This window comes from Aspergillus alliaceus (genome assembly GCF_009176365.1).
Source record: "Aspergillus alliaceus strain CBS 536.65 unplaced genomic scaffold BDW43scaffold_61, whole genome shotgun sequence".
NCBI classification, from domain to species: Eukaryota; Fungi; Ascomycota; class Eurotiomycetes; order Eurotiales; family Aspergillaceae; genus Aspergillus; species Aspergillus alliaceus.
Window position 1 is genome coordinate 1 of NW_022474744.1, and position 127886 is coordinate 127886.

Sequence of the window (127886 nt, forward strand, 5' to 3'; positions counted from 1 at the left end):
CTAACTTAGTTAGATTTAATTTACAAGATAGCTGATGCAGGATACATCAAATCTAAGGAATACTACATTGATAAAATATCGTTTATCTTATAAAAGCCTAAGAATGTTAAAAGATATTTAATCTTACCAGATATAGTTAGCAACTTACTTTATATGGTTAGTCATTATTCTTGGCGGGTTTTCATGGTTTTTTTGGGCTAAAATTTTTTATTTTGAATGACCCTTGGGTGGTTTTCAGATTTCTGACCCGGACCGTAACCCACCCGGGTCGGGTTGTACTATACTCGAAACCCGGCCCAACCCGCGGGCCTAACAAGTCTACTCGTTCCTTTCTGCCTGCCTTGCTGTACCGCGCCTTTCACCGCTTTGTATGTAGAACTTAGCAGCATCCTGCTCCTGCAGCTTAAGGAAATCAATCGTTCTACACCATAATCAGAAGCACCCAACAACAGAACTATCTATAGTGATTAGATATATTCCCAGACCTATCTCTATAAGAGTCACCACAGGAGTAGCTAATAAAGAATATATAAGAATACTTATTTATATACTTAGTTTAGTTCTTTATAATTAATTAATATTGTTACTTAGGATATACCTTTAGTATTAAGTTAGTAATCAACTTATTTATACTTCCTTAACTACTGAGTATATATGCTTAGTAGGCCTGGCCTTTTGGACTTGAAGCTATTCACAGAATAGTATCGCATATTATCAGACCTTGGATTAGGTCATACCATCAGATCCTGGATAGCATCATACTCAGAACTACCGTCGTTCACAGCCACGGAATCCCCTCAGATTCATCGTTCAGGGTTACTCTCCACGCTACGCAAGGCAGCTAACACTCACAGAGCTCTCGCCCGAATACCTAGGCGTAACATGGGATTCCTATTCTCTCCCCACAATTGGGATGGGATGGGAAACGGGATGCTAAGATCGGGGTAGGACGGGTCACGGGACATCCCATTTCCGTCCCATCCCGTCCGGACGGTCAGCCTAGGCTGTTGTAGCGTTGTCAAAGATGTAGAGATTTTGGATACTGGCAGCTTCTTGCAGACCGCGTACAGTATTAAGAGAACAATGATACAGACACTTGAAATTATATAATGGCTGATCAATATAATGATATTGATGCTATCTTATCTAGAATCTCAAGCGTGAGAGGAAAGGAGGAAGTGTTGTGGGGGACACGAGACCTGTGACGTGAAATAGCAAGCTATGTACAAACAGCACAAACACCAGTGAATTTGTCACAATGTAGAGAAAGCTATATATTTTATTATTATTTAAATAAAGCATATCCATAATTAACATTACTAATTTATTAAGTCTAATATTAATTGTCTCAGTATGCCTGCAGGCACCTACCTGCCTGAATCTTGAACATGCTTATATATGTGAGTGCAGTACAAAGCCTTAAGTGTTGTATCCTAGCCTTTTGCTGATAACGCAGCGGTTAGGCTTCTGAATGCACCCAGAGGTCACACCATGACAACTACTGGAAGGTTGTAAAGAACTTGTTAAGGATTTTAACTGGAAAAATTAATTATCTTACTATTTTACTTCTTTTCTATCATATCCTGTCCTTATTTAATGATTACTTACTGTACAACCCCTGTATCAACAAGGACATTGACCTTTTTTATACCCCTTATATTATTGCAATTCTCCCTCCCAAGTTTCTGTTTACCCTGTTGTACCGCTTTCTTCACCGCTTTGTAAGTAACATCCCGCTCCTGGGACTTGGAAAAATCCATCTTTCTACTACATAACCAAATCATCATGACACCCTTACACAACGCGAACCACGGAATTTTCAAGTGTAGAGGCCAGTCATTATAATCTAGAATTACTAGAAGTAGAAAATTTGGATACCAGGCGGGGAACAGATATGTTTTGTAGTCAGTCATGCAACTCTTGTTTCTCTACCACACAGCCATTGATCCTATAGTTCCTACTGTTAGCCCAAGTCATGTAAGGGTATTGTTGGCTGTGGCTGCTATTTGTCTATCTCGACATGTCATTTAGGCCTTCCTCCATTCTCCATTAGGTAGGCCGCTAGAGACACGTGTGCTGGAGTGACATCAAGCTGCCTCAGGCCCCCCAGGCCACATAGTAGCTCACGTGCTGTGAGTCATGCGTCCAGGGTCTGACTCAAACTTATGAGCCATGGTCTTTCATCACCCATGGATACCGAAGTCAGCATCACTACCTAAGCAATCAAGTTTTGCTGCTAGGTGATTGCTCGTTGTCACAAGACAAATCATGCTTAAGGCAAGGCATTCCATATCACATCATAGTGGCATGTCATCGCTCAGGATCAGGATCAGATAATATAAACGTGACATGGCCTACATATAGCATAAGCTGACTGGAAATTCCAACATTGGCAGACTCTGCCCCAAAATATCAAATGGGAACTTGCCAGCGTATCAATATGGCTGTACGTATTACCAAGATATAGTACATATATATACTATACAGACCCCATAAAAATCTATGCTGAATAAGTATGGTGCACGTGCCCATTAGATACCATTTTACGGAGTGGTACATACAGTAGGACGTTCGATTATCCATAACAGAGTGGGTAAGGTAAGCGGTCGCTGCTTAGTTTTAGGTACTGTACACTTTATTACAAACCTGTACATACTGGTCAGGTCTGCGTACTCCACCTGGTTACTTACAGTACCATGAGAGATTGCCATTGTTATGTCAGGTCTGACCGTCAGGCAACCTCAAGTTGTGGGGCTGAAGATCGCCCATGATTCATCCACTACTAGGCTGTATGATGTTACAAGTGATCTGACTCTTATCCACTCTTTCAGCCTAACCTACTGAGAGGAAAATACCAATTCAGAGCTGCTATTGGTGGGTATTGCCAAAAATGCCCCTCGATGGATGTCACACCGAGGGTGTGTACCCACACCCACTTTGCCCCCCTCCCATTATACTAATAGCACAATAGATCTATCCCCGCTCTATTGTGGCAGTTGTCGTCATATAGCGGTGGACAACCGAAACACTGAATTCCCGCAGTTATCAGAAAACAGTACTACCGCACCGTTTTCACTCCAGTCAAGTGCAGTATTTGAACTCCCGCTAGGTTTTGGTAATATATATCCCTCCATGGCCATCGCACCTTCCAATGCTTTCTGGTGGCTCTGCAATTGGTAGAGGGAATTGTGATCTTGTGATTAGGTAGATGTTTCTACTGCCACGCGCCAACCCCGCATGTCTTATGAACATCATGGGTACTGCGCCTGAAGCATCAGCCCCAGTAATTGGCGCATTGACTCATAATAGTTCGATCCCTTTTCAGTTTTGCGTCCGCCTCTCCCAGGGGCCTTAGTGTATTTATTATTGCCTCTCAACTCTGAACTGTTTCCAAATAGGAATAGACTTGCCCTGTTATCTGTCCTTGAGTTGCTTAAATAGAACACGACCTCCCCCCACCCTTCTTTCCAATAGAGGCCTGATATCAGTAGGAGAGATCGCCTATATATTTCTATCAATCAACCACACGCCCCGGCCATAGTGAGCCTTATCGCCGAAGGGGGCCTACATATGTCATCCGCCTATTGCCACCCATAGGACAAAGAGGCGGCCCTGACAAATCACTTTCACGTGTGCTTTGCCAGCATAGCCCAATCCCTTTTCCACTGACTTCCATAAACACATCCCACCGGGTGTTCCGTCATATATTACCCTTCTCAGGCACTATATTTCTAGCAGAACACAAGTGATATTCCCCCAGAGTCCATCCCCTCCCACTCCTTTCTACCACCCTTTGTCCTGTTGTCTGTGTTCGCGTCCGGCGTTCAATCCATTGGGATGACCTCATTTACTGTCGCCTCTCCCCTGGGCCGAAGCGACAAGACCAACATGAATCGTTTACCATCCGTTTCCAGCCTCATGTCGCCCCCAGAGTCCAAACCCTTCGATAGTTTTAACGCTCCATTTTCACCCCATCAAATGTCACAGGATTCCTCATTCAGCCATGATATGAGACTTCCGCCTATCTCAGTCGATCGGAAGCGAACACAATCAGAGATGGACTTGCCGTCGCCACCTGTCACCCCTTACTCAGGCAACAAAAAAAGGAAGTCCAATACATCAGAACAGATCGAGAGAGATACAGTGGTTGGCTCTTCAAGAGACCCCGTCCTCTTTCCTCGCCACGACTCTCTTACTGAGGTCGCCACTGATGAGCCATTATTCGGGCCTATACTCCCGCCCGCGACGGAAGCCTTGGTTGAGCAACACATTAATTCCCACATGGCAAGGTTTGAAAATAAATTAAATAAACCGACACGCGATGAGTACCTTCTAGCCCTTTCGTGTGTGCCAATCGTCTCAGCTCAATATAATCGCAACCCAGGAGCATGGGCTAAAGAGGAGCGTGAAACGCTCGAGCGCCAACTGGTTATGATGAATCGTTGTCGTCCTCATACGTTGGAAGTGAAGTTAAAGAAAATCGCACCAGCGCCGACCAAGAGGACAGTTCCTGCTCAAACCCGTGCGCAGCGGACTCCCAGGGTCAAGCGTACACCAAGATCCACACCAAAGCAGAAAGTTTTGGATTCCTTTGACTTAACTCCCCAATCGAGTAACAAGCAACCCCGAGCTATAGGCACAAATCGGGATGACACAGATTATAAATCCATCAAGGATTATTCCCCACCATTAGAGACCCTCGGCAGCAATGCAAAAGCATTAAAAGCAGATTGGAAAGGACAAATGCTAGATCTTGGCAATGATCCGGATCGACACTTACTGAATGCCGCTGAGCTCAACCTTGCAGCCACATTAAGACTATCATGTGCAACGTACTTATGCAGCAAGCGTCGCATCTTCGAGGCTCGTGTTAAAGCTCTGAATGTCGGCAAGGAGTTCCGGAAGACAGACGCTCAACAAGCTTGCAAGATCGATGTTAACAAAGCAAGCAAGCTTTGGACAGCGTATGATCGGGTTGGCTGGTTCAGGCCAGAGCATTTCGAACAGTTCTTTACATGATATCGAAAGATATATCAAATCAAGACTGCCATGAAAAAACTGCTGCACCCATCATTTGAACTTTCGTCAGTTAATTAGCGAATTCGATCCCAGATTCATGCATTTTATTTGAAGCTTCTTGCCTTATGTCACTGGACATGGCTGGCCTGCGTCCAACAGTGACTTCTGCACTTCTAATTCATCTTCTTGTCGCAATTCATCATGTCTTCTAGTGTTGTAGTTGGAGTATGCTCGCATTTCTTCTTATGCATAGCTGTGGTTGATGTTCTCTTATTACTTCTTGCTTCGCAGACACAAGGAATGGTTACGAATCATATACTGCCCGTGTCACCACAATCCTCTCTTCTTTATCCCCTTCTTACTATCTTAACCGGGACCTGTCGTGTTCAAGGATCGGGTACGATTAGTATTATCTCGAATGGTAGTATCGGTTTGCTTGCTGTTAGTACTAGATGATCAACCAAATTCAAACTGAGCATAGAGCCTTAGTATTTTCTGTATTATTGGGTAGATGACTGACCTTTCCGTAACAATTCCTTATTGGGCGTTTTCCATCTATTGTAAGGTAAATTATACATTTGCAGAAAAGGGGGAAACCGAAAAGGAGGACGCGAAGGACGACAGGTTTTAGTGTACGCTTTGTGATTCGGGACTTAAAAGTGAGCTTTGCCTTGCCTTGCTAACAGAGTAATTCGGCTTAGCAAGTCAATGTTTAACTCATCATGTATATATGACCCTTCTTGGGCCTTTGGCCGTGAGATAAAGTAATCCGAGCCAATATTTATGAATGTACTTGGCAGCTTAAAGATAATACGCGCTATACACGTGACGCTTTTAGATGTAGAGGAGGGCTCTGAAAGTAATGGTTGCGAAAAGGAGCGGTAGGTGGGATGCGAAGCCGGCCAACTACGCAATAAATCCCCATTACTTGCGACCCGCGCCACAGTTAACTCCGACTTTCATGTCTCGTGCATATATTCCTTCCTCTTTTATATTTCGCCCTGGCAATTGATTCCACATAGTGAGGCTTCAGTCTTTTTTTATATGATACTGGAAACCGCGAGGAAATCTTTGGATGATTATGTCTCAAACCGAGGCCGCTCGTACAGACTCCTTGGGTGAACAAGAACCCAGGGGCGATGTAGAAAGCGATAAGAAACAAAAGAACAAGAGGCCAGCAAGTATGGAATTTGCAAACCTCCAACATCATATGTCTAGACCAATACTAATGCTAAACCTAGATACCGCTTTTCGACAGCAGCGCTTGAAAGCCTGGCAGTAAGCTTTTGGCCTGATTAGTTGCATAGCACTCCTGTCGCGTTTTGCTGACACTGCACAGGCCTATCTTAACACCGAGGAGTGTGCTGCCTCTATTTTTCGTTGTCGGTGTCATCTTTGCACCCATCGGTGGCCTTCTCTTATGGGCAAGCTCGGAAGTAAGCTTCGACATCCCCTCATAACGCGCTTACTGCTAATGGAGAAATGGCACATCGTTAAAGGTACAAGAAATCGTGATAGATTATTCGGAGTGTGCCGAAAAAGCACCCTCGACACCTGTTCCGATTTCAGACAAAGTCCACTCATCCTTCAAGTCATCGAGCCAACAGTCTCCCCCTACTTGGATGAAATACCAAGACAAGCAGAACGAGACTATTTGTCGCTTAAGTTTCGAGATTCCCGACAGCATCGGCCCTCCTGTGTTTATGTATTATCGTCTGACCAATTTTTACCAAAACCATCGCCGATACGTCAAGTCGCTAGATATGGACCAACTAAAAGGGAAGGCAGTCGACAATAAAACAATTGATGGCGGCTCATGTGACCCCCTTAAGCTTGATGCCAGTGGCAAGGCATACTATCCATGTGGACTTATCGCCAACTCTATGTTCAACGATACAATCAAAAGTCCCGAGCTACTAAACGACGGAAATCAAGATGACCCTGTCGTGTACTTCATGACTAATAAGGGCATCGCATGGGATAGTGATAAGGAACTTATTAAAACCACACAGTACAAGCCAGGGCAGGTCGTTCCCCCACCAAATTGGCAATCCCGCTATCCGCATAATTACACCGAGGAGATACCTGATCTTCATGAAGACGAGGAATTCATGGTTTGGATGAGGACGGCTGCATTACCCAACTTTAGCAAGCTGTCCCGGAGGAATGATACCACAGCAATGGCACCAGGCACCTATCAACTGGAGATTGCGCAACGTAAGGTTGATAATTATACACCTTTAGTCCTGTGCTGACTATTGCAAAGACTTCCCCGTTACGGAGTATGGGGGAACAAAGTCAATCCTGATATCTTCCCGGACCGTTATCGGCGGGCAGAACCCTTTCATGGGTATCGCATACGTCGTCGTGGGTGGTCTCTGCGTCCTGCTAGGGGCACTTTTCACTATTGCTCATCTAGTGCGACCCCGGTACGTTGCTTCTCCTGGTGTGGTCCCGATTTACCCCCGACATGTTAACAATTCCCATAGAAAGCTGGGTGATCACACATATTTGACTTGGAATAACGAGCAGGAAAGCAGCGCCATGGCAACTGGGAGGGACAATAGGTTTGGGCCGAATGCCAATTAAACGATACGTCTCTCTCTCTCTCTCTCTCTCTCTCTCTCTCTCTCTCTCTCTCTCTCTCTCTCTCTCTCTCTGTCCCTCGTCCCTTCTTCCCCTCCCCCTCTTCCTACCTTACGTCACTGTATATCGTTGGAAGTTTTTCACATTTTGCCAATTTGCATGGCCCCACAGAAGCACCTATGGTTCCTGTTTCAGCCATGCTTTCTACTCCGGGGCGTCTGTGGATGGAGTTTCTGTATTGTCTGTGTTAGTTCTAAGCGACCCTCTTATTACTCTGTCGTGTTCTTATTTTCATTGGGCTTAGAGCAAGGGGTCAGCTACCCGTTTCCAGGCCAAGTCGCTATTGTGGATTTCCCAGATAGGGGTGTTTATACCCCTTGTTGACATTCACGTTGCGTCGTAACATTCCTGGGCCTACCAACTCTTGTTCTTGCTGCTGCTACTGACTCGCAACATTCCCACAAACTGGTTGACATTACCAGGTTATATTTAACTAGTGAGCAATATCGAGCTTTTTTCTTTCTTGCCTTTTTTTCTTGGAATTGGAAACAACATGTCGCGTTTCCCTATCCAACGTATTCTTTTCGTGCTTTCCATAGTCACTTCACAAATACAAAGCTTCGCTCTCGTTTCGCACACTCGCGGCTTTTGTGCGACGTCCCCCCCGACCGAGTACCTGAAGGCAGAGTACAGAAGATTAAGCGCACTGGATTCGCAAAGTTGCAATTCTACTGCTTCCGAAAGTCGGGCGGCGATTACCCCGATTGAGATAGATACATGGTTTCATATAATTAGCGATGAAGCACATACCGAATCAGTGTCAGATGCTATGATTATCTCTCAGGTTGGTGGCACATTATACATGTCTTGACCCCATTTTCGTTTGTGGACGCCAAAATGGCCCAGGGTTCAACAAGAGATAATAACAACAATGACTGTCTGACTTCCTGTGAAGCTTTCCTATTTACAGGACGCATACTGGAATGCTACGATATCATATCGCCTACGGGGCGTGACCCGTTCAATAAATAATACATGGGCTCGCAATGAAGACGAAATGGCAATGAAAGCTGCCCTCCGCAGAGGGAACTATCGTACGCTCAACATTTACTTTCACACCGATCTGCGAGCGTCCTCGGGTGCGGGTGCAAGGGCTACTGCTAACATCACCAACCGAGAAGCGGGCGCCTTGGGTCAACCGTCTTCCAGCATGCTTGGCTTTTGCACATTGCCTGACCCAAGCATAAATGCTAGCAGCTCACCAACTAGTTACATCAAGGATGGTTGTAATGTACTTGCTAAAACCATGCCGGGTGGTTCTCTCGCACACTACAACAGGGGCGGTACCGCGATCCATGAGATTGGCCACTGGAATGGTTTGTTACATACTTTCGAAGGAGAATCATGCTCACCCAATAACGAGGGTGATTTTATCGCAGACACACCACAGCAATCTACGCCCACAGAAGGGTGCCCTGTTCTGAAGGACTCGTGCCCGGACCTCCCGGGGGTTGATGCAATTCATAATTTTATGGACTATTCGTCTGATGAGTGTTATGAGTCTTTTACCCCTGGTCAAATCAAGAGAATGCGAAGTATGTGGTTTGCCATGAGAGAAGGGAAGTAAGGCTTTAAGGATATGTTTGACGCAATGTACGGTGGGTTTTCAACTCGCGCCTTTTTTCTCATACTGGCCCTATCTCTGTCACGAATCGTGCATTGCCAATACGTTCAAGATCTAATAAGAATATATACATACATCAATACAATGCGCTATCTCTAGAAGACGATTTCGCCCATGGCAAGCTAGCTACGTGACCGCATAGCTGCTAGGCCTTTGATCTGCTGGAAACTATAGAGCTTTGTGCTCCTTATGAGCTTGCCTGTACTCTGTATAGATGATCTCATCTTTCTCCTGATTGATTTTCAACTAATAACCAGTCCCCCCCACCTGCTTACCTGAACTGGTCTAACCCCCCAAGATCTTATAACAAAGTGCCCCTGTCTTACGTCTGTTGGGTGAGAATACACGGCTAAACAACTACTGAACAGTATCCAGAAGAATGTGCTAATTTAAGAGAAGCCTCAACCCCCCAAGGTTCGACCCTTGCAAGTAGGGGCCTATATGTCGACTGCATACATAACGTAGCCGTAGTGCAGGTCATGGTAGGGTACTGTAGAGCTAACTCTATTATATTTCTCTCTTTCGTTCCATAACATGTGTCTGCAAATGGTGAATGAATTTCTTAGAAGTTAAGAGCAGTGGGAAATGACATTGGTTGACAATTAATTCACTTGAATTCCGTCTAACAGTCGGGAGCGCCAGTAACATGCCATGTTACTGACCACCATATCGATTTACGAAGTACGGTGTATCTATGCCTTCTGGATGCCAATTTTCGTTCTCCATAAACATACTACAAGCTCTGTCGACGCGAAGAAAGTAAAGAAGACCTGTTTCCAACGGAAACGTACATTAAAGTCTGAGACCTGATAACCCTCCCCGTTGTAGTAGCAAACCCTTCGAGAATGATGAACACATGGACAGTATTCAACAAACGCAACGAGATAGGTACAGTAACTAACGTTTTCGCTTCTTACCACGTTCTTCATCATCGACACTACCTTCCCTATCTTTCTTTTTGGCCTTCCTCTCTAATTCGTCCCAATCTTCGCCACTCTCCTCATCTGCGCTGAAATCCTCACTTGCCTCAGCACTGGCATCATCATCAAATTCGCTGTCATCTTCAGAGCTTTCATCCGCTGCGGCAAGTTCGGACTCCGACAGCTCGAATGCAGATTCTTCCTCCTCGGATCCACCGTCCTCGGAATCAGACTCTGCCGCAAGGAACGACCATCCACCATCAGCAAAGAAGCCGTATGGATCACTCACGACAGTCTTCATGATCGTGGTCCAGTTAAGATTCAGCGGTCCTTCTGTGAATGCAATGTCAACAGAATCGAGCCAGTCCTTCACCCCTTCGAGGGATTCGACAGGGATTGTGTTAACATGGACAGGAGGCCTGTGGAAATCTTTGAAGACAAATACTAGGTCAAAATTCTTAAGCCCGAACTATAGGTATGTTAGTAACAGCGAAGCTGGACTATGCTAAAGCCTGCACATACCTGCACCCTCTCTAAATGAGCGATTTCGATCTCGTTCAGAGTTATCACAAGAAAAGGGGGCTCTGTCAACTGAACCAGGGCATCCGTAGTTGGCTGAATCAAGACGTTGGAGCGGTTCGGCACACCAGTAAAACCAATCTCCCTGAACGGGATGTCAACGTCTACTCCTTCATCCTTACCCGCATCTGCTATTTTCTCAGCAAAGGCTTTGAATTCCCGGTCCAAGGCTGCCCTCCGTCGCCTCTCTTCTTGTTCTGCCTCGAACTCTTCTTCGTCACCATAACGATGTTTGCGCCTACGATTGCCAGTCTCATCGAATTGCATCTCAGTAGCCTCGCGGTAAAACTGCACATCCCTGGTCTTCCGCTTGCCAATCATGATGGGTGTTTTCAGATGGACGTGTATCAGCACGATCAATTCATGGGCACAGGGCTGGAAAAATAGGTGTTTCACATTGCTGAAAAGAACATCGACATGCTCGTTTCGGAAAGGTGACATATAACGAAGACCATTTTGGTGGATTTCGACTTCACCTGGGACTCGTTTACCGTCTAATGGAGGTCGAAGATAAACGTCAGGCAATTTCACAGGGCGACGATCTGGTAGTTTGTTAGCCCATATAAGCAACCGGTCAAAGCTATTGGCACGGACTTCTAATTTCAATAAGCTTATCTTGCTCCACTACATCTTCCATCTCCTTCTTCTCCTGTTCTCGCCTCAGGGCATTCTTCCTAAGCTCAGTAATATCTTGAGCGACCTGCGCAAGACGTTCGTTGTCTTTAGACCTGAGCGTTAAATTGCGCAAAAAGTGAGCTGACAAGTCTTCAAATGGTTGATCATCCTTCCTGCCAACACCCTGGCCTGGAGAAAGGAAGTTGATTCGAAGATAAGCGTATTCTCCTTCATCACTTTTGCTGGCATTCTTGATTGTATTGATATGAAAAGGCACTGGTCGGCCCATTATTGGGACAATAATAGTTGATGCTTTGTGGTCCACATAAATAGTGAGATCCTTCACCTTAGCAGGCAGCTGGTTATCCCTTTTGTAGGATTCAAATCGTTTAAACTTTTTCTGTGTGATTCCATTGTCGTCCCCGGTAGTTCCGGCGAATCGATCGAGGCCCTCCTTTGTCTTCTTCGTGGCCAGCTCCTTCTGATGTTCGCGACGTCGTGCCTCTGCACCTTCGTTAACTTGAGTTGGTCGCTCAGCGCGAAGTTTGGTGCGGGTAACATTCCTGCTAGCCATCGCGCCGGTTTTAACCTCCTTTTTTTCCTTGGCAGGTTTCTGAGGTTCCTCTTCGTCACCGAAGTAGAACGAGACAGAGTCCATATCAATACCTGCATCCTTGGTGAATATGTGTGGGCCATTTTCACCAACACGTACAGTGTCTGTAATAACCATAGAGTATACAGCCCTGTTTTTGTCTTTTGACTCAGGCTCTTCGACATCCGTCAGTCCCACTGTGATAGAAAGAGTCATGCCACTCTTCAGAATTTTATTCGTCTTGCCATTGAGAACCATGTTAGAGTCTCGGAGCTCGATTCCAATGCCAGCGCCAATGCTTTTCACAAAGTGGGCCTCTAACTCAGGCTTCCTGGCTCGAACCAGACCGATTGCTTTGTTATACAGATCTTTGGCTATCGTCCCATCACGAACATCTTTCATAACTGTTTCGTGGAGGTTCAATAGGAAAGCATAATTGGTCTCCTGAGACTTGCTGGGGTCTACTAAGTAGGTGCGTGCTATAATCGAACTGTACGTCTTGTAACGGATCCCAAACCCAGCAATGATAATCCCTGCCTGAAGGTTACTGTTATCAGACGTAGCTGTAAGTCGAAGATCGTATTTCCCTCCACTTTGAATAACAGGACCATATGCCCAATCAATTTGTTGGGGATCAAATTCGGCTGGCAGCTTGGCAAGTTTGCTGAAAAACTTGGAGTCGTCAATTTTCGCATCAATCCTCATTGAGAGCGCCTTGTGAGTCATTTGCTTCTCTTCGTCAAGTAGACGAGACATCTCATCAACGAAGTAATCTGACATTAAGCCACTGCATGCTCTTGATGCGTTCCGTATAGACACCTTAAAGACTTAGACATCCGTCTGATAAGCACAGAGTTGGGAGGCTCTTACCAGCTCATCTGTATCCTTCACTGAAAAGGCTGCGGAAGAAAGAGCGGGCGAAATATCAACCTCTTCTATCTCCTGCGTTATATTTGCAAACGCACGCTTCCAATCTTCTGCGAAGGGGCCAGCAGCTGTGTCTTTTGGAAGCACACCGACTTTATTCTGTTGTATCATTTTATTAGCATGCACTTTGTATATTCAAGCCCTTTGTGGCGGTAACGGCACTCACACCGGCATTTTTTATGACTTCCAAGCATTTCTCGAACGACTTGCTTTTCTCTTCTGGATCCTTGGACGTGACCAGTATTTCCACCGGAATCTTACCAACTTTCAGCGGTTCAAGGTGCTTAGCTATGTTTTGGAAGTTGAAGTCAGTACTGAGATACATAGAATCTTCATAGAAAAATTCCTCACCTTTTTTCGCAGTAGTTACAACATACATCATATCTGTTGTAAAAACCATAAGTGTAGCTGGAAATTCGTAGCCAAGAAGCCAAAACTGAAATTGATGATCAGCAAGTTAGTACCTTTGCACATCATAGATGGATGAAACGATAAGACATACATGAATCGCGTTATTTTTCTGGAAGCTATTTGCTTCATCTGTTTTCCCCATTAGGATCACGATTGATCCTACGCCGCCAAAAACAGCGTTCCCAGATCGTTTGTCTGCTTTCCATGCTGTATAGAAGCTCGAAAGTCGGTTAAAAAAGGCGGTTTTATCGATCACAATTTCGTCAGCCATGGTTAGTACGGCCTCTGTCGAGAACTTGATACCACCCGGTTTTCAGTTAAGACGGAGTAGCGGAATACAAGTATAAGTAATGGAGAAAGGAGGAAATATGATTCCGAGCATGTATCATGCAACAACCCAAGTAGCCTGTAACGGCACGGCTACTTTAGGTTGATAAGAGGTTGAGGAAGCATACAACGTAAGTATTAAGGCTCGGGAACCTGAAGCGAACGCGGGTCAGCAAAGCGCGTTTTGGGCAAAGCCGTTAAATGTTTGCACTGTTTGATTTTCAATCATTGACCCTTGTACTCCATCCATATCTTACTGATTGATTGTTGGTGAAATCTGAAAATCTCATGGGGGCTGAGGTACGAGCACAGTTATAGTCTTCCTTTACACAACGTCAAATTATTCTTTAGCAGTTTTTAATTTATCTCCCATCGACGGTATTATCTATTTCTTTGACTGATTGTTTCTAGACTTATTATCGTTTTTGTTTCATTGCTTTTAGCGTACCGGTTCCTTCGTCACTTTCCTGATGGAGCATATCAAGTCTAACATTGCAAAATGGAATCAAAAAAATGCCTTACCCCTGATGATACATTAGACTACATCATTAGTGCGGACTCCGAAAGTTCCTCTCAGAGGAAACCACGAAACAATGCAGCCACCGGGGCTTCTGCTGCTGGCGTTCGAGCTCTTAGCGCGCAGTTGGTTGCATTCTACTTCAGAGCGCCCATAAAAGCTTTCTTCCGCACCAGAGTTGAGTATGGAACTGCGGCTTTCTTTCCCTCTTTTCTTTCTTATTGACGATATCTAATATTAACTTGAATTCTCTCCTTCAGTTATATGGTACTTGCATCCATCATGCTGTTCTCGTAACATTTCTCACCGACTAATATACTTTTCCCATGACAGGCATTTGCCAGAGCTGTCAATCCTCATTCAGCTGAAAGCCGATGGTCTTTGCGTACCACAACACCGGGGTTACTTGTTCATGCTGTTCGCACATATGGATGGCGTTTTATTCCAAACCAGATCATGCCTCCCCTTTTGGCAAATGCTGGGTGGGTTTACTCGACACCTTGGGGGTGTCTAAATGAAGCACGTTGAAGGGAAATTCTTGTATCGTATATTGACTTATGTGAATAGGGTTGGTGCTGTGTTGTATACATCATACCTCCAAGTCCTTGGAGGCTTGTATGAACCAGTGTCTCGTGGGGTGAAGCGTATTTACCCGCCTGCTAGTCCATTGTATACATTTACGGCTGGTTTTACAGCTGGAACCATCCAGTCAGTCGTGGCTGCGCCTTTGGATGCACTTCAGGTTCGTCTTCGTGCGAATGACATACTCGACGGCCAGTATCGGAGTATGTGGCATTACGGTCAATATAAACTCAAACAAATAGGCATTCGTGGTATCTTCGCTGGGTGGAGTCTGTCCTTTCTACGTGACGCTTTTGGGTATGGCGTCTTTTTCTCGTTCTTCGAGTATATCAAATCGCAGGCATACTATTCTTTTATTACGGGATACTACGGATCATTGGGCGTTCTGCACATGGACGAGTTACCGTCTACTCAGTCCAGTGATCGCGGTGTTCCGCTCATCAAGCCCCACTATACTCTGGAGCCATGCTTCTTGATGGTCGCAGGTGTTGCGGCATCCGTAGCGCAACAAGCAATACAGCACCCGCTGAGCCTCATACAAAACCTCCACGTTGCGCGGCTAGAATATCTTGATCGCCAGGCAAGTCTCCACCCTCCTAGGCGACAAATGCTACGCCTCTATTATCTCGCTTATCAGGAGACATATAAGCGATGCAAAAAGAAGGCCACGCGAGCTGGTGGCTGGCGCCGGTGGTTGTTTCGCGGATTTGTAAGAAACGCTATTCGCCAAGTGCCTAGCACTAGCACTGGTCTGGTGATCTTCGAATTGGTGCGTCGTAAATATGCCAATTTGGCAGATGCGGTGTATATTCGGAAGGATGGGTATGATATTATTCTATCATGAAGCTACCTCATCGCACATGATACTTTAGGATAGGGCATCACCCGAGGGGTTAGTAAGCGAATGGGGCAAATTAGCATTCTGGTTGGAAGATGACGCAGTTTAGATTGTGTTGTGATGTCAACTGAGTCCCGTCTAATGCTGCACGTGATGAAAGCATACTTGTACTAACATCTAATGTTTTTTCTTGATAATTAGAAGTGTACGTATAGGGCATATTACTCTTATGAGGTGCGACAGTCTATATTTTCGGCTACTCCTCTCACGAAATGGTTAAGTAAATAAGTATAACAAAAACTATTAGTGGATTCCTTGGCTGTGTTTACCCATGCCTTTTGCAGGTAGATGATCCCAAAGACTAATCATTTCGTTCTACCTTTAGTAGTAGTAACCTAATTAAAACAACTGTTAATGATCTACTCGTCATGATTATTAACAATCCCTAGAGCTTCAAAACTGCGTTGGCATCATGGACAGGTTCCATTGGCACACGAGGGTGTTTGTCCAGACTTAGTAAGCCAGTACTACTGAGCCCGGCCATGCAACCTGTATACAATATAAGATAGCGTTTAAATATCTCAAATACTAGAGCTAGTAGAGATCTAATATTTAGGATATAGACTAATATATATCTACAGATATATATATATGATAAAGAGAACTATATAATCAGTAAACTACTAGGTAATATAAATTACCTTGTATTTTTGTAATTTATTTATAATGGCATTTAGAACATCAAAAAATATATATTAAAAATCTTATATATAGATGTGATATTTACATACTTTATATCTATATATGTTTTAAAATTATATTCGTACTACCTCTGATTGTTGAGATATTTGGATTATTAAAAGCACTGTTTTATATGGAAATGGAATACTGAGGTGGCCCGCTGGGTTGCATGGCCCGGTCGTTTACCGATTACGTTAGTGGTAGCTATGTAGTAAGTTGATTTAGTCTCCCGATACCGAGTGTTTGTACTGACATTTCCTATTGACTTGAATTTGATGTTAAATCTACTTGGAGAGAAGGTTGGTCCTGCTAGGTAGGCTAGTAGCTTAAAAACCAATTCAATCGAATGTGATGCATTAGGCACTATACCCAGTGGGTACTAGGCGGCCCATTTTTAATTGATCCACCCTCCCGCTGGTTGCGGAGGTTCTCCCCCCCCAAAAGTACTCTATACCCTTGGTACTACTAGTAGTGCATCTCCCTTCCCCGGTCACAGTAGCAAAGAGTACTCAAAAAAAAGTCATCAATACTACTGTGCTCCTGGCTACAGTTGCTCGCTTTGCTATCTCGAGGTATAGCAGATCACTGTTTCCCTCTCACTCTCTCACTTTTACGGCTTTTATGTTGTGTGGAGCATCCTTCTACTATCCTAAGAGCCCATTACGTTCATTTGGTCAGCCGTACGTATAGTTACTTGATTTTAGTTTCATCACCTGCTAACGTAGATTTGCCCTATGTGTGCCTAGCCTATTGACAGCCTTATTTGGTATTCTTCCTTACTTCCACCTGACCGTCGCTCCGTCTCCTTTTTTTTCTCTTTTTTTTCTCCCTCACTTACTTCCCCCCTTTTCTCCGGCTAAATCGCCTCAATCTTCGTCATCCTGCATCGTCGGTCAAACTGCTTGTCTCGTGAGCGGAATCCGAAGTGCCATCACCGCTTTCTATTCTCGTTGATCAACTAGTTTCCCAGCACCCTGTTTTACCGTGCTTCTCTTCTGATCTACCCCTTTCAGACGGGGAACATCGGGACAGGCCTGTTAGTTCTTATGCTCCTTGATGAGATTTTCTTAATCCGTCTCTGCGGATGAACACGGGGGTTCTCTGTCCGTATCACTTATTGATCCCCCCATCAAGCGTTCTACCGACTCACCTTTCACCGTAAGAAGGGCTGGTGTCTCAGCCCATCACAACCGTCAACATTACTTCGACATCTTCACCACGAACTTCCTCAAGTATACCCTTACGGTCTCTACAGTACTGGTCTCAGCCAGCCTCTGTACAGTCTGTCAGGACATTCGAATCTGCTAGTGAGAAGGGTAGCCGGCGTTCTTTATCTGCACAATCTGCCGAGTCTGAAGATTCACTTTGGATAGACACTGGTGACTTAGCTGAACAGCTGGCTGATGAAGAAGATCCTCTCCGGATCCGCCTCAGAGAATCTCTGGACCGTGAGATATCTAGCCCTAGTCGACTGGGGTCGAGGGCCCGAGCAAAACACCCGAAACGAGTGCATTACCCAGACGAAAGCAACCTTATCACTGGGCAAGCCGAAGCCGAGAAAGTATCGATAGAGATACCCCGCCCTCCGCCTCGACGTATCTCACGGATCGAACGTCTTCTAGCTGTTATAATGTCTCCAAGCAACCGACAGACGGCACAGGTGCATGGCTTAGTTGGGAAGCCACTGCTGTGTGTAAATCCTGAATCCCTACTTCTCTATTAATCCCTGCATTGTTCCTGCTGACCCCGCAAAGGTACTTCACTAGTGTTTTTGTATCTTTAGGCGTCTTTCTCTTTGGTTATGATCAAGGTGTTATGTCTGGTATCATCACGTTCGTGTTCTCCCAGATACAGTATCCGACGGTTCCCAAATTAATAGCAATGCAGTGGTTGGTATTTCAAGGATTACTTTAACCAGCCATCGCGCGCTGCGATTGGCACGGTTGTGGCAATTCTCGAGGTTGGGGCCTTTATATCCTCATTACTTGTTGGACGTATTGGAGACTTGATAGGTCGCCGGCGGACTATTCTATATGGGTCAATAGTCTTCTTCATAGGTGGGGCATTGCAGTCATTCGCAAATGGATTGGCCATGATGATGGTCGGCCGTATCGTCGCTGGTTTAGGGGTTGGTGCATTGTCAACAATCGTACCTGTTTACCAGTCTGAAATATCGGTAACTATAAGCCCCAACCTTGACAGGATTTCTATTACTACTTGTCAGTTTTTGACCCCTGCTGACGTTTATTAACAGCCCCCTCACAATCGAGGAAAGCTGGCTTGTATTGAGTTCACCGGAAATATTTCCGGATACGCCGCCAGCGTCTGGGTTGATTACTTCTGTAGCTTCATTGACAGTAACTACTCATGGCGCTTACCGTTACTGTTCCAGTGTGTAATGGGAGCTCTCCTTGGACTAGGAAGTCTCATCATATGTGAATCACCGAGGTATGAGGGTACGCTTATAATGAAGATTTGTGCTAATATTCCACTCCACCAGATGGCTGTTAGACAATGATTATGACGAGGAGGGCATGGTAGTCATTGCTAATCTCTACGGACAAGGCGATTTACATAATGACAAGGCAAGGCAGGAGTACAGGGAAATCAAAATGGATGTCCTTCTTCAGCGGCAAGAAGGTGAGAGATCTTACACTGACATGTTCAAGCGATACCGCAAACGGGTCTTGATAGCCATGTCCGCTCAGGCGCTAGCCCAGCTAAATGGTATCAATGTAATCTCGTACTACGCTCCGCTTGTTTTTGAATCAGCAGGGTGGGCGGGCCGCGATGCTATTTTGATGACCGGTATCAATGCAATTTCGTACCTCGCATCCACAGTGCCTCCGTGGTACCTTGTTGACCGATGGGGAAGGCGACCAATCCTCCTTTCGGGAGCAGTGGCTATGATTATCTCTCTTTCGTTGATCTCGTACTTCATTTTCATCGATGTTGCAGCAACTCCCACGCTCACTGTAATTCTCGTTATGATCTATAATGCTGCATTTGGCGCATCTTGGGGACCTATCCCATGGCTATATCCGCCCGAGATCCTACCATTAAGCATTCGCGCAAAAGGTGCCAGTCTTAGCACCGCTACAAACTGGGCTTTCAATTGGCTCGTCGGAGAGGTCACACCTGTCCTTCAGGCCGTTATCAAATGGCGTCTCTACCTCGTACACGCCTTCTTTTGTGCGTGCAGCTTCGTCCTTGGTCAGTATTACCATCTCTGACATATTTTTCTATTCTGACATGTGATCGATTTAGTTTACTTCTTGTATCCGGAAACTAGTGGTGTCCGCCTTGAAGACATGGATACTCTGTTTGGGGACGCAACGACCGCCATGCCAACACCCGCTTCGCAAGGGGAGCGTGGCTCTCTCATGAGCGTTGGTTCTCCTGTGTCTGCGCTTGACATTCGGCGGCAATATGGCCAATTTGGACCAGATAATGCCATACCTGGCTTAGAAATTGATCCTCCAAGCATCAATCCTGGTGAGAACGCTAAAGTGATACGGCGTGGTTCTCAAGAAGGCAGTGGCGACCGCCGTGAGGGATTCGGTGGTTGGATCTCGAATATGGTCTCTCGTCATAAGGGATCATCAGGGCAAGGACTACAAGCTAATCAATATAGACGTCTTGGACAAGTCGACGCGGAAGAGTAGTGAGACAGCTGTTCGTCTTCAGATCACAACGTTCCTATATAAGACCTGTCCTTCATCATCCTACCTTCTTCCCCCTCGTCTACACACTCGCCTTTTCTCTGCCCCTTTCTTTCTTTTGAATTTGGTCTCTCAATATGCCACACTTTCACTTGTCTACTGGCCCTCTACTTCGTGTCTATATTCTTCTGTTCCATTTGATCGTCATATCACACCCTTTTTCCTACCACCGACACATCTACTTTTCTCGTTTACCATGTTGCGTAGAAATAACGGGGATTTGCCTTGATATATGCCTTTCATGAGATAGAGTGGAGTTGTCAAAATATCACTGATTCACCCATCCTGAGATACCAACCGGGACTGGATTTCGCAATCTACTCGGGTCGTCACTTTTGCGGTAATAAACGATGGAGATCAAAACCTTGCCTTCGATCACCCCCCTCCAAATCAGCTTTTAGGTTACGGATGTCTCTACGGAATTTATAACTCTCCATCTTTGTGCTGCGTTCCTTAATAGTTCCGACGGGGGCGGTATCTGTGTAATTAATCATATTCAGGCGTTCGCTGATCTTTTCCAAGGCGTGTGGCAATTCCTAGGTAGGCGCTGATGGTCTCCCGATTACTATAGTAGAGGTTTCAGATTGTGTGGTTAGGTCAGGGCCAGAGCTATTTCGCGATCTAGTTAAAATGATAAACCGGTCGATACGACATGACCGAAGTAAAGTATCAGAACACGATTTTATGTACGGAGTCGTGGCAGCGAGCAATACACACAAGAAAACAGTTATAAACCACTTAATCTGTTTTACTTCTGGGTAAGTAAAGGTTTAGAGAGCTCTCCAGACTCTCAGACAGTGCTTACGCGAGCCTGTGTAAGTCCAGTGCATAGCATCAGGGGAGAAGGATGGTTACATGATTTTGCTTTTCAATCACCGTTAATTTGTCTCATTGGTGTCATCACTACTAGTATAAGTACCATAGGGCAAAGCTACAGTAGTAGTAGTGGTCTCCGTGCCTGTTTATTAGAAAAAAACCAGTCTACCTAAACATCAGGAGTTGATCAAGTCAACTTAGGTACCTGAGTGAGCATTTGAAAATTGTAAAATTTTAGGCCAACATAAGTATTCCTTGAAAGAAATCTTCTCAAGTACTGGTACATACTTCGTACCAAGTAATCAATATAGTACTATGAAGTCCCCGCCTAGTAGTGTTCTAGACCATCATCGTTTTTTGTTACTTGAGCGTGTACTCAAAACTGTTGGTAGCTCTCTAGGGTTCATAACTAAATTCGTATGATCGTTGCTCCTTCCATTTCATCTTCGCAGTTCCTTTGGCATACGTAGTATTTAGACTTTTTGATTATAGATTGCAGTCGACTTAATAGATTCTTCTTGTAAGCATCTACTTCAGAAGACGTGGTGGACTCTCAACATGAGATGATTTCAAGAGAGCAAATACTTTCTACTTGGAGAGAGAAAGAGAGAGAGGAAGAGCTCGTATACGATACCTAGACTCACCGGTGTTTGTTCGCCGAGTAGTATGGAGAGTTTTTGGTCATCAGAGGTGACTGTTTCATTTGTGTACGCATGTACATTGTTCGGGATTGAATGTGGCCTAGTAAGCGGGGCCGCAGCTTGAGACGACCGCGCCGGTTTTTCCGTGTTATGTCCAGGCCAACTCTCCATTTGCTTCCCACTACGTACACTGCTGCCCTGCATCTGAAAAGTACTGTCGTCTTTCATTTCCAATGCCTTCGTTGTCTTCCTACATCCTTTGACTATTCCCCTGTTCCCTTCTATTGTCTTCTACATTCGGTCCTTTTCATTCTTCTGCTCCCCCAATTATTCAATTCGCCTCAATTGATCCACCTGTCTACTACCGAGAACCGTAGACCAGGCCCTCGCCCATTGCCTAGTGTTCGCGAAGCTCCATGTTATGCTATCGGATATGACCGTATCTTATTATTGAACTCGGTTCCTTTTCCTTGTGAAGCATTTTCTTCCTTTCTTTTTATTGCCTTTTTCTTCTATTCCTACGGCTGTGTCGATTACTCAAGTCGGCTCTTCGTACTTCCGCTATTTACTTCTTTAATAATAAACCCGGTGACTTCTAGGGAGAGACGTCCATCATGGCTGAACCAGGAATTGCATTAAGCACTGGGGTCAACTTAACCTCTGATGTGCGGCGCCGAAATGTCCTGCACATGGAGGGGCCTGGAAGGGGGGCTGGTGGCATGGAGGAAATCCATAGCAAGCCCAAGCCCAAGGTATTTTTCCTCACAATTCTAAGCCTATACGATACTCAGTGACTAACGTCTGTCGGATTGAAAAGCAGGTTCACTCCCGTATTTCGATTGTTGATCAATGGGAACCTGTGGTCATGCCTCTCTTGTTGACAGCCGTAGCTATCTTCACGCGCATGTATCGTATTGGTCGCTCGAATATTGTGACTTGGGATGAAGCGCAGTAAGGAAAACATATTCCCTAATGAGTTATACGGTGTCGACCCAGTTTCTTACCCCTAGGCTTAGCTTTGGCAAGTTCGGATCACACTACCTGAAACGCGAGTTCTACTTCGACGTACACCCACCACTTGGAAAAATGCTTGTCGGCTTGTCAGGATATCTTGCCGGCTACAACGGGTCTTTTGAATTCAAATCTGGCGAGAAGTATCCAGAAGAAGTCAACTATACTTTCATGCGTGTGTTTAATGCCGCGTTTGGTGTCGTGTGTGTGCCACTTGCTTATTATACAGCTCGAGAACTTGGTTTCCGCAGGGCTACTGTCTGGCTCGTTAGTTTGATGGTGCTATTTGATAACTCATATGCAACCATCTCTAGATTCATCTTACTGGATTCCATGCTGCTGTGCTTCACGTTCACTACTACCCTCTGCTGGGCCAAGTTTCACCGACTGCAGCACGCGAGTTTCTCAACTGAGTGGTTTATCTGGCTATTCTTGACTGGGATAAGTATTGGTTGTGTGTGCAGTGTGAAATGGGTAGGCTTCTTTTGCACTGCTCTTGTAGGCCTCTATACGATCGAAGATCTATGGAATAAGTTCGGCGATCTAAAAATGTCAGAGGTCAGTCACGGAAGAACCTAGCGCTCCTAACCTGTTGCTAAACTCGCTGGCAGGTTGTCCTTGCGAAACATCTCTTGGCTCGTGTTGTTGGACTGATTGTCATACCGGTTTTGGTTTATGTATTTTCATTCTACTTACACTTCTTGGTTCTGGAAAACAGTGGACCCGGTGACGCTCAGATGAGTTCACTTTTCCAGGCCAATTTGAGAGGAACAGAGGTCGGGAAAGATAGTCCTTTGGAAATTGCTCTTGGCTCAAGAGTCACACTGAAGAACATGGGTTACGGCGGCGGACTTCTCCATTCGCATATCCAGACATATCCCGAAGGATCCTCTCAGCAACAAGTTACTTGCTATCACCACAAAGACGCCAACAATGACTGGTTCATCTACCCCAGTCGTCACGAGCCAGACTATGATCCAAGTGCGCCCCTGCAGTTTGTAAGTGATGGTGCTGTCATTCGTCTTATTCATGGGCAAACAGGTCGGAATTTACACTCTCATGCAATCCCTGCACCAATCTCCAAGTCCCAGTACGAAGTGTCGTGCTACGGCAATATTACGATCGGTGACGATAAAGACCATTGGGTGGTTGAGGTGGTTGATGATGTTGCATCGAGGGATAGAAGTAAAATCCGCACCCTTACTACTGCATTTCGCCTGCGACATCCTGTCTTAGGTTGTTATTTACGAGCCGGCAACGTCAATCTCCCGCAATGGGGTTTCAAGCAGATTGAAACTACATGCGTGAAAGAGAACAAACCGAGCGATGTATACACACACTGGAATGTCGAGTCTCACTTTAACGAACGGCGTAAGCTTCAAAAATTTTTGTTCCCTTGTTTATCTAAAAAAAAACGTATTGACAGTTGATTTGATAGTTCCGCCGGGTGATCCAGGATCTTACAAGTCGCCTTTCCTGAAAGATTTTATCCACCTGAATGTTGCCATGATGACGTCCAACAATGCACTGGTTCCCGACCCAGATAAGCAGGATGATCTCGCCTCAAAATTCTGGCAATGGCCCATACTTAATGTCGGGCTTCGGATGTGCTCTTGGGACGACAATACCATTAAATACTATCTCCTTGGCAACCCCTTCGTTTACTGGGGGAGTACGGTTAGTCTTGGAGTCTTTGGGCTTGTGGTTATTTGGTATCTCGTGCGTTGGCAGCGAGGTTACAATGAGCTTTCCCAAGCGGATATTAACCATATCCACTATTCTGGCGTGTACCCGGTCGTTGGATGGATACTGCATTATCTGCCTTTCATTGTTATGGGAAGGGTGACATATGTTCATCATTACTACCCAGCACTGTACTACGCCATACTTACCTTTGGGTTCTGCGTCGACTGGCTCACGCAAACAATGAATGGTAAACTCCGCTGGGCTATCTATTCTTTGCTTTACGCTCTCATAATCGGTATGTTCCTGTATTTCCGGGCGATTGTGTTTGGCATTGAAGGCTCGAGTCAGCAGTGGGCTCATTTGGACTGGTTGAGCGGCTGGCGCATAGCCAATTGAAATACCTCGCGTCTTCTGACATTCCTCTTTCCACTTCTCTCCTTTTCTATTTCCTATATTTGTCTTTCTTTCCCTTCTATTATCACACCGTCCTGTTTCCAGTATTCTATACTTCTATTGTTGTACTATGAAAACACTTCTGCTGTAGCCTGTGTACTATCGCGTTTCGATCATGCTGGCGAAATCAAACAAGGCTCGGTCGGTAGCTTAACCCGTCAGACCCAAGAACAAGACATATTGAGTTTCGATAGTATTTCCGAAAATATGCAGGGCATACTCTCCCAAAGCTTAGCTCTAGCTCTTGACACTTGCTTCTTAAAGAGGATAACTTCTCAAAATTTTCTCAGTTTTCAGGCAGTTTCGCATAACATCGCCATCGTTGGCGTTATGTACTTAACAACAGTTTGCAGCCCAACCGTTTCCACCCCTGCGCATTGCATCATTCAGACCCAGTGTAACAGTTTTGGGTACGCTAGTGTTTGCCCCCCCGGAAGCGCCGAAACCCTTCACTCCACTTCTGCGGTCATTTAGATCGTATCTGCCCGCTTCGATGTTTCGATAGATTCTTTCGGCGACCTCAACGAAAGCACGCTCGACGCCATCGCCAGACTTTGCGCTGGTCTCGACGTAGCGTACGACATTGTTCATGCGACACCACTCCTCCGCCTCTCGCCTCGTAACATGCCTCTGACTCCGTTGCGAATCATCACTAGCTAGATCGCTTTTGTTACCGACAAGTAAAACTACGATATCCTCTTCCGCAATTTGCCGCAAATCTTGCAGCCACTGGGTGCATGAAGCGAATGTAGATGGCCTCGTTATATCGAACACAAGCAGAGCTCCAGAGGCACCGCGGAAATAAGACCGTGTGATGGATTTGTACGTTTCTTGACCTGCCGTATCCCACAACGATAATTTCATCTTCTTTTGTGACTCGGGTACCTTGCGCGGAGGGTTAGGTAAGCCCGACATGACAAGCTCATTGGAGGTATCTAGAGCTATTGCCAGTGAAGAGGTCCGGCTGTGAGGGCTATCGTTTGGTTCTATTTCCAAGGCCTTTGAAGCAGGTGGCCCAACTGGAACTATGCGCGATCCAAATTCCACACCAATAGTCACATCGTGGGAAGATGAAAAGCGTCCTTCGCAAAGTCGGATAGTTAACTATAGCAGGGATTAGTGCAGTTGAACTATGACGATCTGGGACCTATGAGGACACTCACGCTAGACTTTCCAGTTCCGGAGTCACCGATACAGACAAGCTTAGCGATGTAGTCCCATGGCTGGGACATGGATACAGCAGAGTTTATTATGTCTTGAATGCAGAGTATTTGATTCTCGATTAATTGATATCCGCCAGCTCAAGTGTTTGAGAAAATCATGCTCCGAAAGCCGTCGCTAATAAACCGCACGGGAAAATCCCGAGCTAAATGATGGTGCCAGAGGTTCTGAAGACCAAGTGTACGGAGTATTATATGAGGATTGCCCGAGGCGGTAGTCCTTAGACCATTTGGAGGCGGGTTCCCAGGTGCACCGGTGCCCACGTGATCAACATTAGCAAAACCTCTCCCTCTTTTACCGGCCCAAGAAAGCGTTCATATAGTTGATGATTACCTATCGCGGCGCGAAACAAACAATGTCACCTAGTAGGAGTAATATTCCTCCAGACAAGACGAGGCGACTTTGATATGACATCATTCAAAGCCAATGAGCTACTATAGTAGCCTTGTCACAAAAGTTGGGCTGTTCGATTGCATAGGGATCCAACAATCTATTCGGGAGCTAGGTCAAATTTCTAACCGGGTACTCACTTCATGAAGTAACGTTACATACCTACCGACATCCATTGTTATTTTTCGGGATATTCGGATCCGGTGCTGAAACCCAATCATTCCTAGACCTGCGTTTAATACTACATATTCTATCAAAGAGTTGCTATGGTGGTGATCTGCTAAGCTCTGTGGAGCACCTGTGTGGGTCTTCATCTAGTCCTAAGTACGTACATAGGCATGAGGAGCTTTTCTGGAGGGGGGGGGGAAGGCTTCGGGAAACATATCAGAGAAGTCAGTCAATTTCTCAGCCTGTACGCCGTACTCTGTTCTATAGTGAAAATGGGCCTTCAAGTGCAAGATGCACCCGGAAGCTGAGTCATCTATCACCATGACCTTACCTTATGACGCTTGCACCTTACTTCTCCCATACTGATTCACCTTAACAGGTGCCTTACGACATAGGCCCCCGTTTTCTCTTCTTTCTAAAACCTGCCATATACTTATCTGAGAACTTTAACTCAAGTATATATCTTACTGGATGCTCCCCTTGACAGCCTCCATGTACCATCTATCTTAAAATTATCACGAACACCATCGGAGCTCACCGCTTATTCCTCCAAACGAGCAACATTCAGGACGGCTGATGAGCAGCAACCGCCTTGACCCCCTGATAGGCCCTGCGACGGAACCTAGTCAGATATGTTTTCAGAATGTATGTGCTGTATACATCTATAGAGCTGGCGTAATTTCAGCCTGCTCGCTGGGCTGACATTGCTCACCATCACAGATGCCTCCCGCTTCCTTGCCCAGTCACAGTCACGACTAGTCCCTCATTCTGAAGAAACGCGCAGAAAAGGCCATGGGCGCTTCATGCAACAACCGAGAAATTCTCGCATTCTACCCTCGCGGTCCTTTTTGCAAAGAGCGACTCTTGACCCGTATCACCCGGCGACATCTCAGATATCCAACCTTCCCTTTTCTCGGAACTTGGCCCGGCCGGCGCCCCTTTTTTACAGTGCTACTGACGAGTTCCGTGAAGAGGATGATGAAGCAGAGCATGAACGTGAAATCGCCGACTTCTACGCCCTTCAGAAATCAAGACGGAATTTTGGTAGTAGTCATCTCCGAGACTCATCGGAAATTGACGAAGAAGATGACCATTCTAGTAGTGCTGAGGAGAATGGAGTAGCCAGATATGGCATGTATAGCAAAGGGCAGGGTATCAGGAGCTCCTGGCGCCCCGTGACGTCCTATCATAACGAGCGAGACGTGAATGTTGGCCCCGTGGCTGAGGGTGTTGATGTTGAAGACGGACCACGCCTGGACGGAGACAATATCAAAGCTAGAGAGAAACTAGTTGACGTTCATCTCGAAGATAGCCTGCGATCTACCGTGGATAATGATAGAGTCGATTCTTCAGAGACAGGCGATGATAATCCTCCCTCTATCCAACGATTTCGGGAACAGCCTCAACAACAGAAGGGTAATTTTGGCATAGACTCATTTTTCATGCCCGTGAAAACGGATCGACAAACATTAACAGATGACCCCCAGCCATCAAGTCCCACAAATTCTCTTCGAATGTCGTTTGTACCGGTAAGAACGGAGTCGCCCGTACATGATGCCTTTTGGGGTCAACTCTTCTTGATATCCCTCGCTTGTCTTTTCGCTACATCATTCCTTGTCTATCTTCATACCTCGGCTCCCTCCGGGGACAAATCGAAGTGGGGCGACACTGTGTACTTGACTATCCACGCCTCCTTCTATCTCCTAGGTGTGTATACCGTTGTCTCGATTTTTGTCTCACTGCTGTGGCTTGCGCTACTGCGATCCTACGTGCGTCAACTGGTTCACGTGATCTTATTCGCTGTTCCTATCATTCTGTATTCTTTCTCTCTTTATCCATTTGTTTCAAGCTTCAGAGGCGCCTGGCATGGAACAAGCATACAGGATAAAGTGATGAGATGGGGTTCCATCATCCCGTTCATCATGGCTAGCGTGTGGATATACAATGTAATCCGGGGCCGCCATGCTATAGGCAAAGCAATTGGTATTCTGGAGTTTGCATGTCGGATCCTCGCCGCAAACCCGGAGCTACTAATATTTGGTCTTGGCATTCTCGCCTTCACCGTCTCATGGACGTGGTTGTGGATGCTTATGTTCACGCGGGTGTTTCTAGGAGGAAATATAACGGGGTCGAAGCGCTTCGTTGTCAGTTTCAGTAGTTGGTGGCTGGGGGTCTGCTTCATTCTTGTCTACCTATGGTCACTGGGAGTCGTGGCGGGTATTCAACGTGCAGTTACAGCTGCTACAGTAAGCCAGTGGTACTTTCATCGACTCGCAACCCCTGCTCCAACATCAAGGCGAATTGTTCGGGCCGCAATTGTGCATTCATTCACGGCTTTATTTGGCACAATTTGCTTGTCAAGGTTAAGCGCACTGCTAATTCGACTTCCTCTTCTCTTCCTCCCGAGTCGTGTCACCTTTGTCTTAAGCTTGTTCACTTACTCCGTTGCACCCGCTCCGGTCACAACGCTCACAGACCCCCTTGCACTCACTTATGCTGCGATACATTCACAGCCACTGATGGTGTCTGCTCGAAGCCTTACACGTATGACGGCTCTCTCGCCTGCTATAGTTAGTCCCTCGCTGCACCCGCGGTCCTTTTCACGACCACGCGAAACCATGACACCTCTTCTTCCATATCGGCTCTCAAAGCTTATTCTCCATGCTGCCCGACTTATGATGTCTCTGGCTCTTGGGTTTGGAGGTTGGGTGACTACTGCTCGTGACCTAGGTGTATCAAGTAGTAGTGGTGTCGCTCGAGGCAGTTTGTACGCCTATGTGGTCGGGCTGATTGCAGGGACGATTGGTTGGAGTGTGCTGGGAGCAATAGAATGTGTAATTGCTGATATTGTAGATGCTTCCGTTATCTGCTGGAGCAGTGAAGTCGGCGCATATGGCAGAGAAGCTAGGTATTGTCGGGAGGCTGGCTGGGTCTTTGGAGGGGAATTGAATCCCAGCTCCCCCTATACGAGCCATCGATAGGCACCTTAACTGCCCAAGCGGTTGCATCGCATAACATAGCGCTAGGATCATTGTTTAGCTTTTTGCGCTTCTTCTGCTCCATTCCCGCGCCTTCTATTTTACTTCCCTCTCGCTTTCTTCCCACCATTCTTCTAATGCGGCCGTCGGTGTCTTCATACGAGAAAGCCGATATCCCCTTATTATCTCAGCTTTGAGCACTTCAGAGTTGCCGCCATGATTATTAAACGTGAGCATCGATTTGAATTTTCAGCGGTGTGTTCTAGGTGTTGCATGTCGGTGCTTCATGGCGTTAGATCTCGAAGGACTTACCTTCAATGACATGCATGGCCCAGATCTAATTGAGGCAAATCGATATATTGCTGCAGATTGACGAGCTTGCACGGAAATGAAAATATTTTGTGACTGTTTCGCGTAGGTCGTTTACAGGGTAGAGGCTATGAATATCGCTTGAGTGACTCCCTGTAGAATGCATTGAGTTGGGATTGACTACATTGAAAATTAGTCCAAGTATTACCGATCTAACCGCAAAGATTTACGTCCTGAATAATATCTACACTAGTCTGCAGAATACAGAAAAGTACTCTCATAGAAATAAATATACCTGAGCCAGGTGCAACTATACATGACCTCTATCACAAAATGGATATAACCCGTGGTATCATAGTATAATAACAGGTAACAAATGAATGATATCTGTACGCCACTTGCTTCTCGCCTAACTTCCAATGACGCCAACGCAGACCGCTGGAAATCTTAAAAAGAAAAAGAAAGAAAAAAGAAGAGGGGTGTGGGGGTTGAAAGATTGAGATAAGGAGATGCTATAGACAGAGCCGACCACTCCATTCCACACCTTCCCTTTTGCACCACTCTCGCAGTATTGAATAACCAAACCGGACAGTCTCTACTGGTGTGGTCATTCTTCCCAAGGGTAGGAAAAACTCACCAGAGTAGTCACCAGGTTTAAGTTGTTGCCTCCCTTGTTCAGAGTAATTTTTAGACCGCCTAGACCAAGTGTTCGGAAATTCACAAACAAGAATGTCTTCTGAAAGACCCTGTGAGCCTTCAAACCACAGCCTCCGGGATTCTTTATAACTGTCAGGCAGCCGATTCTTCAACTCCAGGATTTCCTTGCGATTCTTTTTGTTTTCATCGAATAGAACAGTATTTGCATCACTACCTAGTGTTAGTGCAGGGGTTTGCTCCCCCGGTAAAGGGGTGACCGCAAGCCTCTCTAAATCAAGCGCATGAATAGCATCATAAGATGTAGCGCCAAGAATCAAACAAAGGCTGTGAAGTCGAGGGAAGGGGGCGCTATTCTTTTTGACCACGCGCCAATAAGCGAGTATAGATAGCCAAGATGACGAGTCGCTGATCTGACGAGACAGCATCTTAGATTGATCATCAGCAACAAAGGCTAGAATGAAGCAGAGGATAGCTTCAATTGCAGTAGCAGCCGCAAGCTTCTCGTCGACATCAGTCACGCAATCCCTGGCAGTGTGCCGCTCCGCGGCATGCTTTAACTCCCGGCCTAGATTCCCGTATTTCTGATATTCGTCTTTCCAAGCTCGGCGCTCACCATTGCGTGACGCGCCTGGCTGATGGCTTACTTGTGCCAGAGATGGTTTTACAGCTATGGCCGAATCCCCTGACGGACATTTGATAGTTTGCTGAGAGGATGCTCTGCCTTCATTGCTCACAGATTCTGAGCGATGACTAGAGTCTTTAACATCTTTAACAGTTGTGGCTAAGGCATGTTTGGTCTTCTCCTGGCCATATGCCATAGCACCAGGAATGGAAGACACGGGGGTTCGAGGCTTTTCTGAGCCTGCAACCCTAGGCACTTGGCTGCTCAGAACGTGTTTTAATTTCCCTTCAGACCGGTAAAGCCTAAAAGGGGAGTTATCAGACGTCGTAGCCTTTGGCACATTTTCAGTGAGTTTCTTGCTCGTATTTGATTCGAGATCGGCTGGATTCTTCACAGGTGAACTTGGAGGCACCGCTTTTCTTTTCCCAGAAAATTTAAGGAGACCCTCGACACGCTTCCTATTCGCCCTGCCATACTTGAGCTTTATCAGTAGTTGCGGTTTCGCTAATCTCTCATAGCTATTTAGCTTGTCATCTGGTTGGTATCGTGAACCGGACGTGGAAATTCCGCCTAAACAAGGATTCATAGGGTCTTGAGTAGCAGATGGACGCTTATCAGACATGGGGCTTAGGTGTTTGCTTCGCGAACCCTGACGGCTAATGGCGGGACTTGAATCTTTGTATGACGTGCCGTAATCGGAGCATTTTGCTTTGTGAGATTTGGCCCTCAGCATATCACTAGTAGGGGCATTTTTCGCCCGTGAAGAGTCTAAAACAAATGCATCCTCACCGAGTTTGGCGAGCTCTTTCTCTATATCTGGCGGGAGGGTTGGCGATAAGAGCCTAGGTAGTTTAGGGCTGCTTGAAGTTGGTGGAAGTGTGGGCGATAAGAGAGTTGGAAGACCATTGGATTTCGTGCGCCCAGACTTATTGAGCTCTGCTGCCGCTTCGGGAGAGAGTTTCGGCCTCTTCGAGACGCCTATTTCGGAACTCTTCTTTTCCTGCAATTCGGCCCGCTCTGACTCAGTCTCGGGAGCGCGCTTCCGTTCTAGGGTTTCAGAATCAGGTCGGGTAGATATGTGTGAATTCGTGACTTTATCCGAGAACCTCTGTGGATTATCTCCAGCAGGGCTGGCTTTGGGGCCTCGTCGGCTGTCGTCAAGTGCAGAGTCTTGTTGGCTGGAAGCTTCCTGGCCGAAATGTGGAGGTGAGGCTCCTGTCTTTCTTTTATTCTTATAATCGTTCAGGCTGATCTTCTTTTTGAGAGACCCATTCCATGCAGTGCCTGCTGCACCTTGAAGCCCGGAGCGCTGGTCGGACATGACGTTTCCAGTCCCGTCTGACCAATCACCAACAGCCACTAGTAAAGAATCTCCTTCGTGATGAGTTAAGAAGGTCATATACTGAAGTTGGTGCTCTTCTGGAGCGAACGGCCCGTCATTACCCACAGCCCAATTATTGACAAAGCGGCCACCAAGGCGAAAAGGCACATCGGTGGGCACAGTTAGGAGAAAAGGATAAAGAGGAAGGATGTCTTCCTTAAGACCTTTTAGTCGTCGATCGATCGGATGCTGCTCCGACGTAGATGCCCGGTTACTGGGAATCTTAGTGGTTCTTATATCATCGTCCGTGGAGCGAGAGGGCCAGTTCACCGACATTGCACCCCGTTGACCGAACGAGTATAAGATGATTGACAACCGTAGCGAAAAGTATGTTGCGGTAGTCGAATGCTAGAAAACACTATCCTGTTACTTCCGTCTTCTTTTTGCTGAGGTTTCCAGGTTAGCGGAGCTCATATGGTTTCGTTGCACGATAATATGACGTTAAGATAGTAATAAGAGCATCACAGCGATCGCCTTGCAAATTAGCCCAGTCTGCGCTCCCTCTACAAGGCTCGTCGTCGACAAACTTGTATGAGTACAGACATACGATGGAAGCGGCTAGATCTCGCTTGCCTTTCAGCCTTGTGTCACACCGCTTGGGCTTTGAAGATAATGTTGGTCACTAAATAAACGCTTGCCGAAGTTGGTCGGCCACACGAAACACGCAAGGGCGATTGTCGAGGTTTACAATCCCAGGAGCCGAACCAATGTTAATCATTCCAAATAAAGTATATTTATACAATGAGCGAGACCCTTCAAATGGACAAAGCCAGTGATTAAGCCCGCGGTCTTCACGAAAATGGAAACTGGCGACAGGCAGGCGGTGGATGCCAGAACGAGGCCATATGGACGGAGGGCCCTTTCTGTCGTTGAATGTATGTTCGTGGGCGCCCAATGGAGAGGAGCTGGAATGATGTAGGGCAATTTCAAGGGGGTAGTGAGGAGGTCGAGGTCGAAGATAGAGGAAGAAGAGGAGAAGAAAGAAAGATGGATAGATAGCAAAAAGAAAGGGGCCGAAGACCAGGACGGGAGAATGTATAGGTAGAGGCAAGAACTTCCTCATAAAGATGGAGAGGTAAACCATTCGGGACTCGGACTGGAGCCGAAGCGGAGACGCTTGGCAATACGCAATTACTACTGACTTTATAGAATATGTATACATGCTGTACTACTATCCGCATGTACATATGTACACATGTATATTCACTAGATCTTCCTGATCCCACTCGGGTGCCTATCAGGGAATGCTTTGACAGGAATCAACAAGAGCAATTTTTTGACTTTCTTTCCCACAATCCGATCAACTGGCAGAGAGTATTTCTTTCCAGAAAGCCCTGGAATGCTTCTGTTCACATTCACCAACTCCAGGGATAATCTCTACCTCTTTACATGTCAGCTGGAAGGACAAAGGCTCGTAGGTAGCTGGTGAGATGGGACTCTTCGCTACTTCATCATTTTAGCTGCTTTCGGAATGGCTTCAAGGTGGTTCCCTCTGGATATTGGATACTCCTAGCGACCTACCAGGTGTTGGCCTTAGTCTGAAATTGGCAAAGCAAGACGAATGAGATAGAATGAGCTCATGACTATATATAGACTGCTAAAGATCGCATACAAGTCAGTGTAGTTAGTTACAGTATACATTGGATTTAAGTTAAAATGAATGGCGCTGTGCATATATATATATAGTTTCTTTGCCTTTTCGCCGCCTTTCTTCCATGAAATTTATATTTATCGATAGGTTCGGAGCGGAAATGATGTCACCCCCTCCTCTCCTCCGCTTGATTTTATTTGATCCTTCCAAAACACACAGTCGTACATCTAGTTTTTCCCACAATCATAGAACGAGTCCTTTGCTATCATTACGAGTCTGTTTCGACTGATTCCCAGGCAATTTGCCTCTAATCATCTGCCTTCTCAGCCGTTGCCTTGTGAGAGACCCTCATGGTTCTTGTTGCGCTACGTCCCTTTGTAAACCGCCCTCATCTTTGCCTGTCTTTTCGCAATACCCTGCATCAGATACAAGCTGTAAGAATTCGGTCGGTTCACATGGATACTCAATCATCAGACTGTACGAAGGGGGTTTCACTGGCGAGGCTCCCAAAATCCAATACATTTACAGCCAAGCTGCCACCAGACCCTGCCTTCGAGACACCCGAGATCTCCCATGGAGCCCCGAGGCAAGCTCTTGGCCCTCGCTTGGTGAGTGGCGCTCTGTACACCTTTGTTCGTCCCGAACCAGCCAAGAAAATGGAGCTTCTGGGTGTCAGTCCCAAAGCAATGGAAGATCTGGGACTCGAGCCAGGTGAAGAGGTCACCCCTCAATTCAAAGCATTAGTCTCTGGAAATCTTTTTTTTTGGGACGAAGAAAACGGAGGCATCTACCCATGGGCGCAATGCTACGGAGGTAATGTAAACCCATTCATTGAGGTCTTTCGCTGTCCATAGTTAACAATGTGAAGGATGGCAATTGTATGTGCCCTTTGTGAACCTATACTAGGGTGGAGAAATTGACATATCACAGCGGCTCATGGGCTGGGCAGCTTGGAGATGGGGTAAGCTTTGTTCCTAGAGATTGCCGTAGACCTGAACTGACTTTGAGCAGCGTGCTATAAGCCTATTCGAGTGCACCAACCCGAAAACGAACATTCGATATGAACTACAGCTCAAAGGGGCTGGAAGGACCCCCTACTCACGCTTCGCAGATGGAAAAGCAGTCCTGCGATCTAGCATTCGCGAATTTGTCGTGTCGGAAGGTACAGGGCCATTAGCCATGTAATGCCATAGGCTTAGCTAATAACAAGCACACCGTATAGCCCTTTATGCACTTAGCGTGCCAACTACTCGAGCCTTGTCGATTACCCTACTACCTGAATCCAAGGTTTTACGCGAGCGCATTGAACCTGGGGCAATAGTGGCCCGGTTTGCCGAATCGTGGTTGAGAATAGGAACGTTCGACCTTCTGCGCGCTCGCGGTGACAGGGATTTAATCAGACAACTGGCTACCTTTGTAGCTGAAGATGTGTTCCACGGTTGGGATGCTTTGCCTGCCGCAGTATCGTTGGGTGAAAATCAGCTCATCGATGCTATTGAGAATCCAGGAAGAGGAGTCCCGTGGAACGAAATTCAAAAGCATCAGGGGGTGGGAGAGAACCGGTTTGCGAGGCTGTACAGAGAGATCGCACGACGAAATGCAAGGACTGTGGCTGCCTGGCAATCTTACGGCTTCATGAATGGCGTGTTGAACACCGACAACACATCAATATATGGTTTGTCGATTGATTTTGGCCCGTTCGCTTTCATGGATAATTTCGATCCTCACTACACACCAAACCATGATGACCATTTGCTGAGGTACTCGTACAAAAACCAGCCAACAATTATATGGTGGAACCTAGTCAGGCTAGGAGAGTCTTTAGGAGAGCTAATGGGGGTCGGAGACAAAGTTGATGAAGAAAGCTTTGTGAAAGAAGGGTTAACCGACGATGCTGCTCCTCTCGTCGTCAAACATGCTGAGGATATTATCGAACGCACGGGCGAAGAGTATAGGGTGGTATTTTTGAGTGAATACAAGCGGTTGATGGCCAGAAGACTTGGACTAAAGACCCAGAAGGAGTCGGACTTTCAGGGTCTTTTTTCAGAAATGCTTGACACGCTAGAGGCCTTAGAGCTTGATTTCAATCATTTTTTCAGGCGGCTTTCTCACATACCGCTCACTGACCTCGACACCGACGTAAAACGGAAAGAAGTCGCGCCAATTTTTTTTCATAACGAAGGGTATGGTGGGGTCGGATATACAGAAGATTCCGCAAAGGAGCGCATCGGAAATTGGCTTGAGCGCTGGAGACTGCGAGTTCTTGAGGATTGGGGGCATGGAAATGATGTAGATCGGCAGAAAGCTATGAAAGAGGTGAACCCGAAGGTGAGTTTTGTAATTTCTTCGACGACACCAGATTTGGATTTCTAACAGCATCGATAAAATAGTTCGTACCTCGCGGATGGGTACTAGACGAAGTTATTGAGCGAGTAGAGCGGCTGGGAGATCGAGAAATCCTTAGCCGCGTGATGCAAATGGCCCTGAATCCCTTCCAGGATGAATGGGGCTGGAACAAAGAAGAGGAAGAACGCTTCTGTGGAGACGTTCCACGATACAAGCGAGCCATGATGTGCAGCTGCAGTTCCTAAGACGATTTAAACAACCTCGACAATTACTCAATTACAATTCTTCTCCCCCTCATTCGCGAATAGTATATCTGTATATAACCCCAGTAGCGGTGTACAAAGAATAGGTAAGAAAGTAGGGGGAGAGACTGAACGTGCTGTAGCCTTATGTCACTAATGGTAGTTGATCAGTATTCTAGTTTTTGCAGCACTGTATACAAATCTGATGAAGGCGAGGGGCAATTCGAGGAAACCGTCACTAAAGGGTTAGATGGTGTCAAGATTACTTTCAGTAGCCGCGTGATGTTATGAATGAATTTATTTTTCTTGCAGTCATCCGCATTACACAAAAGAATGGAATCATATTTGCCCCCCTGACCACCTGCCATTGTACTGTAAAAGTAACCACTGTCCACATTCAAAAACAGAGGACAATAACAGCGGGTGCGATGTCATGGAACGCAAGTATCCATGAAGATCAGCTCGTGGGACGGGCAAAAGCCATCAAGGCCAGAGTTGTGAGCCAAGCCTTGATTTGGCTACACAACAGAGCGGCAAGACGGATGTTCGAATAGTTTCGAAGAGCATGGCTTCGATCCACGAGAACGCCTACAAACCCTGATCTCGTGTATATACTGGTACGACAGAATAGACGAATGACCCAAATTGGATACCGACCTAGTTAGGGCAGGCAGCTTGAACGTGGCCAGGTTGCTTGCAGTTGTAGCAAACCCGTTCACCCTTAGCTTCAGTGGGACAGTCCCGAGAAACATGTCCGACCTCTCCACCTACATTTATGCTATCAGTACAAACACAAGCAGTAGAGATAGTAAAGAACCACGTACAGTTGTAGCACTTCTGACCATGGGTGCAGTCACGAGCCATGTGACCGAAGCCACCGCAGGAGTAGCAGGTCTGTTGACGGCCACCAAATCCACCTCCGTAGCTGCCGCCCTGAGGACAGTTCCGTGCAATGTGGCCGACCCGGCCGCACTTATAACATTCCTGGCCACTAGTAGCACCGCTGTAGCTATCGCCGGAGGCTGCCTGAGGGCATTCACGGGAAATATGACCAACACCGCTGCAACGGTAGCAGGACTTCTCCTTAGGAGCTACTGTGCATTCACGGCCTAGGAAAGAAGTAGTTGTTAGGTGAGCTGCACTTATTATTATCAAGGGGTCGAGTCCACTTACTAACATGTCCCTGACCTGCAATCCAGTTTTAATCTGTTAGACAAGAGGATACTAATACAAGATAATATGATGGGTTTTGTGATGACTCCCGATCAAATAAAGAGAAAATTGCTAAGGTATAACGTACCACCACAGTTGTAGCTGTACTTCGATAGTCAGTAATGGTGAACTATAGCAGAAGCATCAAGGTGTATACTATACCAAGTTGGGGTGCCCTTCTTTGGACAATCACGGGCCTAAAAGTCCGGCTTTGTGAGTATTTGATTTCAATAAAAGCACATAAAAAGGCACACAATTGATGTTCTTTTTAATAGTAAGCTAGAGAGATATTACCTGATGAGAACCCTCGCCACCTGTGGTATAGAAAATGTTAGCTCAATTTCTCGGTCGTCCGAAAAGGAAGACATCGATTTTCTGCAGTTCCACACACAAATGTCTAGGATGGAACATTTTCTGTGGATATACTTTTTTCAATGGACAACCATTCAAATCAGAACAAAGCACCGAATTTATAAAAAAAGCATCATGATGTGCAGAGCGGGGGTCGAGGGAAACCTTTTGGCCTGGATCGCAAGGTGAGGACACAAAAGCTGGATGTCAAAATCGTAGCGACTGTTAAAGAATCGAGGCCGCTATAGTAAAAAAGAGAAAAAGAAAAAGAAAATCCACTCACAGTTGAAGCATCCACGAGCTCCAGCTTGGAAACTCATGTTGATTGAATCCGGTAGATAATTGAGGTAGATATGAAATGGACAGATTGAATAGTAGCAAATAGTTATGGAGAGATCTGAAAATTTTCGAGAGACAACCACAATGATAGAGATTGGTTGATTGATGAAAAATTAATGCAGATAATATGTTCAAGGCGGTACGCGGGGAATAAAGTGAATTAATCAAGTAAATTAAATTTACTCGCTTCCCGTGTGGTTCCTACAGAGCTCTTATTCTTTTTAGTTAGTCTGGTCTTTGCGGTACCAGACGGCACATCCATTCAACGTCTCCTTCATTCAAAACCCGCCCACCTACTCTTCTTAGCTCCTACACTTGGGTTATGAAAATAGTAGAGCAATGAATATAGAGAGAGAGGGAGTGGGTGAAATATGCGGTTGATGTGTTCATTAGGAGCCACAAAGGTCGCCAGACCTGCTGGCTAGGAGACAGGGTTAGAGAACACCTCAGACAAATTTTGTAGCAAATCATTTGTACTAACCCCTTATCAGTTCTTTTGTTGTCCTCTGTCCAGCCATCTCAAAGTAAAGCGAATGGCTGAATAGAAGCTGATTTGCACTATGATAGAACACCAATCTGATATAGCGAAGATGTATAAGTAGGAAACTGAAGATGATCAAGACCACACGAGGAGCACTGAAGAATTATGAAATTCTTTTCAGATGACCACGAGGGCAAGCAAATATCCCAATTAACCTTGGGTAATGCACGCAGTGAAATACAGAGGAACCCCTCCCATCCGCCAAGGTCCTTAAGGTCTGACACTGAGAATGTTTAACGGGTTATGCTGTCAACAGAAATCACGAAGACCCCGCTTAGGCTAGAGTACCGCTTCCTTGAATTTTTTTTTTTTTTTTTTTTTTTTTTTGGATTTGGGATGATGCACCTGTCACTCTTCTCCTGCCTCTCTACTCGGTGTATATAAAATAAAATTCATGTGAAGTCGTAAAATTCAAGTAGCTGGTTTCCGATTTTCCTCTCGCGAAGCAGAAGCACACGCTTGTCATCAAATTCAACGCTGCCGTGGCTTTGATCCAACCCGCAAGACTTTTCTAGAGAGTGGAACTGACTCCCACCAACTTCGTAACGAGGAACTCTAGATAACACACCAAATGCTTCATACTTCCGATATTGCTTGTTTTCGGGGCTAACTTGGATGCTATTTTCCTCCAACGTCTTCTGCGTTCCAAAATGGGAGATCAAAGGTTCAAGTTCCCATATTCTAATTTCATCGCCACGTGAACTAACAGACACCGCTTTACCACGATCGCCGACTTGTACGGCCGAAACTGATGAAGTGTGGCCCCAGAGTCTCTGGCCTCCTTTGACATAGAGTCTCGCCGCTGTTGAAACAACAAGATACACAGTCAAAGTGTTGTCTGCATGAGAAGTCAAGAGGTATGGATGTGAATAGGAGATCGAGGTTGGCGGTTCTCGATGTAATATCGATGGTTCGGTATGCCATCCGTACAGGTCTCCATTCGATGAGGGTCGGTTCTGCCTAGTTGCTCGGCTAGAAAAGTGAGAAGGTGCTATACCGTACTGACAGTCCACCGTAGTCGTGAGTCGTGAATTGATCTGCTGACCACCTTCATCGAAGTGCAGTTCTTGGATCCCTACTGACCAACCACATCCGGTGTGGTAAAAACTGTACACTATGGACGATATGATTTCTGAGCCTGCAATTCGCACAGATAATGACATTGGTCCCAGTATGCTCTCAGCTTTGAGAGTTGTAAGGAGATAGGCCTCCTCTGTCAACTCACTAGGGGCCTGATCCGAGTTCTCGTTCATGGATGAAACCATAAATAATGATAACGCATTGCGTCGAGAAACCATTAGAACATAAGGGAACGAAGAAGCCATCCCGATTATTGCCCCGTCGGCGGAGCTAGAATGAGTAAACCGTAACTCCAATCGCAAAGCTCCAGTATCCATATTATATACGCTGAAACAACCGCTCTCAAATCCGACGGCTATCCTCACCACACCTTGCTGTGGACAGTATGATGCTGTCAATGAGGTCGGCACCATAGGCGCTTGTGACTCGGAGCCCGTGAACGGTACATTTGCTGAACATGATTCTGGATTGTCCGCGTGCCAAGCCCTAAGTCCATGGCCGGAGTCTGCTGTAAAAATAAGCCCAGCGCAAAACTTGACCAACACAGGCGGTTTTGGGGGTTGGGATAGCTCGACTGCAGTGACACGGCAGATACCCTTAGACCAGTTGTGCCTAAGACGATACTGTCTTTTCCAGTTTGTAACTTTGCCTTCTTTCGCTAGATGACCGTGGTCGAGCCATGTAGACACTTTGGGCGAGTACCCAATATGTGGAAAATGAGGAGTGGCATGTCTCACACCTAAACGACGCACTCGAGGCCGTACCCAACGAAAGTAGTATTGTCGCTTCCATAGCTCCGAGTCTCCGGCTAGATCATGGAAGCGACGGGACACACTGAATGGAGACCAGCAAATTAGCGATTTGTGAGCCAAACCCCTTTCTGAATAAACCTACCTCTGACATAAAAGCAAGGATGGTACGGATAGAAAAGATAGTACGTGTAATAACACTTCGTCGCTTAAGGATGAAAGATAATCGGTGTCATAGGCTTGAGATAGACAACAGCGTTTGGGCATTGGATATATTGCATCATCATCAATATCCTTAATATCACATCTTTTTGACATGCTGCTAATAATAGGGGGATAATTATAAGATAAAGCGCATGCGCATACGGAATGTTAGTCTGTTGAGGGACTGAGTACCTAGTAGTAGTAGAAGTAGAGGCCGCGAGTACTGATAAGGACGCCAAGCCCAGGTCTGGATAAAGCTGTACCAATCATATAGCACTAGATTTCTCGGATTATTAGATAATTCTTGTTCCGGAATACTATACAATACACCGCCTTCGGATAACTCTAAGCTACTACTCCATACAGAGTACTAGATAGTACTACAGTAGTACCACCTACGGCAGCCTATTGCGGCCACTCCGCAAAAATCGAAATCATCAAATCACCGAATTTACTATTAGTTTGACACCCTATCTACCATGTAGTTATAGATTCTTAATACTATATTTCCACCTTATTTACTTTTCTATATCTTTGTATACTACTGTTATTTTACTATATTCCGGCGCCCTCGAGCGTAGGGGGTTAGAGTCCCCCCAATATCCGCGAAGAGGATTAAGGAACGAATTAAATAAATAAGAGTACCTCCCCTCCCAACGCGCAAGATTATAGATAGAATTAGAGAATATAGGCCTTTACAGCTAACTAATTCCTATACTGTTAATATTCCGGGGTCACGAAAACTATGATTCTGAGTAAAGTAATTAAGTATAGGTGATCGTTTTAGTCTTCTAAAATAGTACCTTATAGAACTATTTAAGACTAGCTATAGACATAATATAATAGATATAGTAGAGATAGTCTTATTTTCTATAAATTAATAGACCATTATTCTACTATTGTTGCTAATAAAGCTTTAATTTCTATGGTAAAATTGATGATTTGATGATTTTGATTCTTGCGGAGTGGCCATAATAGGCTGTAATCGCCAGGCGGTGAATTGTTGGTCAATAATTTAGCATCCCTAGGCAGGACAGGCTTGGCGGAAATCCACCTACTACCTATCAACCAGATAAGTGGACAGGTATGATGTGAGATGTCTGAATGAATACTTCACGGCGCATTTGTCGCGTTCCCCAATCTTTGAAGGAAGTATCTGCGAGGGCCACCTCTTTTATTCATGGATATTTTAAATAAATTTCATGCCTCTGTGACTCAAAGCCTTGAGAGTTCGTTCAACAATGCATACAGCGATTTTAATGATTTACTCGTCCTGCACGACGCGAAAGTCGCGGCGGCCGAAGGAAGACTCAAAGTTGCGGAAGATGCTCGGAGCCAAGCCTTGACTGAAATTGAGCAACTGAAAGTTAAGGTGATTCATCTACGAAAAGAAATAAGCCGGGGTGACATCAGCTTGGAAGACGCTGAAGCTCCCGTGAGCGAGCCTCAGTTGGAGGAAACATATGCACCACAGCGGATTTTGAATCTGCCTAGTGACAATAATCCCTTTTCCTCGAGATACGGTACGAAGGAGGCGAAGGTCATCAACGAGAAATATGTTGCACTATACGGAGACGCTCAAACACTGGTAAAAGCTTATAAAGGGCTCAGAAGGCAGATCATGCGTCACAAGAGAAAATTGGAACATTGGAGGACATGCCTTGAGCGTGATGAGTTCACGCTGGTGTTAAACGGTGTCGCTGTCAAATTCCAACGGGTAAAGAGTATGACAAGTGAAAACCAGAACCACTCGCCAACAGTAGAGTCGATGTCTACTACTGTCACGTCTGAGCTGGATGAAGTCTGTCCGCCTGGCATTAGCGAGCAAATTAAAGGACCAAAGAAGAGCCCCAAAAATCAATTCCAAACTGAGTCTTTAGCAGCATCTTCGACTCAGTTTGATCCCTCTTGCAGCCCTGAAGAAACCGATACGTCCACCCAGCAACACCGGGCATTAAAGAGAAAGCGCGGGCTATTATCCGAACCCGGAGACTCAGCCAGCCATAGTAGCTTGGAAAAAGGGGGATCAAACCAGGACATTGCTGTAAAAAGCCAAAGCATGTCCTCTGGTCCCATACGAAGCTTTCCCCAACATAGTACAGCAATTGAAACACCGACAAGGGAAATGGATATCAATAGAAATCCAAACAACCAAATACGTCCTTCGACTACTAATCATTCTTCATCAACTCGAGCTCAAGATCATGACTTTCAGCGCCTTGCGTCGGGCCAGAGGTTTTTGAATAATTCCGTGGTACTCCAGCCAGCGGATAATAACACCAGATTTATGCATGATACTGCTCGATGGCCTGAAAAAGGATCATCAATAGTCCTCAGGAGGGCGGCTAATCATGCTATATCATCTATAGCGGAAGATGGTGAACAAGTATATTCAGCGGCGCATACAAGAAAAACACCATGGAACACCGAAGTTGCTTCTCTGCCAGCAGCCCTAAATACCCAAGATGTCTCAACTCGGTTGGAACACCTGCTGGAGGAACCGCTGTCCCCTAAGCAGCCGCTACGGCCACAGAAGGATACGGAAACCGTGAGGGACTCCAAAAGTTACAAAAAGCACAGATTTGACGTCAATCAACCAGCGTTGACAGAAAACAACCCCTGTTTAATTGGTGATCTAGCTGCAATACCGGATTCCACGCGGGCAAGCAAACAACCGAGTAAGCAACAGGGATCGACAGGTGCGCCCGCTTCCGAGGTAGTCGACCGTGATCCGATGGAAATGCACCCGGAGGAAGAACCCTACAGAGCCCGGCCACTACACCGACTCGAGCTTAGCCATTTCAGGATTAACCCAGACTGTAACGAAGGACTTGAGTATGCATTTGATGCGGTTGTCCGCAACAGAGATAAACGCAAGTGCATTAGGGGGTGTACGCGTCCTGAATGCTGTGGAGAAAAGTTCTTGGCCATGGCACGCCTTGGTGGCCTACGGACTGACCCTACAGTCTCTTCACATGAAGAGCAAAGAATTCTAGAGGAGTATTTGGGGGAAGAAATATACCTGCTTGAAGAATTGACGGGGAAGGGACGCCAGGACCTCCTCACCGAGGCGAAAGCAAGATTAATCGCCGACCGCTTTGGGAAACATAGAAATCATCATCAACGCCCGGCTACACCTCCAGGTTTCTGGCGCACGGATATGCCTAACACACAAGAGCTAGAACTTGACCGCGAGGAAGCGAGATCGCTTGAAAGAGAGAAGGTGAAGGAGAGGTATAGAGAAGCAATGCGTCCGGGTGGCCTCTGGAAATATGCGGATGAGTGAGCCCATGTTGAGGCCAGGCCCTTATGAAATCCGGCTCATTATATACATCTAAGTTGTGATCGTGATAACTACAGTATGGTTCTGGAAGATTATGAGGCATTGTGCAAACATTGGAGACTTGTTTGGAGCTTGAAGGGAACGCTAATTGCTGAAGTGCCACGTATTATATAGTAACTTGTTTAGGTACCTCCTGCTCGGTCCTAATAATAAATAGAATAAACCGTGCTTCAAACTTTTTAAAGTTCTATATTCTGTTGAGTACTCTATAGGTCAAAAGGATATGTAGCTGTATACTCTACACTGCTACAGATATAATACAATATTTATTCATCAGAAAAAGAACATCAGAATTCAAGATTTTGATAGTCTGAAATAGTAAATATTGTAGAATTTCTGACTTAGTATATCAGTCTTTACTTAGATTGTTGAGTTACAATCATGCGGGATCTACGGAGTACGGGAGTATCCCTTTCTTCTAAACAGGTAATAGAGCTGTGTTGTAGTAGGACCAGACTGTCGCTGGAGTAATCCTCTACATTACATATAATATCAGTCTAACTAATAGGAAACAAATAGATCCATGGCATCTAGACAAGGACATTACAATACACACCAGCTAAGCAAACTGTTGTTTGAACAAATAGCAAGAATAATTATCTGGATGTAGTAATTGCCTTGTACTTACGGGACCTCGGCAAATATTACTTGGTATGCGCGGGCCACGTGCTGATACTGCCCCATCTCGTCCGTTCCTTTGCTTGATTTCATCCCTCATTTTCCCATCTACTGGGCTGCGTCCTTTGCAGCATACAATATTCCTTTTCTTATGGATCCCGTGTGCAATCAGAAGGGACCAGCTCCCTGGATGCTTTTGCGACCGTCTAAATGGCTATCATTGTACGAGGAATTTGTGACTAAGAACGCCAGTTCCGTTGGCCAAGTAGAGTCCGCGCTGAGGTCTCTAACATATATAATCCCGGGTATGATCCAGAGCTACCTATCTATACGTGTGTATAAGTAATTGAAGTTAATAAACATGCCAATGCAGGACGATATAGAGACTCGGAGATTTCGTCAGAATGTGGTGTGTTCAAAGCCAGCTCCAAAACCAAGTAAAAGTTCTGACAGTCGTCTTCCAGTGCATACTTGCGTACAACTCCTTTCATTGTATCACGATTCTCTTGTTTCTCGTGTCATCTCTAGACTTCCATTGACCATCCCTCGTCTGACGCCCACTCCACATTCCCGGTATACAAAGTACTGGACATCCCACTCTTCGCTTTACCATAAGGTCGCCCTCACTCTTCAAATGGTTCAATATACAGAACTACTATGGGAAATGGTCGCGCGTCGTCGGGGCGAGAAAGTTCGCTGGCGAATTGTTGTACTCATCGAGGCCATCAAGGCAATATGCCGCTTGTTTCTGCTACGCCTGACGAACTCTAGGCCGCTAGTCAGTCCTCCATTGCCAGAGCGCGATGTTGATCCCAGATCGGCCGAAGAAGAGGAAAGTGATTGGAATGGGATGCATACACCGGTGAGCGAGCGGTCTTCCGACCTGAGCTGGACTATGCCTCGTACGGGACTGTCACTTCCCTCCCTTCCGGATGTGAACGATGTCTCGAGTTTCCTAATATCAAAGGTTCTTACAGCGGATGATATCAAGCCCCCCAAGGCACTCTTGCATAGAGTTACTGGTCAAGGCCAGCTAGCAGAACTATTATATATTCTGCGGCCAGTGGCCTATGCACTTGCAATGCAAAGATGGCATAGTAATAAACGAAGCTGGAGGCCTTGGCTCATTGGATTTGGCATGGAGTATGGTTGTCGACAACTTGCTAAAGCCGATTTCCGGGAAAGACTTGCTGGCGGCCTTCGAGGACTCACAGGCCTTGAGCGTGAGGAATTGAGAAAGAGGGGATGGGCTATGGGCTGGTGGTTTATGAGGGGTGCTTTTTATGAACACATGACCAGGTATGGGAACCTGTTACCATAACTATTCAAGGTCATGTTATACTGACACTAAACAGGTCATGGTTGAAAGGATTAACCGGAAAGATGAAAGGCAAACCACTACTTGACTTGGTGGGGAGTGTCATCGAAGATTACGAATATCTATGGGACAATTACTACTTTGCAACAGCGACTTTGTGAGATGGAGCATTTAATTCCTTCTTTCCTCAACCTAGCACCTACTTGTACACCAACTCCTCCGCTAACTCGTCCTGGAGCTAGTATGTTTCAAAGTGTGAACTGATTTAGATACCCAATGGAATCCTGGCCTTTTTTCTTTATTTTTCGGTTTGGTTTGTTTTATGTTAATAATCCCCTTTCTCCTCATATCCTAGTTTTCTATCCGAATGCCTTTCAGTTTACACTATCCAGTTGCAGAGGTAGGATTTGATAATTGTACATGCTGGGGGGTATCACGAGTCGCTATCACGTTTTCAATATAGAGTTTAATATCTCTGCTTAAAGAACCTCTGCCGTTTTTTGACCAAACCAATCTCGCAACTCTTGATTGGCCCCAATGGTAGTCTCAGATGTCAAAAAGAATTCTCGAAGTTGCGCGTTTTCTTGATCTAGTGGCCAGTCCACCTTCACCCCCGACTTCATCTCAAGCACTTCTTTTGCCGTACCCCAACTGAACCGGCATTCATTACCCCATCCGAATATGGGATCCATGTTCCTTCGGAGCCAGCTAACACACTTCGAATCTGAGGGATAACCGCTGCCCCACCTGTTGGTATTAGTCGCTTGCGAATGGGTGTCGGATCGTTGGGCCTCTAATACATCCTCCTGACAGAGTTCCAAGGCTATATCTCGGGTCACTTTGGCAGCAACACTCGCAGCGCTGACACAAGGATACAGCGAGTCGGCCTTTTTAGCCACTGTAATCTTCAGTGACGGAAAAATCCGCTCAAGCTTTTGCTGGTAGGTGGCCGGGTTCCCTATTGTATCAATAAACACCTCTCTAATGTCGACTTTGCGTTCCTCGACAATCCCTCGAATGAGCTCCACAGTAGCGTCCATCGCTTGCGCGTTTAAGTTATAGACTCCTACACTAGGACGCATCATGCCTGATGAGATATCTCTTGCAGATAAAAGTTTAGTCGCCCACCCACACGATTCGAACAGTGGAGTCCCAGGAGTGCAAAGCAATCGCATCAGATTGGCGCGGACACCAGGTGTTAGAACCTTGCTGTCGTTGAAGCTGTAATCGCGCGCAAGAAGGGAGTGGTGAAGGTCATGAGGCAAGTAGAAAGCGCTGTATACCATGGGACCTAAGACTGGGCCACGGCCTGCCTCGTCAACGCCTAGAACTAGATAGCTCTCCGGATGGGTTTCTTTCGATCTGGAAATATTTATGGTTGTTGGATCGACTTCGACAGTATTTGCATTTTGTTGGAGGGCTGTAATTGCAAGAGGACATTGCGAGTAGTAGGAGTAGGAATCTCCCGCATACAACTTGGTGCGATTTATATTGGGCGGGACAAAAGTGCCCGCGGAAGTGAGCGAGTCTTGGAAGGTAGACGAGGGACGCTGAGTTGTATCATCCATACCGTTTTGCGTCAATCTAAACGCCCCTGTTGGCTAGAAGTAAATAATAGTAGAGAGATATCCTAGTGAGGTGAAGGAAACAGCTTGCTGCAAGCTGTCAAGGTGGTGCTCTAAACGCGTCCCAGACCATTCCGGACTAGTGGCGCTTCTGCGCGTGTCGCCGCCTATCTTGAATTCCAATTCCCCTCCACAATGTTCACTAACTTCCCGCCTCCTCCCAGTTGAAACGCCCCTTGTTGCTTGTAGTTTTTTACGGTGCATGCCCAAAGACGCCTCAAGCTAAGTACTTTAACATACTGGGTGTGTGCGCGCTTATGTTCTTCTCGCAACCTTGCCTCCCCCATATAAGCTCCATTCCCGCATTCACTTCCGGAACTCCACAAGAATGGCGCCTCGGGGGGCCGCTAAAACTCGCGATTACGATTATTCCAATGTCGGTAAACTTGGACGGTGAGGATTTTCTGCCAAACTTCCCTGACTCAATTTTCTCTTTATGCTGCAACGAGGACTAACAGAGCGGACGATCACAGGCGCACAGGAATCACAGTGAAGGAGGGCAAGCGCGATGAACATGGAATGGAAGACGTTGATGGGATGTGGTCATCGCCAGAAAAGTCTCCCCTAATAGAAAACGGTTTCAACGATGAGAATGAACCTTCGGTGGGCTCGGACGGTATGTCTATGGATGAAGGTACGTACGACCGCTCTCTGATAAACATCTCGTGATATTTAACCCTCAACGCGGGTGAACAGGCAACGCTCCAGATCCTGAATATTTTCTAAATGGTATGAATGGCGGACGGAATTCTTATTTTCCCCCACCTGTTGCACGCTCGCCTATTAAGACTGGTTTGACTGGGTCCCCTCGGAGAACTCCCGGTTTACGGTCATCCCAAAGCCCACGACGAGATCTCCTTTCTTCTAGTCCTTCAGATGGCAAGGGCTTAGGTAGCACGAAAGGAGAATTGCGACAAGAGGTTTCTCCTCTTACCAACCGTTCTATCAATGCGCCTCCCTTGACTCACCTGAACAGTGCGCGAAATAAGGTGAACAAAAAGACATCAGAAGTAACGGCTTCATTTTCGGACAGCGATGCAAATAGCCAATTAAACGAGGATGACAATGCGGATACTTTTGAATTACAACACGACTTTGCCGACAGTTTTGATGTTGGTAATGACACAAATGCAGAGAACCAAACATCGGGCCCGGATGATGACGGCGCATCGGCGCAGTCTCCGTCAACAATAGCTGCCACCTTGCACAAGAAAGGCCTGGTCAAGGCTGGCCCTCAAACAAAGAAGAGAGTCCAAAGAGAATTAAGCCAAACCGAAGAGCCGAATGAGTCTAAGAAGCAAGAAACATCGCAGAAGCGCAAACGCCCCGGAAGGCCTCCAAAGAACCAGCGCAGCACTGGTAATGATACAGAGGGACAGAGACTGTTCAAAAAACCCAAGACCTCCGATAAGAAGTCGCGAGAATCAAATACATCAGGTCACCCCGAGTTGGATAGAGTTGTGGAGAATTACGTCAGTCGCACAGGGCCTTTAAAGGGACGGAGTTTGTATATCCTCAAGCGGGAGACACCCATGGATAGCGGCGCCACCCATACACGGTCAGGGCGTGTGTCTGTCAGACCTCTTGCGTATTGGAAGAACGAACGCTGTGTCTATGGTGATGGTGAGGCTGTCGAAGGGGAACGCTATCCTCTCTCAACCATCAAAGAGATCATTCGTACAGAAGAACTTGAACCGGGGAAACGAAAATCCAAGAAGGGCAGACCTTCAAAGAAGTCGAAATCAGGAAAAACCAAAGACGACAATGAATCGGAAGATGATGAAGACTTCGTTGATCCCTGGGAGAAGGAAGGGGGGGTTTTGCATGGTTATATCAGAAAATGGGATCCTGAAGCTCAAGCTGGGATGGACGAGGAAGAGGTCCTCGGTGAGCCGGCTCCCCCACAGTCAACTTGATTCATTCCTAGCTTCTCTATATCAATTACCTATACTGACTTTGGCACATAGATATTGCATACGCGCCTTCCGGTATCGAGACGAGAGATGTCAAAGGCTCAAGTTTTCGGTTTGCGAAACTTCTCAGCTCTCCTTTTCTGGGTTCTGGAATCGTTGAACTGCCAGGAGGAGGAGTGAAGAAGCCGAAGAACTCCAAGAAAATGCACATGGTCTTTTATGTATGCCACGGCCGAGTCCAGGTAGACATCTCCGGTGTACAATTTAGCGCTGGGAAAGGCTGCGTGTTCCAGGTGCCTAGAGGTATGTCGGAATTTTGCTCATTTACACGTTAGAGACGCCTAATCATTCTCTTTACTTTGTTTCCAGGCAATTACTACAGCTTCGCAAACACGCATGGGAAGGACGCCCGGCTGTTCTTCACGCAAGGCTGTGTTCCTACGGAGGATAACAGTTCTGTCCCTGGGTCTGCTTCAAAAAATGATACCATGGAAGAAGAACCAACTCCTCAGCTCGGGCGCACGTTTGGTGTTGGTAAAGGCAGACCCAAGGGTAAGCAGAAGGCAAGTGCCCCTAAAGCATCCTAGTGACTATTTTCAAATACTACGCAAGGTCTTGACGGTGATTATTCTTACGATACCAACGCCCCTTGCCTATACTCTTCCATCGTTATTGTCTATTATTTATATGACTGTAACATTGTATTCCCCCACCTTTTTGTGTTCTTATAGGCATCGAACTTGTTAATTTTAGCGATTCCGTTGAATGAATACTGGGCTGTCGGTGTTCTTTTCTCACTTTGTTCTTTACCTCTCTCTTTCTGTTAGCAACATGTGTGAACAGAGGCTCTGTCTGTGGGGCTTCACTGGCGCATCTACAATGATATTAATTGTATACGAATCAACGCAAACATCCTCATCGCCTTGATTACCACGGTGGACCGAAGATCATATCTCCTCCATTGTCTCATCCTCCAAATCGTCTAGTCCCAAAGGCGGAAAATCTCCTATCTCAACCTTTTCGGGTTTCACGAAGATACCGGCCTTGTTTGGGCAAGTAAAATAGCGCTTTCCGCCCACACTGCCATCATTCTTACCAGTAGGCTCATCAAGCTCGATTCCAACCCAAATAGGCATAACACTGGAATTAGCGCTTTGGTTTTCCACCCCGGGATAGGGAATGGATGGCACCGGCCCAACAAAGCGAACAATTCCTCGCCGGACATGTGGGGGAGACGATGGGAGGATAATAGCACGTTTGGAGACAGCAATACCTACAAATGGTTTTCTGGGTGTTAGAAATTTGACGATCTATCTATAATATGATTGCTTTGTTTCTCACCTCGAATCTCAACATCCTCCGCATCTTTCTTTGCCTGCTTGCGTAACATTTCATCCGGTCCCAACGCATTTGGATCAAACCGACCGAGTTTCTGGTGCTTTTTCCAGGCTAGTACTGAATTGGGCAGGGACTCGTAGGTAGATGTAGGAAGGATATATTTCTCAACCGAGGATAGATCATTGAAGTTTGGCCGTGCGGAAGGAGGGCGGGAATCATGGACCTAGTTAGGTTCAGCTTAAGCAAGACTTCACCGAAGGTTCAAGCGACCCTCATTATAGCCATACCTCAATCTCACTGCCCTTCATAACCCCCCAATCACCAATAATGCTCTCATCAACCTCAACCCATTGATCGAGATGTCCTGGTGATTTTAATTTCAGTTTCTGATTACTGGGTGGTATTCCTGTCATTGTTTCCAACTTTGACTTCAATTGCATCACAGTCCATGTTGGGGTGATACGACGCTCGGTGACGAACTGGGGCTCAGAATTGGCATTTGTAGTAGTTGTGGTAATGAGGACGGAAACATCTGTCGGAGTGGGTTGGAATGCCATCATTAATTACCGTGTGTATTCATTCGTTGAATAGCAGTAGGCTTGGATGTGCAAGAGGGTTCGGCTTTTGCTAGCATCAAAACCATTTCCAAATGGAAGAATATCTGATAAGATAGATATGTACAAGCGGCACGTAGTTTTATTAGTCAGTCATAGAGTTATAGTTATTGCTAAGTTTCATTACCAGGTACGGCTGGGTCATCCATGATCCAATACTTCCATAGCCTACTAACTCCGTACCTAGGTACAGTACGTATAGTATACATATACATACGCAAGTCTCAATACCTTAGGTGGGCGTTCCCCATTCAGGACTGGATTTGGATTCCTTACTGGGTATTTAATTGTTCAGCCTTTTTTGGGTAACGATAAATACGCAGAGAAGCGTTAATTCTATACGGAGTAAATTACATAGTAACATTAGAGCGGGGAACTCAAGACACAAAACTAATACCTAATTTTGAAAAATGTATGATCTGCTGATTCATATATTCTCCGAGCCACATAAACGGGAAATAATAATCGCAAACCTTATCATTTCGTCAACTTCGCTGCGCGACCTTGGGACTATCTAATTACGTCGGGTATGGTATTGTACCATATGTCTTGTCTGAGACTTCACTTTTGTCTTTTCCTTCACATTTTAAACCTCTTCACGGTTACGCAGCACTGAAACATCGGGGAAGGTTCTCATACATACATATTGTTGTACAGGAAACAGGATTCCGAACGGGTTTTGTATAGCTCAAACATTGAGACAAGGCACAAGATAACAAAGCAGTACAGAAGGAATGGCATCATCTAACCAGTCACCTTCTGCCCTTGAAAAGCAACAAGAGGCGTACGAAGAAAAGCATGTCCACGAGGTATACCAGCAAATTGCAAGTCATTTTTCCTCCACTCGCTACAAGGTATGCCGTATCGCTCAGAATTTTAACATCTCAGGGTTTTGCGTTGACATCTCTGTACTAGCCATGGCCAATCGTGAAACAGTTCCTTACAGATTTGACCCCCGGATCTATCGGGCTAGATGTGGGATGCGGCAATGGAAAGTATCTACCCGTGAATCAAGATGTCTTCATTGTTGCTTCTGACAGGTAGGCATGATATTTTTGCAATGTTGATTTATATATGTGGCTTTTTTTTCTGTATATTTCTTTATTTACATATAACCCCTCACGTTTTTCTCTGCGCTTCTCTCCCTAACGAATCCATTTCAAATATCCCTCATCTCGATTCATAGATCCTTGAACAACCAGTTTGGCATATTCCATGCTTGATTGACTAAATAATGCCAGATCCGAGAATCTTGCCCGAATCGCCGCAAGACATCAACCACACACGGCCATTATGGCTGATATTTTGAATCTGCCACACCCTGATTCCTTCTTCGACTTTGCGATATCAATCGCGGTGGTGCATCACCTATCAACCCGGGGTCGTAGGATTCAAGCTATCCGCGAGATTCTGCGGACATTGAAGCCTGCCACAATGCAGGCCCCGGGAGGGAAAGCCCTACTGTATGCATGGGCACTCGAGCAGAAAACCAGCCGCAGGGGCTGGGATAAAGGTGACCAGCAGGACGTCATGGTTCCTTGGGTTATGAAGGACAACAATCCCAAGGACAGTTCAAGTGACCAGTCAAAGGTTTTCCATCGATACTACCATCTTTATGAGGCCACAGAACTAGAGCGTGACATAAACGATGCAGGTGGTCGTGTCCTAGAATCCGGGTATGAGAAAGACAATTGGTGGGCAATCGCAACACGATGAAACGAACAGAAAGAAGAAAAGAAAACCCCCTCCCGTAACACATGCTCCGAGATCCAGCTCCGGAGATCTTTCATGGCATCTATATATAACAAAGGAGAAACAAATTAATCAGAAAATGTCGTCAAACTTAGAGTTCCCATGATGAAATTTGTGAACAAAATAAGAAGGCACATATCAACCATACTTCCCACGAACGAAGGTAGATATTCAACCAACGCTATGCAAGTCGTTACAACGCACGAGAGATGAGACATCTCCGCCCTAGAAAAGGCAAAGGAGAAAAAGGAGAAGAGAAAAGGAGAAGAGAAAAAGAGAAGAGAGAGAAAGGGGTATAGACACCGTGACACCGTCTCCTTCACTCTAAGGCAAAGTCCGGGGGGGAATGCCAAGATTGGGACCCAAGTGACCACTATGGCTGCCGGTCAGATCTAGAGGTCGTCCTATTCGATAGGCATCTCTCGGAGGTGGAAAGGGTGGGGGCGGAGCAAATGCTGGAACTCCTGCAGTGAGTTCTTCAACGGAGGGTAGCTGTGGTGGAGCAATAGAGCGTGATGCCGACCCTTTTCTTGGTCGTGACAATGATGTGCTAGTTCTGCGTGTTCTAGGAGCCGGCGGGTCAATGGCTGAACTCGATAGTGAAAAAGGTACTACGCCTGCTCGACGCGCCATTTCTTGTTCTCCTAGTTGCCAATGCATCGCTTCTGCGGCTCTCCATGGAATTGCCATTTCTTCAGCTACTTTAGACCACATTTCCGCTTTGAATCTACAGTCGAAGTTAGCAACCAACTCCATATCACAAGGTTTAAGGTATTGAGACTTTACAGCGTACCTTTCGTATAATCTGGCGAGCTTATTCTTCTTGTCTTCATCCCACTCACTTCGACGCTCTAAATAGTTCTGATAGTGGAGACGGCAACTAATAGCACTTCGTCCAGGAAGTCGTTTGCTAATGTCCTCCCATTTCATGCCACTGCCACGTAACTCGATGATCAAGGCATCTTCCTCTGGAGACCACTTTGACTGCTTTTTCGCCGGCGATTCCGCTGTATGAGCTGGTTGAAGACGTTTGGCGGGAAGCGATGAGGGGGTTTTGGTGAGAGGCATAGAAGGCGCCGATGCTGGGGCCATAACAGAAACTGCTGGAGGCATTGGAGCTGAAGGAATTGGGATTGACGGAAAAGTGGACTTGGTGGTCACCGGTATGGCGGCCTCTTCCTCATCTTGGGGCTTCAAGAGCAGTGAGATATCCACTTTGGCGGGAGGCAGAACAGCTTGGTTTTGTAACGCAATCATATGCGCGATTCGCAACGAGGGGTTTTTTTTCCGTTCCTTTTCAGTGTTTAAGTCTAGGAGGGCAAGAGCATCTGGTATCCAGGTGCACTGTGGTTTTATGTGCTGGGTTCGAACGATCACTTGCGGCTAGACGGAGCTTCCCAAACGAATGAAACAATAGTTGGGGGCAGGGAACACAAGGCGGATTTCCAAAGTAAGACTAACGGTGAGGCAGTAGGACCTTGTCTGATTACTCCCTTCGGGGTCCAGGATTTATACCGAGAGAGCGTATCCCAACACAGTAGCTGAGGAAGTAGATGGCACGCACTACCGGAGCGCAGGATGTGTTTTATAGGTTCAACTGCCGATTGCTTGGGAATCCCCCTCCAACAAAAAATGAAAATGTGTAACGGAGGGATGGGTATAGCGAATAGAGGCTCTCAACTATACTAGGAGAAACATCCAATGGTATATCGAGGAGAAGCATTCATAGGAAATAGCAAATTCAATAGATGAGGGTCGAATATTAGGTATGAAGAAGGTTTGATATTGGGACCAGACAGATGTCAGCGACAGGGATGAGTAAGGGACTAGAGCTAAGAATGGTCAACAGAGATGGAGATGTTGAGAGAAGGAAGAAAAAGAAAGCAAGGAAGAGAAAAAAAATGGGAAAAAGAAAGCCGACGAGAGATGTTTCAGCTTGAGATGCAGAAGGAGATCGTCCGCACTGACAGGTGATCTAACAGCGTGCCGAATGGCAAATAAGAAGCTCAGCAGTAATAATCCTACACAGTACTAAAGCAAGGTCAAGGTAAGTAAAGTACCTAATAGGTAAAGTAGGTAGGTTATGGGGGGAGCTAACAGGAGGCGACTCTGACGGGCCAGTGGGTTCGAGAAGCCGTTAATATTAATAGTATTTAATTTTACTATTATTACGGAGTACCATGATTTGATTCTAGTTGATTTTAATTATGAATTTTCCGGCCCGGGTTCCAGCTTAACGGCCAGTCCATTATGCTACCTTGACCCTCTCCTTAATAATAATGCTACTGGGGGTATTCTGTATGACGAAGATTAGGAAAGGAAGAGAAGGAGAGTACAAATTACCAACGCTTGCTTCCTATGCGTGGTATTAATGAGGATAATAAAAAACGCAAATGAAATAATACTAACGACGATGATTATCATACAGAGTACTTACTCGAGGGTTCCACTCCCCGGGTACTATACTTAAATGGAAGACTTCACTGGCGGTCAAACTCTCCCCGAACGTTCGAGCCCAGTTTGGGTCCTGACGATGACTCGGTAGACGGATGAGTTGGCGAAACAGGAACCAGGTCGTCAAGGGCTGATGCCTTGCAATAGTATGAGAATTTTGTGAGAAGGTCAAGCTTCGAACCATCTACAGTATATCATGCACGTATATACGTTGGTATTTTTTAATCCATATGGAGGTATACAAACTTATATGTAAATTAAGAAGATATAGTATTATTCTTCTGACTTTGCTTCTTCTATCTTTAAGTCATGGGTGGTGAGTGGCGGGACAGGTACCTCCAATATTAGACAACAGATCATAGTCTGTCATTGACCTTCTGAGACGACCGAGGGTAAACCGAGTGGAAGATTAATTACGGAGAAGGGCAGCATGAAGTTTAAACGGCGAGTAGCAAAGTGAACTACGCAATAATAGAGGAGGGGGAGAAAGGAAAAGGGTATAGGAGAAATTAAGGCCTGAGCCACTGGCTGGGTCTTGCACAACCGGGAACCCCGGTATACGACCCGAAAGTTAGGATATTTAGTAAAAAGTCAAAGGTGGAAAGGAGGGCCAAAAAAAAATAAAAGGTTGAAATAAGAAGAGGGGAAAAAAAGAAAAAGTGTAATAAGATAAAAACGAAAACCACAATAATAAGTAGAGACTCAGAGGGACTATCTATCTAGACTAGTAGCTGGGGTGTGATAAAAAATTTTTAAAATAATAAAACCTTCCGACAGTATGAGTACTAGTACTTAGTTACTACAAAGAACATGGTTCCTCCCTGTGGAGACCAGTATCATCCTGAACCAGGTATGAATGATTTGGGGAGCTCCAACCAGAATGGAAAGACGAGCATCTATGGGTTTGCGTAACAACGACGGCGTCAAATTCTAAAAATGTTTGTAACAAGGTCTTTAATTCATTCATTTTCCCATACTGGGAAAGACTGGGTCATTGAGTGCAAGATAGGAAATACCTCCAGGATAGAAGTGTGAGATACAGATTTATCGTTCGCAATCGCGTACTTATACTACCTACGTATTCCTAGTGAATTGAATCCCTCTAGTATTGTCAAACCAAATCCAACCTTCTTCTTGAGATCGTTGACCTCCCTTGATATCACACACATCGTAGTTTTCAAGTTAGGGCTCACCCTCCTTTTTGATTATTCCCTCTTTCACTTTCTCTTCTTTTCCATTTTTTCCAATATATGTTCTCTCTTTTATATATATATACAAAAGGAAAAGGAAAAAAATGAAAGAAATATGAAATAATATAAAGTATAATATTCTTGTACTGTGTATCCTTTGGGTTTTCTATCATCGAATTAATCAAGCCTCCGCTTCAGGTTCTTCTCCCGTTTTTGCTGTCTTGGTTGGTTCACTTGTAATCAATTTAGATTTCCGAGTCCCAACGGCCTTGGGCTGTCTGTCCAATTAGTGCCGGACCATGGCGATGGATCTGTCAACGGCGAACGAACTCCAAGCCTAGAAAGGAAAGTATCAGCCATAGGCAATGACACTAGTCAGACACTACTAGGATCCGGGGTCTTCCTAAAAGCCGTTCGCCTCGTCCAACTTTCTGCACCTCATTACTGCCTTGACCGACCTTATCAGGGCAGTCATTGTTTCATTGAACGGGTGTGTATGTCCACTGTTAGCTGTATCTTTCTATCTAATTGATCAAATAGCATCCATTATCTCCAATTTCCTTACACGTGGGTAGGCTTCGTTTTTAATTCCACACGTTGGTCAAAGTCATATTAAATCTTGGCTAATTGGCCATCTACTATGTGAGCGGCCTTATGAAACTTTTTACGATGTTAAGCTTCAAGAGAAGTAATGCATCTAGATGCCTTGAAATTATCCTCGTGTTGTCAAGTCCGGTCTCAACACGGCGTTAAACCGTCTCTCTCCCGTGGTTGCGATGGTGGATCATCCCGGGTGCTGTGGGTTTCCTTAAATGAATCCCTCCTACCCTTCCCCCCGCTTCAATTTCCTTCGTATGCTGCTGACCTTCACCATTTCTGAATCTTGTTGAGGTGAGCTGACATACACCTGGATCTATCCAGTGTTGACATGGTACTTGTCGTAGGTGAATTGCTGTCAACCACTCATGCTGGGTAAGGCTGTGGATGCGGATGCATGTTGCATATTGTTACCGCTTAATGTACATGGAGCAGGATCACATACGAAATCTTGACAGCATGTGGCCATAGGGAACTCCGTAGGGTCTCAATAGATATCTCCGATATACCTACCTAATCGAAGTTAATGTTAGCAAAAATGATACATGCGTCACTATTAAATACACTGTATTGTACGCCGCATGGCTTGAGGTCCGCCTCCTTGTCATACATTACTCAAGTTTCAGCGTGCCTTTGGACCAATTAAGTAGGATAAGACTGTCTCAAAATCGGTCTGTTCGTTTGAAGTGCAGTAACTTTTTGTTACCTTTCTTTCTCTTTTTTTTTTCCCCATCCCTCACCTCTCCCTCAACCCATATGGTATGAGCCTTGAGCATTTAGATGCAGCGTTATCTATGGTTCTAACTTTCTATTTCATTCGACTTACTACCTGGACGGGTTCACGCTTCTTTCCCGTGAGAAGCACAAGGAGGGCGAAGAATAAAGAAAAAGGGTCCTATTACTATCAGCTTTTCATTATCTCAAAGCCTGAATATCTCGCGATATCTAAGTCTCGATAGTTTCCTGTTAAATTGGGCCTGTTGATCTCTCGGCCTGGAACCGGAAAGTGGTAGTAGGCTATGGATCCAGACTCACTATGCGTCGTAGAGTCAAGCCTATCACGGCCAAAGACGAGTTCATCTCGTGCACTACACCTGTAGTCTACTCAATGGGATCCGCATGTAAACTACTTAGGCACTTCATACATGATACATGCGGATAGTATTGCTTGGGCCCATGGCTTTTGTACAATTATTGCTTGGCATTATCCCTCCTTAACATATAAGCGATGATCTCCATCCTTTGATTGACCTTCATACATTCCATGGAATTGATAGGAGCTGATCCCCTGTCAAAACTTTCGATACGATGCTAAATCCTTAAGTAATACAGAATGTAAGACGACTATAACCTTCAATAATAATAAGATCGTGAGTATAGTGTGCGGAGTACCTGGACCATAGGCTGACTTCGAACGACGGGGCCGCGGGAACAAGGGGTTTCCCGTCAGCAGCTGCAAGTCCTGCAAGATTGATTACCTAGGGACTAGTGGGGCCGAAACGGTGGCTTTTGAAGTACAAGTTTCGTTCCGACGAGGCGGTGGAGGGCCTTCAACTGAGAGAAAACGAAGGGGAAAAAAAATTCTCACTTTCTAAAGCCCAATCATATATCCCTGTGCCCTGGAATTGTGGAGTGAACAACGCCAGCTTATGTCCTTTGTTCCATTACTCAATGACATGGCAAACGTGCTGGCTTGTTGACGAGTGGAAATCGAATCTGCCAAGTTCTCCATCAATGTCCACTATTCATCCTTTTTATTATTATTATTGGAGGGGTTGGATCCTCTCCCCATTCTGCTCTTCTTCATTTACCTTCGATTCAAGATTCGCTTAATAAACTTTGGCTTGCAGTCCAGGTCAAATTTCCTCTCGGAATCAAACTGCATAGCTACAGGTAGTGACTAATGTAGCTAACCATGGAACCTAATCTTCCCTACCAATCTTACCTGGCACCCTGCAAAAGTTCGTCCGGTATCGAACATAGTTTGCGAGGACAAGTTCAGCCGCTAAACGTCTCCGGGTGACGCAAATCCATGCGGCACAGTATGTATGGCTACGGTGGGAAGAAAAAGTACGGAGTAGGCGGCGGTGACTTACCGCCAGATAGATCAAAACATCATACGATTGTTATTTTAGTTACTACTCCGTACTTGTGGAATCAGTACAAGTTACCAAGGCTAGAACGCCTCCCTCCACCTTTCCTCACCAAATTCCGTCGTTATACCTAATCGCTACCCTTGTGGGTTGCCCCAACCCTGTGAGAAACTGAGTTTTGAAATAATTACCTGTTCATTCTTGCCTTACGACACGACACGGACTTGTACCGGTCAGAGGGTGTGGGTATTCAACCGCAATGACCTGCCGCGAGTCTAGAACATGTGTTCTTGCCGTCCACTTTCCTCCCGCGCGCGGACTTGATCGGGTTTCAAGTGTTGAGCTGCTGGCTTAGCCTAAAGCCCAATTCGCAACAATACCATTATCAATAGGCAGTCATAGTCATATTACATTACTTTGTTTACATACAATATCATCAACCAAACAGGGGGCTGGACTTGAGAGCGCATGTCTGGTATGCAGTCGATGTGCCCCTCTGAAGTACTTGTAATAAGAGAGGATCGAGAAGTCACATGCACGGAATAAGCGACCTATGGGCTAGGCAAGTCCGTCCTACAATTTACTACGCTCTAATACCCCCGGGCCCTTCTTTTTAGCGCTGCGGTATCCATCTTTAGTGGGTTATGATCCCTCACCTATCCCCTCGTGTTCAAATCTTGATATATATATATATATATATATTATATACAGAGCAGGGTAGGATAAGGACTCTGTAAATGTATGATATTCATTCCGCCTCTCCCCCAAAGGAATTCCGCCTCTGGCACCAGCTGTCGTGATTCGGGAGGAAGTGTGAGGCAAGGCAAATGCAACCTCGCGACTGACAGGAAATTCCAACTACAAAAACAGAAAACTCTGTGCAAAGCCATTGGCGCATATCAAAACAAGACCTACCTAAATACAATCATACCATCACAACCTGCGCAACCGTAAGTGAGAAGCATAGCTACCTCTCATTTTTCGAAGAATAGATAAATGGATGCATCATCCTTTTTTTTTCTTTTCTTTTAAAAAAATTAGGCGTAGTAAATCCCTTCTCTGCATTGTGTTTAGCGACGGGTACTAGGTTATCGATTCGGAGTTTCAGTTTTGGGGGAGGATAGACAAACAAAAATATAATTGGCCTCATGATAGTGGATCAGGCAGGGATATTGCTGTTCTAGCTATTCCGGATACGCAATGATCGTCGAAGAAAAAATGTCCGACAACTTCAAGTTCAAGCCACCCCACAACCTAGTTCCCGTTTATTGTTGTTACTTTTTTTTTCTTTCTTTTTATTTACCCTTTTCTTTTCTTGGAAGGAGAAAGGCCGGAAAGCCATTTTCTTTTTTTGCCAATATCATGGCAACTTTTTCCATTTATTGCCACCTTTCCCTTTGATTATTATTATTTATTATGTGTTTAATTTTCTCTTATATAAAAATTTTCTCTTTGGGCCCCGAGCTTCACTTCCTAGGTACTGAGGACTACTACTCCCTGGGTATGTACCTACGTAGTGTAGTAGTACCTTTGTGCTCTGTCCCGTTTTCAATTACCGAACCATATCAATCATTCTCAAGAAGATAAACAATGACTCATCCTTTATATGAGGTTGTTGTCTTCTTTATGGTGATCGTCATTGTTGCTATAAACAGCACAGCGCTCTTTAGGTACCTCCGAAGCCCACCTCCACTTTCCCTCGTTGTTTCTCAACTTATCCAATCATCTCAATGAACTCCATCAAAAGCTAAGTGTAGAGAGTTCTCTTGATTCGTGGTCTGCGAAGTAGACGGGCCGGTGGAGTTGTAGTACGTATTAAACAGAGTCCAAGGCCGGAAGGGGATAATCAACAATGAGACAAGGGGATGCTTTCCTTGAAAATATGAAACGCTTTGGATCGTCGTTTCGTGGCAGAGCTGAGGCCTGAAAGATGTGCTTCTGTATGGAGTAGGAAACGGTTGGCATTCGCCGCTGCCCAACAAAGGGTGGATCTGCGTGTTAGCTAAGGTCTAGATTTGCTAAGAAGTGCGAGGCTTAGGGAAATTATGGGGAAGAGCAACGCCAGCTTTTCCCATATTTTGTATATTCTAAACGATATGGTTGGCCCAGAAGAGGTAGTAGGATGGAGCCCCGTGTGGATTTGGATGGGGTTCTAAGAAGAGGAACTCAGCTGTCACCTTCCAGATTTTGGGCTGAAGGTTCTGGTATGTATTATGGTCTTAATGGTCGTTTCCCCTCCTTCTTATTGTCCTTTTTTACCTATTTATTTTCAGCGACAGTCTGTTCTCATAGATAGTGCTTGTTGCTCGTCACTATTCCTCTAGTTCCTCCGCTGCTGCTTCGGCGATTACGTACTGTATATTTTCTGTACACTTGTGGATCGAGGCGATCGCCCTAACTATATCGACGCGATCTATTAAAGAACAAGCAATCTAGTGGTAACATACTTAACACTTTCAACGTAAGACATAAGGCACGGTGAGCTGGTTTAATCCTGGCAGAAAGGGCTATGTTTTGATCTCTTTTTCTTCATATCCTTTGTTGAAGGCGAAACAATGGGCCACGAGGAAGTAAAAGTAAATACTAGATAATAAATATTAAATTCTTACAAGGTCAGATGGCCTGCCGTTATTGGACTTGAAACAGGATACGGAGTAGTTTTAGTGTGTGTATGACCTGACCAGATTGAAAAGGAAGGAGAGCAAGCTCTTCTACAAGTGGATAGTGTAGGCAGAGAATTATGAACATGCCAAAAAAAAGGTCTCATTAGGAGGGACCTTATAACTGAAAAGATGAGAAGCATTCTAATCTCCTATTCAAATCCCCTTTTTCCTTTTCCTTTTCCTTTTCCTTCTTTTCTGTCTCACTATCACTCCGTCCAAAAGGGACGGGGTGCTTTCCGTCTCGTCAAGTTCTCGACTGGGCGAAATCAGACCATCGAACCCGGCGGGGAAGGGAAAATGAGATATGATTGAATTACAGTGATTAGTGTTTAATGAGGAGTCAAAGGCCCAAGAGTAGACTAGGGGATATGAGATCCACACCTGATGAGATCAAACACATGTTGTGGGGAAACACTTGATTGAATATTCCTATTGTAAATTATTATCCTTTTCCATTGTTATAGACTTACCGTCCGTATAGGTAGTTACGATTATCATCATCATCCTAGAATGGAACTGCCGTTTCTTGTCCAAGTCAGTATAAACCGCAGTAGTTCAACAAAAAAGGGTCTTGGCTAAGGAGCCAGATCCAGACAATCAAATATAAGAGGTTTCAGATAGATACCAGTAGACGTTATCCAGCTCGTTCCACTGCCTACCTTCTTTGACGTAAATTGGACTACTAAATTGGCATCAACTACTCCGTACACAACGCTGTGATCACCTGCAGATGTCAGCATGATTTGAATATGACCACTACAAGGCCGATACCCACTAGATACAGCAGCCAGTCATTGAAATCCGTAATTAGGGCTCCAACTGGTGGGGGTAAAGAACAGCCACGTACCCTTTGCCTCGCTGACACTATCAGCATTAAGCTAGTTAATAGTAGATCGCAACCTACCCTGTTGGACGTTGGACCTAGACCGCTCAGGAGTCGGCCGGTTATGATTTTGGGAACCCCACTAGATCGCTTGCAATGTCCAAAGCGGGAGATGATCGATAACACCGTGTTATCAATTTCTCAATAATGTTGTTTGGATTCTCCCCTCACTTTCGTTGTACTACTAGACTTGTTGCTTTTTGAACTATAGATAGAGTATACTATGGAAGTCCTAAAATCTTAGCCATTGAATGGGAAATATGAACTATGGTCCTATTAAAATTGAAAACAAAGGAACTTGTGATTACTATCACTACCTTACATTCAAGTGCTTGTCATCAAAGGGGCCTTGGGATATCATTCTAGGATTAAATATATTTCGTTCTGTCATACTCCACTTTCTGCACCTAGCTAAGAGTTGTGCAGCCCTCGGGAGAATGTACGTTCCTATTCGAATATGTTGGTACTGGATTTCTCGTGGATATGATAAGTAGCCTTTGGGAAGCATCCTTGCGAAAGTATCAGAAAGAAGAAAACGTTAGCAACCAACGCTATCAACCCTAATAGCAAATAGAACAGACATAATATATACAGGAATGACCGTGTTGACACCTGATTTGCTTTATCTCAGCAGTATAGTGACAGATTCTTGCCCTCTACTCTCCAAGATTGGTGCCACAAAGCCCTATAAATTGCTCTCAATTTGAACTTGGCAGGGAAAATATATTGATGGATGAGGGAACATCCATATAGGATCAAAGATAGACTCTTAAAGCTGACACAAGTTGTGATGCTGGAGAATAAGTAGGCATGTTTAACTAGACGACCAGCAAGAGATTTTCACAAGTTCATCCCACACGATTTAATCCACCATCTCACAATAAGTGTTAAGCTTAACACACATACCGCCACGTCAACGGCTTCTTGCTGGAAAGACCAACGGTCGCGTCCCATATTTGCGTATCCTTGTCAAACCTGAATGTCAAAAAGCCTTTCGTATTTGGTCGATTACACAATTTTCACGACTAATCAGCGCCCATAGACTGGCAGAAGAACTTATTCGGCATCCTGTTTGCAACTCCAGCAGGGACAAATTTGAAGAGGAAATGGACAATCCATTTCCAGGAGTTAAGGGACCATCCAATGCCACTTTAGCTTTCCTCGGACAATAAATTAGCGTCGCTAAAAGAATGTCGGCGAAAGGGAGGAAAGAGGCTCGCACTATGACGGTTTATGAAGAGAACTAACTAGGGGCTGACATTCAACATAAGATTGCATTTAGTTGTTGCTCTTGTTACTTTTGTTAGATTTCTCAGTGGTATGGTGGTAGTAGTAGGGTATTGGTGCTCCTCCGGGTAAATTCGATCAACCTTCAATTTAACACCTGTCGTATGACCACCGAGATTATCAGATCTCAACCAGGCCACATGGAATCCCAAATCCCGCCAGATAATACTCTATCTTCCACCGTACAGTTTGCTGAGCATTTGATCTCGCAGCTTTCGGAGTGTGCCACCAAACCTGAGAACAGCTGCAGCGCCGAAAGCCAGCTTCCATTATCTGTCACCTCAGCCCATGTATCGAAATTGAAGCCATTAATGATTACACTCCACTGTCTTTTCCCCAATGAGCTTTTACTTGCCTTGGATATTTTGGACCGAGGCTTAGTGAGATGCTTCAGGAAGGAAAATCCCAACGCTACTGAGCCATCGCCCACCCCAAATTGCAGGCCACCCTTACCCGAGGATATGTTCTTCGTCATTTCATTATCTACAGCCCCATTTATGACATCCACGTCGATGTCCTCCCGTCCACATGCAGACCAAAAGGGCTACGAAGCCCGACTACAAGCGTGGAATTGCACCTGTCCAACGTTTACACTTGCTGCATTCCGCGATTTAGGTGCAGACTTGGCTGAAGATGATCCATCCAGCGATGGTATCCCGCAGTCCTCATGTGCATCTGGCAGGCATTGTCCCCCATTCGGCGGGAGCTTGACTCGACGATCAGCAAAATGGTCGCCTCCCGTATGCAAGCATCTCCTTGCTTGTTTGTTAATGGTGCGCTGCCCCACACTCTTTGGAGCCCCCAATAATGACTGCAATCGAATTGTGATCAGTGCAGAGGAGTTGGCAGGCTGGTGCGCTGGTTGGGGGGGATGATGAGCTATATTTGCCATTTTATACTTGCATCTCAGCGATCCTCGTGATCTCCGAGGGTATAACAACTTGGTTTTCTAGCTTCCATCTCCAATGTGATCGGATATATACCATCCATCTTGCTTTGCGGGGTGTCGTGCAACCGGATGACAATCTTTGTCAGACCTTGGGCGAGCGAACAATGGAGCTATGTCATATCATATTTGACGGTCTTTAGTATGGAATCGACCTCATGCAAGAATGACCTGAATTGAATCTAGGTAGATAGTCTATAGCTATGCGATAAGCTCGTGTTCACTGGATGGTAGCTAGCCTGAATAAAGGTCTGATGGCCTAAGACGCACATATGGGCTAGCCAACTCCCCTTCATGGCTTTCCATGATGGGACTCGACGCCAAATAGGACACGGTCAAGATTGAGAGCCGATATAGAAGCCTAAGTTAGATATCAAGAGTCACTTTCGATGTAAATCTATCGCTGTATCTCCGACAGTAAGCTAGGCAGAAGACCAACATAGACTAGATAGAATTACTGTACTATACATTTCGATGGGTGACTGGATTGTCCTAAATCATATCACATTGACTCGATAGCCCTAGTAATTCATTGACCCTTCCTCTTGGATTTCTCCTTGGATCCATCCTGCTCCTCCTTCTGCTCGCTGTTCCCAGCTCCGTTCACTTTCTTTGCCTCCTTTTCACCCTTAGCGGCATTGGCTTCCTGTTCTCTCTTGAGTTCATTTTCTTCTTGCTGTTGTCTGTTTTGAATCTTGTTCTCAATCAAATCGTGGAAGGCGGTGATAGCGCGGATTAAACTACTCAAGTAGATAGCCATCAACTGATCGTTGGTCTTTATACTCATGGCTCGTGCTAACTCGCTGTTCTCCGACTGTTGCTCTGACCCACTAAGGCGTGGCGTCGCTGGTGGGGTCGACAGGTTGGGGAGGAGATTGAAGACATCTTGGAGGTTGCCTAATATGGCATGATTGACAGGTAGCTCGTGGTCGAGCACTTTCTGGAGATATTGTCCAATATCCCGCAGGCGTAAATGCAGGCCTTGCAAGGATTGCAGCTGCGACGTTATGCGCGTAGAGAGGGTACCGACAGCAACGTCCCTGATGTCTCGAAGAAGGTGTTCAACACCGATCTCCTCAGCTTCTTCTGCTTCGATTATGGATGGAGTATGAACAAAGGTCTTGGATGTTGTGGTGCCATCCTAGAATTTGAATTCATTTGATAAGCAAATGTTCCACAGAGGACACAAAAATGCCATTTCCCATGTAATGCGCAGTCACTCACATCTTTGATCTCATCCACTGCGAAGTAGGCATCCGTCGGCACGCCAACTTCCTTTGGTTGGACATCGACAATCACCAGTAAAGGATTAGGCGTGTATCGTTTGAACAGTTCATTGATTTCCAGGTCAGAGGCCCGTAATTTCGGGCCGGAGTGATACCACCCGATGAGCCTCTCACGAGCGTTAATCTTTTTGAACATGTCTCTCATCGACTCGACAAAATTATGGTCTAGGAACCACACGGACGGGTCCTTTTCATCCTCCTCAAAGGGAACTGGGGGCGAAAATGTCAGCAATACTTAAAAACGAGGTGGACAGGGATCAGATGGAAAGGATCAACGATCAGCAGCGAAACGCACCTGCAAAGCTGTTTGATACTCGAACAGTCTGGCCGGAATTCTCTCCCAGTAACACTCCAACCACGCGCTTACGAGTTCCTTTAGCCGAGCGGCCATAATGATCTGCGACCGAGAGAAGCACTAATGGCGCAACCGTGACGGTTCGCGTGACGAGGGAGAGTGTGTCCGCCGTGGTAGCAGGCATGGCGGAAACAGAAGGTACGGAACCAGATATCAACGAGACGTGATGTGAGATGAAGTCTGAGAGATACGTGATATGGTGAGAAAAGGGAAGCTAAGAAGAGAGGCCCCTAGTCGGGAAGATAGAATGGAGATGATTTGAGGGAGGTAAACGATGATGACGGAGGTACAGCTGCCGTTGGGCGTGTCACTGAAGCTCCGGTGCTCTGCTTCAGCCACAGTGATGAGGCTGTCTTATTAGCCACATTTGTGCCTTGTTGCCTAAGGCTCCTACGAACGCGTGTCTTCTTACTAACCGCTACGGCTTATAGGAAGGTAGAATGGCATCTGGTACCTATACACTAGTAAAATGATTCAATTCCACAAGGCTCACGTTACCAAATCACTGGAAATGGGAGAATTCCGGTCAGTAACCGCAACGTGCGGCACTTGGGGGCCGGATCTTTAAACCTCGGAGACACGGGTGCGATACTCCGCTCCGGTTGACCTCTTTTCACCCCCAACATACAGTCTCCGACCTTTCCATTTACCCGCCATTTGCGCTCCGTTCTACCTATAATCCCTACCCTCTCTCCCACCCCGACTCCACTCTAAGCTTCCTTGGAGAACACTACTTCTAATACTATCCCTTTCACTCTCCGCTTGAATCAATGCCAATGGCTCCTATAACGGAAGAGACCGTTTCCGGTCTTAAGGATATCATTGGAAAGCTCGAGTCCCGGGTTGAGGAATTGGAGAGCCGTCTCAGCAATGGAACTAAGCCTAAGTCTGTTGCAGAACAGATGCGCATGGTTCTGATGGGACCTCCCGGTGCAGGTATGAACTTCTATATCTTTTTTTTTTCTTTTTTTAATCCGACCCCATCCAATCCCGTGATATTTTCGGGTTCATATGCTTCGGGATTCTGACCAGTTTTCAAACTAGGCAAGGGCACTCAGGCACCTGCGCTTAAGGATAAGTACTGTGTATGCCACTTGGTAAGTGACTGACCGGCGGATCAATTGTTGGTATAAATTGAAAGGTGCAACGACTTATACTTGTTTAATCGGAGCAGGCCACCGGAGATATGTTGCGGTCCCAGGTTGCCAAGAAGACTGAGCTAGGCAAGGAGGCCAAGAAGATCATGGATCAGGGTGGTCTAGTTAGTGACGAGATCATGGTTAACATGATTAAGAGCGAGCTCGACAACAACACTGAGTGCAAGAACGGGTTCGTATCTTCACTACTCGAAATCTCGCGTCTACAACTACTGAATATCATCTGCTCAGCTTCATTTTAGACGGCTTCCCTCGCACCGTTGCTCAGGCCGAGCGCTTGGATGACATGCTTACTACTCGCCAACAGAAGCTCCAGCATGCCGTTGAGCTGCAGATCGATGATGCCTTGTTGGTCGCAAGAATCACTGGACGTCTGGTCCACCCGGCTTCTGGGCGCTCTTACCATAAGGTTTTCAACCCTCCCAAGGAGGAGATGAAGGATGATATTACCGGCGAACCTCTCATCCAGCGGTCCGATGATAATGCCGAGACCCTCAAGAAGCGCCTCGGAACTTACCATGCCCAGACCGCTCCTGTCGTGGATTATTATAAGAAGACTGGTATCTGGCGGGGAATTGATGCCAGTCAGGAACCCGGTCAAGTGTGGAAGAGTTTACTCGGCGTTTTCCACCAGAACAAATAAACGTAATTCTTCTTTTTCTCCTTCACCGTGGGACAAGCATCCTTGTGACCCTTGCATCTCTCCCGGTTCGGCCGACACAACACGATAGGTATAAACTTTTGACGAAGGGTCTGCCGCCTTAGTTGGTCTGCAGCAGAGCTCCCTTTTTGATATGTGAACGTATTTGTCTTTCGGATATCCATACCTAGATGGCTCTCGGTGGGGATTTGACTTATGTATAGTAACTAATCTCGAGACCTAAAATATAAGTTGCTTTAGAGACGGTTCCCACCTTAACAGCGCTGCCCTGCGTTGGTTATATACATAAATATACCTATCTGATCAAGGCGTGTATGTTCTGTTCCTATCCACACGATGCAATCCACCACTTACAACGATATAGGGTAGACAGTAGATTCAATGTTTTCAGGATAAGTCAATCCACCCTGACGCCTAACTTCATCCATGACCTCCATTATAACAATACTCTCCTCCCATGGCAGACCATCACTCTCAAGCTTACCATCCCGCAAGCAACGTGCGACCTCGTCCGCTTCCCAGTACATCCCCTTTCCGTCACCAGGGAATTGACACTCCACCTCCTTGGCTTCACTCTCGCCTTTTAGAACAACCCGGTAGCGTTCTGGCCGGAACGCAGGACCGAATACCTGGATCTCACCTTTGGTGCCCTGGATGCGCACTGAGGGTTGGACAGGTTTCTCGTCGACATTGGTCGACACCCTGAGATGCGTCATGGCCACAGCCTGTGATTCACCTGGGTGAGGTAGGTTGGTCGGTGAGCTGGTGGGGAAGGTGAGGAGGATGGAGGTTGCTTCGTCAGCACCAGTGAGGTGGTAAAGGGACATGTGCGAGGAGATCTGCGAGGGAGGCTTGCGCAATTCGCGGGGAAGTGTGTGATACAAGGTCTGGAAGACCCAGGTTAAGGAATAAATACCCACTGTAGGTTCGTATTAGCCTCAGAACGTGTCCTACCATGCGGAAAGTGGTAAGAAAAAGATATCAAGCCTAAGGGAAAGGGCAGAGAACAGAGGCGTGTGACAAGGGCAGGGGCAACTTACAGTCAAGCAACGCACCGCCGGCTAGATCCATGTTGACCATCCGATGCTTGCTACCCCATTTTTCCTCCACATCATCTCCAAAGCTATTGTCGGCCAGCACGCGCAGTACCTCGCCGATAGTGCCATCCTGGATTAACCCACGAACCTGCACGCTGAGCGGGAAGTACCGAGTCCAGACGGCCTCCATTAGAAAGAGATTTTTCTCCTTGGCCGTCTCACAGAGAAGTTTTGCTTGCGCTGCATTAACGGTGAAAGCCTTCTCACAGAGAACATGCTTCCCCGCCTCGAAGGCTAACATAACATTTTGGAAGTGGTGTGAGTGAGGAGTTGCGACGTATACTACGTCTATATTGGGGTCGGCCACAAGGTCCTTGTAAGAACCATATGTAGCACAGGGAGCTGGAATGCCTGTATCAGAGATAAACTGTTCTGCACGGGACTTGGAAGACGATGAGGCAACTGCGACGATGGTATGGGAGACATCGGAGACACCCCGGGCATTAGGATCTTTTAAGAGGTCCTCTACGAAGACTGTACATTCTCGTTAGCTGGGATATACACCGTGACGCTAAGAACTTACCACTTGCTATCCAGCCGGTGGCTACAGAAGAGTATTATTAGCTTATCATCGATCATTGTTCTTTGTCAGTTTTCTCTTACCCATAATGCCCCACCGGACGTTATGCGGAGCCATGCTGCCGGTCCAAGGATAGATGGATATAGATTTATAGTACCGAGAAAGGAAAGATGTGGGCGAAAAGTGATACTAGATGGCAGAAGAGAGTATTTGTATTTGTATTTTGGGTGGTGGGGGGTTCGGTTGAGTTTGTAACGCAATGCAACTGTAGTACCGCGAAGAGGGTCTACTTAGAGTGGAGTACTAATTTATTGAAGAAACAAGTGGGGTACAAGTATGAATTTATTTTAAATTTATCATAAAAGAAATTCCCGCGTTTTCCCCCGCAGCTGCCCCTCCTCCGTCGGATGGGAGGGAAAAGAATTTATTTTTCTGGCTGCAACGAAGGATGAGAATGCAGGGAAATGTAGATACCAGTCGATATTGGCTACTATATATATACAAATGGTTCCAATTGCTGAAGTGCATATCTCCGACGATGAATCACAAACCCCCGGGCGGGGGGCTTAATCCCGATGCAAAATGAAAAAAGAAAGAAACCCATTGGCTAGATGCATGCATCTCTACTCGAACGAAGTTAGAAAGTACTAACTAGTTCTCCTCAACAATCCAGACGAAAACCCTCACCTCACATTGGCTCTATCTTGACCCGGACATTTTGGCCTGGAGAGTCGGTTCCCTGACCCCATATATGTTAGCCTCGTGAATTCTTGAACCTTCGTTCATCCTCCATTTCACACTAAGGCAAACTCACCTCCGCCTTGCGTTTACCCAATATAGAGTCTGGAGTCCCAGTCCGTCCCGAAGGAGGCCCTCGATGAGCTGGCGTGGATCCATCTTTGGTCACCTCTGCATAGCAACTACCATGGTACACGCGATTCCCAACCTTGATGGCATCTTGCCATATCCAGTCTTGGACATCCTCAGACCATGTCGACTCGAATTTTTCTTGGCAAATGGGACAGGGGGTGTTCCGTAATGTGGCATCGTTAGGAGCGCGTATCCATTGCTTCGGTGGCCCATTCTTTGCGGAACCACCATCACCTCCAGTTGCACCCTCACCAGACGCCTCCGTATCCACGAGACCTTCATCATCGCCTACCTCCCGGGATTTGATCCAATCCTACTTAAGGTTAGTTGAACAAAGTCTCGGACACAACAGATGTAAAGGAGCGAGAGAAAACTTACCCGTTCGTCAACGTACCAGCTGCGGTTCTGGGCCCGTCTGGCGGCCTCCGTCATCCGCTGATTAGTTCGGAAGTGCCAATCTAGGTGACGCGCCTTCTTTTCTTTCCCATCCTCCGTCGCAAAGAACCGACGTCCACAAGTGCCACAACGATTGGGCTTTGATTCGTAAAGAGTAGCTATCAATGCAATTCGTGGTCTGTCGCTCAAGTTAGCGGTGTTGGAATAACAAGAACATCGGCATAGCCTACATTTTGATAGAGGCTGTGTTCATTTGAACATTGATTTGCACATTTGAAGTATCACCTGCTTGGGGCGTCGGCACAGGGGGGGTATACCGCACCTGGCCTGGCACAATGAATGGAAATACCGAGGTGAGGTTTGAGGTTGGCGTAGTGGACGTCGCTGGGGGTGCAGAAGCAGGAGGTAAGAGGCCCCGTGCTCTAAGAGCTGCAATTAGTGGGTTTGAGGGCATAGTGGGCTGCGGCGTCGCACTGCTCGGTGCTTGAGGCATGATGCTCTGAACCCGGGGCGGTGGCGTAGGCTGCTGGCATGCAGCAGTAGTTTTGATGAGCTCAGCAAGTGTCCCTGTGTTCAAAAGCTGCTGGAGAGGCTGGGAGATGGTCTGGACAGGCGGAATTGGCATGGGTGGCGCTGACACAATTGGAATAGCAGAGGAAACAGTTGAAGGAACTGCAATAGAGGACTTTGGAGCTAGCGCAGACACCTGATCGCGCACAAGCTTCAATTGCTCCTGGGTAAGCTCCTGGCGCTGCAGAATACCCTGAAGGTCTAGGAGAGCCTTTAACCGCTGCTGTATGGAAGGGTCGAGAGGATTGTTTGCAAAATCACTTCGGGCAGCTGTGATCAAGGCCTCTATATCCCGATTCAAAGCTGAGAGGTCTATATCCTGTTGCTGCCGTTGTTGCTGTTGCGGCTGTTGCTGAGGCGTTGGGGTTGATCGCGGGTCCGCCTGTTGTGTGTGTTAGATATTTCAGGACAATACTATGGCACCATTGGAGCCGGTGAGCGCTTACTGGCAATCCATGACCGGACCCGTTCCTGTGGTATAGCATAGGTGGCGTCGAATTCGTAGATGGTGGATAACGAGAAGAGTTCTGAGGGGTAGGGTTGTTGTTGCCCCAGCCTGGGGGGGTTCCCACCCGGCCACGAGAAAGAACTTCCTGTTGGCTCCTCGCCTGCTGCTGCTGAAGAGCGGCTGTCCTCGCCTTGATAAGGGCGCTCTCGATGCTGCGAGTGATTTCAGGGGGGAAGACTGGCCTCGTGTCCAGAGAACCGGGGACCGGCTCCTTCCATGTTTTGAGCATCTCGTCCAGTTTCCTGCGAGTTTGCGAGTCGACTAAAGTATATGCGTTCATGAATGTCTGGTACATATTGCGACCCAGGAAAAGCGTGTAGGGCGTCCCTACATTCTTGACAATTGAGTCGACTACATACAAGGCGGGTAACTTCTGGGCCGGCGGTGTCTACAGAAACGAAGATTAGAAGTTCGTCCAGAAAGACTACTGTCGGCAGTGCGCCTTGCCACATACGACCCCAACAAGCGCGAGAATCTGGGAAAGAGTATGCCACCTACTGTTCGGATATGGTTCTCCAGCACTCGGGAGATGGCCATGGCATGCTCAGTATTCTCCTTGGCTATAACCGTTAAATTGCTGATCTGGAACCTGTCATTCGTTGTTAGATCTTCCAATGAGTTCTTGTAATCCTCAGCGACTTCATCAGAGGCCAGTCCTGACGACATGTTGGCAGATATACAGGTGGACGGTGATAACGATGGGGAGTATAAGGGTTTGAAATGAGGGTGTAGGTGAAAACTGAACAATCCAAGAATGTCAATTGGAACACTCAAGGCTAATGATTCTTTTCTTTTCTTTTTCTTTGTAAATTTTTGGGTTTGGTTTGTTTTCTTTCTTTCTTTCTCTCCCTCTTGTTCTCCTTAGATTGGGGAGGCTTCTCTCTCTGATCTTCTTCTTCCCCCCTCTTCTTTTCTTTTCTTTAACAGGACCTTTTCCTTGTTTCTCTTCAGATTTATCGTATATAAGTGTCTTATTCGTCCCTCCTTGGGTTTCTGAGAACGGTCCTCCTGAAAGAGCAAGAGATGGAAAGGAATGTCGGAACTTGTAGAATGCTTGTAGCTATCTTCGTCAGATTTGAGAAAACAACACGAGGATGCAAGACCTCCGCCCAAAACAGGAAAAAGAAAAGAACCCTCGACGATTTCCCAATCCCAAGTCCGTATGCAAGTCTATCTCATACGATACCCCACGCCGACTGACCCTTCCAGTAAGCAACGACCAGCAAAGGACCCTGGGTGGTACGAAGGAGCTGTGGGGGGATTATCTGGATTACCGGGGGGGTTTTCCGACAATATAACCGTTCGGGAAGATTATGCTGCTTAGCAAAACTAGCCGCGGATGGGAATTGAAAATCTCAAGGCGACCCGCGAAAGGGAAAGAAGAGGAACGCAAGGTGAAATTGGAGGTTGAGGGGAGGGGGGAGGGGGTGGAGACAGAAAGGGGAGAGGATCGATGGTAAAGGAAGGCGAAGGTGAAGCCGGGGGTGGAGGAATAGGAGTAAAGGTAGAAGCAGGAGTAGGGGGAAAAGAAAGTGGCTGAAAGGAGATGAATCGGATGAAGTGATTATCGGACTCACTGAAGATTGTTTCAAGGAAAGGGAAAGCGCTAAGTTTCGGCTTGTCCTGTGGCTGCTGAGTCAGCCGTCATCAGATGACGCAGTTGCTGCTTCGACTTGAGGCTGTATCTATGATCAGTCAGTATTGACTACACTATCGAGTATTGTACCCACTGGAGACACCGGTATTCCATTTCAAGGCTTATCGATAACATCAACATGAAGCTCCTATCTGCTCTCTTTTTCGGATGCTTGTCATTGGTTTTCGCCAATCCTATTGTGGTCACATATCCTAAGGACACCCCTTCATCTGTCCTAGAGGACGCGATGAATTCTGTTATCAGTGCTGTATGTTGAGGACCTTAGTTGATCCTGTACAGACTCCCCATACTGATCTTTCCATTCCTAGGGTGGACGAATCACCCATAAGTATCGTAAGTATCCATGGTTCTCCTTTTACGAAAGATGGATTTGTTATACACAAAGTACTAACCCATTCCTTTTCTCAGAGTTAATCAAGTAATTTTTTTTCTTCTTTTTCTGATCTCACTCTCGGCTGCAGCTTCTAATGATCTCTTAGCGGGTTCTCCGCTGACGCGCCCGAATCGGCGGTTCAGCAAATCTCGGTCCAATCTGCGAAGTATAACCCGACAATTGAAAAAGACCTACCGGTTTCCATCCAGTAGTGATCGCAGAGCTGGTGCTCGAAGATGATGTCTCCCTGCGCATTCCAACGGCCCCGTGCTGGTCTCGGAACTAGTCACTAACGCTGGAGCTAAAGGAGCAAGTATGGACCGGGCCTTTAACGAATAATGGCTTTGGATTGATTGTAACGTCCAGGGAATTGTAGCGTCGGTGTTCAGTTTTCAGATATCCTAATAGCGTTTCAAATTGTTGCCGTTGCTTTGCGTGTCATTATTGATACTCGTATAAGTCATGATCCTATCTATCATGATGGGGTTTTCCTGCCTCTCCAGGGTCCCTATTGTTAGGAGAGAAAGGCGGTGGGAGGAAAGAGAAAGGAATTATGAATATGAATATTAAAATTGATCTTATTCTGTACAATTTTCTTAACAACTGCAGTGGTAAATTCCTAGTGTGAAAGGGAGTTGGAAAAGTAGTTACGTAGTTGCAGACCTCCGAGCCCCCGCGGATTACTACGTAAATAAATCTGTTTATGCGCGTAGCGTGGATCACACTTAGAATCCCCCGAAAGCTGTGCAAGAGCCCTTCCAAGGTCTTTGTCGGTATCTCATCGACCAATTCGCCCCTCTTGGCTTCAGAAGGATGCGATTCTACGTGCAGACCTATTGCCCATCTCTTTGAATTTCTGCTGTTTGTTCCCCTGAATCATCTTTTCCTCAACACAGCGTCTTAACCCAACATGGCTTCCGAACACACGGTCACACAGGCACTGTTGGAGTGGATCAACAGTTTCGCCCTTGGGAAAACTATTCGAACGACCGATGAATTGACGGATGGGGCTATAATTTGGGAGATCTTACAGGACATCGATCCCCAATATTTTCTCGATGAACTCCCGCAGCGCGACCCGTCAGACCACTGGTTGACCAAACTCCAGAATTTGAAACACATCCTCAAAACACTGGTCAATTATATTCGCCAACAACCCGATGGGATCCCCTCTGGATTGGATCCAGCCCCAAATGTGGAAGTAGTCGCTGAAAAGAACTCGATCAAGGAGACCAATAAGCTCCTGAAGCTCATATTGATCGCCGCTATCCGTTCGCCCAACGCGCCGTCGTACGTGGAGACTCTGCAAACACTGAGCACTCCAACTCAAGAATGCCTGAAAGATATCTTTGAGGAAGCCGAGAATGGCCAGCACGAACCCCTTGATCCCGTGGATGAGATTAAGGAGGATATATCCAAACGGGAGCATCCTGTCGATCTGGAACTGCAATTCGAGGAACGAGTGGGGAAAGTACTGGCGGAGAATGATCGATTAACTCATGAAAAGAAGGAGCTGGAGAAGGCATTGGAGGACCTACATAACCGTCTGGCACGTCTCCAAGAAAATAACGATACCCTGCAGAGCCGTCTTGCGACCACAGAGGATCGGCTAGGAAACCTAAAGTCCGGGAAAGGCGACTTCGGCATCAACACGAAAGCCCTAGAGACTAAGTCCCGCCAGCAGGAAGACATCATCGCATCTCAGGAGGCTCGTCTCGCTGCGACCCAAGATGAAGTTGATAGCCTGCGAATGACGGTAGAATCCTTACGTGTGAAAAACGAACGGTTCCAGAGGTTGCAGGACGACTATGATGAGCTGAAAACAGAAAGAGACCAGCTTGCTCGCAAAGCTAATGCAGCAGAGAAATATCGTTCAAAACTACAAGCCAGCCAGGATTTTGAGAAGGAAAACCAGATGCTCAAGAACCAAATTAAAGACCTCCAGCAGCAGCTAAAAGAATCGGATTCACAGCAGAGGTGGACATCAGAGCGCGATGTAGAACTTGAGGAATATAGGCGGGTTCTACCACGCATTGAGCAGGAATGCAGCGAGATGCAGAGTCTGAAAAAGCAGCTTGAATTCAACAACCATGCTCTGACGGAGCGACTTAGCAGTGCTGAAGAACAACGTGAAAGAGATGATGCTCTGATAAGCGAGCTACGGGAGCGAATCCGGGAACTTGAAGGCTCTCCTGGTAGTCCAGCTCTCACCCCAGGCAGTGAGACGCCGAAGATGCAGGGTACTCTACAAAAGGACTTTGAGGACATTGGTGTTAAGGAGTCCCAATTGTTAGGAAACCCCCCACCTTATCCTCCCGGCGTGAGCTGACTCTGCGTAATAGGAAATCTGAAAACGATGAGCTTAAGAAAGAGATCGACCTATTGAAAGGCTCGTCAACAACTGTAGGCTATACCGTAGAAGCAGAATGCTAAGGATGCTAGAGACAAATTTGACTGATAATGAGTTCCAGGCCAGTTCCCAGCATGAAAGATTCTCTGATGCTTTTATCGAGACTCTGCAGAGTGCACGAGAGAACTCTACTCAGGGGTATGGCGACCCTGATCCCCCAGCTACTAGCGCTAACATGTTTTCCAGTGACGAGTATTGGAAGCTATATGATCAGTACACCTCGGTGCTCAAGAAACTTGCAGAAGTACAGGATTCTTTTGACAAGACCGGCAGAGCGCTTGCCGATGCGCGAGCAGCCAGTGAGTGGACACTTAAATCTTCGACAAGTTTCATTGGAATTTTGCTTACCTTCCGATAGTTCTACTTGCAAACAAGGAGAAGCTTGACATGATTAACGAGATTAAAGAGAACAATTCGGCGGAGTTAGCCAAGCTGCGGGGCGAATCGGAGGGAGACAATCAAAAGATACATACTCTCCAAGTTGAACTTGACGCCAGCCTGACATTGGTTAGGGAAACATGTGCTGAACGAGATGAGCTGCGGACAATGCTTGATAACAGACAGGCCACGATTGCTGAGAGTCGCGTGGAGGATCAGGAGACAATGGAGGAAATGAAAAAGCTGCTAGCAGAGATCGCGGCACAAGACAGTGGTGATGCCTCTGAGGCTTCCCAAAAGTCGGGCGTGGAACTCACAAAACAAGTGGTTGAGCTGATTGAGCGGAACCTAGAGAGGCTGGCACAACGCGCTGAGGTTGGTGAAAGCAAATGCTCATGTCCTCATGATATCATGAATGCACACCGAAAACTGACACAGAAATATAACTTGCAGTACATTCATGACCAAAACGAACACATTAAGTTCCTCCAGGAGCGACTTAAACACTTTGAAGAAGACGCGGGTGACAGCATACCAAAGGAGCGTGAGGTAAGCCTACAGCACTACCTCTTTAGTCTGCGCCTTAATACTGCTTCATGATTTCTTTTTTTCATGGACGCTTCCTCCTTTCTTCCTCCTTTTACTTTACTCACTCACCATAATCTACACAGATCGAACTTCAGAAAATCATTGATGCTCAGACGCGAGAGCTCGCCCTTATGAGCTCCGCCTGGTATGAAATGCAGAGTCGTCTACAGAACAATAATGTTCCTGTATCGAGGTATCGTCACGGATCGAATCTAGCCGATGCTCAGAAGGGGTGGTTAGCGAGACAACGGAGCTTAGTCGCTGGTCGATAGAATGACCGGTATATCCTAAGTGGAACACAGGCTTTCATGAACAGGTTTTACGTTCTCTTTCCATTCTTCTCTTTATGTCCATTTCCCTGTCTTTCCCCCCTTTCCATTTATATATGCCACCCCACCCCCTAGATTGCATTGTCGTCACACTTCACCTTATTCACATCTTATTACTAGCATTCGCAAAGGCGGCATACTCCCAGTCTTTTGACTTAGATGACAATAGAGCATACATCTACTTTATGTATCTTCAAGGCTATGTTCGCATTTCATTGTCACAATATCGGAGGGGTTAAGTCCTCTATACATAACTCACAAGTATATATATGAAGATGCGATAATGGAAATTTTCAAATAATTTCCGCAAACATAATGTACAGGTGAAGTGAAGACATGATATCATGTTTAGGCATATGCTTACATTACAAGGGAATCTACACCCATTGCCGGGGATGTCTCAGTACATCCATTAATTCCTTCTCACGCTCCTTGTTCTCGCCCATGTTCTCTTCCTCTGCAGAAGACTCGGTCCGAGTTCCTGACACCGGATCCATGTAAGCCCAACTCGCAGTACGAGGAAGACTCATCAAAATACTTTCAATCCGAGCGTTAGGAGTACGCAGACCAAAGCTGGTGCCGCGGTCATAAACGAGATTGAATTCCACGTAGCGCCCACGTCGAAGTTGTTGCCATTCTTTCTGAGCAGGTGTAAACGGCATATCCTTTCGGCGTTCAATAATAGGAACATAGGACGGAAGGAAAGAAGCGAGTCCGTCAGAGACGAACGAGAATAAAGTCTCCTGAGGATTCTGTGATGAGGTCGCAGATGATTCTAAAAAGCTCGCATCGAGATCATCAAAGAAGATACCACCAACACCACGAGTCTCCCGGCGATGAGGAAGGTAGAAATACTTATCACACCAGGACTTGAACCTAGGGTAATATGTTGCATCATGCCTATCGCAGGCATCTTTGATGGTTTGGTGAAAATGCTTGACGTCTTCAGGGAACAGGTAGCAAGGGGTTAGGTCCGTACCACCGCCAAACCACCAATTCTTATCTCCATTGATTGGATCTTTAGGGTCTGATGTCTCGAAGTAGCGGTAGTTCAGATGGACTGTCGGTGCCATGGGATTGTGGGGGTGCAAGACTAGAGAAAGGCCCGCAGCGAAAAACTCCAACGAATTCACGTCTGCGCCAACAAATGACTTGTGGTCGGCCCTCATTTTTTCAATAGCAGCCCGAGGCAGTTCACCATACACAATCGATACATTGACACCAGCTTTCTCGAAAACATTTCCATCTTGGAGTACGCAGGATATGCCGCCTCCGCCATTGGGACGCGTCCAGGTGTCAGTTTTGAATTGTGTGCCATCAATCCTGCTTAACTCATCCACAATTTTCTTTTGATGCTCTTTAATCAATTTTTCCATTCGTAAACGCATGGGGGAGGTTTCGCTAATTGTCGCCTGTTTCTTTAAAGTTTCATCGAGCTCCACGATTGACGGAGAGTCGAGTTCGGTCACTTCACCTGTCATCTGTATCCTAAGTTAGACCTACTATTTAGCTTTGAAAGATGTACTTACCATGGAATATACTAAAGCAGCGATAAATGGGACGCCTATGGCCAGCCGCAAGTATGGCCTCCACACAGTAAACGGTTTTGGTTCCCGGTGTTGCTGTTCTGATGAGTACCTGCGAAATGCACCCTGAAAGCTGCGAGAAGTGCGACTAGTCCGCGATGAGAAATGGCAGAGTGACCTCCGAAGAGGCATGTATGACTGGGACAAAGCCATGGTTATAACGAAATTCAGAATTGGCTGATCTGTGGAAGGATCAGGTGGTGTCGGAACGGTATCAGTGGGCGCACGCGTTCCTCAATGGCTCCACCTAACTCAAGGATGTAGTAGCTCAACTCTTAGGTTACTTTGCCTAGGCTAGAGCTATATGGGACCACCTGGCCGGATAGACGCAATTTGCACTGTTTGCCACAGCCGTCCGTTTCTGCTTATTTAGATGATGCTGAATAAGCTGTTTGTATTGTTTGCACATGGTGGATTGGATATCAGGAATAATAAAGTTGGGACTGTTGAGTCAAACTCCAGAGAAATATAAGTCACAGTAAGAGTCAGAAGAGAATAGGTATGTATACTTACACCTTGAGTATGACTGTGATAAAAACTGCCGATTACAGGAACAGAGTCTAGTCTAGTCGCTGATCATGTGGAGGCTGACACCCACAACTATTAGCTATTCATTCAATGTAGAGTACGAAGTACTACTCCATAGTACTTTGTGGACCTAAGGGTAGCATGGGGATTATTGGCCATGTGATATCCATTACATGGAATATATTACGTGTGGTTGCAGCCTTGGCCTCCATAAAGTTGACATCTTAAGTCCTCTGAACAATATCCCCGATGATCTTTAATGAATGAATGACAAGAGGCACATGACAGTGACTCACGTGTAGGGCCGCTCACCGCCTCCACCCCATGATCCGCTCTTGCCTGGAGGCCTTATCAGCCGTGGAACTACATGACGCGGGGCTTGCTCTCCCTTTTGTCATCATCATCTTCTCCCTCCTACTTACTACTGCTCACCTCTTTGCATCGCTCTGCACCTCACACCATCTCTATTTATCTTGTTGATCTTCCTAGTATTCATATTGTTACTCTAGACTAGTTGTATTCATTGACTGATTTGATTTATCGATATGCGCTCCAAGTTTAAGGACGAGCACCCCTTCGAGAAGCGCAAGGCAGAAGCCGAGCGTATCCGTCAGAAATACGCAGATCGCATTCCTGTACGCATGTCCCCATCCAAATATGTTTATCATGGAGATAACACTCCCCTCTATGGTTTCTCTTCCCCTAAGGAGTGAAATGTCTGTTCACCGCTTCTTCGGTGTGCTAACTCGAGCTTTACTCCTAGGTAATCTGTGAAAAGGTCGAGAAATCAGACATCGCCACCATCGACAAGAAGAAGTATCTAGTTCCCGCAGACCTCACCGTCGGACAGTTCGTCTATGTTATTCGCAAGCGCATCAAGCTGTCTCCCGAGAAGGCTATCTTCATCTTCGTCGACGAGGTACTACCACCAACGGCTGCACTCATGAGCAGTATCTACGAAGAACACAAGGATGAAGATGGCTTTCTGTACATCACGTATGTTTTATCCCTCAACGACTTCACGTCGGCCAATATTGACATGATATCCAGATATTCGGGGGAGAACACCTTCGGCGATCTTTAAGCCCTGACTGGCCGCTCTTTCAAGCTATGTAACTGTCCCAACGTCAGTATGTGTTTTTCTTGGAGCCGGACGTGTGACCAGCCACTCCGGAATGAGCCAAACGAGCTGGTTCGGCCTTGCGGTGATACTTTCATGAGTGTAGGCGTTATATTAGGTGTTCCGTATTCTCTTCATGATCCCTATTGGCAAAGACTTTCCGGCTATTATGGTTTGAATGCAATTACTTTTTATGTGATCTTTTCGTGATGATACGTTTGACAAGCAGTGATGGGGATTCCCTCCATCTTCATGTCGTGTTATGCCAAGTAGCATGCTTCTTTAAATTCTGAGCTAGTCTGCTGATCGCAGCAGCTAAGTAGTAACGATTTCTTGGTGACATTATTGCGAATTCTACAGATACTCGTCAAATCAAAAGCTAGTAAACTTCCTGTAACTACATGTACAGTATATCCCGTTACATAACGCAGTTTAGACATAGAATTACCTAATCCACTGCTCCGGTATGAATGCCGGTGGTCATATCCTATCTAGGACTAGCGCTGGTTACCACCCGAAACCCTTTAGCAAAGTCCGAGTCGGCGCAAAACCAGGCGATGGCTATCTTCTCATCTCGTTCCTGGAGCTCTTTGATTTTGCCCCCTCCTTCCTACCTTTTCCGGCCCTTTCTTTTCTTTACCTGCACTGCTTCCGTTGTGTTTCTGTCACTTATCTGTGGTGTCCTAATTGCTTTATACCGACCTCTTCGCTTTGAAATCCAAAGAAAATTTTAATCCGCATAGACTACGTTTGTCCACCACCTGATAAGAAACAGTATATTAAAAAAAGATGTCTCCCGCCATTGTTCAGGCAGGTGCTGGGTCTGCCTCCAAAGATGTGAAAAGGGAATCCGCGACTGCTCGACTTCTGGGTTCGGGTAAGCTTGTGTTCTTGAGCTCTTGAAATGTTCAGTTGCTAAGGTACTCTGTAAGGAACTGCTGGAATTGCGGAGCTCTTGGTGTTTCATCCTGTACGGCCTAACCTCCAATTATTCTATTCCCCAATGGACTTTGGGTTGCTGGGTTCATGCTAATACAATATAAAGGTTGATACGACTGCGAAGCGATTGATGAGCAATCAGACCCGGGTAAGTGCCGATTTTTATTCCCCTACGGAGGAAAAAAACTTGTCTTTCGCATATGACTGACTGTATCCGGAATCAGATCACGTCTATCGAGCGTATGAACGAGGTCGTTTTCAAAGAATATGCCAACGCCTCCGTTGGCCGCAAGTTCACCTCCCTTTTCCCTGGCCTTGGTTATGCTGCTGGCTATAAGGTGTGTGGAATAGGAAAGGCATAGACGCGTCACTTTTGGCTGACAGACATCTTGAGGTTATGCAACGAATTTACAAGTACGGTGGCCAGCCTTTTGCAAGAGACTACCTTGCTAAGCATTACGGTGCTGAATTTGATAATGCGTTCGGAAAGGGGACTGGCAAGGCCATCATGCACGCTACTGCCGGAAGGTCAGTTTTACCCATAGAAAATTCTAACCAAAATTTGACGTTGCTAACATTGCAATTAGTTTAATTGGTATTGGTGAAATCGTCCTCCTGCCTTTGGACGTCCTGAAGATTAAGCGTCAGACAAACCCCGAGGCCTTCCGTGGTCGTGGTCTTTTCAAGATTATCTCCGATGAAGGCATGGGACTTTATCGCGGGGCTGGCTGGACTGCCGCTCGCAATGCACCTGGATCCTTCGCAGTATGCTCATCACCAGCAACCACATGATTGGCTATGATTGCAAATGCTAATCTACAATACAGCTGTTTGGCGGCTCTGCCTTCGCTAAGGAGTATATTTACAGTCTGAAGGACTACAACTCGGCTTCTTGGTCTCAGAACTTCGTGGCTTCAGTCTGTGGTGCCAGCGCCTCTTTGATCGTGTCGGCTCCCCTGGATGTGATCAAGACCCGTATCCAGAACCGCAACTTCGAGAACCCGGAGTCCGGATTCCGCATCGTGTCGAACATGCTTAAGAACGAGGGCGCTACCAGCTTCTTCAAGGGCTTGACACCCAAGCTGCTAATGACCGGGCCCAAGCTTGTTTTCAGCTTCTGGCTGGCTCAGACGTTGATCCCCGCGTTTGGTCAGGTCGTATAAAAGAGAACACCACGAGATGTCACATAATAGCAGGCTTTGATTTCCTTTCCCCTTCGTGCGGCTATCAGTACCATAATAGAACATACTGTTAGGCCATTTGTATTTGATAGACTCTTTCCTCTCGTTTCCTTTCCTCTATTTTTTAATGCTATTTAAAGCCATTGGGTTATGGGGAAGGCTCCTGGTCAAATATATGAACTCCACTTTATTGATCCCTTGCCATATTAATATAGGTCAAGTCGAGTACAAATGCGACTTCTGGATCACAAAACGACTAGCACCGTATTAGTCGAGCTTTCCTTTGATTGTTTTTATATCTTGAGTAAGCTGGCTGGAGCCCCCCTTGGCCATAGATGGTGTCCGTATCACGTGATTACACTCAACTCAACTTCGTGATATCGCGACTTCGAACCTCCCATTCCACCCATTATCTTTCTTGATCCGACAAACTGAAATATATACTGTCTATCGGGAGCCTAACCTGTGATGCCGGTCTATCTAATATCCAGGTACGTTGCGTATACATTGTTGTCAGGATATAATTCACACCATTCATGGCCGGATGTCTTCTCTTTCGAAATTGTGCGAGATCAACCTTCTAATGCTGCCACCTTGGCCGAATGAACAGGGTCGGAGATCCCATTTTCGCCCTTACAATCGGTGTCTCTGCTGCCTTTCTCAGAATCCGTCGGGAGCAGTGTGAGAAATTTCCTGAACGGACTCAGGAAATCGGTTATGGGGAGGTTTTGCAGCTGGGTGGAAGAAGGTTACGGAGATGGTGGGCAGGGGACTTTGAGAGATTATGAACAATGGGAAGATGATGTTATTCTTGGCGCTTGAGAGTGATGAGACTCGCAGTACTATAGTAATGTGTGGATTGGAGTATGGAGTCCTTTTCATGTTTTTCGTCATGAATTTCCCCCCTAAGGCTCGGTTATATACTTTGCGAGTAAACCACCGCTTCAAGTACTATAATGGGACCGCTTTAAGTCGCAGGCGGTGAAGACCTGACGAACGTGGTTTCAATCACTACACTCGGTTGTGGATGACGGAATCAAGCAATACGATGAGCTGGATTGTTTACGGGCCAGGGGATATAATGAATACTATCTTTAAATCTAAAGAAATTGTAGGGTTACTTTAAATATAGTATAGTCATATTAATTTTAGTCTAAAATATCGGGAGGGTTTTGGATGTCAAGATATATATAGTTTTAGATATTATAACTTTTACTAAGTTAATGCAGTTAACCTAACTAGTTATTATTACTAGATAGCTAGCTATTCAACTTTTAAAGCCATATATCCATTGGTGGTGCTATTTAGGAAACCCTGAAAGTATTTTGTGTATGTGATTCCCATACATAGGTACTTCATCACTTAGGTGGTCTGCTCGTTTAGGTGACAGGGTCGGTTACATTAAATTAAACCGATAATATGAAGAAAACCAGACTTGATTGTTCGCAAGGAACTTTTTCCCTCCCAAGTTCTGCAGATCATCATGCGTCAAAAACAAACTCGGATCTATGCAGTTATGCACAAAATTTAAAAAAAGGAAATCCCATAAATTCGTTAAAAAAAGGAAACACCAGAGTATTAAAAGACAAAGCCATTAGAATTGATCGCCTATTCAGCAGACATTTAGTCAAGCTCCTCAGGCTTCTCCTCGACCTCGTCAGCAGTGCGAGTAGAGCCACCGGGGGCAGCGCCAGGAGCACCACCGGCAGCACCACCATAGGCAGCGGAGATGATGGGGTTGGCAACACTAGGCCACAGTTAGCATCAAAATAAGAGAAAAATGCCGGAAAGATTCATATCACATACCTTTCGAGGTCCTTCTGCTGAGATTCGTACTCCTCCTTGGTGGCAGTCTGGTTGTTGTCGAGCCAGCTGATAATCTCATCAACCTTGGAGGTGACCTTCTCTTTATCAGAGTCAGAGATGGTGAGCTTGCCCTCATTAATGGTGTTCTTGAGGGAATAGGCGTAGGACTCGAGGCCATTCTTGGCCTGGATACGAGAAGCTTCAGCCTCATCCTCAGCCTTGAACTTCTCGGCGTCGGCAAGCATGCGCTCAATGTCCTCCTTGGAGAGACGACCCTTGTCGTTAGTGATGGTAATCTTGTTGGTCTTTCCAGTACCCTTCTCGATGGCAGAAACGTTCATAATACCGTTGGCATCGAGATCGAAGGTGACCTCGATCTGAGGAACACCACGGGGAGCAGGGGGGATGCCAGTAAGCTCGAATTTGCCGAGCAGGTTGTTGTCCTTGGTACGAGCACGCTCACCCTCGAAGACCTGGATCAGCACACCGGGCTGGTTGTCGGAGTAGGTGGAGAAGGTCTCAGACTTCTTGGTAGGAATGGTGGTGTTACGCTTAATGAGGGCAGTCATGACACCACCAGCGGTCTCGATACCGAGGGACAGAGGGGCAACGTCGAGGAGCAGGATCTCGTTGGTGGACTTGGATGAAGTATCACCGGACAGGATGGCAGCCTGGACGGCAGCACCGTAGGCAACGGCCTCGTCGGGGTTAATGGACTTGTTGGGGTCCTTGTTGAAGAAGTCGGAGACGAGGCGCTGGATCTTGGGGATACGGGTAGAACCACCGACCAGGACGATCTCGTGGACAGAGGACTTATCGATCTTAGCATCACGGAGCACACGCTCGACGGGCTCCATGGTGCCACGGAAGAGATCCTGGCACAGTTCCTCGAAACGAGCACGGGTGATGGAGGTGTAGAAGTCAATACCCTCGAAGAGAGAGTCGATCTCAATGGAAGTCTGGGCAGCAGAAGAGAGAGTACGCTTGGCACGCTCGCAGGCAGTGCGGAGACGACGAAGGGCACGGGCGTTGGTGGTGAGATCTATTGTATCCAAGTTAGCATTTGCTTCTCTCAAGGTGCACTCTTTTGTTTGTAAGGTATTCAACTATCCTCTTGATGCAGCATGATAGGGTAAAATAAGAGAGAAGTGAGGGAAGAATTGAGAGGCTCACCTTTTTTATTTTTTCTTTTGAAGTCTGCAACGAAATGGTTGACGAGGCGGTTATCAAAGTCCTCACCACCAAGGTGAGTATCACCAGCGGTGGCCTTGACCTCGAAGATACCTTCCTCGATGGTAAGGAGGGAAACATCGAAAGTACCACCACCCAAGTCGAAGATCAGGACGTTGCGCTCGCCCTCAGTCTTCTTGTCGAGACCATAGGCAATAGCGGCGGCAGTAGGCTCGTTGATGATACGGAGGACGTTCAGGCCGGCAATGAGACCAGCATCCTTGGTAGCCTGACGCTGAGAGTCGTTGAAGTAAGCGGGGACAGTGATGACGGCGTTGTTGACAGTGCCACCAAGGTAGGCCTCAGCGGTCTCACGCATCTTGGTCAGGACCATAGAAGAAACTTCCTCAGGAGTGAACTGTTTCTCCTCGCCCTTGAACTCAACCTGGATGATGGGCTTGCCACCCTTGTCGACAACCTTGAAGGGCCAGTGCTTCATATCAGACTGAACCTCAGCGTCGGCGAAACGACGACCGATCAAACGCTTAGCATCGAAAACGGTGTTGTGAGGGTTCATGGCGACTTGGTTCTTGGCGGCATCACCGATGAGACGCTCGGTATCGGTGAAAGCCACAAAGGAAGGAGTGGTACGGTTACCCTGGTCATTGGCAATAATCTCAATGCGGTCATCACGGAACACACCCACGCAAGAGTAGGTGGTACCCAAATCAATACCGACAGCGGGGGCCATTGTGAAGATTGTAAGAGGGGTAATTCGTCAAGGGGATGAGAGAAGGAAAAATTCGTGACGGAGAAAAGGGGGAATCAAATCAATGGTAATGTACAGAGCAGGTATGAGAATAAGAAAGATAGTGAGAAGAAATTTAATGTGTGAGAAAAGGAGGGGGAGGGCAAAGGTTGTGCGAGCGCTACAGTTGATATAGTGGTGGGCGGTGAGTTACTGCTCCAGCGAAACTTCTAGCAAGTCATAGCTTCGACGGCCATCCATGGGCTTCGATGGTTTTCGCCCACACTGGTTGGGCGAGGAATTTGATCAGTGCTTTCCTTCGAGAATTCACCAGTGGGGTTCTCGCCATTTCCATAGCCTTGGGAAGAGTGATTCTACTCCCTACTTACTAGCATATTCATGATGGTTCTACTACCTACTAATAGTCCGTATCCCTAGGGTAGTAGATCTTGAAGTGAATTGGATCTTCTCTTCCCCGTCTTTTTTTTCTCTTCCCTTCTTCTTTTGTATTTGAGTGATCACTATGGTAACTATCATTTATTCTTTCTCTTTTACTTTTTTTTAATCCCTTTTTTTTTCTGGTGGGGTTACTTTTGTAGATGACGTAAGAGCTCAACACTGGCTTGTTCTTTGTTTTTATTTTCCTTCTTTCCCTTTCCCTCTCTTCTTTTTGTTTTCTTTTTTTTTTTTATCATGAGAAAGAACTCTTCATACAAGAGCTGTCTGCTTTGTACACTATTCAATAGCTAGACTACCACCTAGGTAGATTATCCTCCCACCGTTAGTCATTATGACTTGTTTCTTAGGATTCTATGGATTAATTACTCTGTGGAGTAATCCATATGGGTTCACTCGTTCCTTGTAACGCCATGTGCAGGATATTCCCACTGCAATACATCATTTTAATCGGAAGGTTTCGCATGAAGTCATCGCTCACCGAATGCGGCCATCAAAAGGCTGACTAATCTTTCGACGGGTCTGGATCTCCAAAAAGCTTTTGGACTTATACAATGGTACACATGTACTGGTATATAGCCTTGTGAAGTCTCCTATATACGTTGTAGAGATTTTGATCTTAAATAAACACCTTGGAATGCTCCTAATGTGCCTAATGAGGCTCCGCGACCAACTTCACGCTCCTTGACTCTATCCCCAATTCAGAATCCTACAGTTCGGCTGGTCAACAGCCTACTTGCTGACCCTCGTTGCTCATGAAGTACGTGATCCAGACGTATTTCTGCTGATGATAACTACTAATATGGAGTACTACGTACTATGCCTCCGTAACGTAATCGGTAAGCGAGCGACGCATGTAAGCCAGCGACGCAGCTCTGTATTCCATACAAATCGACCCTTTTTGACACTTGAATATCTCAGCAACCAGAGACAGCAGAGACAGAATGTTTGATATATAATGTAATGTAGATCAAGCAAGGTTAACGCTAATCATTTTAATGCTTTTTCCTTTTATCCTTATTCTATAAATCAAAAAGATCAAAAATACAGTTGTAATATAATATATTCAATACCGAAAAAAATATTACTTATATAAAATTCTCTGTTTTATATGTTACAGATTAGATACTATTATATACCCTGTTTAAATTTTATATTATTATAACGTTTGGTTGCTGAGATACTCAAGTGTTAAAAAGAGTAGATTTGTATGGAATATAGAGCTGCGTCGCTGGCTTACATGCGTCGCTCGCTTACCGATTACGTTATCTCGTAACGTATCCCGTAAGCGAGTCGGCCACCTGCGTATCCCATATAAAATGGCAACTTTTATAATCACAATATCTCAACAACAAGCTGTAGGAGTAATATGATATCCGAAATCAATATACATATATTGGCTATATAAATACATTATGTATTTTTAAAAAAATTTTAAAAATCCTTTTCAAGAATCTAAACGCTATGGTCTATAAATTACGAAAAATACATTGTAATTTATATTACCTATTGAATACAATATCTCCTCTGTCTAGCATATATGTCTATAATGGTTTATTAGTTTAAATATTAGATTTCAGATAGCTATACTCTTTAGTTGTCGAGATATTGTGATTATAAAAGTTGCCATTTTATATGGGATACGCAGGTGGCCGACTCGCTTACGGGGTACGTTATGCTAATCTATTCTTACTAACTATTACGCATCTATATGGCTTTCTTGATACGAACGTGGATGAGAAGACAAATTGACTTGGATACGTATTTGATACCTGAATCTCATTGCATATCCACTTCCCTTCAACTTAGGATAGCCTACGGAGTATAATCTCAGGTTCAACTCCGGCAAGGGAGCGTACAAATTTAGTAGCTTGTTTATTGTGACATACCCAGAAGGGAAAAGACCGTCACGGGAGTAGCGCCGCTGATCTCCAGGCATTGTAGCCAATCAGCGGTCGCTGGCCCTAAGTGGGTTAAGGTGACTCTCTCCCCTTGCGACTCTAGAGCGCGTTGCGTTTCTCTCGTACAAATCTTTGCTCTAAATATTTAAAGCTCGCCTCATTTTCTTCCTTCCCTGTCTTAGCAGTTTATCTTCTTCCTCCGGGATTCCATTATAAACCCCCCCCCTCCAGTCTTATTCCAACCCATTCCATTAGCCTCTGTGAGCGAACAAAATTGCACTCTCCACCATGGGTGATAACAACCAAGTCACCACCCTGAGCAATGAACCCGCTGCCAGCGATAAGGGGAAGGGCAAGGCTGCACAGGATCCTACCGTTATGGATGTGAGCATGGATGAAGGTGAAAGTGATGAGAGTGAAAATGAAGACATTGTAAGTTTACGAGGCTTGCGACACCTAAATCGGGAGACATGGAAGTTGACTGTAATTTTTCTTTCCTAGATGGAAGGTAAAGCTTGAAATCCCCATTTCCTCCCCGCTCAAGGCCTAGTCCACTTTGCCTACATTAGCTTTCAAGAAACCGCTGTCCCATTTAAACGTTAACCCTCCCCTGCAGAAGAAGATGAGGAGGATGGCGACAACCTCGAGCCAATCTCTGCCGACAACATCATTGATGGTGGGCGACGGACTCGCGGAAAGTCCATCGACTTCCAGAAGGCCGCGGAAAAGCTGAAGGATGATGAGGGTGACGATGACGAAGATGATGAAGACTTTGCGCCTGATGACAATGACGACAGCATGCGCGACTGAACTAGATCATGATATGGTTCATAAAACATCTTGGGAATGGAGGTTAGTGATTGGCGCAGGTTCATTGTTTTTTGTTTCTTGATTCAGATACTTGTCATGTCAACCATGTTCTTTTGTCCGCCTCCCTCGTTCGTTCGTTCTTTTTTTTTTAAAGAAAAAGGAAAAGAGAGGAGGCGAAGTGGGAGAAAAAAGAAAAAGGAAGAAAGCAAAAAAACCGCCGCCCTTGGCGGGACTGGGCGTAACAAACATTCGATAATTACTGCTATCTCTGCGATAACCCTTTTCTGATCTGAATCAATTGCTTGGCCGCTTGGCCCTACTCTAGCAATTTCAATTTCCCATTAGCTACTACAATCCTAATAATATACTACTATGTACTCTTGGTAAAGTGATATTGCGTGGGTTCTCCGCTAAGGAAGACTTGAGCTTCATATAAATACCGCAATCATATACTTCTCAACGCTACTCTATCCCACCAGTCGAATACTACGGTGGATACATTCGATTGAAATAGGTTAAAGATACCCAATATACGGGAATGCATCCTTGGTACTCAGCAGAGTTAACATCCTATACCTGTTATATCTGGAAGAAGTAGTCAGAAGGCACCTTTCCAGAATAGGGAAAGCTATTCCGTTTACGGTAACCCGCCGTCACCCCCGTTCGGACCCAGGAAAAAGTGCGGTCTTTATATGGAGTACTTGTCCTGAGATTCTATTGATTGCCGCAACCAGACCGCAGGTCGCTTCGGAGCATTAAGCCACGGGATAGAGGCTTCAATTACAAAAGTTCTGCTGACATTGTTCTACGCGATGCCTGTGAACTAGCATCTGGCAAATAATCAATTTATGGTACAGCTTCCTTGAATTTCCGTAAAAGAGTCGAACCTACTTATCGTCAGCTATGGCTTCACGGTATATTGATCCCAAACTGCCCTCGGTTTCCTTGGCTAATGGTTTCCCTGCATAAAACCTCAGGTTTCCACGCTCGAACCTTCACCAGCGTGATCCGCGTGCATCATCCTCCCTCTTCGATTCATATGGTGGCGATTCCCGACCCGCCAGTAAGTCTCCTGGCCGAGTGGGTGGATATGGTTATGGAGGATACCCCAGTGATGTGTCCGTAAATGGGGGTTCGGTAGTCGGAGGGGGCTATAGAACTGCGACGCCAAATGCGAAGTAGGCCCCAGCAACGAACTATTGATCCTGCCCGTGCAGAGTGCTAATGCCGAAACAGGGGCCACTACTCCGATGCCGTTCTGTCCCATCTTGAGTCGCAGAATGACGCCGAGGTAGAGGGCATCAGTGCAAAAGTCAAGATGTTAAAAGATGTACGCTCTCTGTTCCCCTCAGCAGAATGGTTGTGTACGTATGGGTGCTGATGTTGAGACTAGCTTACACTTGCTATTGGCGAAGAAATCCGGGATACTTCGACTATAACGGAACTTAATGATTCCTTTGATAATACTCGTCTTCGTATACGTGGAAACATGAATCGCATGCTGCGGATGGCGGAACGGACTGGCGTCGGCTGGCGTGTATGGCTGGCTTTCTTCCTGGCTGTTTTCCTTCTCTTCGCTTATGTGTGGATGACCTGATTAGTCTGGGTATAACTCTACTAGGTCGACTAGTACCCTGTTACTCTAGTACTTTCTTTGAGTCACGCTCTTCCCTTCCCGACATGAGCCACAAAAGCATCCGAGCCCAACTATCTGCTAATATCCTCGCTGATAATTTGATGACTAACAAACGAGCATGGCCTCTGGATTTTATCTATTTTTTTTTTGTCGACCCTTTCATTGCGGCCTTTGATGATGTGCGACTGTCAGATATTTCGACATTCCATTCGAACTGTCCCTTCACGCTCAGTCTCCTGTAATATCTCTTGTACTGAGGCCACCGCCAACCCCTATTTGTTGCCTTTATGATGATGATGCATGGGTGGAGTTGTGGCTGATATGTCTGGTCTAGTCTGACGATTCCTTTCTAATGTACTACCTTGTGTAAATAATGGCTGATCCAATGACTAATATTCGAAGAGTACCATTTCAACTGTTTTCATCCTCTTTACATTTGATAACCGTCCTTTTACCCCGAGGATTATACATACAGTAATAACAGAATATAAAATGCATGTGCGCTATAGTATTAAAGTCTTCATATATTTAGTCTGACCAAGCGAGTGAGTGATCTACACGTCACACTGCAAGTCCTTGATTAGGTGCACATGATTCGTCAAATTCACATAAGGATCAGTCCAAACGAGACAAGGGTAAAGAGACAGCCGATATACATAAAACAAATAGTCAATTCTGAACATATACGAGAGACTCTGGGGAACTGTCCACACTGACAACATAGAAAAGCGAGTCTATCGTGTAGTCTATCAATAGAAAGCCGAACCAAGACACCAGAGACTCCAAAGGCGTTCCTGTGTTGATTACCAAACCTCCACCCTGGGACCCATACATGCAGACAGTGCGCCATACAACCCTGAAAGATAATCCAAATAATTTGGTTTAGTCGAAACTATCCCTAGGCCCTCCAGCTCGCCGTCTAGGGAACCTGTTGAAAAAGCTTCGTCGACTCCCCTGACTAGTTACAGATGCACGTAGATCATCTTCATCAATCATCATGCTGCTCGTATCGAAGGCATCTCCGCCACCACTCCAACGCTGGAGGAACCGACGTTGGGCCTCTGTCTCTCGAGTCCGAACCGGTGCTGGCGGCAGACCACGACTGCTAGTTGTACTAGCTCGGAGATTTTGTGTAAATGGATCATGGGAAAAACTGGCTTCATCCTCTTCGTCATATTCAGCATCTGTATCGGTATGTTGCCATTCATCTTCTTGTACGGATTGGTGCTCTGCAGCCTCAGGAATATCATCGTCCAGATCATGGCCCATGACTTGCTCACTCATGTCCTCTATTTCATCGTCCATGTCATCAGCACTGGGAATGTCATCATCCAGATTTGGCTGATCATCAAAATCATTATCGGTTTCTTCCCCGAATGCCTCGTCATCACCATCGGGGAACGCTTCAGGAATATCATCATCCAGGTCCCGTTCCATGTATCCCTCCTCATCAACATCGCCATCCTCTTCCAAACCTTCCTCCCCTTCCTCCACTAGGCCCTCTGCATCTGCGTCGGGAATATCATCGTCCAAATCCCTTTCCATGCCTGTGTTATCTTGCCCATCGCTAGTCTGTGCACCGAACTCGTCCACCCCATCAGTCCCGGCTTCGGCCGCGGCCGCGGCCGCGGCCATCTCAGCAGCAGCAGCAGCTAGCGCTTCCTCCCTCTCCGCCTCTTCCTCTTTCATCCCGAGCATGGTCTTAGCGCATCCTGCAGGTTTGATCCACGAGTAACCAAATGAGGCGATGTTGTTTTTGCGGGCACGGAGCGCACGTTCTTCGAGGAGCAATGAGGATAAAGTATTTCCGGAGGCGGCAGAGGCGTTCAAGGCACGTCCGTTCGTAATATTGTTACCACTGCGGCGGGGGTTTCCTTGCGTTTCTCCATGTGTTTGATGGTGTTGGGATGAGGAACGGTAGGGCTGGGAGACTCCGAACCAGAGTTCATGAGACTAAGTGCATACAGAGTGTTAACAATGCCTTCTGTCGTCTTCAAGGTTAGGCAGGGTTTCCTTGCAAGGGCATCACATACATCGCGGGGTGTGATGAGCGGAAGGGAGAGCATCACGCGCGGTCACAGCTTGATCAGATTGGAAGACAACAGAGACAGTATAACAACTGAGTTTAGAGATCCGTTGTTGTTATCCAACTTAGAAACTTAGATCATCTCAGCCAACTTGCAATTGCAACCTGGGTCTAAAGCATGAAGCTCGTAGTAGATATCAGAGCTAATCCCTGCCCGCGCTATTTTTCGAGAACCACCTTGGCCTATTTTGCTCAAATCAGATGGACCCAAAACTCAAGCCATGCAAATTAAAGATAAAAGAAATAAGATTCATAAAGGTGGGGAAAAATCAGGTGCCAACTTAAAATTGTTTATGGTAACTCACAACTAATCTGCAAGTGGGGAGGTAGAAGTCGCGACAATACTAGTAATCAGAGGAGTTCCAAAAAAAAGATTTAAACTCCGCGGCAACGCGGCAAGTCTACTGGTAGATCATAATTTACATAAAATGTCTTGGTTCACATAGGAAAGTCCAACCTGAAGTAGATATCTTGTTGGTTTAGAGTACCGCTTGCTTCTGTATGGTATCTCCTCTTCGTGCGTTACCTTTGACAATATGCAATGCATACATTCTTCGCTTGAAATCTTCGAACTTATACAATAAGATGTATGTACTAATTAATGTATGGTGTTTACTACCTTTGGTTATATAATGTACATACTGTCACCATCAAATCACGATTGGCAGAAAACTCGGTTGACCAGAGCATCCCCAAGCATCATAGTCATAACTGGGGTCTCGTAGCATGATCTACACGCGAGTACGGAGTTCCAAGGAATGATTTTATCGATGCTTCAGAGACTAGAGTAGAGCGGTTCCTCAAACCTGATAGGCAGTGGGGCTTGATACGGAGGCACCCAGAGAACAATGCCAATGCGAACGTTGCCTTTAATGCGTATCAAAAAAAATTGTAAATAGCCACGATACTCCAAGCGTGCCGACATTCTAGAGACATAGTCAGAGCTACAAGTCACAATGGCAACTACAAAAGCAAGCAGTAGCGATCCCGAGGGCCTGTGGGGAAAGAGTCACTCTCTTTCTCTCTCTCTCTGCTTTTTCTTTTAATCCCCTCCCGAATATTGAGCATTCCGTCAAGGATTTCCATGGGAGAAGAACATAGCGAGATACTACCTCACACCATGTTAAGCAAGTCACAGAATCAGACCATAACGGTGTCATCCCTCATGCGAAACTTTATGTAGGGTAATACATAAAGTAGCCAGGTACTGAAGGGAATCAGGCAATATACTTTGCGCTCGATTTCAACTGGAGGTCTCTATACTCATTACCGACGCAAGGCGCAAGAATCCTAGACAAGTTATAGCGTCGCTTCAACGAGAAAGTACGCCGCAATAGCGGTACGGAGTACTCCGTACTCCGTCCTGCACTAAGTAACTTGTCGTTTAGACTCTTAAGGAAAAAAAAATTAAATCATCTGCAGCACTAAATAAGACATTAGAGTACGGAGTAAGACACCCCTGTGTTCAGCCGTTCCAACAACGTATTCCGCATTCTCCCGAGGGGTTGCAGCCTTCCGCTCTATCGACTGGCCGACGTTCGGTGAACCCAAAGCGGACAAGACTGAGCAGGAAGCATCGGGAAAAATCGGTGTCTCTAACTTTGGCATCTCCGCCCGATCATGTGATGCCTGTAATATTGACAGAGGAGCGCAATGATGGAGGTCGGGGGCGGCTTTTCGCGGGTACACAATGTGACAGACTGCAGTTCGTCGAAGATTTTTGCCGACCTACCCCCAGAAATCATCTGCATGGCCGCGATCCTTCTGTACGGAGTCACTCTGAGTCACTCTCAACCTTCGTTCATTACCATTAATGGTAGGTAATTTATTTCCCAGCGCCAGATCCACTGGATCGGCCGTGATGCAAAATAAGGATAATCATCCCCTCCAGAGATGCGTCTGGTGGGTCGGAATTGGAACTGACGCAAAGTGAACACCCTAGCAGGAAGGGATTGATATTTAGACATTCACCGGCTCTCCCTCGGTCGTAAGAAACTTCACCATCGGGGCCAGTCTCGCCCTGAGAGCGTAGAGTGTGCCGCGTTCTGGAGCTAACCTTTCAGAAGAAATGAAAGCGATAAGAGGCATTAGTGGAAATCGATACCGGATTGGTGGTGGTCAAAATCAATCTATCCAGTCGTGGGTGGATATACCAGAGCCGGAGAATCGATTGATTTATGGATTGTATTATTTATTACCATCACAAATATCAGGAATTGGGTCTTATCCGGAGCGTCTCGGGATTAGGAAATACGTACAGGGGAGCGTAAATCCGAAGGAGGTCGCGGCCGTGCTTATTGGCCGGGGCCAGTCAACGAGTGCCATGGGGGTGGATTTTCCCCAGGAAATCTTGAGATCATGGGGGAGGGTAAAAAATTGTTCTAAAGATTACAGAAATGCAGGTATTGCACCGGGTAAGCGCTGAAAGATTAGCAACTGATAAGGAGATTGATGACCTGAGGGAATGACCTGGGAGAAACTCCCACCGGCCAATCCGAATGTATCTGTGAGACGCGAATTGCAGCCGCGGAGCCCCGAAATCGGCCAAAGAGAGGATGTGCCGTTGTGTGGAGCATCCAGTAAACGGTCTTCAATTAACTAGCGGCGAGGAGAGGATGCGGGACGCTTCTGGGAAACGGGTCGATATGTAGGAGGGGAGGAAAAGCGCCCAGCTTGGCCGTTGTCGGAAGTTGCGTTGGCTGATGCTAGAAGTGCATCTGGGCGGACAGCATATGGTATTGCTCCGTGCCAGTAATTTTACCCACCACCTACAACGGTTGCCAATAATACGTGCTGCGGTATGCGCTTGTACTGGTGAAGGCAACTGTAATGTACATAATCATAAACATACTAGTAGTAGTGCATGGTGAAGCAGTGTGGGGTATGTTAAGTTTTAGCGTGAGGGCCAAGTAAATATGTACAGTACTTTCGGTATGGCACAGTCAAAGGGAGAAGCCATTCATTGATCTGTACATGTTTTCAGTAGTTGTATGCCCAAATGGATGTCTTCGAATGGAATGTCATAGTATCTCTAGGGCATAAATTAACACACCATAAGAGGTTATAGTTCCTACTGGTTGATATTCCTGGCTACCAAGGCAATTAAATATGGCCCATCTGAGAGAGTATCTCTAATTGCTTTGATAGCTTCATCTGATTGGCGATCTAATGCAAATCACACAACCTTGCCAAGCAGTCTTCCATATAGTAAGTAGTAGTATGCTTACATATCTCCTGTTTCTTGTTTCCTTCTCAAAATCATATATTCATTAGCAATTCCTAGGTCTCTTTGGGAAGAAGGTCGGTTACGCGAAAAGATTCGGAGTACTTCTACCAAGTAGCATAGCTCATTTCAACAGCTGTTTGGGGTAAAGTCCTGGTAGGATAAGCACCCCAAGCCTGCACTGCCCCACTTTGGTATCATCCATCCAGTCGGGTCATCACTATGAGGCCAACCTTTAAAAGTGCTGCAAAAAGAGAAATCATGTGGAAGTAGGTACGGAGAAGTAGTATAGGCCCCATTCTTTCGCTCTTCTGGATTTCCCGACCCCCCAAACCCTTCCTATCTCTCTGTTGCCCCTTTCCCTGCTGAGCAAAGTAGCCGTAGCGTTCTTACGGCGACACCACTTCCTTTGAGGACCATCAGCACACCTCAAAAATGAACAAGACTTATGTCCTGGTATTATCAAGAAATTCTATTGAAGTACGAAGCCAAGTCTTTGACTTTATTAAGATTATTAGCCGAGTGGTGTGCAACTGCTTGGATTCTTCATTTAAGCCGAAAAATACAATTGGGAGGTAGTGTTCATTCACTGTTCTCCAATCACGGCACCCAGAATCAGCATGGTGATCCTACACTATTACTACTTAGGTATTGATCCATTATCCAACTGATTTTCAAGATCCTCATTAGTCTTTACCCTACTTACAACTCATCTACATAAAAAAAAGTTCCACGTATTTATTTACAAGGTATTCTCACAAAACACCAAGTTATAGACAATTTGGGGTTGCATATGGAAAATTCGGCTCAAGGGGCAGTTCCGTTCATAGACTCAGGAAGGAACATTATTATATTGATGGAAAAATTCCTCGAAGCGTTCGTCGTTCCTGCACCGAGTGGATCGAATGGGAAAATTACCTGGCCAGTGTAACTACTAACTAGGCAGCGTAAATCATTTCCCACTAGCGCCAACGCAGCACATTCCTATAATTTTTAAATTGGGCCAAAGCTCCACCAAGTTGGATCTTGACGTAGTGGAAACCTAATCTTCTTGGTTAAAAGGTTGAAATACCAGGGTCCTGATTGGCCACGAGTGTCTTATCTCTCCCCTAGCGTCCTCGGTTCATGGATTGCATTGCATACCTAAGTAGTACTAAGTCTACTTTACCTTTGCCATAATACCTGGGACTCTGAGGATGCAGACACTTTCTCTCTAGTACTTAATGTAGGGAAATGGCGGGAAGAAAATAAAAAAAATGAAGTTGTCGGACATAGCATGTTGTATATTAGAAGAGCTAAAAAATCGATATTTCCTGCGCAGACATTCGCAACACCCTAGGTACTTCACTCAACATACCTGGCATATATAGACATGCCTCCCACGTCGTGGCGGCCTTTTCAACCAAGGATGGAAGGCGCCGAAAGTGCTCTTTTCCCGTGAATGCTACATAAAAATTGGTCTCGCCCGAAGCAGAATTGAACAAAAAGAAGTATCCAACAGTGTAATGCCAGTAGAAACAATAGAACTAGATAGAAATGCCTGCCTTGTCCTTTCCCTAACCATTCCCCATTCCTCTCCAAATTTTTTATAGTTACTTGTTATTATTATTTAATTTTTAGCCAAGAGGAGCAGAAATTGTTTCACTTGCCATCATCAGTACCCCAAAGATTAACTAACTTTTACTTGCGCCCGTCGCTTTTTCTACCATACTACCTTACTTATTCACACTAAAGCTACGTTCCTCCGGTGGAAGAAACAGCTACGATTTGCCACGACTATAATCCCCACAACTGGGTATTTCCCCTATCCTGTTAGTTCACCCCTACACTTGCCTTCCACTTGGAACCCTGTCTTCTTTGTAACGTCCGTCCATTCCCGATAAAATACATACTGTACTTTGACCGTATCGGACGGTCGAGGTGAATTCCCCGGACCTCTGCCTCCCGTTCTCCCGCTCTGGTCTCCCATCTTCTGTCCTTGCCTACTTAGTAGTATCCCCCCCGCTCCCCCCCTCCTTCCTTCCGTTTTCTTCTTCTATTCTTTCCTCCTTCCCTGTTTTTGCCTTTACTTTCGTCCATCTTCAAGCTAAACGTTGGGTCACAGAAAAGCTCTTATCTTCCGTTGTTGACCCGAACATATTGTGACGACATATTTCTAGATCCTCCCCATTTAACCTATACTACCGCAGCGAAGTACCACCCCGCCCCGAATTGGTCCGCGGCGATTTTCTTTACAGGTCTTTCTATAAACTTCCTAGTTTTGTCATTCCGTTCTCTGTCGGTCGCCGGCGGAAGAATGGGTTTGAACTTGGAGGAAATCTATGGCCAAAATATAATTGACAAGCAGAAGCCCATCGAGTATTCGGAGTACCAACCAAAGCAGGGATATGGTTGGGCTAACACATTGCCCGAGAGGCAAGGTCTTTATGATCCCGAATATGAGAAGGATGCTTGTGGTGTAGGCTTCACTGCGTAAGTACTCAAGGGACTGGCTCAAGACGCGGAAATACCCTGGGTGACCGTCACTAACACTGACCCTCGGCGCTTTTGTAGCCATATCAAGGGCCAGCCTAGTCATAAGATCGTCAGCGATGGTAAGGGCCCAACTGAAGAATCTTACACAACATACTGCCTACTGATATGGAATTTTACTCTGTTCAGCTCGCAATCTCCTCTGCAACATGACGCATCGAGGAGCTGTCGGCTCAGATGCTCGGGATGGTGATGGTGCTGGTGTAATGACAAGCATTCCCCATAAATTTTTCATCAAGAACTTTGCTCGCGAGGTCGGAGTTGATCTACCCCCTCTCGGCCAGTACGCTGTCGGCAATCTCTTCTTCAAACCCGATCAAGAGACTCTCAAGGACTCTACGGCTACATTTGAGGAACTTGCAACAGGCCTAGGGCTACGAGTACTAGGGTGGCGTGAGGTTCCTCATGACTCTACTATCCTGGGCCCTGCTGCTTTATCCCGAGAGCCTATTATCATGCAGCCTTTCGTGGTGCTGAAGTCGGCTTACGGTGACAGCAACAAGCCTGACCTTACCGATGCAGAATTATTCGATGAGAGGACTTTTGAGCGTCAGTTATATGTTCTTAGGAAACGTGCTACTCATGTTCTCGGCCTCGCCAATTGGTTCTACCTGTGCTCCCTCAGCAACAGGAATATTGTCTACAAGGGTCAACTTGCCCCTGTTCAAGTCTATCAGTACTACCACGATCTGGTCAATGTGGACTATGAAGGTCACTTTGCTCTTGTCCATTCTCGTTTCTCTACCAACACATTCCCATCCTGGGACCGTGCCCAACCTTTACGGTGGGCTGCACACAACGGTGAAATCAATACTCTGCGAGGTAACAAGAACTGGATGCGGGCTAGGGAAGGTGTGCTCAAGTCAGACATATTTGGCGAGGAGCTTGATTCGCTGTATCCTATCGTCGAGGATGGTGGCTCCGACTCTGCTGCATTTGATAATGTTTTGGAGCTGTTGATGGTTAACGGTGTTCTCTCCTTGCCAGAGGCAGTCATGCTCATGATTCCTGAAGCTTGGCAGGATAATCCAGCCATAGATCCAGCAAAGGCTGCTTTTTATGAGTGGGCTGCCTGTCAGATGGAGCCTTGGGACGGCCCTGCTCTCTTCACGTTCTCCGATGGACGGTACTGTGGTGCGAACCTTGACCGTAATGGTTTGCGCCCCTGCCGTTTCTATGTCATGGATGACGACCGTATCATTTGTGCGTCCGAAGTTGGTGCCGTCGACATTGACCCTGAGCGTGTGGTCCAGAAAGGTCGCCTTCAACCTGGAAAGATGCTCCTGGTTGACACAGTGGCCGGCCGAATCATTGATGACTCGGAGCTCAAATATACCGTTTCTCATCGCCAAGACTTTGCCGCATGGCTGGAAAAGGAGCTTTTGAAGCTTCCCGCTATTAATGAGAAGTTGCTTCAACACAATGTTGACCTTAGCTACGCAATTGATAACACTACCATTCAGAATGATCCCCGCCTCAAAGCTTTTGGATACTCATTTGAACAGGTCAGCTTGCTTCTTGGTCCCATGGCCGCTGACTCAAAGGAAGCATTGGGCTCGATGGGTAATGATGCCCCGTTGGCTTGCATTGCCCAACAGCCCCGTCTTCTATATGAATATTTCCGCCAACTTTTCGCACAAGTCACAAATCCGCCTATAGATCCTATTCGAGAGGCTGTGGTTATGTCTCTCGAGTGTTACGTTGGGCCTCAGGGCAACCTTCTGGAGATGGATGCCTCGCAATGCCATCGCCTCCTCCTTCCCTCCCCAATCTTGAGCATCCCTGAGTTCAATGCCTTAAAGAATATCAACAGAGCGCACAAAGACTGGACTGTGAGAATTATTGACATTACCTTTGAGAAGAAGAAAGGCGTTCCAGGATACCTTGAGGCACTTGATGCTATTTGTGACGCTGCTACTGAGGCAATTCAAGACGGAGACAAGGTCCTTGTCCTTTCTGATCGTTCTACTTCGGGAGACAGGGTCCCTGTGTCTGCTCTCTTAGCCACTGGTCTTGTACACCATCACCTTGTTCGCAACAAGTGGAGGTCTCTTGCAGCCCTAGTCGTGGAGACTGCCGAGGCTCGAGAGGTTCACCATATGTGTGTTCTGGTTGGGTATGGTGCTGATGCCATCAACCCATACCTGGCTATGGAGTGTATCCTTAAGATGAACCGCGAGAAGCTGATCCGCAAGCAACTACCTGACGAAAAGGTCATCGAAAATTACAAGGCCTCGTGTAATGGTGGTATCCTAAAAGTCATGAGCAAGATGGGTATCTCTACGTTGCAGTCGTACAAGGGCGCACAGATTTTCGAGGCGCTTGGTATTGACGATAGTGTCATCGACCGGTGCTTTACGGGAACCGCGAGCCGCATCCGTGGCTTGACGTTTGAGCTGATCGCTCAGGATGCGTTTGCTTTCCATGAGCGTGGCTACCCATCACGTTCCGTTGTTGAAATCCCTGGGCTCCCCGAGTCTGGCGAATATCACTGGCGTGATGGGGGTGAAGAGCATGTGAACGATCCAGTTAGCATTGCCAATATGCAAGATGCAGTGCGCACAAAGAACGACAAATCTTATGAAGCCTACGCCAAAGCTGAGCACGAGCAAATCAAAAACTGTACCCTCCGTGGTATGCTTGATTTTGACTTCGAGCAGCGGACTCCTATCCCCATTGATCAGGTTGAGCCTTGGACTGAGATCGTCCGTCGATTCGTAACAGGTGCCATGTCCTATGGCTCTATCTCCATGGAATCCCACTCTACCCTAGCTATTGCCATGAACCGGCTGGGTGGCAAGTCTAATACTGGAGAAGGTGGTGAAGATCCCGAGCGAAGCAAACGAATGGAGAGCGGGGACACGATGCGGTCTGCCATCAAACAGATCGCATCGGGCCGTTTCGGTGTGACGTCTCACTACCTGGCCGATGCTGATGAACTACAAATCAAAATGGCCCAGGGCGCTAAACCCGGCGAAGGTGGCGAGCTTCCAGGCCACAAGGTCGTTGGCCCTATAGCTCACACCCGCTATTCCACTCCTGGTGTCGGCCTGATCTCGCCACCCCCTCACCATGACATCTATTCAATTGAGGACCTCAAGCAGCTCATCTACGATCTTAAATGTTCCAATCCTCGCGCGCGTGTTTCTGTTAAGCTCGTATCAGAAGTTGGTGTTGGTATTGTTGCCTCCGGAGTTGCGAAGGCCAAGGCTGACCACATTTTGATTTCTGGTCATGATGGTGGTACTGGTGCTTCTCGCTGGACTGGCATCAAATATGCTGGTCTTCCGTGGGAACTGGGTCTCGCAGAGACTCATCAAACTCTTGTTCTGAATGACCTACGTGGTCGCGTCGTTGTGCAGACTGATGGTCAACTCCGCACAGGCCGCGATCTTGCTATCGCCTGTCTCCTTGGAGCTGAAGAATTCGGCTTTGCTACAACACCTTTGATCGCCATGGGTTGCATTATGATGAGGTTCGTATAGTCAAGTCAAGGTAATGACGGTTAGTTCTCCCTCGCTGACAATTTTATTTAGAAAATGCCATCTGAATACTTGCCCTGTCGGTATTGCTACTCAGGACCCTGACCTGAGGAAAAAGTTTTCAGGCACTCCGGAGCATGTTATCAACTTTTTTTACTACGTCGCTAATGAAATGCGTGCTATCATGGCCAAATTGGGTATTCGTACCGTCAATGAAATGGTTGGACGGGCTGAACTGTTGAAAACTAGAGATGACATCCGAAACGCTAAGCAGGAGAAGATTGATCTTTCGCTCATTCTTACTCCTGCTCACTCGTTGCGCCCTGGCGTTGCTACATACAATGTCCGCAAGCAGGATCATCGCCTGCACACTCGCCTCGACAACAAGCTGATTGCAGAGTCTGAGCTTGCACTTGAGAAGGGCCTTCCATGCAGGATCGAGTGTGATATAGTCAACACAGATCGTGCTCTGGGCGCTACGCTCTCTTACCAGGTTAGCCGCCGCTTTGGTGGCGAGGGTCTTCCACAGGATACGATCCACGCCAATATCAAGGGCTCTGCTGGTCAGTCATTCGGTGCTTACCTTGCTCCCGGTATCACTCTTGAGCTTGAGGGTGACGCCAATGACTATGTTGGCAAGGGTCTATCGGGAGGTCGCCTCATCATTTACCCTCCTCGCGGTGCTGCTTTTAAGGCAGAGGAGAATATCATCGTTGGTAACACTTGTCTCTACGGTGCTACCAGGGGTACCTGCTTCTTCCGTGGTGTGGCCGCTGAGCGTTTCGCTGTTCGGAACTCTGGTGCTACTGCAGTCGTTGAGGGTGTTGGGGAACACGGTTGTGAGTATATGACTGGGGGTCGTGTTCTCATTCTTGGATCAATTGGCCGTAACTTTGCTGCCGGTATGTCCGGTGGTATCGCTTACGTCCTAGATATGGACCAGGACTTCCACTCAAAGGTCAACATGGAGATGGTGGAGGTATCCGGCTTGGAGGATCCTGCTGAGATTGCGTTTGTCCGTGGGCTCATTGAAGACCATCACCACTACACTGGCTCGGAACTGGCTGCCCGCATTCTGTTAGACTTTACCCGTGCTCTTCCCCACTTTGTCAAGGTTCTGCCAACCGATTACAAACGGGTTATGGAGGAGGAAGCTGCTAAAGCTGAGGCTGCTAGGGGAGCCGCGCTCACTGTACCTCAGCTTTCTGGCACACCCTCCAATGCTGAGAAGCCCAAATCAGGAGATGCGAAGAGGGCCGAAATGCTTGACATTGAGGATAGCGTGAGCGATTCAAAGACAGAGAAGAAGCGGTCGGCACTCGTCCTTGATAAGACAAGGGGCTTCATGAAGTATAACAGACGTAGTGAGAAGTACCGGAACCCCGGTACTCGTACTCGTGATTGGGCCGAACTCAATAGCCGTCTCACGGAGGATGAGCTTAAGTACCAGTCTGCTCGTTGTATGGACTGCGGTGTTCCTTTCTGCCAGTCTGACACTGGCTGTCCAATTTCTAACATCATCCCTAAGTGGAACGAGCTCGTTTTCCAGAATCAGTGGCAAGATGCCCTTAATCGCTTGCTTATGACCAACAACTTCCCGGAATTCACTGGTCGTGTCTGCCCCGCCCCTTGTGAAGGTGCTTGTGTCCTGGGAATCAACGAAGACCCTGTTGGCATCAAATCTATCGAATGTGCCATCATTGACCGCGGGTTCGAGATGGGCTGGATGGTACCTCGTATTCCTAAGTCTCGTACTAGTAAGACCGTTGCTATCATTGGCTCTGGCCCGGCCGGTCTCGCAGCTGCAGATCAGCTCAACCGTGCTGGTCATAACGTTACCGTATACGAGCGTGCCGACCGTATTGGTGGTCTACTTATGTATGGTATTCCCAATATGAAGCTTGACAAAAGGGTCGTGCAACGCCGCGTCGATCTGATGGCTGCCGAGGGGGTCAAGTTTGTGCCTAACACCTCTGTTGGCCCTGATAATGAGGTTTCTTTGAACTCCTTGCGCGAGATGCATGATGCTGTTATCATTGCCACCGGTGCCACTGTGGCTCGTGATCTCAAAGTTCCTGGCCGCGAGCTGGAAGGTGTCCATTTTGCAATGCAATTTTTGCACCGTAACACCAAGTCACTCCTTGACTCTAACCTTGCTGATGGCGCATACATCTCTGCCAAGGACAAGCATGTTGTTGTCATTGGCGGTGGTGACACTGGAAATGATTGCATTGGCACCTCTGTTCGCCACGGGGCCAAGTCCGTCACTAACTTCGAATTACTTCCTCAACCACCTCCAGAACGTGCCCGCGACAATCCATGGCCCCAATGGCCGCGCATTTACCGTGTTGATTATGGTCACTCTGAAGTCAAGACTCACATGGGCAAGGATCCCCGCGAGTACTGTGTTATGTCTACGGATTTTGTTGACGACGGAACTGGCCATGTTAAAGGTATTAACACTGTTCGTGTTGAGTGGACCAAGAGCGCCTCTGGTGGCTGGGATATGAAGACGGTTGAGGGCAGTGAGCAGTTCTTCCCTGCAGATCTTGTCTTGCTGTCCATGGGATTCCTGGGACCTGAAGACCGTCTTCTAGGTGATGAAATTGAGCGCGATGCTCGCAAGAATGTCAAGACGCCTCCGGGCCAATATTCCTCTAACGTCCCTGGAGTTTTTGCTGCTGGTGATTGTCGTCGTGGACAGTCTCTCATTGTCTGGGGTATTAATGAGGGTCGTCAGTGTGCTCGCGAAGTTGACGCTTATCTTATGGAAATCAGCTCTCAGCTTCCTGTCACTGGTGGCATTGTCCGTAGGCCTGCTATTGATGCGGTTCGACAGTCTATGGAACAAGCTGTTTCTGCATGATTTATCTGGGATCTCCAGACTCTGGAACCGGACTGGTTCCGGTCACAGGGCTATGTTTTATGACTAACATTACTATGGTTTATCAAGTGGCTATTGAAGATATCTATTAAACACGCAGAATATATGTTGGGCAGGAATATGTGCCACGGCGACTCTTATCAACAGCTACGACCACCGTTGCGTTGATACACTGGCTTTTTTGTTTTTTTCTTTTCGTTTTCTTTTCTTACTGGGCTTCTGGTTTCCCTTAATGCCCCCCACCTGCGGTGGTGTTTGCGTTTTTGTTGCAGAATCCTTTATCATAAACTGGTGTGCAAAAAAGGTGTCGGAGCGTTTGCAATTCAACAACTTTTCCATGATTGATTGTATATATCTACTTCTCCACAAGATAGTGGAATTTCTATGATAATGTTACTGGAAATTGATATGTTTACAGGCGAAAAGTCCCTTCTTGATAGATTATGCGTAGCACTATGTCGATCATAAGAGAACAAATAAGGTCAAGAATAGTTTAGATAGTACTCCTTTCTGGGACGGTCAAGGAGTTGCACCAGCGCACCCCAGCGGACTTGCTTCCGTGGTCTATACTTTCGTGAATGGTTGCTAGCTTGATCTGCGCGGGTGGATCAGTCTGCTGTTGTTGACGTGACTTAATGCGATGAGCACTAGGGAATAAGAATGAACGTAGGGCGTGGTATATTCGTGAGTCCATTAGGCAACAGTCGATTGAGGGACCATGTGTGGATCTGTGGCTCAATTATGTCACTTTTTCCTCTGACTTGTTTTGCCTTTATATTGGCTCTAACGAATGGGCGTCTTACCGATAAAGATGCTACCCATTAACTTCACTTTCATTGGCAAAACACAGTATGATTTAGAATGAATTTTCAAGTCCTCGAAGGGAATCTTCCATCGTCCGGGTCTATGTCTGCTGCTCAACATAACATGAAAACAAAGAGTACTGTACAGAGTCCCTTGACTAGCAGGAACAGGTATCCGGAATTCAATTACACATACATCAATACAATGAAAGGCTGCAGGTAAACGCAACAAACATTGGCACCTCTAAGCGGCGGCAGCGGCCTTCTGTGCTTCCTCCTCAGCCTGCAATTCCTTCTCTAGCGCAGCAAAATCCCCTTGAAAAGCATTCCGAATTGGCTCTGTCCGGAGGTTCCAAACATCCTCACTACTGGGTCCTGTCTTGTATTTGATCGCCTTCTTCCGATAGTGGTCTCTGATTGCCTTCTTGCGAGCCCCATCCGACCACGTTCTGGTTTTCATGCAAAGCCAGAAATTATCCCAGTGTTCACTGCACGACCGGAGCTCTCCATACCGGTATACATTGACAAACTGACCACCAAATGACTGACAGAAGAATGCGTAGTCGAATGCAGAACGACAGGACATTGAATCGGGGTAGAGAGATTCGGGCGCAATGGATGACGGGGTTGATGGTGTGGATTCTGGTGATTCTGAAGTGGAGGGTGGCTCTTGTAATGGCCGAGACCCTCTGTTAATGTCTCCCTCCAAGCTCGCTAGCAGTTGCTTGAACTCCGCATCTGCTTGTTCTTCGCGAGTCAGTGTCCGCGGTTGCGACGGAGGTGTCTCGGGGTTCTCTGGTGCTGGTTGTGTGTTGGACGACGGGATAGTTTGCAGTTCATTCTTTGAAGGAGAAGATGAGCTCCACCACCAACCCATTTTGTGCAAATTGTTTGCTGTAGTAGTAATATGAGACGTAGGCGCGATGCCGTGAAGTTGTAGTAGTGGGATTGGTTGGATGAATGAATTGGATCAACGCTGTAAATTTCACGATTACCTCCATTACAGAAAATGACAATACCAGAAACAAGGTGTATTTGTGATGCGTGCACTGACGTGACGTCATATTCAAGAACCGCAAACTTGGTCGTTCATTAAACCTCAACTTCCTCACAACAATGGCTCAACTGCCTTGATCGCGGTGACAGTTGTGGTTACGATGAGAAGATCGCTTCTAGGAGGGATACCCCTTCTCTACCAGACACCCTTACGTTGGAGGAAATCGCAAACACTGCTTGTAGTAAAACCATCTGCCGCTTGCGTCAGCAGTGCATCGTACCTCGAGACAGGGCACATTGAATTGAGAGAGAATGAAGGGTTATTCTTTGTAAATAGTATGGATACTGTGCATGAAGATATTCTGATAAATGACAGGCTAATGTCCAAGTTTATCAGACATCTTCCCCCCAAAACTGCATTGGATATTAGAAGGGCCACTCCGCGCAAGTCGATCGTACGAAGAGGCCTTGAAACGAATCGATAGACCACATCTCGCAGCATCCGAACCTTTACGCATAATCCGTCGTGTCTTTCCGAAAGAATTGGACGTCGACATTAGAGAAGTCATTCCGCGATTCAGGGAAGGCGGTGCGTTTGTAAAATACACTCGCAAGGAAGGGGTAAAAGACACTGATATAGAGACGGCTATCAAACATAATTTAAAAGAACACCCTATTCGGCCTTGGTTCAACCCTTTTCAGCAGGTCAAGCTTGCTCGTGTCCTTGGGAGACCATGGGTAGAGGATTTGTACCGCATACCAAGCCCGCGACTTAGGGTTGAGTTCCTGCCAGGCAGTACAGACAATTCAGCAACGGACCTCACTACGGAGACTTTGTACTCACTCTTCCGCAGCTATGGGAAATTAAAGGATATTGAGAAGCAATCGTCGGAATCGAAGATTACGCCAAGGTACGCCTACGTAGAATTCGCTCGCTCGAAGTACGCAGTTACAGCCAAAAACTGTATGCACGGATTCAATGTCCCAGAGCAAGAAGGAGGCGGGAAACCTTACACGAGATTGAAGATTAATTACGAACGGAAAATCAAGCTATCCATGATTAAGGATTGGATTTTGAGCCATCCAAGAATAGTGATCCCCACCCTCGCTGCGCTCATCGCGGCTATCACCGTGGCTATCTTCGACCCGATTCGTACCTTCTTTATCAAAATGAAGATAAAAGCAACACTCCAGATCGAGGAAAACAGTGTGCTGCGGTGGATCCGTAAGCAGGTCAGTAGAGCCAACATCATGGGTTTGGGGTATCAGGCATCTGATCCCCGTGGACTCACGGCCATTTGGGAGGATCGCCAAGAAGATATTTCTCAGCTGCAATCTTGGTTGATGGAAGACGTGGAGACTTTTATCGTCATCCATGGCCCCCGTGGCTCTGGAAAACGAGAGCTTGTGCTAGATCAAGCCCTCAAAAACTACAAATACAAGGTGGTCATCGACTGCAAGCAGATACAAGATGCCAGAGGAGATACGGCAAAGATTGCGCGAGCAGCTAGCCAGGTAGGCTATCGGCCAGTTTTCTCGTGGATGAACAGCATAAGCAGTTTCATCGATCTAGCTGCCCAGGGCATGATTGGTACCAAAGCAGGGTTCTCTGAAACGTTGGATGCACAGCTAAGCAACATCTGGCAGAACACTGCCACTGCTTTGAAGAAAGTCACTTTAGACAATAGGAAAAAGAGCGACAAGGATGCACATCTCACAGATGAAGAGTATTTAGAGGCTCACCCCGAACTCCGGCCGGTGGTGGTCATTGATAACTTTCTGCATAACAATACCGAGGACAATGTTGTGCATGAAAAGATCACCGAATGGGCCGCTGGGTTGACAAACGGCAATATCGCACATGTCATATTCCTAACGACTGATGTTTCATTTGCCAAACCTCTCAGCAAAGTTCTATCAAACTCAGTTTTGCGAACAATTTCCTTGGGCGATTGCTCTCCCGAAGTCGGCAGGAGATTTGTACTTAACCATTTGGCTGATGATGCAAGAACGGGAGATAAGTCACCTAAAAACGATGAAGATCTAGAAGACCTGGACATTTGCATTGAAATATTGGGAGGCCGGGTTACTGATCTCGAATTCATGGCACATCGTATTGAAGCGGGAGAAACCCCTAGAGGTACGTTAGCCGCTCCTCATTGGTACTACGTATAGCTAACGTATGTGAAAGGGGCTGTCAATCGTATTATAGAGCAGTCCACATCTGAAATTCTCAAGATGTTTATCTTGAGTACCGATGTCGGGGCACAGTGGAGCCATGAGCAGGTCTGGCACCTCATTAGGATGCTGGCAAACGCTAAAGACGGCAGTCTACCATACGACCAAGTCCTCCTCTCAGACCTCTTCAAGGAAAATGGCGAAGCTGCTCTTCAAGCCCTTGAACAGGCAGAACTCATTTCCATTGGTTCTGTCAACGGCTGCCCTGAGACGGTTAAGCCTGGCAAGCCGGTTTATCGAGCTGTTTTCAGAAAGATGACCCAGAATAGGACTCTTAGCAGTCGACTGGACCTTGAGATCTTGTCACATCTAATTAGTAAAGAGAATAAAAGTATCGGGAAATATGAAGAGGAGTTGCGTTTGCTTGGGTCACTCCCTAAACAGCCTCGAGAGCTGACCGCTAGGGTTCAGTGGCTTTTGCAAAAGGTATATAACTCGCAGAACAAGATCAGTAAGTACGAGGCGGAGAGTGCGATGCTTCAAAAGATACTTCAAAGTGGGCATTAAGGCGATTTCTGCGGAACTTATTGTCGATAGTATTACTTTGCTTTCTTTGCTGCATCAATGAAGACGTTGCTTGTTGGGGAGCTGAATAAGCCGTAATGTTACTGTATCATAGATTCACAGATATCATACCAACAAACCTCTGCTGGAGTCTATCTTTTGAAACAGCCCTTCCTCTTGTCACACTCATTATTGTCCACTCATTTGCATGTGGCCCAATAACAGTTTTTAAAATATCTATTTGCTTCGCAGCAGGGTCACTTTGGAAATATTTGTTTCCTTTTTATTCCTTGGCCCCAAGTGGCCTGCTGATTGCTTATACCATCGCCCTCTTTTCTTTTCTATCCGTCTTGCTTTTTCTGGACCTTTTGTTCCTTCCACTAGGAGGAAATGGGAAAGTATGAAATCGCCCCAGATGGCCTGATACAATCTGTTTGGAATAGCTCATCGGGACTGGTCTGGCCATTGTTGACAGCCGTCCTGGTATTTTGCTGTATTGCCACGCGTATAACCAGCGGATTTCGGAGTCGAGTCGCTAGTAAGACAGAAAAGCCGCAGTCAGTAAGGACGGTGCCATATTGGCTCCCTTGGTTGGGTCATAGTGCTTCTTTTATGTGGAATCATGTAAGCTTCACTGAAAAAGCCAGGTCAGTGTCCACATTTACCCCCCGAAGTTAGCAATGTAGAATCTCACTAGTACCATAGAGATTATATGAATGCTTCCATGTTCGGCATCTATATGGGCGGCACAACGTACAATACCATCGTGTCGCCATCCATGATTGAGTCTGTCATGCTATCAAGGGTCACATCATCAGTCACTCTTATCAACCGTGCGCTAAAGGCCTTCGGCGATGACCTGGGCTCACTTCGAAACCTGGGTGCTGTTGACCATCATACATTCCACCATAAGCTTCCCAATCTGCTCATGCGGGAACCATTCATAACGGATATCTCCACAACCACAGTCCAGCTTCTGAAGCGCGAAATTCCAAATTTTGTGACCTTCTGCCGAAGTGTGGTCGACCAAACGCTATGGGAGCGTGGAAGCGATGTTGATGTTGTCGACGACAACCGCAACAAGCCTGCTTGCGAGGTAAATCTGTTTGCTCTTGTCAGAGGGTTCATCGGTAATATTACAACCACTACCCTCATGGGTCAAGCGGTTTTGGAAGTCTTTCCTAATTTACTTGATGATGTCTGGATACTGGACACCCGGCTCCCTCTTTTAATGATTGGTATACCCCGTTGGGTACCAATTCCGGGTGTGTCTGCGGCGTATGCTGCCCGTGATCGGCTATTAAACTCTCTTGCTGCTTACCATCAAGCATTTCTCCAATGGGATGACGGTGTAGATCCTGGTGTCAACTTCCGTGACCTTGATGATGTATCAGAACCGTTGAAACGACGCATCCGGACATCTAAGAGCTTAGGGCTCACACCAAGATCCAGTGCAGTCGGACATTTGTCTTTGTTATGGGCTATGAATGTAAACTCCTCTAATATCGCCTTTTGGCACCTTGTTCGCCTCTATGCCGATCCCACCCTCTTAGAAGAGATCCGAAAAGAAATCTCTCCTTACGTGCAGGCTCATAGGCCAAGTAGAGAGGAGACCGGCTTTCCTTTCCAAGAACCGCCCAGAATCTCTATCGACCTTGAAGGGTTACTCAAATCTTGTGCCTTACTGAAGGCCAGCTTCTATGAAACGCTCCGTTTGGATTCGGCCGACATGTCAGTTCGCGAACTCACCTCCGACCTGACAATCGAAGAGGACGCCACACTCAGTGATATTGCAGCGCCCCGTACATACCAAGTTAGAAAAGGCGAGAGTGTTATACTCCATCATGGGGTACTTCAGAATGACTCTCGATATTTTTCGAATCCTGACCAGTTTGATCCCCTAAGGTTCATCATAACCGACCCGGTAACGGGGAAGAAGAATGCAAATATGCACACAATTAACCCTTTTGGTGGCGGCATGTCTGGATGCAAAGGGCGAGCGTTCGCTGAGAGACAGCTCCTGGCCTTCGCTGCTGCAATGATCTGCATGTGGGATATTGAACCGATGGAAAGCAGTCAGATTGCAATTCCAAGGCATAGGCAATCTAGTGGCGCTTACTTGCCTGAGAAAGACATCAGAGTACGGATAGTAGCGCGTGTTTGATAGTACTAGAGAATTGCATTGTGAGACGTCAAGCAATAGCGGAGTGGTGGGGGATACATATTTCCCTGGGTCAGTTTTGGCTCAATATTTATCTACGTCGTGGGCATCCTAAGGGAAGGAAGAAGCATGCCTCTTACATTCCTATCCAACTTTGATGATCGTGCATCCGATGGCGGCTCTCTACGCATCTTCGATTGGCACCACCACTCAACCTCCGAGGTCGGCAAGACAAATCTGAATGAGACTCAGGCTTTGTATGAAGCGTTTGTCATTATAGTCTAGCACTTCTATAGGAACTATACTACTAAGCTATAAACGTGAAGCGGTTGACATTAACAATTCTTAAAGGTTTTCAATTATTTTGACTCTTCCTTTCCCTGTTGGAATAAATCTGCGACCCGTTAATGTATGGGCTGTATGGGGCCCTAGTTTCGTGCCCTAAGCCCTTGGTATTACCCGATTAGGCCAGTAATCTTGATCGCGCGCGCGGACGCGTCACTGCGCGCCAGACAAGTCTCCGCCAGCTCACGCTCGATTGGGCCGATGTTTTGAATTGATCCTACTTGGGTGTACTATATGCGATCTCCGGTAACTTAATCCTCATACCTGTCCTGTCTCCAGTTCTCAACTTGACGATGGCCTCGGAAGCCATTCGTCCGAGGGGCAGACCAGCCCGTAAGCCTTCTCCCTTATGTCTGGTTGACGTCGAGCATATGCAGAGTAACTGATTTACGAGCAAATATAGATACCCCCGGAACCACAGTTTTGGCGTATACCCCGAACGGCCATCGCGTTATCACTGGTGGTTCTAACTCTGCGATTCGAATTTACACCGTTGGGCAAGATGGCGAACCGAATACCATTGACGAAGGTGTTGATGGACACCTGGGCATCGGTGCTACCGTAAGTTGCGTGGACTCTTATCGTGGGAATGTTAAGGCACTAACTCGATTCTCAGGACAAGTATTTCATCATGGGAGCGGAGGATGGTACAGTTTGGCAGTACGAAATCGAATCGGGTCGAATGGAGACTCTGCTTGTTCGATGCGCCTTGCCCGTACGAGATATAGCGGTTTCGAAGGATGGCGAATGGGCTGCAGTGGCAAGCGAGTTAGTAGTCTATGCGCACTTGCTTCTGGAGACCTAGATGGCTGATTTATGCAGTGAGCTCACGGTGAAAATCGTCAACATTGAGGATATGACTAAAGTCAAGTATCTCCGGGAACAGGCCAAGGGAACGAAACATGTTACCTTCGATCCGAACGGGCGGTACATCGCGGTCTCGTGCACTGACGGTATACTGTACATATATTCAATACTCTCCGATGAACCGGAGCTTGTACAAAAGCTTGATGGGGTTATTCGGAGGCTCGAGCCGGAGAATGAAGCGACATCGAGGGTGGTATGGCATCCGGATGGAACGGCATTTGCGGCTGCAGATGCCACCAGGAATATTGCAATTTTCTCCGCAAGCGAGTGGAAGAAGGAGAAGGTCTTTTCTGGCGGTCATAATGGCGATGTTACAGCAATCAGCTGGTCTCCGAATGGCGCACTTCTGGCAACTGCTGGTGCTGATAGTCAGGTTCTGCTATGGGAAACTAAGACACAGAAAATCCTACAGCGATACGACTTCTCAAATGTGATTAATCTCGCTTGGCACCCTACTACGAACTCACTATCGTTCACGACGTCAGATGGAGAGTTATTCATATACGACGGGATTGTGCCGAGCGAACACCAGCAACTGCTCCAAAAACCGCTTCAGGCTGCACCTATTTTCCCTGGACCTCTAGCGGAGCTATCTGATAATGTGAGGCGACCGTTGACGAATAGACCGGAGGAGTCGTTCGAGCGGAGAGCAGGTACTCCTGGCTCTCTTGATGACATCCTCGGCTCCGACCAGGGGATGGAGGATTTTGTCGATGACGATGATGGTGCCGGATACGCCGAAGGCATTAATGCGTTTGGCAAGCGAACGAATCAACATCTGGATGAGATTGATGGTCATGCTGAGAAGCGGCACTTGACATCTTATGTGAAACCTAAAACACATCCTCCTCTTCAGCCTGGAAGTACACCCTGGCGAGGTAACAGACGCTATCTATGTATGTATTTCGAATATCTTTTTCTAATATTCGGTAATATACTGACGACTGGCTAGGCTTGAATCTGACGGGCTGTGTTTGGAGCGTTGACCAAGAGACCCATAATACGGTGACGGTGGAGTTTTATGACCGAGAACTCCATCGGGACCTTCACTTTACGGACCCGTACCTCTATGATCGCGCGTGTCTGAGTAAGTCAAAAAAGAACCTATGCTTATTGGTGATGCTTTGCTCACTAGACCTAGACGAACACGGGACTCTGTTCTCTAACAGCCCTTCTGATGGCAGTCCTGCCACAATATTCTATCGCCCCCATGAAACATGGACTACGCGAGCAGACTGGCGGACTCAGCTGCCTAGGGGGGAGTCCATCAGAGGTAGAAACATAGTTGATCTCATTCCATCCCGTTGCTGACTCAGTGACAGCGCTGGCGCTAAGTGATTCGTACATCGTTGCTGTGACGACAAAAGACTATGTCCGCGTGTATACATTATTCGGAACTCCGTTCAAGGTATATAGGCAGAAGAGCCCGGCGGTGACATGCGCCGCTTGGAGGGACTATGTCATGACTATTGGGAACGGGCCAGTAGGGAGCGATGGCCGCACATCAACGTTGCGGTATTCGGTCGAGAATGTCAAGAGGGATGAAATCTGCCAAAATGAGGACATCGTAGCCCTCCCTGAAGGCGCGGAACTGCAGAGCGTTTTTTTCTCAGATACGGGGGTGAGTAGATCTAAAGGCGCAACCCCAAACTTGATGAATACTGACTTCGATGCAGGACCCTTGTATTTATGATTCCGAAGGTGTCCTCCTCCTTCTGCAACACTGGCGTACCCCTGGCCAAGCTCGCTGGGTTCCACTTCTCGATACTAAACAACTGGAGCGGCTCGCTAGCGGTCGCAAAGAGGAAACGTATTGGCCTGTCGCTGTTGCTCAGGACAAGTTCCATTGTATCATTTTGAAAGGAGGAGATAAATACCCATATTTTCCTCGTCCATTGCTTAGTGAATTTGACTTTCGGATCCCGATATCTGACACACCAGGCAAAACACCGGGGGAAGATGAGGATGGAACTGCGCAGAATGATGCTGCGAAATTTGAAGAAGCCTTTGTCCGCGGCAAGATCATGCTTTCGCTCTTCCAGGACCTCCTAGGATCTACTAATGCTACTCCGACTCAGCGTGCCGAGTTGGCTCGCAAAGAGCTTGAGTTGGATAAGATTCTCTTGCAGATGCTGGCTGTTGAATGCCGGGAGGGAGAAGAGCGTGGTATGAAGGCCTTGGAATTGGTTCATATGATGAAGGACTGCAACGGCAAGATGGTTGAAGCCGCCGTCAAGGTTGCAGAGCGATACGGTCGAGGCGTGTTGGTAGATAAAATCCGGGAATTGGCGGAGAGACGGTATATGGGGGAAGATGACGATGATGAATTAGCTTGAATGGGGGCTGTGTATACGCTGAATTGATATCAATATAATAACCTACCGATTTGATACGCGATTCTTATGAATTTGATTTTGTAGAATGTCGTCACAAAAGTTGGACTGACCAACTGGTCAACCCTTCGCAGCGGCGACGTCATGCGCGGAGGGAAAAGATATTCTTTTAGTTCACGTTACTTTGGAACTTCACTCTACCCACTTCTTCCACGCCATGCTTAACACATGGCTTAATACCAAAGGCCTTTTGCTGTCGGTGCAGCCTAGACCACTTTATTTCCCTCTCTCCATTTCCTTTTGTCTTTTCGCTTACGCTTTTCCATAAAATTGCTTTCAATGCGTAGACTGAGCCTCTTCGTGATGCCGAAATCAATCTCTACATCAGCACCTCCATACATCATCACCATCCGGAACTCTCTACACCCCATTTCCTTGTCGAGAGGATCAATATCTCCTGTTAGATCACGCCAATACTTCGTCTCCTCGCCCGTACACCCCTTGGCTCACCCACGTCATGGTATCCTGAATGAATCCTGGCCGGCACCTGTGTCACCAACGCTTTTTTCGCAAACGGGGTTTCGACCGTCGGCGTCAGATGAGCTGAACGGGAAACTCAATAATGACCATAAATTGCCAGATGGGCGGGTTTTGAAACTAGGAAGAAGTAAGTTTTGCTCTCCTGCTTCGATCTACTGTACTCGTCCATATCTGACCCGTTATTTTCCAACAGCTCTCCGAACTCTTTCTCCTCTACTACCAACCCTCCTAATCAATCCGCTACCTCCAAAAATTCTATCCCCCAACGTCACCCTTCATCTCTTTCCATCGACACACCCGCATCTCCCCACCGTGAGAGGAAGGACCCTTTATCGTGCCGCCCTGTGGACCGTACCGGTGGCATGGAGCAGCTTACCCTTGGTAGGAAATGTCAAACTACAGATACTTAGCGAGCGCATTGTCCGCGCAGGAACAGTGTTAGACCAGGAACAAGATAATAACAATGACTACGGTGATGAACGGCTAGTGGTACGGTGGAAGACGGAACCCCGGCGCGAGGATCGCCATTCCGAGACGTTAGCTGCCACCAGACCCACGACAGATAAAGATCACGCTGCGTCGCAGAGAAATAGCCATGTTTCGTCATCGAAGAACGGAGTTAACAAAGGGTTGAGTGTGCTGCTAGGTGGTGACGCTCCGATCTTTCCGCTATCCAAGGAGGAACAATTCACCGGACTTTTCATCTTCTCATTTGATGAAGAGGGCCGCATTACGTCGCATACGATTGAACATGCTGATAACGCGACTGGCTGGGAACGAACAGCTAAGTTCGTAACATTGACCGACTGGTTGATCGGGAAAGCGAGAGGATCCTTGGGGCCTGCCCCAGGGCCTGATCTGGCGATGCAAGGCTGCCAGGGATATCACTGCCATCCAAGGGACAAATATAGCTCACGCCGGCGATCATAGTTGTGGCTCTCCTGCTACCTTTTCGGCGAATAATGGATCAGTACTTTAAACCGTGTGATACCGAGTGCCGTCCCGCTGACGGTGCGGCGCATCCACTTCAAGGATTTACAGGTTTACCGAGTATCTCTCTCAGTGGTTACGGCAATTCAATCCAATGTGTTGATCTCCTTGGTAATCACTCATTCTATCTAGCCTTGAAGTCTCGACGATGGCGTGGTTTCTAACAGACTATCTCCACTTTACAATGTATCTTACCGTGTCCATGTAAATTATTATACCCAGCAAAAGCCGAAAGATTTTGCCTGTGTGTGTTTATTTGTCAATCTGAACCCATTATGGTCCGTTCTATATAGGTGGAATACATTAGAGTGGACAGTTCCAGTCACTGAGCCAGCAGTGGAGTCCACCCACTCATGCTATATAAGTCTACTCAATATGTTGTACAAACCTCTAGCCAAACGATCCCTTCATCGATGTGTATGCGCAGATACACTAACAGGATCCCTCATTACTTCAGACCTTGCCATCACAATTTTTTCTTCTGAGCCGTAGATGCAATAGGAGGTGACTTCAAGGTCGTAAACACTCCCACGCAGACACCAAGCATCACAAATCCCCCGGTGGTATAGGCGATCTCACGCCCAGCCCACCAAAAAAGGGAGCAGAAAAGCAGAGGGCCAGCTGCGCGGCCCACCTGCCCCCAACTTCTCAGTCGGCCAAGTACAGCGCCTCGCTCCCCTTCCTGCGCCTCGAAGCTTCCCAGGCTGTTCAGCCCGGTTACCACAGTGGCGCTAGTAACTGCCAGGAGTCCACCTGCGGCGTACAGTCCGGGCAGAGAGGAGACTCGAGCAAGTAGAAAAAACGAGATGGCGCAAGCTAACACACCAGCGCGGACAGTAACGAGAGGGGGCAGGCGTCGGACGACAGTTCCCTGGAGCAAGGATGCAATCAGTCCCATCATGGACAAGAGACGGCCGTTTAGGGCAGATGGACTTGCTTTGTGTCCGGCATAGAATGTTGCAGTCAGAAAGGGAAGTGAGAATTCCAAACCCGAGAAAGGCAGGAGGAAGAGGAAATGAATCAAATTAAGCATAACTGGACTGTTGGTATGCTTGCGTGGGATCGAATTTGCCCTTTTTTCATTCGTAGACTTGGTAGCGTTAGACTGTGACATAGCCTGGCTGAGCTTAGTGAGACGAGGGTGTGTCTCTGGGAGACAAAGGTATAGATAAACTGTCTCAACAAGGATCAAGAGGAATGATACCCCCGCAGCCGTTGCAAAAGGGTTTGCAACTACGATTGTGACGTTGGAGAGAGCTGCCCCTAACGCTGGGCCGCAGGTAAATGCAACACTAAAACAAGCGCCCACCAATGCCATGGTTGAGCCTCTCTGACTGACATCGCTAATATCAGTCGCAATGGCATTAGCCATTTGGACGTTGCCTTCACTGAGCCCTCCAACAATGCGACTAGCAAGGAAGGTACGGAAATCTGTGGCAGCAACCCAGAGCGCGACGCTGATGGTATTGCCTGCCATTGAGCATAGAAGCGCCGTTCTGCGGCCATGTTTGTCGGAGAGATGCCCGATGAATGGGGCGGCAAGGGCCTGTAGGAGAGAAAAGAGAGAGCCCATTACACCTCCTAGAAGAACGATATCATAGCGGGAGTCGATTGGTTTGGCGAAAGCGTTCTTGTAAGCGTTTAGGTAGTGGAATAAGCGATTCAAGAGAGATGTGGGGGAGGGATCTTGGTTGCGGTAGAAAGTTAATAAAGAAGGGAATAGCGGTAAAATGAAGGTAAAGGATATCTGAGAGGGAACGGTTAGAACAGCGGGTGCTTAGCAGGTACGAAATTGAGCAGCAGGTGTACCAAATCCAGAAGTAAAGATGTCATCAAGACCTTGAGGATCCTCTTCTGCTGATCAGCGGCTAGCGCCATGATGATTGATATGGATGTGCAGGCAGAGGGAGGAGGGTAGGGAGAAAGAAAACAGAAAATTAGAAAGTGAATGACGAAAAGAACAAACAAAAGAAAGGAATTAATAGTCTTAACATGAAGGAGGAGCAGGAAGAGACATGTTCTACCTTTGGAAAATAAAAACGCATGCCCTCGCCTTATGTAATCGGGAGGGCTCGGCCTTTTGTCAGACCTCAGACAAACAAACAAACATTCAAGATTTGTATAAACCTGCCGCTGGTTCCATTGACTAACTGCACGCGTACTACATTGAACCTATCCTCTCAGGCTGTCAACGGCCAGTCTCGGTCCCAATTACTTTCACATTCAACGGTCCAGCCATCGTCTCCATGCGCCAACAAAATTAGGAAATAAAATACAGAAGAAGAGCGTTGGTCAGTGAAAGCGCGGCCCATGGGAGCCGCAGCGCTCACGAGAAGGAAGAGGAGAAAAGACAAGAAATTAAAGAGCAATATACCATGCACGCTCAAAAGATGCAAGACATGTACAACCAGAAACTAACTTTTGGAGCTTATCATCCCAAAAGAAAGGTAACGTAGAGCAAGGAAAGCTTGGAAAGACGATGGCCAACATACTCTACCATAGCCTTCCGAGCTCTTGTTGTAAGCATTTCAGAAGATTCGTCGCTTTCGTGAACCGTAACACCACCATTACCCATAACCTATTATGTAGGAATAGCAAGACAGATAGAGAATGCTGAGGTCCACAGTGGCCGCAGTGAACAAGGAGAGACGTGAAGAGAACCCAAGAAGCGGTGTCAAAGGAGCCTGGTGCATTGCAAAGCAGAAAGCGTTGGAAACGGTAATAGACTCCCACAGAGTAGCCTATGCCCACCCAGGCGGTAGATTAAATGGCGTTTAAGTCGGATCATTTATTGAGATCCAGCAGGGGGCGTGGCTGGGGTACCATTAGGTCCACCACGCCCCCGGCCGCCACGACCTCTGCCACGACCTCTGAATTCGCCACGTCCACGGCCTCGGAAGCCATCACGACCACGGCCACCTCGGCCTCGGCCTCGGAAACTATTCTGTCTCTGATGATGCACGACCGCTTCGAAACCGTCGCCACCTTGAGGTTTAAGCACAGTGACATTTTCAGCACCGTTGCCCGAAGCTTCCGCAGCCACGTTATCGCCCGTGTCGGCAGCCGCAGGAGTACCTTCGAAGCCAGTATCAGTCTCGGTCGGATCACGTGGCACTTCAACCCAGCCATCGGTATTCGCCGAGGGGGCAAAAGAATCGCCGGCATTAGGATTCCAGTTGGCCTCGGCGGTAGGGTTAGCAGCATCACCGACGAGCGTCTGAGCTGGTGGAGCGACCTGCTCGGGTTGAGATGCAGCATTACTAGTGGGCTCGTTCGTAGCGGGGGCTTCGGTGCCATAAGAGGATTCCTGGAGTTCAGTGTAACCCGCATTAGACAAAGTAGGATCCGACGCGGGAGCAGCACCCGTAGTCACTTCTTCAGCTGTGGGGGCATGTTCTTCAGAAGTTTGCTTCACTTTGCCATCTAATCGCCCAGAACTGTTAGCAATCCGCAGCCGGGCTAATGCAGCTTTTGAGACTGTTGCCTTACAGGTGATATCTAGGGTCTCGCCTTCAACACTGACAACCTTTTCATCCACACCATCAATTAGCTTCAACATTGAGTTGACAGCCTCATGTGACCCTCCATAAACCTGATAGAGAACACCCTCAAAGGCACGGGTCAAGCTGGAGGTTTCGTCGCCAGAGCGTCTCATAGTAGCTGCAGCGCAGAGAAATTTACTTAAGCTAAGCAGACGTTGTCTCAAGTCAGTTTGACTGGATTCATTGGCCTCAGAGACAGCTTTCTCCTTGATAGCGTCCACCTCTTCTTTATGAGCCCTTTCTAACTCGGTCTTCTGGGTGGCTAGGCGTTGCTCGTACTGAGCAGCAAATTCCTTGTAATGGGTGATCTGCTCCTCAATCTGAGCAATGCTGCCTTGCAGGGCGGGCTTTTTCAGTGCCTGCGCCTTTTGGTCGGCATTGATCTTTTTCTCAGCAACTAGATCATCTAGGGATTTTCCGGGATTCTCGGCAATGATTGCATCGACTTTGGCAGTCGCATTCTGTACAAGGCAACGTGAGCGGTAAGGGACACACGAGGGAGACTTGGATTATGGTCACTGACCAACTTCTTCACAGTGTTGCGCAGGTTCCTGGAAGGGGTACTATTAGCCCGATATCCCTAATACGAATGCGCAAAACTTCGCTTCGAGTAGACGAACCTTTGCAGTTCCTTGAAGTACGAGCTTTCAATGCTGTCCACACCGTTGACAGTCACCCCATCTAGTTTGGACTTATTTGAAGGACTAGAGGTATGCTTAGGCCTCTCCGACGGAGACTCAGGCTGTGCCTGGAGGTTGCTGTTGACGGGAGCGGCAGCCATGATGCTGGAAGATGACGTCTGTGGTTATCGCCTTAGAGGAGTGAAGGCAACAGGAAGAAATTCAACAGTATAGAGATAAGATGTAGGGAGGAAATAAAAGAGATACCCTGAAAATCTTTGATAAAGAAGTGGCAAGTGACGAATGACGGAAGGTGGGAAGAGAGCTGGAGAGCTGAGGTGTTTGAAGACGAAAAAGCTGGCGGTGCGAAAGATGCGGGTGGAACTCTTCCGAACCTCAGGCCGCTCCCTGTCGCGTGCAGCTTCAACAAAGCACCCAGAAAAACGTCTAGCCAGTAGGCGTGGAGCTACGGAGTCAATGGCTGCAGCCTTGAAGGCACATGTGTGCCTTTTTAAAGGTTATTCCACTCTAGAGCCAATTCTGTTAGGGAGGACCTTTTGTGGTATTCTTAAAACAAATACAATGGGGTATCATAGACTAAGTAACATTCCAGTCCTGACGGTGCAAGAGTGATCCACGCGCCAAAACACTTTACCCATATTCAACGCCAAAACAAAATAAAAAAAAAATTGTAGTCCAGTCATGGTGTCCTGTAGAATCTACCGCCTACTTCGTATAGATTTTCGTAAGGATTTCAGGAACATGTATGCGGTATGAAATGACACCGTCCGATCAACCCTTGAACTTGCGTAGTGTTCTCTGTATAACAGTGAGAATGTGAAGCTATGGTCATAGTAAATACATTAATGGACCAGAATCATACCTCAGTCACCTTTCGGATAGAATTTGGGCTAACGCTCTTTTCACCTGCTTTCCGCGAGCGAATTGATGCTTCACGCATCAACCTAATAATGGGCTCTCAGTATACCAACCCTTCGTCACATTCAGCAGTCCTTTGCACATCCCTAAACTTCGGGCTCGTATGTGACAAGAGGACTCGTTGATGATGGCAGTTACTCACTCTTGCATGAAGAGCATATAGTCTAGGAAGATCTATGACGGAGTATAAACAACAAGTTCCTATAACCAACCGTAGGGCGGAGTATGCAGGGTACTTACGAGTATATCGGCATTCTTGCTCACGTTCCGATTTGACTGAGCTTTGATAATGCGCTTCACCGTTCCGCGTGGATAAAGCTTTTGCGTGGCGGCCATCGTTACTGGTAATGTCGAAGAGAGGCCAAGTATATATGAAACAGGCGGCAAAGGAGATGATGCTCTGGCAAAGTTAGTGGATCACCATAACAATTCATCATTTTGATAAGCTTCGGCTTGGCATGTTTATGTAACATTTTACTAACAGTGTGGGTGGTGGTAATAAGGCGCGGTTTAGTAATTACGATACAGCAACCCTTGAAAAGTCTAGGCACTCTTCTGCAACGACCTATATAGCAGGGACAGTATGTACAATATAATACAAAACAATCTTAATATCAACAAAGATAGAGCATATTTTCAAGTCATATAGAGACAGTTTATCTTGACTAGGCAACAGTAATTAGCACTGTGCAAATCGCTTGCGGTGTCGCAGTAGTCTCCATGCGTAAATCAAAGCCAAAGACCCTATAGCAGCCCGCCACGCCAGGAAAATCTGGATAGCAATTCGGAGTCTGGCATAATAGCCTTTGAGCATGATACCAACAGCATGTGTCTCACGTTCCAATTCTCTGTTAACGGATGACCCATAGTATCTGCCAACCCCCAGCCCCTCGACGCTTACTTCATTATGCATTTGGTTTGCGTGCACAGCATCATATGTTGCAGCTACAGCAACTGTTTGATTGTCAATCGTTGTGTTGCTTGGCTGAGATCCAGACTTGACTTGGAGCCTGTTGCGTTTTCGTAGGCGATATGTTAGAATGCTGATAATCAACCGTAAATCAGGGGAAGTAAATGTAGGGTGCTCCCATAATTGCACAGCTGTGTGAGGCGGAAGCATGTCTAAAAAGTCAGCTAAAATACCCAGGGTCAAACCCCAGAGAAGAAGTGGTCGAGGCTGAATGTTAGAACTAGTTTGGTTTGGTAAGAACCACGTCTTGAATCGTTGTAGTAGCGAAGATGATGCCTGGCTATCTTGATTCACAAACCCAGGGGATACGTTGCAATGGAGGCTCTCAGTTGGTCTCAACCGGACGGCAGAAAACTCCATGAGGCCCAACATGTAACGAGAGGTAAGATTGGTAATGAACCCGGCCGTTTTCGCGTACCGTTGCGACATATCGACATATTCCACTGTACGCTGCGATGGAGAAAGGAGAACGTTGAGAGAAACCCAGTGGGTTGAAGCAACTTCGGTCGGCTGTAATCGGAGAGTTGGGGAATCACTGCATGTTAACAGGAACACATAGGGACAAAGAACCATCAAGCTTAGATTTGCCCTGAGTCAGTACATTTGGATTAAGAGAGGGTAACGGAAGAAAGGGCGTACGGCACAGAGGTCCAACCAGTAGATACGACACGCTCCGGCAAATTTCCCACAAATATGCAGTCGTCTGTCGTTAAGTCGAGTCCTACTTCCTCCGATGTTTCCCTGATCGCGGCAGCTTTGTCATCTGCATCTTCTGGATCTCGCTTCCCTCCTGGTAGGGCAATATGGCCGGTCCAGCGGTCTCCTACACGGGAAGCTCGCTTGATAAAGAGAGCCTCAGGATCACCTTTCTGAACCCAGCCTTGAGAGAAGAAGGCATCCAGGCGCTGTTTGACAGACGCAGTGTTGTCTTGTGGAGAAAGGGGGTGTTGCGAATCGGGCCAGTGGTTATACGTAGGTCGGACTCGAAGAACGAGGGCCACAGAGGCACGTTTCTTGCATGATGGCGGATTGGGGACACAGGGGTACGGATGCTCATGGAGGTCTAACAGGACATCATGGAGAGACTTTGAAAGCGGAACCGCTTCCTCCAACAGCTCGGGATTTGGTGTCTCCATAAGAATCAAGTATCCAGGTACATGAAGTCGCTCCAATCAGCTGAAGTGAGATATTGTACCTAGTTGATGGGCAAAAAGACAGACAATGAAAGTACTAGAAAGGTAATTGAGACCAGTTTCCGAAGTTCACTAGGATCACCTCGGCTCTATCGGTATGATATGATATCCACTTTGAAGTTAACAGTCAGCGAAACGAAACTAGGCCGTATCGTATTGGTATTATGAAAAATACACGGCTGGCCGATGGACCCTTCTGATACCTTACCATAATAGGAAGGAAAGCTTCGCACGTGCGTCCAGACTCCATTGCGATAAGTATGGACTTATGGACTAGTATGGCCCGGGGGCAAGAGAGGTATTAGGCTAACATGACACTATAATTGCAGGGAAAATTTTTGTCCACTGAAATTTATCTTCCTCTCATCCTTTGCCATAGCTTGGGATGAAGTAAGTTATTTATCTCATTGCTCTCGGCTGTCCTCAATTTCACACCCTCTCTATCCCTTCGAACCCAATTACCGAGTACTCTACCTTTCCCTTCCCCACCGTCTCCTCACCTCCCGAAGTAGTATCTTGGGCTACCATGCGCTTCGGTAAAACTCTGAAGAATTCAATTTATCCCCCATGGAGTGGGAAGTATATTGATTATCACAAGCTCAAGGTCCTTCTGAGAGAGCATGATGTCACCGGGGATGGCAGCGACTCAGACACTCAATGGACGGAGCAGGATGAGGAAGCCTTTGTCCAAGAACTTATCAACGCTCAAGTAGACAAGGTCAACGCTTTTCAAGTCGAGACTTCTCAGCAGTTGAGAGAGCGTACTTCTGTCTGTGAAACCAAGCTGCGGCCACTGGCACCAGCTGACGAAAACGAGACACCTACCGTAGCGAATGGGGATGAAAGAAAGGCCATCGCTTCCGAGGTACTCCATGAATTAGATGGCATTACTAAGGAAGTGAGTGAGCTTGAGAAATACAGTCGCATTAACTTCACTGGTTTCCTCAAAGCTGCAAAGAAGCATGATCGGAAACGAGGGGCACGGTATCGTGTCAAGCCTCTACTCCAAGTCCGGTTATCACAGTTGCCATTTAACTCGGAAGATTATTCACCCCTAGTTCGCAGATTGTCAGTGATGTATTCCTTTGTTCGCGAAATATTGAGTCAGGGTGTTGTTGAGTCCAAGGATACTGAGATGCCTCGATTCGGTCAAGACTCCTATTCATCATTCAAATTCTGGGTGCATTCTGATAACATCTTGGAAGTCAAAACTTACATTCTTCGACGATTGCCAGTCCTTATCTATAATCCTGGCACTTCCAAGGAATTAGAAACTCTTCCGGACGATCCTACGATTACCTCGCTATACTTTGACACTCCGCAGTTCGACCTCTATACTCAAAAGGTCGCCCGGGCACCAGAGGCCAGCTCTTTGAGGATTCGATGGACCGGAAATCTAAAAGACAAACCTGCTATTTTCTTGGAGAAGAAGGTCGTTACAGATGACGACCGCAGTAAAGAGGTGAAGGTGCAACTGAAACAGAAGCATGTGAAAGAGTTTCTGGACGGCGAATATCGATTCGACAAAAAGCTTCACCGGATGACAGATATGGGCAATGGGGAATCGCAACAGGCAGAGTCCCTTAAGAGAGATGTAGACGAATTGCAATCATTCATCAAGGAGCACCAGGTGCAACCCATGCTCCGAGCAAACTATACTCGCACGGCTTTCCAAATTCCTGGTGATGATCGAATCCGCATCTCTCTCGATACTAACTTGGCATTGATCCGGGAAGACTCTTTGGACGAAGAGCGTCCCTGTCGTGACCAGAATGAATGGCACCGCACAGATATCGATGATACCGGCATGGAATACCCCTTCAGCACCATCCGAACCGGTGAAATTGCGCGTTTCCCATATGGGTTGCTGGAAATAAAGCTGAGGGGAGAGTCAGCACATAAGGCGGAATGGGTTAATGA

At 46.6% G+C, this 127886-nt stretch overlaps 39 protein-coding genes across 39 annotated transcripts in view; 22 read left to right on the top strand and 17 right to left on the bottom strand.

Annotated features, from left to right (window-relative positions):
- Positions 1 to 3301: 3301 nt before the first annotated feature.
- Positions 3302 to 5120, top strand: BDW43DRAFT_208944 (SWIRM domain-containing protein). Its single transcript, XM_032039234.1, has one exon. The coding sequence runs from the start codon at positions 3838 to 3840 to the stop codon at positions 5017 to 5019; it is 1182 nt and encodes a 393-aa protein (XP_031895528.1). The 5' UTR covers positions 3302 to 3837; the 3' UTR covers positions 5020 to 5120.
- A 980-nt stretch (positions 5121 to 6100) lies between these two features.
- Positions 6101 to 7608, top strand: BDW43DRAFT_303640 (CDC50/LEM3 family protein; the record flags this gene model as incomplete). Its single annotated transcript, XM_032045454.1, has 6 exons — positions 6101 to 6200; positions 6261 to 6297; positions 6359 to 6455; positions 6519 to 7236; positions 7286 to 7448; positions 7509 to 7608. The coding sequence occupies 6 exons, from the start codon at positions 6101 to 6103 to the stop codon at positions 7606 to 7608; spliced, it is 1215 nt and encodes a 404-aa protein (XP_031895529.1).
- A 304-nt stretch (positions 7609 to 7912) lies between these two features.
- On the top strand, positions 7913 to 9418 carry BDW43DRAFT_208984 (zinc metalloprotease). Its single transcript, XM_032039235.1, has 2 exons — positions 7913 to 8449; positions 8561 to 9418. The coding sequence occupies exons 1-2, from the start codon at positions 8159 to 8161 to the stop codon at positions 9230 to 9232; spliced, it is 963 nt and encodes a 320-aa protein (XP_031895530.1). The 5' UTR covers positions 7913 to 8158; the 3' UTR covers positions 9233 to 9418.
- A 768-nt stretch (positions 9419 to 10186) lies between these two features.
- Positions 10187 to 13604, bottom strand: spt16 (chromatin-remodeling protein SPT16; the record flags this gene model as incomplete). Its single annotated transcript, XM_032048115.1, has 7 exons — positions 10187 to 10678; positions 10732 to 11330; positions 11383 to 12814; positions 12866 to 13021; positions 13089 to 13210; positions 13274 to 13358; positions 13425 to 13604. 7 exons carry the CDS (start codon positions 13602 to 13604, stop codon positions 10187 to 10189), a joined length of 3066 nt encoding a protein of 1021 aa, XP_031895531.1.
- Positions 13605 to 14159: 555 nt separating this feature from the next.
- BDW43DRAFT_315608 (uncharacterized protein) lies at positions 14160 to 20003 on the top strand (the record flags this gene model as incomplete). Its single annotated transcript, XM_032048116.1, has 11 exons — positions 14160 to 14359; positions 14438 to 14444; positions 14511 to 14659; positions 14745 to 15581; positions 17505 to 17570; positions 17629 to 18027; positions 18093 to 18170; positions 18226 to 18514; positions 18593 to 18786; positions 18839 to 19551; positions 19606 to 20003. The coding sequence occupies 11 exons, from the start codon at positions 14160 to 14162 to the stop codon at positions 20001 to 20003; spliced, it is 3330 nt and encodes a 1109-aa protein (XP_031895532.1).
- Positions 20004 to 21664: 1661 nt separating this feature from the next.
- Positions 21665 to 24803, top strand: pmt2 (protein O-mannosyl transferase). Its single transcript, XM_032049632.1, has 5 exons — positions 21665 to 22269; positions 22338 to 22468; positions 22534 to 23086; positions 23140 to 23899; positions 23967 to 24803. Exons 1-5 carry the CDS (start codon positions 22132 to 22134, stop codon positions 24608 to 24610), a joined length of 2226 nt encoding a protein of 741 aa, XP_031895533.1. The 5' UTR covers positions 21665 to 22131; the 3' UTR covers positions 24611 to 24803.
- A 3-nt stretch (positions 24804 to 24806) lies between these two features.
- BDW43DRAFT_209249 (P-loop containing nucleoside triphosphate hydrolase protein) lies at positions 24807 to 26146 on the bottom strand. Its single transcript, XM_032039239.1, has 2 exons — positions 25831 to 26146; positions 24807 to 25771 (listed from the first exon to the last, which is right to left on the bottom strand). The coding sequence occupies exons 1-2, from the start codon at positions 25897 to 25899 to the stop codon at positions 25004 to 25006; spliced, it is 837 nt and encodes a 278-aa protein (XP_031895534.1). The 5' UTR covers positions 25900 to 26146; the 3' UTR covers positions 24807 to 25003.
- A 932-nt stretch (positions 26147 to 27078) lies between these two features.
- Positions 27079 to 29427, top strand: BDW43DRAFT_303647 (uncharacterized protein; the record flags this gene model as incomplete). Its single annotated transcript, XM_032045455.1, has 2 exons — positions 27079 to 27091; positions 27167 to 29427. 2 exons carry the CDS (start codon positions 27079 to 27081, stop codon positions 29425 to 29427), a joined length of 2274 nt encoding a protein of 757 aa, XP_031895535.1.
- Positions 29428 to 29945: 518 nt separating this feature from the next.
- On the bottom strand, positions 29946 to 32842 carry BDW43DRAFT_209133 (uncharacterized protein). The gene has a single exon (XM_032039237.1). The coding sequence runs from the start codon at positions 32667 to 32669 to the stop codon at positions 30246 to 30248; it is 2424 nt and encodes an 807-aa protein (XP_031895536.1). The 5' UTR covers positions 32670 to 32842; the 3' UTR covers positions 29946 to 30245.
- A 1244-nt stretch (positions 32843 to 34086) lies between these two features.
- On the top strand, positions 34087 to 36717 carry BDW43DRAFT_209378 (YdiU domain protein). The gene is made up of 6 exons (XM_032039240.1): positions 34087 to 34797; positions 34853 to 34862; positions 34915 to 34945; positions 34996 to 35146; positions 35207 to 36312; positions 36375 to 36717. Exons 1-6 carry the CDS (start codon positions 34335 to 34337, stop codon positions 36573 to 36575), a joined length of 1962 nt encoding a protein of 653 aa, XP_031895537.1. The 5' UTR covers positions 34087 to 34334; the 3' UTR covers positions 36576 to 36717.
- A 2598-nt stretch (positions 36718 to 39315) lies between these two features.
- BDW43DRAFT_290187 (WD domain protein) lies at positions 39316 to 41241 on the bottom strand. The gene is made up of 2 exons (XM_032043484.1): positions 40990 to 41241; positions 39316 to 40929 (listed from the first exon to the last, which is right to left on the bottom strand). The coding sequence occupies exons 1-2, from the start codon at positions 41160 to 41162 to the stop codon at positions 39408 to 39410; spliced, it is 1695 nt and encodes a 564-aa protein (XP_031895538.1). The 5' UTR covers positions 41163 to 41241; the 3' UTR covers positions 39316 to 39407.
- Positions 41242 to 42228: 987 nt separating this feature from the next.
- Positions 42229 to 46488, top strand: BDW43DRAFT_303651 (peroxisomal membrane protein-domain-containing protein; the record flags this gene model as incomplete). The annotated part of the gene is made up of 3 exons (XM_032045456.1): positions 42229 to 44239; positions 45474 to 46308; positions 46365 to 46488. The coding sequence occupies 3 exons, from the start codon at positions 42229 to 42231 to the stop codon at positions 46486 to 46488; spliced, it is 2970 nt and encodes a 989-aa protein (XP_031895539.1).
- BDW43DRAFT_209439 (ribonuclease H2 catalytic subunit RNH201) lies at positions 46455 to 47966 on the bottom strand. Its single transcript, XM_032039241.1, has one exon. The coding sequence runs from the start codon at positions 47893 to 47895 to the stop codon at positions 46807 to 46809; it is 1089 nt and encodes a 362-aa protein (XP_031895540.1). The 5' UTR covers positions 47896 to 47966; the 3' UTR covers positions 46455 to 46806.
- Positions 47967 to 48088: 122 nt separating this feature from the next.
- Positions 48089 to 50541, top strand: BDW43DRAFT_209463 (Cupin domain protein). Its single transcript, XM_032039242.1, has 5 exons — positions 48089 to 48345; positions 48426 to 48586; positions 48649 to 49839; positions 49920 to 50168; positions 50235 to 50541. Exons 1-5 carry the CDS (start codon positions 48281 to 48283, stop codon positions 50450 to 50452), a joined length of 1884 nt encoding a protein of 627 aa, XP_031895541.1. The 5' UTR covers positions 48089 to 48280; the 3' UTR covers positions 50453 to 50541.
- A 271-nt stretch (positions 50542 to 50812) lies between these two features.
- Positions 50813 to 51760, bottom strand: BDW43DRAFT_315620 (tubulin-folding cofactor B; the record flags this gene model as incomplete). The annotated part of the gene is made up of 3 exons (XM_032048117.1): positions 50813 to 51138; positions 51207 to 51426; positions 51491 to 51760. The coding sequence occupies 3 exons, from the start codon at positions 51758 to 51760 to the stop codon at positions 50813 to 50815; spliced, it is 816 nt and encodes a 271-aa protein (XP_031895542.1).
- Positions 51761 to 52300: 540 nt separating this feature from the next.
- BDW43DRAFT_209492 (tRNA (carboxymethyluridine(34)-5-O)-methyltransferase) lies at positions 52301 to 53713 on the top strand. Its single transcript, XM_032039243.1, has 3 exons — positions 52301 to 52671; positions 52733 to 52857; positions 53059 to 53713. Exons 1-3 carry the CDS (start codon positions 52552 to 52554, stop codon positions 53531 to 53533), a joined length of 720 nt encoding a protein of 239 aa, XP_031895543.1. The 5' UTR covers positions 52301 to 52551; the 3' UTR covers positions 53534 to 53713.
- BDW43DRAFT_209502 (MYB DNA-binding domain protein) lies at positions 53714 to 55185 on the bottom strand. Its single transcript, XM_032039244.1, has 2 exons — positions 54363 to 55185; positions 53714 to 54296 (listed from the first exon to the last, which is right to left on the bottom strand). Exons 1-2 carry the CDS (start codon positions 54824 to 54826, stop codon positions 53894 to 53896), a joined length of 867 nt encoding a protein of 288 aa, XP_031895544.1. The 5' UTR covers positions 54827 to 55185; the 3' UTR covers positions 53714 to 53893.
- Positions 55186 to 66211: 11026 nt separating this feature from the next.
- Positions 66212 to 67447, bottom strand: rpn8 (proteasome regulatory particle lid subunit RPN8; the record flags this gene model as incomplete). Its single annotated transcript, XM_032048118.1, has 3 exons — positions 66212 to 66823; positions 66907 to 67178; positions 67264 to 67447. The coding sequence occupies 3 exons, from the start codon at positions 67445 to 67447 to the stop codon at positions 66212 to 66214; spliced, it is 1068 nt and encodes a 355-aa protein (XP_031895545.1).
- Positions 67448 to 68011: 564 nt separating this feature from the next.
- adk1 (adenylate kinase ADK1) lies at positions 68012 to 69419 on the top strand. The gene is made up of 4 exons (XM_032039246.1): positions 68012 to 68259; positions 68368 to 68420; positions 68498 to 68652; positions 68712 to 69419. The coding sequence occupies exons 1-4, from the start codon at positions 68094 to 68096 to the stop codon at positions 69121 to 69123; spliced, it is 786 nt and encodes a 261-aa protein (XP_031895546.1). The 5' UTR covers positions 68012 to 68093; the 3' UTR covers positions 69124 to 69419.
- A 1-nt stretch (position 69420) lies between these two features.
- Positions 69421 to 71111, bottom strand: BDW43DRAFT_209589 (Gfo/Idh/MocA family protein). The gene is made up of 4 exons (XM_032039247.1): positions 70842 to 71111; positions 70762 to 70782; positions 70182 to 70712; positions 69421 to 70060 (listed from the first exon to the last, which is right to left on the bottom strand). Exons 1-4 carry the CDS (start codon positions 70873 to 70875, stop codon positions 69492 to 69494), a joined length of 1155 nt encoding a protein of 384 aa, XP_031895547.1. The 5' UTR covers positions 70876 to 71111; the 3' UTR covers positions 69421 to 69491.
- A 276-nt stretch (positions 71112 to 71387) lies between these two features.
- Positions 71388 to 73768, bottom strand: BDW43DRAFT_322832 (putative mRNA cleavage factor complex component Pcf11; the record flags this gene model as incomplete). Its single annotated transcript, XM_032049633.1, has 6 exons — positions 71388 to 71497; positions 71573 to 71941; positions 72007 to 72202; positions 72255 to 72976; positions 73041 to 73490; positions 73601 to 73768. 6 exons carry the CDS (start codon positions 73766 to 73768, stop codon positions 71447 to 71449), a joined length of 1956 nt encoding a protein of 651 aa, XP_031895548.1. The 3' UTR covers positions 71388 to 71446.
- A 1034-nt stretch (positions 73769 to 74802) lies between these two features.
- On the top strand, positions 74803 to 75740 carry BDW43DRAFT_290228 (uncharacterized protein). The gene is made up of 4 exons (XM_032043485.1): positions 74803 to 75006; positions 75068 to 75092; positions 75168 to 75177; positions 75239 to 75740. Exons 1-4 carry the CDS (start codon positions 74878 to 74880, stop codon positions 75342 to 75344), a joined length of 270 nt encoding a protein of 89 aa, XP_031895549.1. The 5' UTR covers positions 74803 to 74877; the 3' UTR covers positions 75345 to 75740.
- Positions 75741 to 76042: 302 nt separating this feature from the next.
- BDW43DRAFT_315628 (putative microtubule binding protein HOOK3) lies at positions 76043 to 78780 on the top strand (the record flags this gene model as incomplete). The annotated part of the gene is made up of 6 exons (XM_032048119.1): positions 76043 to 77421; positions 77475 to 77535; positions 77604 to 77841; positions 77901 to 78295; positions 78374 to 78469; positions 78592 to 78780. The coding sequence occupies 6 exons, from the start codon at positions 76043 to 76045 to the stop codon at positions 78778 to 78780; spliced, it is 2358 nt and encodes a 785-aa protein (XP_031895550.1).
- Positions 78781 to 78867: 87 nt separating this feature from the next.
- hem13 (coproporphyrinogen oxidase) lies at positions 78868 to 80925 on the bottom strand. The gene is made up of 2 exons (XM_032039249.1): positions 80367 to 80925; positions 78868 to 80318 (listed from the first exon to the last, which is right to left on the bottom strand). Exons 1-2 carry the CDS (start codon positions 80574 to 80576, stop codon positions 79215 to 79217), a joined length of 1314 nt encoding a protein of 437 aa, XP_031895551.1. The 5' UTR covers positions 80577 to 80925; the 3' UTR covers positions 78868 to 79214.
- A 571-nt stretch (positions 80926 to 81496) lies between these two features.
- On the top strand, positions 81497 to 82035 carry BDW43DRAFT_315630 (autophagy-related protein 8; the record flags this gene model as incomplete). The annotated part of the gene is made up of 3 exons (XM_032048120.1): positions 81497 to 81586; positions 81715 to 81947; positions 82002 to 82035. The coding sequence occupies 3 exons, from the start codon at positions 81497 to 81499 to the stop codon at positions 82033 to 82035; spliced, it is 357 nt and encodes a 118-aa protein (XP_031895552.1).
- A 460-nt stretch (positions 82036 to 82495) lies between these two features.
- On the top strand, positions 82496 to 84512 carry BDW43DRAFT_210224 (putative mitochondrial GTP/GDP transporter Ggc1). Its single transcript, XM_032039250.1, has 7 exons — positions 82496 to 82948; positions 83004 to 83041; positions 83117 to 83158; positions 83235 to 83348; positions 83405 to 83538; positions 83598 to 83775; positions 83838 to 84512. Exons 1-7 carry the CDS (start codon positions 82861 to 82863, stop codon positions 84171 to 84173), a joined length of 930 nt encoding a protein of 309 aa, XP_031895553.1. The 5' UTR covers positions 82496 to 82860; the 3' UTR covers positions 84174 to 84512.
- A 937-nt stretch (positions 84513 to 85449) lies between these two features.
- hsp70 (molecular chaperone Hsp70) lies at positions 85450 to 87918 on the bottom strand (the record flags this gene model as incomplete). Its single annotated transcript, XM_032049634.1, has 3 exons — positions 85450 to 85938; positions 85998 to 87039; positions 87171 to 87918. The coding sequence occupies 3 exons, from the start codon at positions 87916 to 87918 to the stop codon at positions 85815 to 85817; spliced, it is 1914 nt and encodes a 637-aa protein (XP_031895554.1). The 3' UTR covers positions 85450 to 85814.
- Positions 87919 to 90399: 2481 nt separating this feature from the next.
- Positions 90400 to 91529, top strand: BDW43DRAFT_290254 (histone H2A.Z-specific chaperone CHZ1). The gene is made up of 3 exons (XM_032043486.1): positions 90400 to 90704; positions 90743 to 90755; positions 90895 to 91529. The coding sequence occupies exons 1-3, from the start codon at positions 90561 to 90563 to the stop codon at positions 91080 to 91082; spliced, it is 345 nt and encodes a 114-aa protein (XP_031895555.1). The 5' UTR covers positions 90400 to 90560; the 3' UTR covers positions 91083 to 91529.
- A 161-nt stretch (positions 91530 to 91690) lies between these two features.
- BDW43DRAFT_290257 (SNARE domain- containing protein) lies at positions 91691 to 93142 on the top strand. The gene is made up of 4 exons (XM_032043487.1): positions 91691 to 91996; positions 92060 to 92260; positions 92319 to 92412; positions 92476 to 93142. Exons 1-4 carry the CDS (start codon positions 91986 to 91988, stop codon positions 92677 to 92679), a joined length of 510 nt encoding a protein of 169 aa, XP_031895556.1. The 5' UTR covers positions 91691 to 91985; the 3' UTR covers positions 92680 to 93142.
- A 378-nt stretch (positions 93143 to 93520) lies between these two features.
- On the bottom strand, positions 93521 to 95245 carry BDW43DRAFT_210664 (uncharacterized protein). The gene is made up of 2 exons (XM_032039251.1): positions 94752 to 95245; positions 93521 to 94671 (listed from the first exon to the last, which is right to left on the bottom strand). Exons 1-2 carry the CDS (start codon positions 94782 to 94784, stop codon positions 93601 to 93603), a joined length of 1104 nt encoding a protein of 367 aa, XP_031895557.1. The 5' UTR covers positions 94785 to 95245; the 3' UTR covers positions 93521 to 93600.
- Positions 95246 to 99704: 4459 nt separating this feature from the next.
- BDW43DRAFT_290263 (glutamate synthase (NADH)) lies at positions 99705 to 107350 on the top strand. The gene is made up of 4 exons (XM_032043489.1): positions 99705 to 100499; positions 100581 to 100621; positions 100689 to 104034; positions 104096 to 107350. Exons 1-4 carry the CDS (start codon positions 100324 to 100326, stop codon positions 106905 to 106907), a joined length of 6375 nt encoding a protein of 2124 aa, XP_031895558.1. The 5' UTR covers positions 99705 to 100323; the 3' UTR covers positions 106908 to 107350.
- Positions 107351 to 108342: 992 nt separating this feature from the next.
- On the top strand, positions 108343 to 113630 carry yme2 (putative RNA12 protein; the record flags this gene model as incomplete). Its single annotated transcript, XM_032045457.1, has 6 exons — positions 108343 to 108535; positions 108968 to 109060; positions 109122 to 110864; positions 110916 to 111458; positions 111882 to 112113; positions 112172 to 113630. 6 exons carry the CDS (start codon positions 108343 to 108345, stop codon positions 113628 to 113630), a joined length of 4263 nt encoding a protein of 1420 aa, XP_031895559.1.
- Positions 113631 to 114149: 519 nt separating this feature from the next.
- Positions 114150 to 117273, top strand: BDW43DRAFT_290273 (WD40 repeat domain-containing protein). The gene is made up of 8 exons (XM_032043490.1): positions 114150 to 114305; positions 114376 to 114533; positions 114589 to 114740; positions 114795 to 115735; positions 115792 to 115926; positions 115981 to 116112; positions 116162 to 116460; positions 116516 to 117273. The coding sequence occupies exons 1-8, from the start codon at positions 114266 to 114268 to the stop codon at positions 117173 to 117175; spliced, it is 2517 nt and encodes an 838-aa protein (XP_031895560.1). The 5' UTR covers positions 114150 to 114265; the 3' UTR covers positions 117176 to 117273.
- A 262-nt stretch (positions 117274 to 117535) lies between these two features.
- BDW43DRAFT_315642 (uncharacterized protein) lies at positions 117536 to 118642 on the top strand (the record flags this gene model as incomplete). Its single annotated transcript, XM_032048121.1, has 2 exons — positions 117536 to 117839; positions 117906 to 118642. The coding sequence occupies 2 exons, from the start codon at positions 117536 to 117538 to the stop codon at positions 118640 to 118642; spliced, it is 1041 nt and encodes a 346-aa protein (XP_031895561.1).
- A 526-nt stretch (positions 118643 to 119168) lies between these two features.
- On the bottom strand, positions 119169 to 121221 carry BDW43DRAFT_322836 (putative tetracycline transporter; the record flags this gene model as incomplete). The annotated part of the gene is made up of 2 exons (XM_032049635.1): positions 120512 to 121221; positions 119169 to 120449 (listed from the first exon to the last, which is right to left on the bottom strand). The coding sequence occupies exons 1-2, from the start codon at positions 120578 to 120580 to the stop codon at positions 119169 to 119171; spliced, it is 1350 nt and encodes a 449-aa protein (XP_031895562.1). The 5' UTR covers positions 120581 to 121221.
- A 264-nt stretch (positions 121222 to 121485) lies between these two features.
- Positions 121486 to 123296, bottom strand: BDW43DRAFT_210829 (uncharacterized protein). The gene is made up of 4 exons (XM_032039253.1): positions 122865 to 123296; positions 122768 to 122795; positions 122192 to 122705; positions 121486 to 122125 (listed from the first exon to the last, which is right to left on the bottom strand). The coding sequence occupies exons 1-4, from the start codon at positions 123023 to 123025 to the stop codon at positions 121491 to 121493; spliced, it is 1338 nt and encodes a 445-aa protein (XP_031895563.1). The 5' UTR covers positions 123026 to 123296; the 3' UTR covers positions 121486 to 121490.
- Positions 123297 to 123410: 114 nt separating this feature from the next.
- On the bottom strand, positions 123411 to 124307 carry BDW43DRAFT_290297 (uncharacterized protein). The gene is made up of 4 exons (XM_032043491.1): positions 124044 to 124307; positions 123946 to 123977; positions 123748 to 123829; positions 123411 to 123683 (listed from the first exon to the last, which is right to left on the bottom strand). The coding sequence occupies exons 1-4, from the start codon at positions 124137 to 124139 to the stop codon at positions 123657 to 123659; spliced, it is 237 nt and encodes a 78-aa protein (XP_031895564.1). The 5' UTR covers positions 124140 to 124307; the 3' UTR covers positions 123411 to 123656.
- A 175-nt stretch (positions 124308 to 124482) lies between these two features.
- On the bottom strand, positions 124483 to 125909 carry BDW43DRAFT_315645 (NUDIX hydrolase; the record flags this gene model as incomplete). The annotated part of the gene is made up of 2 exons (XM_032048122.1): positions 124483 to 125350; positions 125413 to 125909. The coding sequence occupies 2 exons, from the start codon at positions 125907 to 125909 to the stop codon at positions 124483 to 124485; spliced, it is 1365 nt and encodes a 454-aa protein (XP_031895565.1).
- A 583-nt stretch (positions 125910 to 126492) lies between these two features.
- Positions 126493 to 127886, top strand: part of BDW43DRAFT_315646 (SPX domain protein) — a gene marked incomplete at both ends in the record, with an annotated part of 2377 nt that continues 983 nt past the window's right edge. The window contains one exon of the mRNA XM_032048123.1: positions 126493 to 127886. This exon is cut by the window's right edge and continues 838 nt beyond it. Coding sequence (XP_031895566.1) covers positions 126493 to 127886 — 1394 coding nt within the window.

Excerpts from the sequence above, each read along its gene's own strand:
- BDW43DRAFT_208944 (XM_032039234.1), top strand. The coding sequence starts at position 3,838 with ATGACCTCATTTACTGTCGCCTCTCCCCTGGGCCGAAGCGACAAGACC.
- BDW43DRAFT_208984 (XM_032039235.1), top strand. The coding sequence starts at position 8,159 with ATGTCGCGTTTCCCTATCCAACGTATTCTTTTCGTGCTTTCCATAGTC. Across the intron at positions 8,450-8,560 it reads ATGCTATGATTATCTCTCAG|CTTTCCTATTTACAGGACGC; the intron begins GTTGGTGGCACA and ends CTTCCTGTGAAG.
- pmt2 (XM_032049632.1), top strand. The coding sequence starts at position 22,132 with ATGGCTGAACCAGGAATTGCATTAAGCACTGGGGTCAACTTAACCTCT. Across the intron at positions 22,270-22,337 it reads ATAGCAAGCCCAAGCCCAAG|GTTCACTCCCGTATTTCGAT; the intron begins GTATTTTTCCTC and ends ATTGAAAAGCAG. Across the intron at positions 22,469-22,533 it reads GTGACTTGGGATGAAGCGCA|CTTTGGCAAGTTCGGATCAC; the intron begins GTAAGGAAAACA and ends CCCTAGGCTTAG.
- BDW43DRAFT_209249 (XM_032039239.1), bottom strand. The coding sequence starts at position 25,899 with ATGTCCCAGCCATGGGACTACATCGCTAAGCTTGTCTGTATCGGTGAC. Across the intron at positions 25,772-25,830 it reads CCGGAACTGGAAAGTCTAGC|TTAACTATCCGACTTTGCGA; the intron begins GTGAGTGTCCTC and ends TCCCTGCTATAG.
- BDW43DRAFT_209133 (XM_032039237.1), bottom strand. The coding sequence starts at position 32,669 with ATGTCGGTGAACTGGCCCTCTCGCTCCACGGACGATGATATAAGAACC.
- BDW43DRAFT_209378 (XM_032039240.1), top strand. The coding sequence starts at position 34,335 with ATGGTTCTTGTTGCGCTACGTCCCTTTGTAAACCGCCCTCATCTTTGC. Across the intron at positions 34,946-34,995 it reads CTGGGCAGCTTGGAGATGGG|CGTGCTATAAGCCTATTCGA; the intron begins GTAAGCTTTGTT and ends GACTTTGAGCAG. Across the intron at positions 35,147-35,206 it reads CGAATTTGTCGTGTCGGAAG|CCCTTTATGCACTTAGCGTG; the intron begins GTACAGGGCCAT and ends CACACCGTATAG.
- BDW43DRAFT_290187 (XM_032043484.1), bottom strand. The coding sequence starts at position 41,162 with ATGTCAAAAAGATGTGATATTAAGGATATTGATGATGATGCAATATAT. Across the intron at positions 40,930-40,989 it reads TCCTTGCTTTTATGTCAGAG|TGTGTCCCGTCGCTTCCATG; the intron begins GTAGGTTTATTC and ends GTCTCCATTCAG.
- BDW43DRAFT_209439 (XM_032039241.1), bottom strand. The coding sequence starts at position 47,895 with ATGGATGATACAACTCAGCGTCCCTCGTCTACCTTCCAAGACTCGCTC.
- BDW43DRAFT_209463 (XM_032039242.1), top strand. The coding sequence starts at position 48,281 with ATGGCGCCTCGGGGGGCCGCTAAAACTCGCGATTACGATTATTCCAAT. Across the intron at positions 49,840-49,919 it reads GGACGAGGAAGAGGTCCTCG|ATATTGCATACGCGCCTTCC; the intron begins GTGAGCCGGCTC and ends TTTGGCACATAG. Across the intron at positions 50,169-50,234 it reads CGTGTTCCAGGTGCCTAGAG|GCAATTACTACAGCTTCGCA; the intron begins GTATGTCGGAAT and ends CTTTGTTTCCAG.
- BDW43DRAFT_209492 (XM_032039243.1), top strand. The coding sequence starts at position 52,552 with ATGGCATCATCTAACCAGTCACCTTCTGCCCTTGAAAAGCAACAAGAG. Across the intron at positions 52,672-52,732 it reads TTTCCTCCACTCGCTACAAG|CCATGGCCAATCGTGAAACA; the intron begins GTATGCCGTATC and ends TCTCTGTACTAG. Across the intron at positions 52,858-53,058 it reads TTCATTGTTGCTTCTGACAG|ATCCGAGAATCTTGCCCGAA; the intron begins GTAGGCATGATA and ends AAATAATGCCAG.
- BDW43DRAFT_209502 (XM_032039244.1), bottom strand. The coding sequence starts at position 54,826 with ATGATTGCGTTACAAAACCAAGCTGTTCTGCCTCCCGCCAAAGTGGAT. Across the intron at positions 54,297-54,362 it reads CTCGCCAGATTATACGAAAG|ATTCAAAGCGGAAATGTGGT; the intron begins GTACGCTGTAAA and ends CTTCGACTGTAG.
- adk1 (XM_032039246.1), top strand. The coding sequence starts at position 68,094 with ATGCCAATGGCTCCTATAACGGAAGAGACCGTTTCCGGTCTTAAGGAT. Across the intron at positions 68,421-68,497 it reads AGTACTGTGTATGCCACTTG|GCCACCGGAGATATGTTGCG; the intron begins GTAAGTGACTGA and ends TAATCGGAGCAG. Across the intron at positions 68,653-68,711 it reads AACACTGAGTGCAAGAACGG|CTTCATTTTAGACGGCTTCC; the intron begins GTTCGTATCTTC and ends TCATCTGCTCAG.
- BDW43DRAFT_209589 (XM_032039247.1), bottom strand. The coding sequence starts at position 70,875 with ATGGCTCCGCATAACGTCCGGTGGGGCATTATGG. Across the intron at positions 70,783-70,841 it reads CGTCCGGTGGGGCATTATGG|CCACCGGCTGGATAGCAAGT; the intron begins GTAAGAGAAAAC and ends ACTCTTCTGTAG. Across the intron at positions 70,713-70,761 it reads CACCGGCTGGATAGCAAGTG|TCTTCGTAGAGGACCTCTTA; the intron begins GTAAGTTCTTAG and ends GAGAATGTACAG.
- BDW43DRAFT_290228 (XM_032043485.1), top strand. The coding sequence starts at position 74,878 with ATGAAGCTCCTATCTGCTCTCTTTTTCGGATGCTTGTCATTGGTTTTC. Across the intron at positions 75,007-75,067 it reads TGAATTCTGTTATCAGTGCT|GGTGGACGAATCACCCATAA; the intron begins GTATGTTGAGGA and ends TTCCATTCCTAG.
- hem13 (XM_032039249.1), bottom strand. The coding sequence starts at position 80,576 with ATGGCTTTGTCCCAGTCATACATGCCTCTTCGGAGGTCACTCTGCCAT. Across the intron at positions 80,319-80,366 it reads CTGCTTTAGTATATTCCATG|ATGACAGGTGAAGTGACCGA; the intron begins GTAAGTACATCT and ends CTTAGGATACAG.
- BDW43DRAFT_210224 (XM_032039250.1), top strand. The coding sequence starts at position 82,861 with ATGTCTCCCGCCATTGTTCAGGCAGGTGCTGGGTCTGCCTCCAAAGAT. Across the intron at positions 83,539-83,597 it reads ATGCACGCTACTGCCGGAAG|TTTAATTGGTATTGGTGAAA; the intron begins GTCAGTTTTACC and ends CATTGCAATTAG. Across the intron at positions 83,776-83,837 it reads ATGCACCTGGATCCTTCGCA|CTGTTTGGCGGCTCTGCCTT; the intron begins GTATGCTCATCA and ends TCTACAATACAG.
- BDW43DRAFT_290254 (XM_032043486.1), top strand. The coding sequence starts at position 90,561 with ATGGGTGATAACAACCAAGTCACCACCCTGAGCAATGAACCCGCTGCC.
- BDW43DRAFT_290257 (XM_032043487.1), top strand. Across the intron at positions 92,261-92,318 it reads ACTGCGACGCCAAATGCGAA|GGGCCACTACTCCGATGCCG; the intron begins GTAGGCCCCAGC and ends ATGCCGAAACAG. Across the intron at positions 92,413-92,475 it reads AAGTCAAGATGTTAAAAGAT|CTTACACTTGCTATTGGCGA; the intron begins GTACGCTCTCTG and ends TGTTGAGACTAG.
- BDW43DRAFT_210664 (XM_032039251.1), bottom strand. The coding sequence starts at position 94,784 with ATGCTCTCCCTTCCGCTCATCACACCCCGCGAT. Across the intron at positions 94,672-94,751 it reads CGCTCATCACACCCCGCGAT|TCTCATGAACTCTGGTTCGG; the intron begins GTATGTGATGCC and ends GTATGCACTTAG.
- BDW43DRAFT_290263 (XM_032043489.1), top strand. The coding sequence starts at position 100,324 with ATGGGTTTGAACTTGGAGGAAATCTATGGCCAAAATATAATTGACAAG. Across the intron at positions 100,500-100,580 it reads TGTGGTGTAGGCTTCACTGC|CCATATCAAGGGCCAGCCTA; the intron begins GTAAGTACTCAA and ends GCGCTTTTGTAG. Across the intron at positions 104,035-104,095 it reads ATGGGTTGCATTATGATGAG|AAAATGCCATCTGAATACTT; the intron begins GTTCGTATAGTC and ends AATTTTATTTAG.
- BDW43DRAFT_290273 (XM_032043490.1), top strand. The coding sequence starts at position 114,266 with ATGGCCTCGGAAGCCATTCGTCCGAGGGGCAGACCAGCCC. Across the intron at positions 114,306-114,375 it reads TCCGAGGGGCAGACCAGCCC|ATACCCCCGGAACCACAGTT; the intron begins GTAAGCCTTCTC and ends GAGCAAATATAG. Across the intron at positions 115,736-115,791 it reads AGGTAACAGACGCTATCTAT|GCTTGAATCTGACGGGCTGT; the intron begins GTATGTATTTCG and ends ACGACTGGCTAG.
- BDW43DRAFT_210829 (XM_032039253.1), bottom strand. The coding sequence starts at position 123,025 with ATGGCTGCCGCTCCCGTCAACAGCAACCTCCAGGCACAGCCTGAGTCT. Across the intron at positions 122,796-122,864 it reads TACTTCAAGGAACTGCAAAG|GAACCTGCGCAACACTGTGA; the intron begins GTTCGTCTACTC and ends TACCCCTTCCAG. Across the intron at positions 122,706-122,767 it reads GCAACACTGTGAAGAAGTTG|AATGCGACTGCCAAAGTCGA; the intron begins GTCAGTGACCAT and ends TGCCTTGTACAG.
- BDW43DRAFT_290297 (XM_032043491.1), bottom strand. The coding sequence starts at position 124,139 with ATGGCCGCCACGCAAAAGCTTTATCCACGCGGAACGGTGAAGCGCATT. Across the intron at positions 123,978-124,043 it reads GCAAGAATGCCGATATACTC|ATCTTCCTAGACTATATGCT; the intron begins GTAAGTACCCTG and ends ACTCCGTCATAG. Across the intron at positions 123,684-123,747 it reads CTATCCGAAAGGTGACTGAG|AGAACACTACGCAAGTTCAA; the intron begins GTATGATTCTGG and ends ACTGTTATACAG.